We start from the raw sequence: 142,647 nt of genomic DNA on the forward strand, positions 1-142,647 counted from the left end.
CTGCCCTGGGCTCGCCACGGTTTCGGGCTTGCCATCCTGTCGATGACCACAAATAAAAGAGCCCTGTGCTGCGGAGAGGGATCGAGTTCAAGGTCCCCCTCCTTTTAACCTGAGGTCTCTCCAACAGCGGGGGGGACGACCTCTCCCTTAGTTGTACAAAAGACAGAATTAACCATAAGCTTAAGAAGAAAAAACACAGGCATGCTCGCAGGGGGAGTCTCCTTACTTAAGGGGACAGAACCTATTTCTAGTCGTCCTGGTTCTGCCACAGAGGGGCTGGTATATGCAAATTGCCGACCCTCTAAGCATGCTGGGAGAGTTATGCCTGTAGCGCTCTGGGCGGTGCTCAGACTGCTGCGTTGCAAGCAGACAGGTGGGAGAGTTTAAAGAGGCAGTTCTTTAACGTTCCATGAATTAGGGTGCCGGGGGAATGAGAGGGGGTCCGCCATGATAAGCAAAGGGGTCTTGCCAGAGGCTCCGGGGTTTGCGAGCTCCACACTGCATTTTGGACCCAGCCAACTGGCATGGGTTCTCCCAAGGGGCAGGACTGCAGTCCAAAACCTCGGCGAGCTCTGGGCGGTGCCCACATGTTGTCATAGGGCCCACACAAATGCCACAGACATGTAAGTCCGCACAGAGCATCACGCTGTTCCCGCATCTCTGGCGGCTGTACGACACCAGCAGAATCCTCCTTCCCACCTCCAATTTTTCCCGGGGAATGTCAAATAGGCAACCCCACTTTGAAAGTTAAAGAATAGAACCAAGAAAACAAAGAAATACATACATAGCTGTTTGTGCACAACTAGGCATGCTTTTGCTAGAGCAGAGCCGGCAAGATGCAAATTCGGCTTGGCCTGCCCTAGAGGGTTTGGCATATGTAAATTCTCAAACCCTGAGGCACGCTGGGTACCTGACTACTTTCAGCGTTCTGACAGGTGCTCAGAGCACGGTGCTTCGCTTAAAGGTGTAATGACAGTTTTAAAGAGACAGACAGTTGATTGACTTTGCAAGGGTATAGCAGTTCTGGGGGGGAAAGGGGGGCCCTTGATTTTGGAGGGAGGTCGGCTGGGAGCTCTGTGACATTTCTCAAAAAGCCAGGCTATTCTGAGACCCTGTACTTCGGGCAGGGACTCAATCAAAGCGGGATGTCAGACCCGAAACCAGAGAGACACTTGGTCAGAGGGACTGAGATTGGTTCTCCCAGAAGTTTATCCTGGTCTTTGGGTTTCTTCTCGGATCCTGTGTCGGTGCCTCTTAAACCCACTGTTATTGCTGGTTCTCGGCATTGGCTGGCTGCACGGGTTTAACCCACTTCCCGGCCTGCTCTGCATCGACCTTCTCGGTGGCTGTACAGTAGCGGCACCCTTGACGTTTCCCAGTCCCACATCCTGCTTTCCAATTTTTACCCTGGGGTAAGCCAAATAGGTAACCCCACCTTGTAAAGTCAAAGATAGAAACACACATACAAGAAGAGAAAAGGGGAGGGGGTGATCAGCCCCTCCTGCAGCTGCTTGTAGGAGAGCAGTGTAGTTCGATGGATAACTTCCAGTTTGCTGATCTGCTTTCTCACCCAGCCCTTAAAACCACATTCGCGGCTTTCCGCTGCTCCCAGGGGTTTTTTTTGGAGGTAGTTTGCTAACCATTGCAATTCAAAGCAACACGCGAGCGACCATGGAAAGGAACAGAGAGGCGCGCTAGCTATAAGTGCTCTTGTATGGGAGGATCCCCGCGGCCCTGCCCGCCCCCGAGCTCTCTGCCTGTCCTCCTGCTCCCAAGAGGCCATGGGCGCCTATGCACGCTCACTCCGGGAAAATGGCAGGGAGGAGGAGGACGTATAATAGGAGAGCTCCCTGGCTAGAGGAGGAGGTCGACATCCTCCTCTATTTTCTGGAGAGTTGTTCTTGGTACTTATTCGAGGCCTTCGACCGCCCCAAGGAGCAAACTTTGTCTGTTTTTTAGACAGATCTCCCAGGCTCTTCTGGCGTGGGACTTTACGCGCACCCTGGGAGAATGCCTTAGAAAATATAGGAAGGTGCTTCTGTGCAGCACAAGCGGCTGCGGCCTGGGGAGAAGAGGCCGGCCCATTATAAGCCCTTCCGAAAACATTGGGAGCTGGCAGGTTGCCCCTCCACAGAGATGGAGGCATGGGCAGGTACGTTTTTCGCGCGTGCTCATCAACATGGATGGATGGAGAGCCATGTTGCCTAGCGCCTCCCTCCTGATGGCCACTGGCAATAATCCCCATTAAATTTATCCTTTTCACTGCTGTGGCACATCTTCAGGCCTACACTGGGAGGGACCTTTTGAATGTTTCTTCCAGTGACTCTTGTCGTCTCATGATCATGTGACCACCAAAGCACGCAAGCCTCAGATGCTTGGTCTTTCATTTTAGCTGCTAGGGTCAGTTCAGCCTTGATTTGATCCATGATAACCCACTGATGTTGGTTTTTTTTTTCCTTTGGCAGTCCAAGTTATCTGTAACCCTCTCCTCAAACACCACATTTCACAAAAAAGGCTACTTTCTATGCTAGAGCCATAATAATTTATAATGAAAAGAGCATGCCTCAGAGCATGTGCAAAGTGTCTTCCCCTCATCAGTGAAGATTTATGCATCTTAGTAAGGAATTAATTTGTGGAGAGAAAGACACACACACTCAAGAAACACCAGGCTCCACACACCAGCTATTTCTGCATTCATGCATTCCTTCAAGAGCCCAGAGGATCTCGTTTTATTCCTGCTATTCTCAGCCCACCCGTTTCTGTTTCTACCTACAGAGCCAGAAGGCGACAGGCATGCGGCTGCTGCAGTGTGGGCAATGCAGGAGGCGGGGCGATCGGCAGCTGGGGCCAGCCCAAGTGGAGGTGAGTGTCAGTGAGGCATACAACTCCATTAATGCAGAACTTCCCAGACATACACTCAAGAAATACCAGGCTGTATAACACAACAGTCATGCATCCCTTCCAGAGTCCAAAGGGGGTGGGGGGTTGCCATCCTCCAGGAAGTAACTGGAGATCTCCTTGTATTCCCACTGATCCCAGGCCAACTTTATCTTTTTCTGCCAGAAAGCAGCGCCACCATTCCTGCGGTGTGGGCACCGCAGGAGGAGGCTGGGGAAGAGGAGGCTGGGGCTGGTCCCACTAGAGGTGAGTGCAAAAGCCACCTTGTGTTGTGCCACCCATGGGATATAGAGGGCACATAGGTGAAGGTAGTTGCTTTTGGTCTTTTCCAGATCCTGGCGAATCGCCCTCGTTGGCGAGGGGCGAGGGTGGGGTCCTCCTGACCCTGGTGGAACGATGGCAGCGCTCCTGTAAGTTTAATGAGTGCTGGGCAAGGGTGGGTCGGGGACTAAGATCTTTCTCCCCCTTTTATTTCCTTTTTGGAAAAGCCATGCTTCCCCCGGTGTTGCTGACCAACCCTTTCCTTCTATTGATCAACCTTTCCTCCCCCCCCCCCCCTGCAGTTGACCAGCTAGAGGAGCGCGTCAGCTGCCTGGAGCAGCAGGTGTTCGGCCCACGTTAATGTCTCCTGTTTAAAAAGTTTACATGTAAAACAGAACATTAAAAAAAAAGTCATGATTGTTTACCACTGTTTAAAAAGTTTACATTTAAAACAAAAAATTTAAAAAAAGCTATGGTTGTGAAGGTGATCTGTTATTAGCAGAAAAGGTTTAAATAGCTAAAACGTTAAAAAGTTAAAATGCTTGCACGGTTTTCTAAACATTTCAAATGGATGTATATTTTTCTATAAAGTTTCTACAGTTGCACAATTTATTAAAAGGTTTGTATTTTCAATTGCTTGCGTTGTGGTTGATGTGGGGGAAGAGGTCCAAAAACACACAGGTGAGGCAAGCACAGACTTCAATAGGAAGTAGGCAAGGAACAGACACCAGAGTTCAACTTTCCTAGCCCATTTTCTTGTACCCTACCTCACAACTAGTGCAGCCTGCCGTACACAAAGCTAAACACCAGACAGCATTACAAACAAAGTAGCTACCTAGAAACATAGGAATAACCAACGTGGACAGACCTCAATAGGAACCAAGCACAGATCACCAAACTTCACCTGTTACCTCGGTCTCAACTCCTCCCCTACATCCAGCCAGCAAAGTAGTTCGCAGGAAGCTGGCAAGTGGCAACCCCCCCCCCCCGAAACAGACAGAAAACTGATGGGAAGACACACACAAAACCCATGTCTTGATTGTGAGAGATCAACTCTATCGTCCCCAAGTGATCTCCCAGTTTTATTATACAGCAAAGTCAATTAATAACAAGATGAATAAGTTACAAGACAATGAGGCATTCCTTTCTTCAACATACTTTCTGGTAAACAGAAAGATTAGCTTGGCAAGCACTTAATCATTTACAATACTATGTGACCTATGTGATTAGTATTAAAGAATGGGAATTTGACCAGGATCCTTTCAGAGGCAAGACCCAGAGCTGTTGTGACCTAATGCCCATAAGATGACCTGGGTTTGCCCAACAATCATCGCATTGGCCACAAGCATTCCTACACCCAACAGTAGCCAGGAATGCCAGAGCGGCACACAAACCCACATTTTCCCCATGGAAGGAAGGCCTCAGACAGTGAGAGGGAGGGGTTTGGTCGCACCCAGATCCTCCGCTTTCTGCAGTCTCGCACACCATCACACGGCCCACCAGGTGGAAACTGTGACTCTGTGGCTTCCTTTCATCATCACTGGCTCTCCTATTCCATTTCCCACCTCCCACCCCTGAAAAGAAGAAAGGTAAGGGGGTGTACATTATACATTTTAAACAACTTTTTTATTGGCAAACAGCTGTTTTGTGCCTTGGCATGGCATGGACACTGGATGAGTCTCAGCCGCCACCTTGCGGACTGATGTAACCTCTCATTGGGAGGGGCGCAAGCAGGATGGTGGAGCGGGGAAGTCACCTGGACGTCAGCCACTTGGTGGTTCTTCCCCCGCCACTTGCACTTGGCGTTAAGGGTTTGGGAAGGGGAGACAGTTCCAAAGGGCCAAATCAATTGGGGGTGTGACCTGATGCTTCTTTGTGAGGCTGCTGAATTTTTAATCAGGGAAGAGCGCTTCACCCTAACCTCCCAAGACAGGCCCCAAGGAGATGCAGGCACAAGCATGTGCTCACCTTATGCATCCTCAAAGTCCAGGTCTGGGAAGCCAAACAGGGGCAAGTTGATCTTGAGGAAGACCAACTGCTCTGCATGCCAGGGTGCCAGGTTTGCGCGATGTGGGCTGATCAAGTCGCCCAAATGCGAAAAAAGGCGCTCGCTCTGGACGCTCGTCGGAGGGCAGGAGAGGAGCCTCTGGGCCACTACAGAGAGGTCCGGCCAGACCGACTCCTTCATGGCCCAGTAGCTCAGCGGACACGTGGTCTGCGACTTGTAGGGCTCCGCAAGGTACTCCCTCACCATCGCCTCCGCCGTGCCCTGTCTCATGCGCCTTGCCGACCCCTGGGAGGGGCCACCTGCCCACCCGATCATGTCCATCTCCGTCATCGAGGTGGTTGCCTGGGGGGGGGGCAGCCCAGGGTGGTGAAGGTGGGGGACACTTGCTGGGAGAGCTCATCTGGCCAGCGCAGCAGCTGGTTGGCCCGCTCGGCGATGATGCCCTTGATGCGAGGGTCGCACATGCTCGCCAACATGTAGACCGGCTCCTGGGCGACAGGCAGCAGACAGGTTGTCACACCATCTTGCAGCCTCTGCACCAGGTCACACAAGGCTGGAACCAACTCTGCATGTCCTTCAGCCGGCTCCAGAAAGGCGCCCAATCTCGCATGAAGCCTGTGGGTCATGGGGGTGAACAGAGCCAGCGTCACCATGTCAGAGGAGAGCATGTCTGTGCACTGCTTGAAGGGCTCAAGCACCAAAACAGTCTGAGAGATAGCCAGCCACTCGTTGTGGTTGAGCCTCTTCATTCTCATGGAACATTGTCCTGAGGGCCCTCTTCTGCTCCACCAAACTCCTGAGCATGGCATGGGTGGAGTTCCAGCGCGTGTCGACGTCACCCTTCAGGCAGTGCTCCCGCACGCCTTCTCACGCAGTGCATAGTTGTCCTTCGTACTGCGTGAGAAGTGACTCACAAGCTACCGGCATTTCATGATGAAAAGCCAGAACCCCTGAGCCGCGACATCCTGCCTGAATTCTGCAGGGCCCAGGGCATCCCTCACCACGAGGTGGAGAAGGTGGGCTGCACAGTAAATCCATTTCTCAAGGCCCAATGCCGCTGCTGCCGCACGGATGTTTGCGCCGCCGTCCGTCACCATGAAACCCTTGGTGACATCCCTGCCTACCCACGATTCTAACTGTGCCCTCAGGGTGGCGGCTATGTTGTCCACCATGTGCGTCTCCACAAACAACTGCGCGTGGAGCATAGCCTGGTGATAGCTGGCCCGGCGGCTCTCTCCCTGCCTAGCACTGCTCCCCACACCCCCACCCACGAGGTCGTCGGTTTGCCACCAGTGAGGGAGAGGAACCCGTGCTGCGCATACTGGCTTGTCCACAGGTTGGATGTGAAGTGCACAGTCCTCCCGGCAGCGCGGGACAGCTCTGCCGTCTCATATGCCCTGGTGGCCCTGTACAACGAGGGCACAATGGATTGTGCCATCGTGAAGCGAGCTGGGAACTTGTACCAGGGCGCCAGGTGGTGGATCAGCCTCTGGAAGGCAACCTTCTCCACTAGACAATAGGGCAAATCGTCTGCGGCGATCAACTTGCCAATGAGACGAGTCACCTTTCTCGTCGCTGTCCTAACCCCACCTCTTGGCGTCCCACTGACACCACCCTCCCCACCAAACAGCTCGGAAAGAGTAGCTTGGCATCCCGTTTCTACCATGGCCGCTGCATGGGGTGCAGCAGGGAGAGCACCATACGATGGCAGTGTGCTGGCTCCTCCTGGCTCTTTGGCCAACGAAGAACCAGCCTCTCTCTCCCCCTGAAGCAGCACCGCGTTGTGGTGCTTCCGGAGATGGTTCCGGAGTGCGGAGGTCGAGAGATGATGGAGGTCTTTCCCTCGACTGACCCGCGCCCTACAGAGCTGGCACTCCGCGAGTCGTGGATCATCCTCTGACACCTGGAAGTACTTCCAGGCCGAGGATGTGAAGTGGCTCCCATGCGGCTGGGCCGCTGCGGGTGCCACGGGAGCAGCCTGCCTAGAGGTGCTCGGGGCAGACACGCCATGACTAGAGAACAGGGGGGGAAAGTGGCGGCGGGAGAAGGGGTTGAGATGGCCGACACACCTCTGGGTGCACCTCCTCCACCCCCTCCTCCCACGCCCCTATGGAAGAACCGCTGCTGGGGAGTGAAGAAGCAGGCAAAGTCGACGGGGAGTCCAGCGACCGTGCAAGCTCCATCACCACCCTCTTTGAAGTGGGGGTGAAATCCGAGACACTCGCGTCCAAGAAGCTCACACCCACTCCCTCCCCAGGCTGCTCCTCCTCCTCCCGCTGCTGCAGGAAAGGCTCCACAACAGCAGGAGGAGGAGGGACAGCCTGAACAGCAGCAGCAGTCCCCCGCCCAGTGCCAGCAGCACCTGTCGTCACCTGTGCAGGGGTGGCAGCTCCAGAGGCCCCCTCAGTAAAGAGGCTCCGCCGCTAGATCCTGTAAGGCACCTCCGGAGCTGCTCCCAGCTCAGGTCGGGGGTGAGCCGAAGCCCTCCCCCTCCGCCCCTCTAGTCTTCTCGTTCGCTTTCCCCCCGGGGCCCCACTTACCTGCACCCCTGCCACTCATTGTTCCCCTGGGCCAAACTCTGGCTACCTGTACTGTGGGGAAGTTTAACTGCCTAGCTACCTGTCCTGGCCTAGGATCAGTCCCTGAGCTGACAACTTTTTATGTACCCTCCCCCAAAGACAACTACGGGATTTCCTCCCAAACAACACAAGAGGCCCTAATTTAACCTTTAGTAAATTCTGGTTTGTTTGGTTAAAAAACAACAACAACAACAACTAGCTGGGGAGCCTGGTCTAGAGAACCTAAGTTGAACCAGTCATACTGCCCTGGAGATGGATTTGTAAACCTTTTTAAAAGGGGGAAGTGATGCCTAGGAGATTTAGCCTATCTAAATCTGAGTTCCAACAATGGATCCCTCAGGAACCAGGAGGAGGAGTTTTCTTTTCCCTGCAAGGTCACTCTTCCCTCACCATTGAATTCTAAATCTACTGGCAGCCAGGAGGCTGCCCCAACAACTGCTTGACCTTTTAAGCTATTTAAAAATCAAGATCTCTTGCCCTTTTAAAGACCTAGCTGAGCCTAGTTGTTGAGAATGAAGCTGACCGGCCCTACCCCTACAGTTTAAATGTATGGCCAGACACTCCCTAACAGATCTTATTAAACAGAGGGAACACACACAGCCCTGGCAGAGAGACCGAGACAACCCTCACTCCAGGCACAGCTGGCAACCACCTACAAACAACCCAAGGAGGAGGCGGGGCGGTTGGCGAGCGGAGGGAGAAACTCGAGCACGCACACACCACAGCATGGGCTCAACTCCAGGCGAGGACTGGCCACAGGCCACGGGCAGAAGAAAAACACAATGTAACCTCCCACAGAGGCAAGCGGGCACAAACACAAACAAACGGCAGAACCGGCACACCCCTCCCCCTCAAACCAGTACGGCTCGGCTCAACCCCAAATAAAGGCGAGCGGGCACCAAATCCCCCCCCTCAAGCCAGTACGGCTCGGCTCAAAGCACCTACAAATAACCCAAGGAGGAGGCGGGGCGGTTGGCGAGCAGAGGGAGAGACTCGCACATGCGCGCACCGCCGCACGGGCTCAACTCCAGGCGAGGACTGACCACAGGCAGAAGAAAAGCACAACGCAACCTCCCGCAGAGGCGAGCAGGCACAAACACAAACACACAGCAGAACCGGCACACCCCCTCCTCCTCAAACTAGTACGGCTCGGCTCAACCCCAAATAAAAGCGAGCGGGCACCAAATCCCCCCCTCAAGCCAGTACGGCTCAGCTCAAAGCACCTACAAACGACCCAAGGAGGAGGCGGGGCGGTTGGCGAGTGGAGGGAGAGACTCACACACACGCACCGCCGCACGGGCTCAACTCCAGGCGAGGACTGGCCACGGGCAGAAAAAAAGCACAACGCTAACTCCCACAGAGGCGAGTGGGCACAAACACAAAGCCCCCGGCAGAACTGGCAACCCCCCCTTTGGCTTCCCCCTCACCCACAGAAACTGTTCCCCCCCACACACAGAGAGAATCTGCTTTCCCCCCCCCACACACACACACAGGAGAAACGGTATAGAGGAAAACCCCCAAAATCTAACTGTGTGGATGTCTTCCAGCAGGAGCAGGGACGAGAAGTAAATCCAATCCAGTCCTATTCCAGTAAGCAGGAATCGGGATCTCTCAGAGTCAAGAGCAGCACCACCAAAATGGAAGGAAATGAGTTCCAGACTCGGGACAGGACGGGAGTTTTTATACTCTTCTCCTGGCAAATTCAAAAGGGAGAATACCTGTTCTGACTTCCGGTGGTGCCGTTGGAGAGAGCACTCCATTTCCCCAGGTTGTCCTGGGAGAAATCCAAGTTTGCGTTATTTTTGGGGTACATAGATACCCCAATCCGACCCTTGCAAGTGGGTTGGAAAGCAGGAACTCCCTGCAGCCCGCAAACGCGGTTTGACCTCCTAGGTACTCTGAGGGGGCTTTTTTAAGCCCCTCGGAGTCCTAGACGCCGGTCCTGCGAGGGCACTAGGGAAGGACATCGCCAAAACGCAACTTTGGCAGCAAGCTCTACCCTCCACTGCCTTAATACCAACATAAGGACTACATAAAGAAAAGAACCTCACCTCTTGACACCCAAGTGAGTACAAAAGAACTCTTCGTCTACTTACTAGAAATTTGAACAGACGGGAGGCTGATAAGAATATTTCTGGGACCCCCACCCCTCCATAATCCGAACTGAAAAAGTTTGATCTGAGTTAGTCATCGGGATTAGCGACAGGAGCCTTATCGGATCGATCAGCCTAAACCATAACAAAGAGTCGGAAGGATACCTTTTAGACTGACAAGAATTATCACCAATGAGAGGTCCGAAGGAAGGGGAGGGTGATTTCTCTTCCTGATTTTCCGGCGAATTCCTGCCACGTTTGCAGTAAGGGAGTGCCTGGAACGGAAGACTCTCTATAACACCCTCTCTATCATTGGAACTAAAACAACAGGAAGTAGCCGCGGGACTGAATATCCGTCGCACTCGAGTTACTTTCAAATCATTCCTGAAGGAATAACCATCGAGAAGAGGCGATAGAAGGTCTGCAGCACTAGTAACTTCCTGTTTACTTCCTGATTAATCCGATCTAGAGCGACCGAAAAAACTCACTGGTATTTTAAAACTTTAAAATGCAATTTTAAAGCCAATTTCGACTCTTTTCAACCCGAAAAAATTACTAGGCTGATCTTTGAACTATCATCTTTTAACCAGCACCTTAAAGGCCCTGTCGGTGGACATGTATTTTACCAGCTTTTTTTGAATGTAAATGTCTCGACCCCGCTCTGGCTCACTACATAGCCCTGCCTATACTAAACTAAGGGACTCTTTACAAACCTCGACCATGGAAAAAAAGTTACAGGATATGCTAACTAAACAAACTGAGGCAACAAATAAACAGTTTGAACAGATGTCTGCACAGATGGCACAGTTGACTTCTATGATGACAAATCTTGGTCAAGCATCCCAAGCTATTAATCAGAAGTTGGATGTGGTCACTGGAGACTTGAAAGAAGTAAAAACTCAAATGATTGTTATGAAGACAGATATGCAAGCAATGGATGTATCAATTAAGAAAGTGATGGATGAGCACAAGGACACAAAGAAAAAATTAACAAGCCAAGAAAAACAGATTGAAACAATACAAGCGGATCAGATGGCGGCAAAAAATCAAATGGCAATGATGGAGATGAGAGTGAAAGAGACCAACCTTCGTATACGCAATTTTCCAGATATGATGGGAGATAATAAAGAATCTGCAATACCAAATTTGGCCTACTTATTTCAGATAGATGAACAAGAATTAAAACAAGCCATTAATAGAATATACAGGATACCAATACCTGCTAGAATGAGAAGATCTAAGCCAAGAGATTTGATGATAGTGTTCTATGACACCAGAGTTAAAGACAAGATTATGAAGATTCATTATGAAAATCCAGTGTCAGCAGGAGACTCCTCTCTTATACTACTGAAGGATATTCCAAGGCATCTACTTTCACAGAGGAATAACTACAAAGACTTTGTGTCTATACTGAAAGCTAATGGCATCAAATATCGTTGGATTATGCCACAAGGTTTGGCTTTCACCTATAAGGAAGTGAAAACGACAATTCTATCCCAAGCAGATGTGGGGAAATTTTTGAGAAAATATAAAATGGACCTTAAAGAATTACCTGGAGAGAAGGAGGAAGAAGAAGAGGAAGAAGAAGAGGTACAGGGTGCAGAAGGTGGTACTAAACTATAGACTTTTTATTTTGCTAAAAAATACTACATTATGGCAAAAGCAATTTCTTGGAATGTAAATGGACTGAATGAGAAAACTAAAAGGGCCAGAATCTTCAAATATCTACAGAAATATAAATACTCCCTAATTTGCTTACAAGAAACCCATATAGCTTTAAAGCATAAAAAATACTTGGAGAAACAGATGCTTGGACAAGCATTTATTGCTTCTGCTAAAACTAAAACAAAGGGAGTGGTAATCTATGCCCACCCCAGTCTCTGTCCAGAACTAGTATATAAAGACAATGAAGGAAGAATTGTAATTATCAGAACTAAAATATTGGGACAAAGGACAATAGTGGTTGGAATCTATGCACCCAATGAAGGGAAAAAATCCTTCTATGAAAAATTACATGACCTGATAACCCAGTACGCACAAGACCAAATTTTATTGATGGGCGACTTCAATGGAATTATTCTCCCATCTCTGGACAAAAAATCAAAAGCAAAAGATATCAATGATGGATGCTTGCCTAAAACTTTCTTTGCCATGGCTTCAGAATTAGAATTACAAGACATTTGGAGAACAATGAATACAACAGCTAAAGAATACACCTTTTATTCAGCAAGACACGATTCACACTCCAGAATTGATATGATATGGGCCAGTAAATCAATTTTCACGCAACTACGTAAAATTCATATTTTACCTAGAACTTTTTCTGATCACAATCCTGTTACCTTTGATTGGAACAATAAACAAGCATTTAGATGGCGAATGAACGATAAACTTTTAAAAGACAACAAGATACAAAAGGAATTACAGGTTTTAATGAAAGATTTTTTTGAAATTAACCTTAATGGGGAAACTTCTTTAAATACAGTTTGGGACACATTCAAAGCTGTTCTGAGAGGTTTTATGATACAGAAACACTCGGCCTGGAAGAAGACTCAATTGCAATTTACAAACAACATACTTTGGAATTTACAAAATTTGGAGCAGAAATTGGTAATGGTAACACAGGAAGAGGAGAGAAGAGAAATTCAAATACAGATTTCTGCATCTAAACACCAATTAAATTTGGTAATAATGGAGGAAATGAATAAAAATCTGAAACTTGCTAAACAAAAGTATTTTCAATATGCAAATAAACCAGGAAAATTTTTAGCAACACAACTGAAGGACTCATTTCAAAAGAAGATTATAACAAAAATCCAAACTGCTAAAGGACCAGTTTATTCAACTTCAGAAATTCAGAAAGAATTTGTTTCATTTTACTCTAAGTTATATCAGAAAGAAAATACTCCAAAACAGAAAATAGATAAATTTCTAAACTCAATACAGATGAAAGCTTTGTCAATGACCCAGAGAGAATGTATTGAAGCTCCAGTAACAAGGGAAGAAATACAAGAAGCAATACTGAGACAAAAAACGGATAAAACACCTGGACCAGATGGAATTACTGCACTATTTTATAGAACTTTTAGTGACAATTTAGTTGGATTTTTTGGTTCACTTTACAATGCAATTTTGGACGAGGGAACATCCCCAGAGACTTGGTCACACGCATTTATATCACTGATACCCAAAGAAGGAAGAGATCCAGAAAAAACATCTAATTACAGACCTATATCGCTCTTAAATGTGGATTACAAAATTTTTGCTTCGGTTTTGGCATGTAGGATAAAGCAATTTATTAAGGATCTTATACATGAGGACCAAGCAGGTTTTATACCAGGAAGGCAAATAAAAGACAATGTAAGAATTTTACTAGATTCACTGGAATATTATGACCATAATATTCAACAAACTGCGGCTTTTGTATTTTTGGATGCAGAAAAAGCCTTTGATATGGTCTCTTGGAACTTTTTGAAACGGATTTTGGATAAATTGAATTTTGGAGATCGTTTTCAGAAAGGTATATCGGCTATTTATACCTCCCAACAAGCTAAAATTTTGGTTAATGAATCAATGTCAGATAACTGCCAAATCACGAAAGGGACTAGACAGGGATGTCCCTTGTCTCCACTTTTATTTTTGTTGGTGTTGGAACCGCTATGTGTGAAACTAAGAAGTATGGAGGACATCCGCGGGCTAAGAATTAAAAAACATGAATTTAAGTTGAGAGCATTCGCGGATGACCTACTGCTAATTTTGGAAAACCCAACACAGTCAATGAATATACTTCAGGAGACTTTGGATGATTTTGGAAAAGTATCAGGCTTTAAAGTGAATCAAGAAAAAACAAAGATAATATTTAAAAATTTATCGGAAATACAACAACAGGAATTTATATCATATACTGGCTGGGAGAAAGCTAACAAAGTTAAATACCTGGGAATTTGGATCACTGCAAAGAATAAAGATCTGTTAACCAACAATTACCTCAAGTTATGGGGTAAGATTAAAACTGATATGATTATATGGTCAAACAAAAAATTGTCATTAATGGGACGTATCTCAACGATCCAAATGAATGTCTTACCGAGGATGCTCTTCTTATTCCAAAATTTACCAATAATATCACAAACAAAATATTTTGAAACTTGGAGGAAAGACATTTCAAACTTCATCTGGCAAGGAAAAAAACCAAGGACTGCTTATAAATACTTGGTGGATCTAAAAACTAGAGGAGGTTTAGCACTGCCTAACTTTCAACTCTATGCTGAAGCGGTAGCTTTAGTATGGCTAAAAGACTGGATGAATTTGTCAAATGTACGTTTGCTAGACTTGGAAGGTTATAATAACTTAAGTGGATGGCATGGTTATTTGTGGTATGATAAAATTAAATTACAAGCAACATTCCGTAATCATATAATCAGGTCCTCTCTACTTCGTATTTGGATGAGATATAAACATATTTTGGAACCAGAAACACCGATGTGGATATCGCCCCAAGAAATGCTAACTTTGCGCCCACTTAGACCAGACAAATTTATTACTTATCAAGATCTAACTAATTGGGAAGGAAAGAAATGCTCACTAAAAGACTTTCAACTGCTTAAGGATGATTTACAATGGCTTCAATATTACCAAATCAAATCAGTTTTTGTACAAGATGCAAAAAAAGGTTTCTCTAAAGAAAAATCTCCTTTTCAAAGGATTCTACTAGACAATAATACAAAGCTGATTTCTAAAATGTATAACCTCCTTTTAACAATATACTGTGAGCAGGACACGATTAAACCAACTATGATCGACTGGGCTCAAAATGTGGGACATGATATTGTTTTAAATAAATGGGAAAGATTATGGTCTAAAGATTTAAAAGGAATAAAAGCACAGTCAGTGCGAGAAAACATCTATAAAATGATGTATAGATGGTATCTAACACCCAAGAAAATTGCAAAGATTTATAAAACGATGTCCCCTACTTGTTGGAAATGTAACAAAGAAATTGGTTCCTTTTATCACATGTGGTGGACCTGTGACAAAGCCAAAGACTTCTGGGACATGATTTATAACGAACTGAGATTAATACTACAAAAGAATATATCCAAAACACCAGAAATGATGTTATTGAGTATGATTCCAGACGACTTAGCAACACAAAGAACCTTTTTGATATATGCCACAACAGCTGCGAGACTGCTTTATGCAGCGAAATGGAAAGGGCTAGAAACTCCAGAGAAAAAAGACTGGATTGTTAAAATGTTTGAAGTGGCAGAAATGGCAAAACTCACAGCTATTCTAAATGAAGAAAATGACGTTCGGTTTTTGGGGGAATGGGGGGCGTGGATGCATTATTGTGAATATGAGTTAAAATTGGGAAGAATGGAAGAATATTTTCTAATCTGATCCAGAGGATTATTTTTGATTTTTTTTTATATTGAATAAGCATAATTATATTTACTAACAGATTATGGTTTTTTATATATGGTATTGATATTTTATCAAGATTAGATTACCTATGACGGGAGGAACTTTTTATTAAGAGGCAGATAGAGGTGATGGGGAAGTCAAAAAATTTTCCATTTCTTTTTTTCTTTTTTCTTTTCTCTTTTTTATTATATGATATGGAATTATAACAACTTTAGGTTAGAATTGAAATTCGATATTGTTATAGATGTTGTTTAATGCAATGGAAAATTTCTATCATAAAACCCAATAAAATTTATATATATGAGAATACCTGTTCTGATTGGCCAGGAAAAGACCCGGCTTGGTCACCATTGGCCACGGGAGAATGCCGCTAGTTGCTTACTAACTGACGGTTATGCTGCTGATTCGGAGCCCCCGAATTTGCCGAATTTATTCAGCGATCACCCCAAACTCGCCGAATTTGGCTCGTCATTTTCCCTCCTTTTTTTGAATTCGGTTCCATCCGGACTGAAAACCGCCGAATCGGGAAAAATTCAGCTGTTTTTCGGTTTGGGACGAACCGAATCGACAGTTCTAATCACATTTTTCTGAATGCATGTTACCTCATTCCTTGTTGGCTCAACCCTGTTTCAACGCAAAATGAACCTGGCTTTTCTCATTCCTCTTCTGGCCTGATTCCAGAATCACTGAGCGAGCATACAACTTTCTCGGGTTGAGCTTCGCCCAACCCTTTTCCAAACCCCTCTTCAAGGCAGCATGAAGAAAGCCAAACAGGGGAAGCACAGAAAATTGGCTTCTCTCACAGCCAATCACGAAGCAGTGTGTAAAGAGACAGGGATTCAAGTGCTTCCTGCTATCTCGGAGCTCTATTTGAGCAAAAGAAAGGCTTTTAAAAAACGAGGCTTGGATTCCCCCCCTTCTTTCAGATTGCTCTGTTTTTTGTTCCTAAAATGCTTTTTTATGCGGCAGTTGGGTCTGGAGGGAAGGAAAGCTCTCGCTAGGTAAGCCAATTACAGAGCAGCATTTAAAGGGGTGGGACTTGATTTGAACTTGGGAGACTGCTTTTCTGTATTCATGACTCCATTAGCACACAGTTTCATCCCTGATCATTCCAGCCAATGCAAACAGTTCTCCCCAACCCGGATTACTTTGATCCTGGCTGAAACGGGGAATAAAGGAGGCTACAGCGACTGTGCGTAAATGACCTTAGAAAGGCTTAACTCTCCTTAAGATAACGCTGTAACACTGTTTGTGTTTGCCAAGAAGATACACACCTCTCTGAAGACCCTGTGGTGAAGGGGAAACTAAAGGAAATAACTTGTCAGCTAGATAGGCCCGAGCGTTGGCTTTGCTAAGCACACGTCTGAGCTAAGCAGGACTTTGTGGCATCTGTCAAGGCTTGCCAGCGTCAGCAGGAAGTGTGCTGGCCAGCAATTGCTGCCTGGGATCTGCCTCGCTATTTTTGTATCAAGCAAATGCTGTGTCAGAGGACAGTTTCCGGAGATGCTGAGCCTTCTGAAAGAGTAGCTAGCAGGGTGACAAGGTGGACAATTGTTCTCAGCCCAGCTGGATATAAAAGAGGGGGGTGGAGCTCATGTTGGACCTTTGGCGCTACCATCAAAATGCCACCAGTCGGGGGATTGCATTTGAGCATTTAGTCCCAGTGTCTTCTGAGCCAGCAGTAAGATTCTTGCAGGTTTTTTTAGCACATTCAGTGAACTGTTAAAACAACTCTTCTTCTGTGACCTTAGGCAGATGATGAGAGGGAGGGCATCTTGGCCATCTTCTGGGCATGGAGTAGGGGGTCACTGGGAGTGTGTGGGGGAGGTAGTTGTGAATTTCCTGCATTGTGCAGGGGGTTGGACAAGATGACCTTGGTGGTCTCTTCCAACTCTATGATTCTATTATTCACCTGGCCACACAACCAGAAGTTGATTTATTCAGAATCTAACTACTGGTCCCTTTTGCTGACTGCTGTCTGCTCTGACGGGCAGCAGTTCTGCAAGCCCCACTTGGAAGTCTGCCAAACTTTGCTGGGGGAGGGATAAATCTGTCTGCAAAACACCTGCTGTGCCCCTAAGTGATGGCCTTTCCTCTCTGAGCTGTCTCTCTCAACCTGGGTCTGGCAGCAGGTCTCCCCTGCCTTGCTGGACCCCAAAGGGTGCATCTCTGCAAAGGCATTATGTCCATGTCTGTCCCAACTAATCCCACCTCCCAAGAGCATATATATCCCTTGCCAGATAACATGGCACAGGCCATATCAGTGGCACAAGAGCAGGTGGCACTGCTTTTAACCTGTTCAGTTGGCACCCAGTTCACACCAAGGCCCAAGACATGGTCTTAGAGATATTCAAGATTACATTGCCAAGAAGCAATGTATTTTAAAAGCCTGTGTTGTGCTTAATTTAATACCTTATAATCATCAGAAAGAAAACATGCTCCTGAAAAACAATGGTTCAAAACAAATCCTCAGTATATTGTCGAAGGCTTTCACGGTCAGAGTTCATTGGTTCTTGTAGGTTATTCTGGCTGTGTAACCATGGAGAGACTCCTCTGAAGATGCCTGCCACAGCTGCTTGCGAAACGTCAGGAAAGAAAATACCTAGACCACGGTCACACAGCCTGGATAACCTACAAGAACCAACAAATCCTCAGTGTTCGACTAATATAATGGGAAAGTATTTCTGGGGCAGGGTATTGCTTTTTTTTTGCTTTTTTTTGTGGTAGGTCCCCCTGTGCCATATGTACCCCAGCCTCTGTAGGACAGATGGTGCCATCACCTATGAGAACAAAAAGCTGGCAGATGAATCTTGGACGATTCAGACCCCTTCTAGAAGTGAGTTGAGACCTAGCATCTGTCTTCCCCCAATACTAAGAGGCCGAGGAAGCTCCCTCACTGCTTTCCCTCCTCGCCCATTCCCTCCCCCCTCTTCGTCTTCTTTCAGAAAGTGAAGACGCTTCTTGCATCCCCAGGGTCCTCGCTGGCATCTGAGAGCATCCATTAGCAGCCACTCTGGCCCACACCCCTTCCAGGCTTTGTGCTTTCTTATTTATGAAGCTGTTTGGAGGCAGCCAAATGGAAGGATTCCCCACTTACACTCACTCTGTTCTATATTGCCTCCTCCAAGCTGACTGACTCACAATGGTGGTGATGAAGCAGAAGACGTTCAAGGAGCCCTCGACTCCAATTCCTTCTGTGTATGATTGAGCACAACCGATGCCACATATGCAGTGCATGTGTGTGTGTGCGTGTGGGGGGGATAGTTTTAAATGTGAAGAAATGAAGGGTTTGTAGCAGTCTGAGAGGCAGCACTTGCCTTGTGCCCCTCCTTGTGCTGGGTGGAGCTCAACATTCCTGTACCACAGCAGCAGCACCCCCCCCCACTGTGGCACTTTTGTCAAGGCAGCAACTTCCACCTTGCTGTGGCCGAGGAGAGGGCAGTGTGTATTGCCTACAGAGATCCCCCCCCCAATTACAGCATGGTCAGCAGTCAGGTTTTCAGAAGAATTTCACTGGCGCAAATGGTGATTTAGGAAGCCTGGACCCAAAAGCTTTTTTGTTAAGTATAACCGTCAGATTTACCAGCGAGACACAGACATGTTTAAATATGCTACAACAGCAAGCGAGAGTAGTGCTCACGAGGAGATGGAGACAAAAGACTTTACCAGAAGTTGATGAATGTAAACATGGCCAAAATGACCTATCTGATTAATCCAGTTGATAAACAATCTATAGAGCAATTCCATGAGAAATGACTACCATGGCATACTTATATGTCTCTAAATGTTTAGACTTAGCTTTATTTCTTTTTATTTGAGTAGATGTTCTTTATATCTAAGATTATACTTGACTTACTTATATAATGAGTAATTTTTAAAGAAATGGTAGCCACTGTATATTTACTGTGTTACTCTTTTTTACGTTAGCGGCTGTCTTTCATGTTTAAGAATACACTCGATCTGTTTATTTGATTTTTTTATAATCTTTTAATTGAATAAGACTGACGAAAGCTAGTATATCAAACTAATTTTAATAAGTATAAAATTGGTTTTATGAATGTATAATACCGATCAAAGATAACACCGCCTATTGCAGACGGAAGTGAATTTTTCCCTCCTCCCTTTTTTCCTTTTGTACCCTATACAAATATAATAAAAGTATTTTTAAAAAAGGAAGCCTAGAGCCATAAAAAACTATGGCAGAAGTTGTTGAGGGGGAGGGGGGAGCAGAATATTTGGGTTGTAATGGAGGGTGTTCTAAGAGAAGGGGAAATTGGTGCAGGATTAATAGTGGCGGGGGAGGGGCATTTTGCCTCTTCCATTTCCAGCTAATTGAGTATACAGCTGAGGCACAAATATAGGAGTTTTCTTGGCTTATCCAGTCTTCCGGTAGCAATTAGGGAATGGGGCAGGGTTCAGGCTTCCTGAAGTCTCTGGATTTTGAATGTTACCTCCTGCTTATGGGCAACCAATTTTATTTTTTATTCTCAAGATATCAATATGCCACCCCCCCTCTCAACATCTTGCCACCCTTAACAGTGACCAAAGAAGAGAACCCACATTGGGGATACACAAACAGGAGAAAGCGTGGTTTTTAAACGTCAAGGTCATCAGGGGGCAAGGAACAGATTTAGCTCTGGTTGTTCTCCTGGGTACATCCCTTTATTTTTTCCTGCCAGTGGGAGTAGTTGCTAGTCATTCCTAAGAGGGGAAGTAAAGTGCTGCACTTAGAGGGAAATAGCACTTGAGGGGCATTGTGGAAGGACAAGAGTGACGGAATACTGGAGAAGGGTGAGAGACAGCTGATGCCAAGAGCTGGGGAGAGGGAGAGCCAGAAGTTGTATGGGGGAGATCCAAACTGGGAGTTTCAAGGGAGAGAATGTTTCTAGTGAGGAGGGATGTGGGAGGTAAAGGAAGGTGCAGCGACAGGAGAGGTCAATTGACTGGCATTTCAGCCTGCCCTCCCACCCGTGATTCTTCATGTGGGGTTTGCTTGTTGGTTATATAAAAGGAAATTTGGAACTTCTGATAACTGGTCACATTTGAGTTTCCAGCAGTTGGGAAGAAAAGGATGTCTTCATTATTCAAGTGACATTTGGTGCTAGTTTGGAGAGTCCCAGAAAGAGTGATGGAGAAAGGAAGGAAGCCCACCCCTCTCCCCTCCTCCCCACACAGCCAATCTGCTTGATAGTCCTTCAATAGGCTCCTTGATTCATGACTGGCATTTGCCTAGCATGGAATATACCTCATGAGCTCGCCCTGTTGAAACAGGTGGTGCTGCCTTAATCTGAATTAGATCATTGGACTCTCAAGGTCAGTGTTGTCTACTGTGACTGGTAGTACCATCTGCTCTTTGGTAGAGGTCTTTTTTATTACTTGCTACCTCATCCATTGAACTGGAAATACTTGATTTTGAACCTGGGACCTTCATGTATGCAAAGCAGCTTCTCTACCACTAAGCCACAGTTCCTATTAAGGACAGTAAGTTTCCATCATAGCCTTGAAGGTGAAGCAAGGCCAAGCATGGCTGACAATAAGCCACATCCCTGCCTAGTGAGGGAAACCATGAGGGACCAATTGGACCTGGAGTGCTGAATGGAGTGATTGGACCACTATGCTCTGTCCCATAAAGCAGCAGTTCTGAGAGCTAGGGTGATCCCCACCACCGCTAATATGTCATCTTTTCTTGGGCCCAACTATTAATTTCAACCCTTGACCTCGAAGTGATCATGCCACTGTGCTGTAGGATGTCTACTTCAGGTACCTTGGAGAAAGATGCACCAAGCTCCTTGTGGGTACTGACCCATTTCCACAAGCAGGCTCCATGTGCCACTGCAGAGTGCTCCTCATAAGTACAACAAGAATGTGTGAGCCACAAGCTGCAGGCGCATAGGATGAGCCTATGGGATGCTAACATGCATTCTTGCACTGCTCCAAATATTCTGTAAACCAAGTTCCTGTTTGTGGCTGGGGCTATGAGATCATAGAATCATAGAGTTGGAAGGGACCACCAGGGCCATCAAGTCCAACCCCCTGCACAATGCAGGAAATTCACAACTACCCCCCCCCACACACACACACACCCCTAGTGACCAGAAGATGGTCAGGATGCCCTCCCTCTCATCATCTGCCTAAGGTCACAGAATCAGCATTGCTGGCAGATGGCCATCTAACCTCTTAATAACCTCCAGGGAAGGAGAGCTTACCACCTCCAGAGGAAGCCTGTTCCACTGAGGAACAGCTCTGTTAGAAAATTCCTCCTAATGTCTAGACGGAAACTCTTTTTGATTTAATGTCCTGGTGGCTCATAGCAAACCTTATGATACAGGCACACTGTCCCACCGGAGCCTGGGAGCCAATGCAGAGCTGGCGCAGAGTGCTACAAGACCACACTGTGGGGAGAACCTCTCGTGCTCCTGCACTGTTTCACAATTTGCTCGTGCCCCTGAGTCGGCAGGCTGCTCGCTCCCCATCCCATGAGAGTCCCTGTGGGCCGGGCTTCCCGTCTGCCCCGTGAGCTGAGCCAGGTTCACGAGGAAGGTAGGCAGCGAGCCAGTCAGTGCCACTCTCCTCCAGCAAAACAGACCCGCTGCATGTCTCTCTCCAACTCCAGTGTCTTCCTGCTCAATGAGGTAATGGGGCACCGTTAGTCTGCTTGGCTGCCTGGGTCTCTGGGGGGATGGGCTGGGAAAGAGCTGGAGAGCCTTGGGAGTAAGTTGGAAAGAGGACCCGGGTGACAGAGCAGAGAACTGGGGCGAGGAAAAGTTAGGGCAGCGGGCTGGGTCCGCAGGGGAGCCGCGCTGAGGAGGAGAGTTCAGTTTTCCATGCAGCTTTGAGGGCTCTGGCCACAGAGGCTCGCAGCAAGAGCAAAATCCCCAGCTGAGCTGAGAAGCAGAGGAGCATGTGTGCCCTGTTTTGCCATGCCCGCTGCTTGCCCCCTTCCACCCCCTGCTCCACAACCCTAAATGGTACCTTCTGGGTAAAATAAGGACTGTCGCACCCCACTGGTGGAAAGGCCCATGGGCTGAGTCCCTCTTCTTTCTCCATACTGGTTTGCACCCCAGCTCCGCTCTCTTCCCTGTCTGTCGAACCGAGCAAAGCCAGCTTTCCTCAAAGCTGGGGCTCCTGTTCCCCCCCACCCCCAACGAACCAGAGGCTCTTGGACAACCGGAGCTTTGGGCCTGGCTGCAAGGCAGTGCTGCCCCACATCCACAGGGTGGCAAACCCTTCGTGCCAACGAGGCTGCAACCCATCCTCCTGATCCGGCCGCCCTCGCCCTGTAAGCCTGCGAGCCCCTCTGCATCTGCTCTGGCCCCGGTGCGTCCAGCTTAGCTTGGCGCCCTGGCGCCGGCAACATCTGCGGGGGCTCAGCTCGAAGCGAGCCCCGGCGCAGAGGAAGCCTGGGCGAAGGGGGCGCGGCGAGCGGCTCCCATGGCCGCCTAGCCCCGTTTCCAGCAGCTGCCTCCCCCGCCCCCCCCCCTGCTGCTGCTGCTGCTGCTGCTGCTGGATGAGCCGCGGGGAGATTTCCACGGCGAGGGGCTGGCTCCTTCATCAGGCCTCGAGATCCCCGCTCGGGGGGGGGGGGCGGGGGGGGCGAGGCGGCCCGCCGCCGTAGGAGGCTCCCCCGCGGCTGGGACGGTCTCGCGCCCGGCACGTCCCCGAGTTCATTCTCCGGACGGCGCGTGGCGGGAGGCGGAGGACGCGCGGCGGCGGCGGCGGCGGCGCGCACAGCCATCGTCGGCAGGCGGAGGAAAAGCCGGAGCGAGGCAGGCGCTGGCCAGCGGCGCGGCAGGGCCCTCCCACCCCTCCACCCACCCCTCCACCCACCCCTCCACCCAGCCTTCCCTCCCACCCACCCACCCACCCAGCTGGCACCGCACCCTGGGCCCCGCCGGCCGGCCGGCTCCCTCCCCGCCCGTCTATGTCTTTTTCTGACTCCAGCGCAACCTTCCTGCTCAACGAGGTAACTTAACAGGCGAGCGCGCAGACGCCGCCGTCTCCCGCCACGCGATCGCGGCCCCCCTTCCCTTCCCTTCCCTTCCCTTCCCTTCCCTTCCCCGCCCCACTCCCCATAAGCACGAGGGCTCTTTCCAGCGTCTTCCCTGTTTTCCACCCACCCCCATGGCAACTCCTGGCAGATTTAGGGGCGGGAGAGGAGGAGCGGACTGCTGCGCATCCTTTCATCTTCTGCCTCCTCTCCGCCCTCCCTCCATTTGCTGGATGCTGGGCTGGGCTTGTATGCTTGCGAGGACGATGTAGATCCCTTTTGCAAAGTGTGGTGTGGGGGATATTTTATTATGTTTTGGGTAAAAAAAATGGGTGGAATTACTGGACAGCGCCCCAAGTTTCGGTGGGAAAGGGGGAGGGGTTTGCTAATGCCAGCTGCTCTGGTACTGAGCCAGGGCAGGCATATGGAGACGGGGGGGGGGGGAGAATCCCTATCCGGTTCTATTTCCTGCAGAGCCACTTCCCCTCCCTTCCCACTTCCCCCACGGCAACCTGGCTCATATTCAGGAGAGTAGCCTTAACCAGAAGGCAGCACCTGTCCCAGTGGAGGTAGGCCAGTGAAACTATCTTTTAGTTGAGCTTAGATGAGCAAAGAAAAGTATGGAGCTAGAGATATCAGAGAAGGTAGGTAGGGAACAGGTTCCACCCTGCAAATCCAGCTGATGATGGCTAGCAGCCTGGGAGGGTCTACACTGGTGTTGACATTGACTAGTTAAGTGATGTTTGGTCATTCAGGAAGTTTGGAGCTAGGATGGAAGCTGGTGGGAAGAGAACTGGGGAACAGAAGTGCCAGGGAAGGATCCAGCTGGCTTGGGCTTCTCTTCTTTGATTCACTTATCATACACATCCCCAATTCCTATTGGTACCCTGACCTTTGATTCTTTGATTCACTTATCATACACATCCCCAATTCCTATTGGTACCCTGACCTGTACTGGGCCAATAAACACAACGGATTTCCCCTCCTGCATCTTATGTTTAGGGTGTTTCTTAGGTATCTGCCTAACTAGATTTGTCTTGATGCTCTCCAGCCTGCTTGGAGTCAGAGTGAGTGACAAAGGTTAGGGGGTTCAGAGAATGCACTCAACGCCATCCTGCCAGGGATGGCCCTTCCAGACTTTTACTTCCCTTCTTTTGTTACCCTCCTGCTATCTATACCACGCCCCTTGGCCCTCTCCCACCCTGTCCCTTTTGTGTTGCCCCTAAAAGGTGCAGGCAGATCCAGACAGTCCAGTAGCAGTGCTTGGCTCCCTCCCCTACTTGCCCATCTCTGTGCCTGCCCCCAGGGGAGGGCTGGTGGGTGGGCACTATTGTTTTTACCGTCGCTGCTGAGCTAAGAGCTCGAGAGCATCCAGGGTGGGGATCCAGCACACAGCGGATTCAGCAAGCTTTGTGATTGTGTGCCATCTGCTGCCCCCAACCCAACTGGGGCAGGGGGCACAGCACAGGACACCCATCCCTTTGGAAGAGCTAACATTTTTCTCTGCTCTCACCTCCCCGGTTGCTGAACATCCCCCCCCCCCCATGTATGACGACTCCTATCTCCATGGATTCGAAGACTCCGAAGTGGTGAGTCGACATGCTGATAGAAGGGGTTATTTTAGGCATGGGAGCCACCCACCATAGAAGAACCTGGCATTACCTTTTTTCATCAAGGTGGTGAGCTTTGGGGCTATTGCAGTGATGTTAGAAGGTTGGGACAGTGAGTCCAGGAGGCTGCTGGAGGGCTTAAGGGGATGATGGAGTATGAATTTGTTTATGACACAATCATAGGTGTCTCCTTGTTGTATATTGTTCATCTTTGATAGAGAAGCAATAAGGTATGTTGAGTGGGGGACAAAAGTATGTTGAGTGGGGAGCAGTAGGGTATGTTGAGAGAATCCCTGAATTATGTGTGTTGATGGTAAAGGGGTTGTTTTCTGTGACTTCACTTTCGGTTGAGACTAATAGGAGCTTTACAAGGAGCTGAGGTATATTTTGGGGCAGATGGAAATGCACTAGTTATGGTTGGGTGGTGGGCTTCCCATGAGAGTAAACGTTCATTTAACAGCTCCCCCTGCTGGCTAGGGAGTCCAGTGCATGATATCCTTTGATATTTGTGGACCAATCCTGACGTCCTCCCACACAGTAGCTGTTTCTTGTCAAGCCTGGGCTTCGTGCTTTCTTGAGCCAAGAGCAGAGAGGACCGTGCAAGCTCAGTCCACATGTATGGCAGCTGAGCTAGCCCTTGTGCAACAGATTCCATCCTGACTGGAGCTCCTTCTACCCCTTTTGAGAATTGAGTGGGGAAAAGTGCAGATATTCCCCAAAATAATGCTATTCTGAAAGAAGAGGTAGTGTTCTGGCATGTTCCTTGTGGCTTTCATCCTGGTACTTGATCATCAGATTGTAGCGTAAACCCTGGGTGGAAAGTTTGCAGGGTGTTTAGTTGGATAGGAGTAAGAGAAGCATGGGTTAATCAGGGAGTAAATGGCTAGGGGAATCTCTTGTAAGCCAGGAGTCTGGAGTCTGAGCCATTTTGCTAATCTCTGTAGGGGTCCATTAATAATAAGACAGGTCTGCATGATGCCAGGACAGTTCTTATCATGCCCGGACCTGATACTTCCTGCCCACCTAGTTGGGGTCAGGCATTCACCACAGGCACAGCTGCTGTGCTTTGAAATGTGTGGGGTGGATGCCGGCAGGAGGAGGTAGATGATCAGATGACTTGGCGGAACTGGGACTGTGGGGAGCCTGGCATTTCTGAGCTGGGGGGGAGGTGCAGAGACAGCAACACACTGTGTGTGTCCACTGCTAGAAGTAGGAGTTATTCCATTCTCTCCCCTCCCATTTTAGCACCTCTCATCTCAGTCACAAACACTCTTAAAGACTGTTGCAATGCAACATATAGATTTTCAGTGGCTATGTATTATATGCTCAGCGTGAAGAGGGAGGGAAGAAGGATGCCAAATTGGGGTCGCTGATGCAGGGGCAGGAAGTAATTGAGGAATGTATTCCAGATCCCAAGTCCCTAGGGGCCAGCCAGGGATTCTTCCAAACTTTCTTTACCACTACCACCCCCCCTTCCAACTTTGTTTCCTGGCTTAGAGGAACTGGCTGTGCCACTTCTCAGGGACTTAATGGGGCAAAAAGCCAGCCAGTGTGCTGAAGGAGAAACAAGGCCTAATTCCAATCTTGATGTTTAGGTAACTTGTGCTTGGCTGTTGCAACAGTATCTGTGTCTGTTAAAGGAGGAAGGACCATCAGCATCTTATCTCTAGACTGAGAGCAGAAGTATATGTGACACTAGGAATCCATAATAAGATTTCCTGATGTGTGATTTATGTGCAAAAAGGAGCTACAGGGGGACTGGTACAGACTGAGGCTAGAGGACAGGAAGGTAATGCTTCATCCCCTGTGCTGGTTCCTGGATCAGAAATGTCTTCTTCAGGCTTCAGTAGGGAAAACAACAAGGACCTATAACATGCCGGTCTTTTTCCCATTGGGCTAAAAGGAGCTCATTGGGGGGCATTTGTGCTTGGGGAAGACATAGTGGGAGAAAAGCTACCTCCCTTTTACAGAGCTGTGGCCTTGATCTCTATCTTTCTTCCCTTCCCAAAGTGCTTTCTGCAGTAAAATGACATGTCTGGGGATCCGCTCAAGAATCTCCAGTGTTACAAGTAGTTTGGCCCTGAGATACTAGACTCTGGTGGGGATCTCCCTTCTTTCCTGCCCCCGGTGCTTGGCTCTGCAAATCAGACTAGATCAAACTGATACAAGCGAGAACTGCAATTCTGCCCATCTCCTCACGGCTCGCTGTAACCCACAACACCTTTTACCTGGGGTAGGCAGTTGATGGACAGTGCAAATCTCTTTCCATATGCACAGTTAAAAATAAAGTGTTTTCTTTGTTTGTCTTCCTTGTAAAAAAATATGAGGTAGGCCATGCTCAGGTTGGCTGGTGTGACTGGTGAGATGACCACAATGGGAAGGAAGCTTGGCAAAGTGGTGGAGCTAGAGGGCGGGGGGGATTTGCTGCTCACTGACAGCTTGCATCTTAAGCTCTGACTGAGATTCGTTTTCCTCTCAGCAGGACAGTAGTTGCAGCTGTGATCACACAGACTGGACCAGAAAGAGCCTGTGTGTTACACGGGTGGGGTGAGGGTGGGGGCTTTTAAGGATTTGCCATTTATGGCTCCAAGTCCAGTTTTGTTCAGGCCATCTAGGAGAAACCAGGTTGGTGCATACATGGTACCCATACATCAGGCATACATCCAGAGAGAAGGCCTCTCTAGGGCTTAATCTCAACAAGGCTGTAGCTCTGCTATCTGTAACAACATTGGCACATGTGAAGTGGTGGTAAAGGAGAGAGAGAGGTTGGCAATGTGCAGAGTCTTTCTCTCAACACTGAGTAACCACAGTTAGTCTCTGTGCACCTGATCTAGAGGTGTAAAATTTCCAGAAATTGTGAAGCCATGAGAAAAATTGTCTGTTTTAATAAAAATGGGAATTTGGGGGAAACTGAAATATATGCAATATTTTCTTATCAAACCTAAATTTACTTTGTAGCTTTAACAACGCACATGGCATAATTTATAACTTCATTAGTATTGAAAATTTGACATGTATATGGAATTTAGAAATAAAGTATATCGGCAATCCTAAATAGGTCTACTCAAAAGTAAGACCCATGTTATTCAGAAGAGCTTACTCCCAGAAAAGTCCCAGTACTTGAGAAAAAGCTACAAAATTCTGCACCCTCTGCCACCTTAGCCATGTATCTTAATTTTTGCCACCTGAGAGGTAGGAAAAAATAGAAGTTGGAAATAGACAAATTTTGTAGTAAACAAAAGAAAGCATATTATTGGGACAGAAATGGTTTTAAACCAGTCACAACAGGACTAGCATCATGTATTTTAATATCAAGTGATAACTTTGAAAATAATAAGGTATTAACGGTAAATTATAACGTATTGTTGCCAAAATTATTTACATTTAAACAAGAGATATATTATTGAAAATATGTTGTATATGTCTACAGTATACTTATAAAGTATTATGCATTGTAAATAGTCTTCATAAAATGTTCATGCTACTTATTTTGAATAAATGAAACATATTCAAAAACACTTCTCTCATTCCAAAAGAGAAAATATTTTGTCCAATTTTTTTAGTGTTTCCCCCACATTTCCCAGTTTTTTCACTGGAAAAAGGGAGGGAGGGAGTTCTTGGGGAAAAATTGTCCCTCCTCCCATTTTTTTCCTGAGCCTTCACAGTCTGACCTGACATTAGAGCAGTTGGCATGATTTTAAGATGGGCTTGGACTCTAATACTCAAGTTAGAAATGATCCAGTTATTTCCATGGTGTTATATTTCTCTCCCTCTCTGCTTCCATTATTTCAGGCCAAAGACCAGATTAAGGTATGAGAGGCAAGGAGACTTATTGTATGCATATTGTATTTTGCTTTATGTTCTCCAGTCCCTACACTTCCCAAACAATGGCAAGTCAAAAACTGCCTTTTTCTTTTAGAGGAAGAAAGCTCTAAAAAGACTTAAAGTGGGGCTTGTTCCTAAGAAAGTATGTGTAAGATTGAAGTCTTAACATCTTCCCCTCAGCCAATTCAACACCTGATTTGGTGCACTGAGTTCAGTGCAGCTTAATAAAGACACTTGGCATTGTGTCCTGATTCATAAACAAGTCTGGGAGGGGACCATAGTTCAGCAGCAGAGCATCTGCTTAGTATGCAGAAGGTCCCAGGTTGAATCCCTGGCATCTCCAGTTCAGGGAATCAGGTGATATGAAAGATCTGGACCTAAGACCCTGGAGAGCTGTTGCTAATCTGAGTAGACAATACCATAATGGACCAAATGTCTGATTCAGTGTAAGGCAGCTTCATGTGTTCATGTGAATTCTTCATAATAAATGCATGTACAGGTTGAGTAGACATTGTAGGGGTACAGAAGCAAGCATACAACAGACAGTGCTAAATTGCAAACATTGCAGCACCTTGGAATTAAATGCATATAAATTGTTGCCATCCAGCTGTTCTGGTACACCATGTTTACAATGAGGGGCAAACAATATGATATGCACGAACGTGGGTAATGAAACACTGACTTTAAAAGAAATGCTTTGAGAAACTGCACTTTAGAGCTGTAGAGCGGTGGTGGAAAGGAGCTGCTTAATCCTTTCCCCCCAAGCAATTTTGAGCAGCAAATCAGCAACCCCCGCATCTGCTGCTTCAAATCACAGCCTTCAACCTGCAGATCTGCATATCTGTAGCTAAACATAGTGTCTCTCTCAAGACAAAGCAAGTCTGAGCCCCCCCCCCCCTCCGCCACTGGCAAGCTGCACATTCTGGATGCCTGCAACTGTTGTTGCAGTGGCCATGAATTGGCCGCAGACTACATCGAGCCTAAAGCAAGGTTTCAAATAGGAGGACAGAAGAATATTAGCTTGCAGTTGGGATACTGGGAGAACCCCCCCCCCCCCAAAAAAAAACGTGATCTAAGTGTGCTGTGTCAGGGTAGCTATAATTTGAAAGGGAGTGGAAGGTAAGCAAGTAGTAATGATCTTTTTTCTTCCTGATCATTTTGGGCTTTCCCCTTTCTTTTGTTAAATGGGAAAGAGTGCATTTTTAGCATTTGTTTCAGCTGCTGCCATGGCCAACTTTTGTTATTCTAGATGAATGATGTATCCCTGGGCATTCTGTACCCACCTCCAGCACTAGATTCTTAAACTCCTGTGACTGTTGCATCTAACCTGTCTTCACGTCATATCAAACTCCAGTAAGGCTGCCTTCTGTTCCCACCTGTTGGCCTTTGTGAGAGTGCCCTATTCCCCTTTATGCCTCTCTTGCACTCAACTTTCCAGACATTGCAGCTGTTGGTGTTGCCTCTGCCTCACATCTGGCCCCTTCCAGTGTTGTGTGATCCTTCTTTTCACCTTCAGCTTCCCCCCCCACACACACACACACAGAAACATGGATGTCTGGGTACCACTAGGAAGGAAAAGGCCCTTCCATCTGCTGCTCTACAAGCCATGATGCTCTGTAGCTTCATTCCTTGCCATGCTTCCCTGGGGTTGCCTAGTGATAAAGCCAGCTCTGAAAATGCCCTGCTGATCCTCTAGATTTCATGGTTTGCAGATGGTGTGTGCCAAAGCTTCACTTCAGCCAGGCTTATCTCCTGAATTGTTTCAGAATACAAGGACTTGGTCATGGCATATATCATAACAAGGACAGGAGAGCCTAGTGAAAGTAAGAGAGGAGTGACAATGCATACCTCCCATAGATGGGATTAAAACCAAACAAAAACACAAAATTAAAACCCAAGCTAAAATACATGCAAAGACATAAAAACAACAATTACAGCATAAGGCTGGAAGGATCACCAAAGAGAAGCCAAACAGAACAAAACAAGTCTTCACCTACTGGTGGGAACTGACGAGTCTTACAAAATTATTAAATTAAAAACAATCTAATACTTGGGTGGAGAGCATTTAAACATATGCAAAGTGTCTTTTATTCACTACTGAGTAAAACTAGTCAAATCATATACTTTGGGGGTTAGAAGGGTTTCCAGGCAGACTTTGCACCTTCCTTTTTAAAAACTAAACCTGGCAAGAGAGAGCGAGAGCCCAAAGTTTATCTTCACCCTTAATAAGAAGACAGCCATTTCCTTCCTTTTGGCTTACATCCCTTCCCCAGTTTATCCATTTGTGTGGAGTAGGGCTGTCGATTCGGTTCATCCGAACAGAACAAACAGCTGAATTTCCCCTGATTCGGGGGTTTTCAGTTCGGATGGAACCGAACTCAAAAACGGCGGGAAAAGGACGTGCCGAATTTGGCGCATTCCGGCAATTGCCGGATAAATTCGGCAGGTTCGGCATTTGCTGAACCTGCCTTTTCCCGCCTTTAAAGAGCGCCCCGCCCGGTTTCCTGGGACTCCCAGGAAACCGGGCGGTGGGTCTTTAAAGTGCTCCGTGCTGCCTGGGCAGGCAGCGCGGAGCACTTTAACCCCCCCATCCGCTTTCCCTGGAGTCCCGGGAAGGGGGGCAGTGGGGTTTAAACTGCTCTGCTGCCTGGTCCTGACGCTCAGCTGTTGGGCAGGCCCCGCCCAACAGCTGAGCGTCGGGGAGCAGTTTAAAACCCCCCGCATCCCGGGAAACCGGGCAGGGGGGTTTAAAGTGCTCCGTGCTGCCTGGGCAGGCAGCGCGGAGCAGTTTAAAAACCCCCACCGCCCGGCTTCCTGGGACTCCCATTAAACTGCCGTCCCTGCGGTGCTCTGCTGGTCCCCCGCCCCAACAGCTGAGCGTCAGGACCGAGGCAGCAGAGCAGTTTAAACCCCCACACACACCGCCCTGCTTCCCAGGACTCCCGGGAAGCCGGGCTGTGTGTGTGGGGGTTAAACTGCTCTGTGCTGCCTGCCCAGGCAGCGCGGAGCAGTTTAAAGACCCCTCCAGTTTCCCGGGACTCCTGGAAACCGGGCAGGGGGGGTCTTTAAACCGAATTTGTTCAGGAATGCCGAATTTCCCGCCGAATTCGGCATTCCCGAACAGGGGGGGTTCGGAATTCAGCTGAACCGGACTTAAGTCGGGCCGGGTTCGGCCGAATCCGAACCGGACCGATTTTGTTTTCTCCAACAGCCCTAGTGTGGAGTGCAAAGGAGGGAACTGGATCTTCCCCTGCTGACTTTAGTAGACACCTTCTTGTACTGCAGTGACTCTTCCAAAGCAGAGAGAAGTTTCTTCAGACTTCCATCTTGTGGAATGTGTGTGGTGTGCACAGCCTCAGAGAACAGTAGGTAGAAAGAAAAGATTTTCTGGACTCCTGGCAGATGGGTAGCAGCAAATTCTCCAAGAGGCAAAGAACTGTATGCCATTTTGCACCCCTCTGTTCCACACTTGATTTCCAACTTAGCACAGGCCTCATTTCATGTGTGGCTTATGCATGGTCTGTTTCATCACAAGTACATGCAGCAGAGAGCCATTTGGTGGCATCTTCCTGCTGGATGGACACAAACTGTATATGTAGTCATTGCTGGTGAGAATTCATGCTGTTTCACAGAAAGGATTTACGTGCAGCAGTGCTGAGCTGTCCAGCATCTCTCCTTTCTCACAACTTTTCGGAGTGTCAAACCCTCCCGGTGGCTTAGCTGCTTTTGTGCCAAAGAGTGGGTATGTTTACCCTCCCTGTAGTTTGTGTTGCTGTGGTGCTACCTCCCACTTCCCACCCTCCCCGGAGAACGACACCATCCTCACAGCTGGGGGGAGGGGATGTCAAGGCTGGTGTTGAGCCCCTGCACTGGTTCAGCATCACATTTTGGTGCCAAGCTGTTGGGTGCAGGAAGGAGGGATCAGAGAAGGCTTCATGGGAGGAGACTTTTAAAAAACCATCCTCTCACTGACCCTGAATCTGCTTTAGCAAAGTCTTAGAATCTTGAGGTGGATGAATTTTGCATTGTCCAAGCGAACACTTCTGTTTCCAAGAGGAGACAAATATCTAAGGTGGCCTTCTGGAAGCTGGAGTCAGCGCCAAAAGGAGGTGGATGCATTATCCTTCAGCTGTAACATTTCTGAGGCTGAGCATCTTAATGCATGAAATCAGAAAAAGCAGAAGGATAATATGGGTATGTCTTCTGCTTCCAACAACCCTCTAGCGTGTTTCTTTTAAAAGGGCGATGGGAACCTGACAAGGGTTGTCAGGTTCCAAGTGTGGCAGGGGCTCCCTGTGCTTTTCAGTTGATTTTCAGAAGGCGGAGTTTGGGCAGACGCATTTTGCCCTTCACAGAAGAGAGAGAGGCTGTTCCTGCAATTAGCACAACTCTCCCTTCTGTGCAATTATTAGAAAGCACAGGAATTTGCCTTGTATAATATAGCAGCAGCAGTGATTCACAAGTGGTTTGGCTTGGCCTTCCTGAGTGGCACCTTCCCAGAATCCTCAACTCCCGTTGAGAGTTGCCAAAAAGAGTCTTCTTGTTAGTAGAACATCCTTTAGGACACAGTATCTTTCCAGAAGAGACAGTCCACTTACATTACACCTTACCATATTGTTGTAAGGATTGTGGAGATAATGTAGATGAAGCACTTTGAACCCTTGTCATATGCTGCATCAAAAGTATTGTTATTCCTGCTGCATCCAGACAGGGTCAATCTCGGCAATATCCTTTAAAGAAACATTAGGCTCAGGTTTCAAGACTAGCAATCTGATTGTCAGCAGCTTTGATTGGGTAGGCAGGATGCTGCTGCTTATCCATTAACTGTTCCCTTTCTGGATCACATCTCTGCCACTTCTTTAATTAAATCCCCTCATCTTTCTCTGCTTTCCTGCCTTGCTTCAATAGCAGACTCTGGTCAGGAGAACTCAACATCTTTGTCATTTACTTGTTTATAGCAGGATTGCCAACAGTCTTGGAGAAAACTGGCCTGTCCCTTTACTAGAGACTTGATGGGATGTTGTTTATCAGGTGATGTTATTTACCTCCCTGCCATGAAAAGCTTCAGCTCCCCATTTTCACACATTAAGCCTCTATTAAAGGGAATAGACATTTTCGACCAGGCCTGCAGGCAACAGTTGTTCAGTCTTTCCTGTAGTCCTGTAGTCTTTCAAAAATCAGTTTAGGCAGCTGCGTCTTTCTGCCAGAGAATTTACAAACTAAATGGACAAAGAAGAAGACAGCACAAGAAGAGGTTAGGGCTGAATGTGAGCAAATGTACATGTGTGTACTGAACTTTCATTGACAATAGGGAGTGAGGGCTAAAGTGTTCCTGTGGAGGCTTGCTGAAAGGTGAGGTTAGGAGAAAGAGGAGATGATTCTACAAGCCTATTGATGGAATATCAAATATATCGTATAATGGACAGTGGCAGGGTAGAGGTGGGGTGGTGGCAGAGGGTTTAGCTGCTGAGCCCCAGGAATATGATTGTGGGCAAGTAAGACTTAGCATTTCTATGGTACTGTTCTAGTATTCAATGTGCTTCACGCATATGTTGTCACAGTAATCCTTGCAATAGTCCGGTAGGGTGAGTTTTTATCTCCATATTGTAGACTGGGGTGTGTGTGCTTGTGAGTTCATGGCTGAAGTGAGATTTGAACCAGGGAACTTTGTAGTTTTCTGGGGTTTATCTTGGTCCTGGCTGCTGCTGTACCTTTAAGAGCCGCCTGACACCCAGAAATGTCACCATGGAAGCTTTTCTTGTCCTAGAGGTATGTGCGGACGAAAGATTCGTTGGCTCCGTTTCTGGGTGCCCAGTTGCTGTTAAATACAATAGGAGCAGGGTCCAGGTTGGGGGGTGTATTCTTGGCCACTAGGCTATATTATGCAGCATGAGCATTCTAATTTCATATGGACCAGCTTTCTCGGGGCAAAAACGCATGGTCACTTTATCCTCCTTTAATCCCTGTTTCAGCCAAGATTCAGCCAGGATCTAACGCATGCGTTTTGCCTAATGTGCGTTCGATCGTGGCTAAAACAGGGATTAAAGGAGGATAAAGCGACCATGCATTTTCGCCCTCAGTTGACCTATCCCTGGTGTATTCCTGTTTCTATTTGGTTCCTGTTTTGCTTTTGGGGAGGAGGGGGAGGATTTTGGGGGGCCTTTTTTCAGTATCAAGGTGGACATGTGGTGCACTAGCTTTGATTTCAAGCTGCCTTCTGAGGTTCAGATTGAAGCTCAGATTTCATATCCTCACAGCTGGCTTTCCAGAGCTGCTTTAAGCAAGGAGTAAATAGTACAGTTTGGCGCTACAGGTGCTGGCCTGTCTGGGCCTCCAGACAGATCCTGCTGGTTTGTGTTGTGGCTTCGTATAGGAAATGCTAGAAGTCCAAATGTACAAGGTTTAATTTTTTGGTGGAAACTGCCTTTGTAGCGGTGAATCCTTTCCTTTCTTTTTTTATCAGCTGGAGAGAAAAGCCAACTGAATCTCCAAATGCTTGGAGAGACGTTTCTGATCCTCCCACTACCTATAATCAGGAGTCTGTTACTTGACTGAAATTTTCATCATCTCCTCAGGGCTCAGCTGATTCCTATACCAGCCGCCCATCATTGGACTCTGACGTGTCGTTGGAGGAGGAACGTGAGGGCGTGAAGCGTGAGGTGGAGAGCCAAGCTCAGCAGCAACTTGAGAAAGCCAAGGTATGGATGAGAAGGACGCTATCTTGGTGTTGGCTGGGCAGATAGAGGGCTCTACTGTGTGAGGCGGAGTTGGGCTTATGAAAGAGCAATAACTTTTCCTGAGTAACACTGATGATTTTTAATCAAGGTGAGGTGTTTTTTTTTTAATTGTGTGGAGAAGCAGAGAATATTCATTTAGGTGGCACATAAATTGATTTTCCTGACCCGGGTGACCTAAGCTAGCCCAGTCTCATCAGATCATGAAAGCTAAGCAGGGTTGGCCCTGGTTAGCGCTTGGGTGGGAGACCACCAAGGAAGTCCAGTGTTGCTATGCAGAGGCAGACAATGGCAAAACGACTCTGTTCATAGGGTTGCCGACCTCCAGGTGGAGCCTGGAGATCTCCCGGAATTGCAACTGATATCCAGACTACAGAGATCAGTTCCCCTGGATAAATTACTGCTTTGGATGGTGGACTCCATGGCATTATACCATGCCCTTCTCAGGCTCCACCCCCCCCCCCAAATCTCCAGGTATTTCACAACCCAGAGCTGGCAACTCTATGGCCATTTTTGCATGGTCAGTTTTGATGCTCACTCAAAGCTCTTTTTTAAAATGTGACTTTAAAAATGCCTATGCACTGTCCCGGCGCAAAAGGAGAAATTCCACCCCCCCACTTGCCTGCTCCTTCGTTCCTGTTTGCATAGCCATTAGCATGTGCATAGCTAACGTGCCGCTACTGTTTTGCATGGTTCCTTGAGGGGGATTCTTCGGGGCAAACACCAAAGGTCGCGTTAAATGGGCTCTTTAGTAATGCGAAGCAGGTATGCGCCGGCTTCACAGTCACTTCTAAAATGACTGTTCAGCTTGAAAAATTCAAAAAAATATGTGGGGCAATTCAGCCTGGAATGCGCTGCTAATTACCATGCAAAAGTGGCCTATCTGTCCCTTGCCTTGAAAACTCTACGGGGTCACCATAAGTTGGCTGCGACTTGATGGCATTTTCAACCACCATAAATTGATCATCCTGCATTCCAAAAAGCAAAAAGATTGTAGATTATCTTTCAGAATGTACCTTTGTACTACAGCTCCCACCTCCATGAATGATAATGTGCTTTTACTACCAGGAGGGGATAACAGCTTCCCTTGTTTCAATTGGTTGTTTGTGGAAGGGTCTGTTTGCTTTTCAGCATTTTTTGAATGGTACCACATTGGTCTCCCATTCATGAAACCATAGGAACTGGGGGTGGGGGCAGTTTTATCCCATCACTGATTGGCTCCTTTTCTCTATATAAGTCACTGGAATGGTATTCATCAGTGGAGGAAGAGAGAGAGACTATCATTGGGAGAACCACTGATACAGAAGAGGGTCCTCAGCAACTGCTGTGCATGCTTTAAAGCCACAGAAAAAAGATCACTGCTCTTTCTATGAACCCAGGAACCAGTTACATTTCTTGTAACAACATCTGCTTGTTGTCACGTTCCACTGAATACAGGTAGAAGAGTCTCAGCCCATTCTTTTCAGCAGAAGTCCCAACTTTGTTGGGTGGTCTCCAGTTGGACATAAGGCACCTATCTGCCTTGCCAGCTTCCAGGAGGGCATGTAAGGTCGGAATATGTAAGAGGGCGTTGATGAACAGATGGGCATATATGATAGATGGTTCTTCATTTTTGTATTTATTTTGATATTTATACTCTCCTTTTCGCTAATGGGGACCCAGAGTGACTTACCACACAATTCTGCTCTCCTCCATGTTATCTTTACAACAACAGCCCTATGATGTAGGTTGAGAATGATTTGAACCTGGGTGTCCTAGGTCCTAATCTGACATTCTAAAGACCACACCATGCCAAATCTCTCTTTGTAAGATAATGATGTCTACTTCGTATGGTTTTAATTGCTTACTGTAAAATTGCTTATTATAAAATTTATTATCTCTGTTTTTGCCACATTGTATGAGCTGTGTCGCCCTCTTTTTTGGGAGGTGGGGAAAGGCAGGATATAGAACTTTTAATAAATAAAAAAACAGAATGAGGGCTGATATTGTCATGGCCAGCATCAGGATTTTGCAGACCCCAGAATAAGAAATCATCAGTAGTTCCCTTTAACTAGTGAGGGGCAGACAGGATGTGCAAACTGAGGGAGCATCTCAGAATCCATTGCTCAAATGACTCATTCAAGCAAGCTATGCCTCATTGCTAAATGACACATTAACCCAGTGGTTAATATACAAAATTGGCATCTCTTTCATTCAGCTGAGTGCAATAGCAGGCCTAGTTCAGTCTAAGGGGACAGCAAAGGCTGTGTTGTGCCTTTCTTCAAAAGTTGTGGGGGGCCTATGCTGTGCCCTGGCCACCAGCAACTGGCCCATCATTCTACTCTTTGGAGCCACCCATGGTGTTGTTGATTGAGCCTTGTCATTTGTGCAAAAGCCAATAGCTTACCTGGCACTGACACCCATCTCTGTTTTCTCTCCCTCCACCCCATCCAAAGCACAAGCCAGTCGCATTTGCTGTTCGTACCAATGTCAGCTACTGTGGTGCCCTGGATGAGGAGTGTCCCATGCAGGGATTTGCCATCAACTTTGAAGCCAAAGATTTCTTGCACATCAAAGAGGTGGGACATGGATGAACCTGGGGACTGGGGGGAAATTATGGGAAGACAACTAAGTTTCAAGCAGCAACATGCATGTCTGGCACTACTATTTCCAGGATAGAATATCACTGATGGGGTGTGTGTCTATGTTTCTCCACTGCAATGGGGCAAAATAATAAGGCATATTTGGTTTGGAATTCATCTCCCGCAGATCTTTGACAAAGCCCAAGGCTAGGTGTCTTCCAAAAGTGCTGTCAGATTCTTATATTCAGTTTGAGTTTTGAGGCCTCAGTGCACAGCTAAGGTGAAATGGGCTGGCAATTGATCTTTAGTCTCACAGGTGCTTGAACAGTATTTTCTTATGCTTAGGATTTAACTGTGTAATGCTACAAGCTTAAGAAGGAATAAACAAAAACAAATGAACCCAACCCACAGTTAGATAGGCAGCAAAACTTATCAGTCTCTTTTTGAGTAGAGGTCAGCCAAAGTTCCTTTCAAGACATCAGATCTTTTGATCTCTATCCAGATGCTGAGGGCTGTGGCTCAGAGACAGAGCATCTGCTTCGTATGCAGAAGGTTCCAGGTTCAGTCCCCGGCATCTCCAGTTAAAACAGTTGAGTAGTAGGATATATTAAAGCAGGGCGAATTGAACTGGAAGGACAAAAAGACCCCGCCCCCTCTCTCTTTATGCCCCCCAATGGAAGACTTACTTGGCCAGGTAGTGACAACAGCATAACTTGCCTGGTGGCAGCCACCCCACAACTTACCCAGGCTGGGCCCAGCAGCCGCCACCGTGCAAGTTGTGTGGCCGGTCGTGGCCACCGCATGGCTTGCCCTTTCTGGAATTTCCCCCTCTTTGGCCTTGATCCTGTGCGTGATTATACAGAATTAAGATCCAGTTAGTGCAATGTAGTAACAAAAGCACTTTCATTTTAACTGAATCTCAGCACGCACCCTTCTCTTCAGCCTGTTGTATAGGGTTGCCAACCTCCAGGTGGAGCCTGGAGATCTCCCAGAATTACAGCTGATCTCCAGATAACAGAGATTGGTTCATCTGGAGAAAACGGCTGCTTTGGAAGGTGGAGTCTATGGCATTATACTCCTCTAAGGTCACTCCCTCCCCAAATTCTGCCCTCTCCAGGCTCCAACCCCTAAATCTCCAGGAATTTCCCAACCCAGAATTGGCAACCCTACTGCTGTAATCAGGTGGGGGTGTCTTGTTGTGCCCCCCTAATTTACTCTAGAAACATTTGGCTACTGTGGAGAGAAGGATGAAGGTTTTTGTTTCTAGGAAGCCTTTGCCTAGGCTTCTAGCCTGCTCAGTGACATTCTGAACCAAGGGGGTGGGGGAGACCTCCTGTCTCTGGGCACTCTTCTCAAGGAGTCCCATTCAAGGAAGGGGTCGAGCCGCCTTTCCACTCCTGGAAAAGAGGATGATGGAGCAAGAAGGTGTAATGTTTTACAGTGCACATATATGGTACCGACCATGAATGTTTGGGACAAAGCAGGCGCTACATCCATCAGAGGAAATAAAATGTCAATCCCAATCTATGTTGCTAGGCAGAAAGAAAGGTCCTTTTGTTTTTTGTTTTTGTTTTTTATTATTAATTTTTATAATACAAAACCAAACAAACATATACAGTAAAAATAATATTTAAAAAATTACAAAAAGAAAATACAAAAGTATCTTTATATACTAATTGTTACATTCGTGGTTACAAAATTATAAGATTCAAAAAGATACCTCTTCACCCTCCACCCACCTTAAAAAAGTGACCCATCACCCGACTTCCGAAGAAGTGTCTAAACAGTTTTTTTTAAATAAAATATAAGAATATTAAAACTAATTTCTATAACTCACTAATTAAAGTAGTAAAATCCATTTTTGCCAGTTTATCCCAATATTTGGCGGCCTTTGCCCATGTTTTTTTAAATTGTTCCATATCCTTTCCATGTAGGAATTCCATTAGTTTGGCCATCTAGAAAGGTCATTTTGCAAGTGTGGGGTAGAAAAGAGAATTCTTTACTTGTTCTGCCCCACAGTTATGTATGTAAAGGCTAGTGGGGGGTCCAGTCTGTTGACCCTCTCCTGTTTTGTCTCTTCAGAAATACAACAATGAATGGTGGATCGGGCGGCTAGTAAAGGAGGGGGGAGACATCGCCTTCATCCCCAGCCCCCAGCGGCTGGAGGCTATACGGTTGAAGCAGGAACAGAAAGCCAGGTGAGAGAGGACAGTGGTAGGAAGAAGTATCACTTTGGGGACGGGGGGGGGGGGGGCGGGCTGGTTGTAAAATGTGGGATGAAACTGGGTCCCCACCCCGTCTTCTAAAAAGTTGTCTGTCCAGCTCAATCCCCTGTAGAAAAATGTGCATATGTTTAATTTGCATGTTCCGATGGTGTTGATACTAATTTTAAGGTTGGCATCTACAAAAATAAATGGTGAAAAGGCACCATTTGTCTTGGGCGACACCTACACAACCAAGCACATGGGCCAGAGCCACATGTGCCACTCACAGCTCTTTCAAGCCCTTCTTCTTCTGCTGTTACAGTAAGAGGCTTGCTGGATCGAAACACAAGTCCATCTAGTCCAGCATCCTGTTTCCCACAATGATCACCCAGTTGGCCTCAAAAGTACAGAAGCCAAAGCCACCCCCCTGCTGTTGGGTCTCAGCAACTGGTATGCAGAGGTTGTTAGCCTCTGAATAGGGAGGCTCCATTTTAGCAATCATGGCTAACAGCTGTTTATGGACCTTTCCTACATGAATCTGCCTGTTCCCTTTTGAAGCCATCTAAGTGAGTGGCCACAGTCGCATGGCTGAGCCAGTTCCAACAATGGCATTGCACATGTGAAAAAAAGAGAAATAAGTTTCTAAGGGTACTTCACCAGGCTTCTGATGTGTGGAAGATAGAAAAGCAGTTTTGGAAGTGTTTGCACTGGGTGTCTGCCTTGGCTGATGGGCTTCGTTACATACACATTTATGTGCTTTACAATGCATGTGTGATTTTGATGATGTTCTTTAACAAGGCTGAAGTCAATTCCCAGTTCCTTATTCAAAAAGCCTTGATAAGGAACTGATTTTACACACCTGTATGTTCTGAATTATCTTGGTTTTGTAACCTCACTGGAAGCTGAGAGAGGAGGCTTTTTGCAGATTGCTGCCTAGCTTTCCAAGCTTTGCTTTTCCACCAGGAACACACATCCAAGCTCTGAGTACATTTATATCCCCACCCCGCCCTGACATCATTCTAAATTTCTCTCTTCTGCCCTATCTAGGCAATCTGGCAATCCTGCGATCAGCAATCGGCGATCACCTCCCCCATCTCTAGGTAAAGGCATAAACAGGATTCTGTGCATGTTGCAATTCCTTAGGAGTAAGAATGTGTGTGTGTGTTAAGTGCCGTCAAGTCGCTTCCGACTCATGGCGACCCTATGAATGAAAGTCCTCCAAAATGTCCTATCTTTGACAGCCTTGCTCAGATCTTGCAAATTGAAGGCTGTGGCTTCCTTTATTGAGTCAATCCATCTCTTGTTGGGTCTTCCTCTTTTCCTGCTGCCCTCAACTTTTCCTAGCATGACGGTCTTTTCCAGTGACTCTTGTCGTCTCATGACGTGACCAAAATACGACAGCCTCAGTTTAGTCATTTTAGCTTCTAGGGTCAGTTCAGGCTTGATTTGATCTATAACACACTGATTTGTTTTTTTGGCAGTCCACGGAATCCGTAACACTCTCCTCCAACACCACATTTCAAAGGAATCTATTTTCTTCCTATCAGCTTTCTTCACTGTCCAGCTTTCACACCCATACATAGTAATAGGGAATATGATGGCATGAATTAATCTAGTCTTGGTGGCCAGAGTCACATCCTTACACTTCAAAATCTTTTCTAGCTCCTTCATGGCTGCCCTTCCCAGTCTCAATCTCCTTCTAATTTCTTCGCTGCAGTCTCCCTTTTGGTTGATGGTGGAGCCAAGGAATAGAAAGTCTTGAACAATTTCAATTTCCTCATTGTCAACCTTAAAGTTGTGTAATTCTCCTGTAGTCATTACTTTTGTTTTTACTTTTGTTTTCTTGATGTTAGGAGTAAGAATATGGGTGCAGAATTCAGTTTCTAGAGAATCCAAGCTTTTATTATTTGGGGTGTTTTTTTTAAACAGCAAGTATCTAGTCCTTAAGATAAACATGATGTGCCTTAAAGTGCCTGATGGAATCTTAGGGTGCTTCCAGGTGAAAGGGAAAAATTAATTTTGTAATTGTGAATGCTAATCTTTAGGACTGAATGAGTAACTTCCTACTCACCTAGCCAAGCCTGAACTGGAAAAATCTAATGCTGTAATGTAATTGCCCCTCTAGCACTGATGGTTGGCAAGGAAGCTGGTTAACTAGCCCCAATGGAGAAAACATAAGAAGAGCCCTGCTGGATCAGACCAGTGATCCATCTAGCCCAACATCCCGTCTCACCCAGTGGCCAACCAGTTCCTCTGGCAGTCCAATAAAGGCCATGGAAGATGAGGACTTCCCCAATGCTGCCTACTGGCTCTGGTATTCAGAGGTTCCCTTCCTCTGAGTGGGAGCTTCCCTTCGGTTACCATGGCCACTGACTGAGCTTCCATGAATCTAATCCTCTTTTAAAGCTGTATATGCCTGTGGCAATCACTTTATCCTCTAGCAGCAAATTCCACATTTTAATCACTTGTTGTGTAAAGAAATGTTTCCTTTTGTCCATCCTGAATCTACTGCCCATCAACTTCTTTGGATACCCTGAAGTTCTAGTGTTTCAGGAGAGGGAGAAAAATTTCTCTTTGTCAACTCTCTCCACCCCATATATAGCCTCTTACAGAGAGGTAAGGGGCTATTTGCTATATGCATTCTAGTAGATGGCAGATTATGCAAAATACCCACGATAGGTGTTAGGTGATGCTGGATACACACTTGGTGAATGAGGTTAGAGAAGAGGCTGAAATAAGAATCCAGTCCACTGCAGTTCTGAGGGAACAAAGAATTTTATATTGCAGGGCCTTACTCTTTCCTGCTGCTTGTTGATTCTTTACTGTTGACAACTCCATGTTTTCTTTCTCTTGCCAAAAGCCAAACAGAAGCAAAAACAGGTAAGGATTTCCTGTTGGGTGCTGCCTTGTTTTAGCCTATTTCCCAAAGGAAAAAAGCAGGGTGTCCAATGCAGTCAAACAAAATTTTAACTAAGCTTCGGATGCTAGACTCTCAGCTAAGAGGCAGCTGCCTTGGGTGGGAACAGCTGATCAGCGGGACATAACGTTTGGGGGCCACAGAAACATGCAGTGTGAATGGGGTGATCCTTTGCTTTGTAAGGAGTTGCATCCTGCTGTCATGGTGTGTGATTGTGGCAAAAACAATCAATGAAAGGGGTACTGAGAGATTGAGGGGTATGTTTATTGGGTTTGAGTTATGTGCATTTGTGGTGGTGGCAGAGAATTAGTGTAGACCTTGTGTCTGCCAGATCCTTTTCTTCTACTGTCTGGGCTACAAAGTGAGGGAGCAGCCATTTTTGACACCTTCCCTTTTCTAGGCAGAGCACATTCCCCCCTATGATGTCGTGCCCTCCATGAGACCAGTGGTGCTGGTGGGACCCTCGTTGAAAGGATATGAGGTATGGGAAGAAAATGAAGCTGCTGCTGTCCCCAGCTAAATTTGTGTCAACAGCTGCTCTGACCACCCTCCCCCATTCTTTTGGGTTTTTTTTCCCAGGTGACCGATATGATGCAGAAGGCTCTCTTTGATTTCCTGAAGCACAGATTTGATGGGAGGTAAGGCCCTCTACCTCTGAAGAATGCCCCCCACCTGTTCCCACATTCTGACTTGCTTACTGCCCGTCGTCCTCTTTCAGGATCTCAATCACACGTGTCACAGCTGATCTCTCCCTGGCCAAGCGCTCCGTGCTCAACAACCCAGGCAAGCGTGCCATCATAGAGCGCTCCACCACTCGCTCCACCATTGGTGAGTCCCAACAGGTCTTGAATTGGTGACTGGAACTGGCAGGCAAGCAGGGTGACCATGGCAGTCATGGCATTTCTCCCCCCCCCCAACAGGTTGTGTGAATTGAGCAGCTGTTGCTGAATTCCTGAAGAAGAGTGTCTTGGACTTTAGGTTGCCACCTTTTAGCCTGGCAAGTTATTGACAAGCCAGGATATTGGTGGGTAAACTGATCAAATGTCCTAGAACTTACCACAATCACCCCTGGGGATTGTGTTTTCTGTGTCTGAACTTGATGCACCTTGATGTATCTGACAGCAGGACAGTGAAATGAGGTCACCCACAGAGAAGGGAGGGGTTTCTGCATACTCGGGATGTGAGGGCAAATCCATAGGTTTGTGAAAAATGTTACTTCGTACATTTAAAAAGAGCACTCCCTTCCCCGGCTCAAAAAAAAATACTGAGCATACTCATTAGCCTCTAGAAGACACAAAATATTGAGAGCAGTTGAGGAGTGAAAGAAAGAAAAAGATGGGAATGGAAAGCAGAAGGGGGAAGGCAAATTTTCCTGTTGAGCTGCTAATAGTATCTTGGACAGAAAGATCCCAATCCCCCACACACACACATTTCTGGATGTTAGGTTTTTAAGATCTATGGCCACTTTGAAGCAAAAAGAGTCCTGATGGAGGGATAAGTTACAGTTGAAGGACAAATGCCTCCTCAAATCTTAATTGATTATGCCCTCCAAGGATTCCTTAATGTATGAAGGGGGTAGAGTCTCTAACAGCCTCATGATGGCATGGATCCAACCATCATCCAAAGAGCTTTCCACTAGCTTAAGGAGCCTTCCTCCAATGTAAGTGGCTGTTCTTCCAACGGAAGAACCACTTAAGCTGAAGGAAGGCTTCAAACTTTACTCAATAGGATAGGGGTAGGATCCACCCCAGTATCCTGGAATAGGAAGTAAAGTTAGGGTCTGGGATGCATGTGTGTATATGTAAAGTGCCATCAAGCCACAGCTGACTTATGGCAACCCCTTGGGGTTTTAAAAGCAAGAGACTAACAGAGGTGGTTTGCCATTGCCTTCTTCTGCCCAGTGACCCTGGTATTCCTTAGTGGTCTCCCATCCAAATACTAACCAGGGCTGACCCATTTTAGCTTCTGAGATCTGACAAGATGAAGCTAGCCTGGGCCATTCAGGTCAGGGCTCTGGAATGCATGACCAACCCCAATTCCTACCCAGAATGATTTGATACAGTATGGGAAGGGAGAGGTAAAAATACCCCCTAACCTCATCTGCTATTCTGCTCAGGTTAGGGGCTAATTGATCAGCTTCCTTCCCAGCCATCAGCACTGTAGGGCAAACGTGTTATATTGGTAGACTTCTACAGTTCAGGGCTAGCCAGGTGATCAAGAAGCTATTTGTTTACTCTCAAAGTTTAGCACTAATTGCACCATTGTACTAAAGGGAATAGGGGAAATTTCCAATTATTTATGGGGCACTCACACCACAGGTTCTTGCAGGCCCCAGTTTATTTAACCCAGTAACATTTTATTTCTCTTGTTAAATACAGACTTGAAAATCTGATCACTAATACTTAATAGTAATTCTAGCTCCCTATTAACTGACCTAGCAATGTTACTTTTTAGAATGGTTATGACATACACAATAATGCTGCTAGGCATGATATTTTTACAAATCACTTTACCCCTACTAGAATTTTGAACACAATATTTGCTATTGGATTTTCCTTCCTACTTAGACTCTCTTTTTAACTCAACAAACATTTTTGTAACTGGAGGTAGCTCTGGAAATTGTTCAGACTCACAATTCTACCTCCCCAGAAAATATGGATAAACATAATTTTGCTTATTGTAAACTACCAAACTACACCATCAGTGAACTCGCAAGGCCTGGCTCTTGTTGGGCTCTTGTTGTGACAATTGCAACATAGAACTGGTAACAAATAAACATTCAATCAAACCAGAAGAAAAGGGTGTTACAAGAACTGTACAAGTCAATCAAGTCATGCTATGTGGTGCCCTCATAAGGGTAAATCAAAGGCAATGGGAGTCTTGGAAAACTGTTATGTTTCCTTGAGTAAATTACTGTGCATTTGCCCCCAGTCTGTTGACTTGTCTACTGTCGACTGGCTACCAAGTTCTCAAGCTTTCAAGAGAGTGTTATCGACATTTTAAGCATACTACAATTCTAGCTATGCTGTTTAAAATGAAACATTTCCCCTCTACTTACCAAATGTTACCTATAAGATTTTTCAGAGATTCAGCTGCCTGACCTTTGATTCAAGTCAGTACATTAGCTACCAAGAGGATGTCTCAGCCAAGGGCTCCTACTAAAACATCTTCTGCCAAATATTAATATACATCTGGTCAAATGATGGATATATTAGATATAACTATCCCCTCTGCGGACAAGATTCTGAATGGACAACCATCTTTGAGCAGTTGTAGGAAACCCTTGCAGGTTACAACAGATGGCCAACTGGATTATTGTTCCTGTCCACTCTTCTATAAAAATTGTGAGAGTATTACCCAAAGGCTGACTGACCATAAGAAATCTCTAAACACCACTTTTATTTCAATGGAACCATTGGTTGATCTGTCTTCTCTAGGGTTGTGCAAAAAGAATTTTTTTTGGTAAATTTCGGGTTTGGGTTTATTGGGCTCGATTTTTTCTCGGTAAACCTGGAATAAGCCAAATACCCATACCGGTAAATTTGTATTTCAGGTTTATTTCTGGGTTTACTGAAAAAATTGGGTCCATTATAGTCTATGGGGATTTTTTCAAAGCTCCTGTGGGGCATTTTTGGAGGTACAGTTCCCAAATTTTCAAGGTAGCTTCAAGGGACTCTCCTTGCACGAACCCCAAAGTTTGGCAAAGACTGGGTCAGGGGGTCTGATTTTATGGGGCCTGGAAGGGGTTACCCCCCCTCCATGCATGGTAAAGTTTAGAATGTTTTCCTATGGGGAATGGGGTCTACCCCTTCTGGACCCCATAAAATTTGACCCCCATCCCAAACTTTACCAAACTTTGGAGTTCATGCAAGGAGAGTCCCTTGCAGCTTTGCTGCGAATTTCGTGACTCTACCTTGAAATATGCCCCCCAGGAGAATTTTAAAACGACTTACCTTTTCACAGTCAGTAATGGCCGCCTGCTTGAAAACTCAATCTTCCATGAATCATTGCAATGGGCTTGGAGGAGGGGGCGACCCCTTCTGGACCACATAAAATCGGACCCCCTGACCCAATCTTCAGGGTTCATTCAAGGAGAGTCCCTTGAAGCTATCTTGAAAATTTGGGGCCTCCAAAAATGCCTCCCCCAGAGCTCATTAAAAAAATTCCCATAGTGAAAAGATTGGGAAAACTGAAGCCGAAAAAAGCCGAATACCTATTTGGCTGATTCAGCAATTGGCTATTTGGCTTTGGCTTTATTCCCAGGTTTTGGTACCTGGTAAAACTGAAACCTGAATATTGCCGAAACAGCTGATTTCGGGTTTATTTTCAGTTTGGGATTATCGATATGCACAACCCTAGTCCTCTCCAAGGAGGATAACCGGACCAAGCCAGATTGTGATGACAACTTCCCTGGAATTTCAAAGAGACACTCTACATCTGAAGGAAGTGTAGGAACTAATGCTCTGCTTCCTGAAATTCCAAAAATCAAAGAGTGTGAAAATAGGTCTCAACCTAACCAAGTACATCCTAAAGAATGGCTTGAGATTTCACATGAGGAGTTGAATCATATGGAAGAGAATGATGATGAGGAATGCCAGAGTAAAAAGAAAGAAAGAATGGATTGGCTCTGTTAGTAGAAAAGTTTGAGAATGACATCTCGAAGGAAATACAGAAAATGTCGATCATTATCTTGGCAGGTTTCCAACTCTGAAACTCTTCATCAAAGGCCAGCCCTAAAGACAATAATATTTATGAAGGGTTATCTTATACCATTGTTTTCCTGGGTTCTGTATATGAAAGTGTTGGAATTTTTTTGTCTCGATAACCGTGTCTCCATCTGACCATTCATTCAAACCACAGAGGCAGCTTTGAACTTGAAAGTGCAATGAGGAGTTGAAACAATACATTTTACAGATGTTTTAGTCCTGTGACTTTTTATTGTACAAAATGCCTGATTCCACATTAGTCATCAGTTCAGCATATATTTAATATGTTTGTACAATATTAATTATGAACAATTTTATTTGCATAGTTATTTTGGTCTATTTTTATAAATTACAGTCCCATTGACTATTAGGCCAGCAAAGGCATTTAATAACACCATATAGCTAATTAACTCTCACTGAGATATAAATAGCTTCCATATTGCATTGTTTCTGCTCGCTGGTAGGCATTTTGATTTAAGAAAATATTTCTTTTTTACTATATATTGGTTTTCTAATGTGATTCATATGGTATTTAAAACCCTGCATTTAGCACTGTTGTTCAAGGAACCTATTAGAATAATTTCTCCAACATCCTGAATATCTGGACCAAAAGGTTACTGTATGCATGTAGATCTAGGCCACCCACTGTTATTATTTTCCATTTTTTCTTTAAAAGTAATATCAAAAGGCTCTTCTGTGTGTCTTAGCGCATTAGAGAAACCTGGTTTCAGGGAAACCTGATTTCAGGGTGTGAAAGACGAGGTCATGGGTGGAAAATGGTATCATTATTTCTTATAGACCTGAGTGGAGATTTCCTTTGGCAGAGCTGCCTGTTGGAACCAGAGTTGTACAGGTGCAGCTGTTTAAATCCAGCCCTTCAGATTTCCAGAGATAACAAGCTATGGTCTTCTCTTACCAAGTAACTTTAATTATTTAAGAAATTTTAATAATCAGGAAGAAAGATGCATACTTTTTCAATGTTTGTTGTTTTTTGTTGTATATTATTTCTATTGTATTGTTTAATAAATAACCAATTTAATTTAAAGTTTCTTCACCTCCTGCAGTGACCAACAAATGAGATTTATTTATATACCTTTTGTTATGTATTTAGTTGGTGCAAGGACTATGCTGAACTATTAAACTGCTAAACTGTTAAACTCAGCTGTGCAGAACAGTGTTGAGCTTGAGGCTCTGCTCCAGGCTCTGTCATCTGTTTCTCCTGTTGGGCGGTGGACTTTGGCCGTCCAACCACGGACTGGTGGTGGTGGCTCCGGGTGGTTGGAAACTGTATATAAGTTGGGGTGTTTTGCAGTTAAGTTAGTTCTCTCTTCCCTGTTAGCTGAATAAAGCGGTTGCTGTTGGAACTCTGTCTCCGGCCTTGTGTGTAACCTATGAATACATAATACTGGTGACAAAAGTGGAATTATTTAGCTGGTAGGCAGCCCGGCTAGTTCCAGCTGAGATCACTTCCAAAGCCAAGCCTTGGACGAGCTGAGGTCGCAGGTGATACCACGAGGGGAGACACAACACAACCCACAATGGCTACTGAGGGCCGCATCGAGGAGTTCGATACATCCACCCCTGAGAGGTGGGACAGCTACGCAACATGACTCACATTCTACCTGAAGGTGAATAAGATCACCGACACTGAATTTAAAAGGGCAACGTTCCTCAGTGTGTGTGGAGCTGACACATTTGAACTTGCACAGTTTATACTGAACTCGATAAGCACTGTATTACCCTAACCTGCTTCTTTTATGCCATTAAAGGTTTTGATATTGATACTGAACTTGAACAGGCGTTACTGTCTCCCACCAAACTCGAAGAGACACCACTTACAGACATCTTAGAGGCTCTACAAAAGCACTTCGCGCCTCAACCGTCCAAGATTGCCAGGCAGCATGCATTCTACCAGTGAAATCAAGCCCCGGACGAGTCTCGCTGCATACTTCATGGCCCTGTGTAAGGCTGCCTGCTGTTGCAACTTTGCCGACCTCAACACCACACTCAGGGACCGGCTAGTTTGTGGCCTGTACAATGAGAAGGTTCAGAGGCACCTTTTTGCCGGGGGTTCCAAGCGTTCCAGCCAGCAGAAAATGGCAGGAAAATCATGTGCAAGCTGTGGAGACCAGCATGACCATCAATTAAGTAGGTTGTGGGGTACCACGGCAGTTGGGGAGCAACAAGCAAACACCAGGGCACTCATCAATGACACATCCAGAGTGTGGAACTCAACAAGATACCCTCGTTGGAAAAGATCCACTAACCGTCAAAATACAAGCTGTCCTGTGTGAAATGGAGGTTGACTCGGGGTCCACCCTCTCCATTGTCTCCGCTGAAACATTCAAGCATCTTTGTGCGAACAGGGGATCGCCTCGCCTGCAACCAAGCAACCTCGTCCTCACCGATTTCCAAAAAAAGAAGGGTCAAGGGCATCGCCCAAGTCGACGAATGCTACAAATCGATCCGACTGTCACGCCAATCCGGCTCAAGCCCGTCGAGTGCCATTCATACTCAAGGAAAAGATCAATGCTGAACTGGACCGTCTCATCAAACAAGGTGTCCTGGAGCCAATTCCCAACGCCAAGTGGGAAACACCTATCATCATGCCACTGAAGTCCAACAGCAAAGTAAGAATATGTGCTGACTACAAATGCACTATCAACAAAGCCCTTCAGCAGCATTCATATAATCATCAGTCACCTCATCATCAGTCACCTCCTCACATCCCTGGCTGGGGGCAAAGTCTTCTCCAAGCTCAACTTCGCCCAAGCATACCAACAGCTTCCAGTCGATATGGCCTCTGCCGAAGCTCAGACAATTGTCACCCATAGGGGAACATTCTGTGTCAAATGCCTCCAGTTTGGGGTCAGCATGGCACCAAAGATCTTTCAAGGCCTTAATGGAAGATGTCCTAAAAGGTCTTCCAGGGGTCATTCCCTACTTCTATGATGTCCTTGTCACTGGTGAGTCCAAGGAGGAACTCATTAATTGTGTTTGTCAAGTCCTCAGTCATTTCAAGGCCGTCAGCCTCACCGTCAAGAAAGAGAAATGCCAGTTGGGTCTACCGCAAGCAGAATTTTTAGGATTCCTCTTTAGTGCTTTCGGAATCCACCCAACTCCTGCAAAGGTCAAGGCCATCCACAACGCACTGCCACCTAAGACCAAGCAGGAGCTCCAGGCATTCCTCAGACTCCTGAACTTGTATCATTCCTTTTTGCCCAACAAGGCATCCATTGCAGAGCCCTTGCACCATCTCCTTGATAAGACAACACCATGGTCCTGGGGGCATCTGCAATAGTCCACCTTCAACGCTGTGAAACAATTACTGTTGTTGTCCAGTCATCTGGTCCACTTCGACGAACGGAGGCCGGTCGTTCTGTCCTGCGACGCCTCACCATGTGGTGTTGGCGCCGTCTTGAGTCATAGGTTGCCATACGGCCGAGAGGCCCCAGTCACCTACTACTCATGGACATTGTCTCTGATGGAAAGGAACTATACCCAGACTGACAAGGAGGCACTGGCAGTCGCCGCAAGCATAAAAAAAATTCCACTACTACATCTACGGTCGCCCTTTCGCCATTGTCACGGACCACAAGCCGCTCCTGGGCCTCTTTGTTCCTGACCAGCAAACACCTCAGATCCAGTCTCCTCTGATGCTCAGATGCTCCTCTGATGCTCATTTTCCTTAACGCGTACAACTTTGAGCTGCACCACCGTCCTGGATGGGGCAACAGTCACGCCAATACCCTCAGCCATCTGCCTCAAGACGAGTCTGACTGGGACCCCTCGCCAGCCCATGATATCATCCGCATGGAGACGCTGCCAGAGCCACCACTCCATGCTTCTGACGTTGCCGCCTATTCGTCGAATCCCTGGGTGTTTTGCAGTTAAGTGTTTTGCAGTTAAGTTTTGCAGTTAAGTCTCTTCCCTGATAGCTGAATAAAACAGTTGCTGTTGGAACTCTGTCTCCGGCCTTCTGTGTAACGTATGCATACATAATACCTTTTATACTTCATTGGGAGAGGACTTGCAGTGTTTTCAGAAGTACCTCTTATACATATACCAAAGGAACTGTCTGTCCATCTCAGTTTTATTGCCCTCCCCCCTTCCTCAAAGGAGATTGGGGGGCATATATGGTTCTCTCCTCCTACACTTTATCCCCACACCAAACCTGTGAGACAGGTTAGGTTGAGTAGCTGGCACAGGGTCCACCCAGTGGTTTGTGGCTTAGTGGGGATTTGAGTCCCTTTGATCATGCATTGTTCAGGAACTTTGTACAGTTGACAGCTTATTATATTATTATGCCAGTATTATAAATAAGGGAGATGAGGTTAACAGATTGTGGGTTGCCAGACACCACCTAGTGCAGGGGTCTCAAAACTGCGGCTCCAGAGCCGCATGCGGCTCTTTGGCCCGTTGAGTGCGGCTCTCCGAACTTGGTTCGGAGCCCCTACTCTTGCGCCCTCTCGCTCCGGCAGCTGGACTAAGAGAGAGAGAGCGGGCGAGCGGGCGCACTGTCTCCCCCCCCCTGCCATGGAGAATGGCCGGGTCCCCCTTTCCCTTGCCCTCAATGGTTGGGAGCCTGAAGCCTCCCCTCCCCTCCCCTCTAGCTGCGTGATTGCTGGGCGGGCAGCTCAGCGGTTCCTCCCCCCCCGCCTATCAGCTGTTGGGCAAGGCGGGCTTCCTTTGGTAGACCTGGCCTCCGGCTGAGTCCCATTGGGAGGCCATGTCTACCCACTGGCTTTCTTGGCGGTAGACCTGGACTCCGAGGAGGGGAAAAAGTCCCCCTTCAGAGGCCAAGTCTACCAATTGGCTTCTAAGGGCCTCTGGAGGCCAGGTCTACTGCCAAGAAAGCCAGTGGGTAGACCTGGCCTCCCAATGGGACTCAGCCGGAGGCCAGGTCTACCAATAAGCTTTTATGGTGGTAGACCAGGCCTCCAGACGAGGACTCCGGACGGGGAGGGGGAAATGGCAGGGACTTTCAATTAAATTTTTGTCAATAAATAAGATCACTATTAAGTATGATATCAAGTTTTATTCAGTGTACCTATAGTTTAATTAAGACTTAAAACTTTAATTAAAGTTTATTAAGTTAATAAACAGTGTACCTACCTATATAGTTTAAGTTTAAGAAATTTGGCTCTCAAAAGAAATCTCAATCGCTGTACTGTTGATATTTGGCTCTTGTGACTAATGAGTTTGCCGACCCCTGACCTAGTGAGTTGATGGCAGAGGCGAGATTTCAACCAGGGACTACCTGGTTTGTAGCTCAGTCTACAGTAGCTCAGAAGAAATGGTTGTATGCAAACACTTGACAATAGCAAAAGTGACTGTCTTCAGTTTAGGGTGCAGCAGACAGGTTTTTGCAGAGTGGAGAGCAGTTTGATCAAGGACTCACTGCTCATTGTTTGTTTGTACCCTCATCTCGATTTTTGATAAATACAGACACCTGCAAACCCTGTTTGACCAAAGATTATAGGAGCTGGTATATACACCACAGGAAGCAAAACCTGCCCCAAACCATGTTCACTTTTCTCAGAAGCTATTATCTGCATACAGCCTTAGAAACATTTTTAAAATCCCAATCATCAGCAACAAAGACAGAAGAAGAAGAAATCGGAAAAATAATGTGATGTAACAAGAAAAGCAATAAAATATGTAGGAATTTATCTAACAGGACATTATTCAAGGACAACTATCAAAAAAGGCTTGCAGAGATGGGAAAGCTAAGAATTTAATGGCTAGGAAGAATATCTGCAATTAAAATGAATATATTGCCAAAGTTAACTTTACTATTTTAAATGTTACCAATTTATATAGAAGAAAAGATTTCCAAAGAATGGTAGGAAACGATTAATCATTTCATCTGTAGTGGGGAAAAAGAGTAAGAATTAAAATATTACTGGATGAAAAAAATTGGTTTAGCAGTACTAAATATAAAGCTGTATCATCAAGCAGCCACATTAGGTTGGCTGACAGATTGGATCATTGATCCCAACCGAAGGACAGAAAAATGGGAAATGATAGATGCTAAAAAAGGTATACATAACTATCTATGGATCAAGAAATCTTTAAGGATAGTTCAAACCCAAGTCAGGAAACATGTTTTGAGAGATGGTCTGTTAAGAATATGGTACCAGTGTAAACTAAGTAAGTAAACTAAATCCTCCAGTCTTGCCACTGAATATCCCCAGTTCATGCATACAGTGCTTAAGAAGCATAACTGATCTTATAACATGAGAATATGATTGATAATCAAGGGAAAATAAAAACTTAGCAAAAAATTAAAGAAGGAACGAATATTCAATTGCTCTATACCACCAAATGGTGACAAGACTAAGGGAACAAATAGCTGCGGAGGGAAGCCAACTACGAAGGAAAACGGACTTTGAACAATTAATAACTACAAATACAGGACATTGGTTAGGAAAAAAATATATAAAATCATATTGCAATCTGATACTGAAACAGAGCAGGTAAAAGGCAGTATGATAATATGGATGCAAAATTTTGGAGGAAATATATAAACAATGGGAGGATGTATAGAGTAAAAAAATTAAGTTCACAGAATGTCAAACATTAAGACAGAATGGGTATAAAATGTTCTACAGATGGTTTATTTCACCCAAAGTATAGTGAAAACTAATAGTAACTGTAGAGAGAACTGTTGGAAATGTCAAAATATGGATGCATCCTTCTATCATATGCAAGAAAGCAACAAAATACTGGGCAGAGATTCATGATGAAATGCAAAAGATTTTAAAAATTAAGTTTATGATGGACCCCAAAATTATTAAATATATTACCAAGTAATAGGCTGAAAATATGTAATGAACTATTCAAATATATGGTGACAGCAGCAATAATATTATTTGCAGCAAAATGGAAAGTAGATAAATGCTCAAGTCTAATTGAGTGGAAGAATAAATTAGCTGAATACGATGTCTTGGCAAAACTGGTATCTTATATACATAATATACCACTATCAGAATTTCAAGGAAAATGGAATGCCTTTCATACATATATGAGTGGAAGCTTAGGTAGGAATTAAAGCTAAAAGGAAAAGATTTAAAAGAGAAATGTTTTATAAGAAACTTTTCTGTTAAGCAAATGTAGAGGAAAATGAGATTAAGATGTAATATAATACAACAGTATAGAAGTGAATTGTTAGAAATGTAAGAAGTTCTACACATAGATGTTAAACTCATTATACTCATCTGTATGTTGTAATAATTAAAACAATTAACTTAAAAAACCTCCCAACCAATTGTTCTCTCCATACTCCTGCTTGCTTCTTAGAATATGACCCCCCATCCAATTGTTCTCAACCTTTTTTGCATCACTCCAAACTCTCCCCTCTCTTATGTTATCCTTTGCCCCATCATCTCTTTTGCCATGCTAAGAAATTCCATTTTCTTCATGTGACTGATATATTCACCACCACCAGTCTGCACAGTCAAGCTCACATTTGAATAGTGGTGAGGAGCACTGAGTTGGTGAGAAACTTCTGTTTCCTTCCCAGCTGAAGTCCAGAGTGAGATCGAGCGGATTTTTGAACTGGCCAAGTCATTGCAGTTGGTTGTGTTAGATGCCGACACCATCAACCACCCAGCACAGCTGGCCAAAACCTCGCTGGCCCCCATCATTGTCTATGTCAAGGTCTCCTCCCCAAAGGTGAGCTAGGGAGAAGAGACAGCCTACCTAGGGGCGGTTTTCCTCTCTTGACGTTTGAATCATGATTAGGTATGAATGCCTGTGCCCTAATTGTATGTTGTACTGCCCCCTAATGGTGGGTTGGGGTATTAGTTCCTTCCAGTTGGGTCCGCCACTCAATACAGAGTTAGGGTGAAGGCAGGGCCTCGATCAGAAGAGATGCTCTAACCCATCACATGCAGTTTGCAGGCTCTTGCGGCCTTAGTTTGGCTCAGGGCTATGAAGGGAAAGGATATTTAACTCTTCAGCCTCCACTTAAAAACCTCTACTTTATTGCATTGTCTTCAAATACTGTACTCCTCTATGAAGTAATTAATTAATTAAATACATTTGTTTTGCTATTCAAAATTAGGCCCCCTGCTTTGTTGTTAGCATTTTAAAGGGGGGGGGGAATGGTGGTGTTAACAAACATGTACTTCCTTCTTTAAAATGCTAATAAGCAGAGCCGTGGAACTGATTCCTTGCCCTGCACAGCCTGCTCCAGAAGCAAATAGAGGCCTCATGAGCCTGCAATGTGTACATTATGGAAGTGTGATCTTTGCCTCATCTGGCTGAGTCCTCAGGTTGGTTTCTGCTTAGGTTTTCATCTTTTTGCTGAAAGGGCAGGGGAAACAAGTATGTACTACAGGCAAGTACATAATTTAAAAAGGTTAGAGCACATGGTTAGTAACACAAGGGTTGCCAGGCTGCCACCCAGTGACCAGTCAACACTGAATCGGAACACTATCTTTTTCCTTTGCTTTCTGCTGCCATGTGCAGGGTTCCAGATATGTCACTCCACGGGGCATAGGCAGGACATGTGAAGCAAGGGGGGAATAGGGAGGGCAGATGTAAAGTTTGTGAACTGGTGCCTGTCATTCCACTGAGAGGTCACTCTTAGCCTGCCCAGCCTACTGGTCTTCAGGGAGGGAGTTGTGGCTCCCCTCCCTTTACAGAAAGAGTCACAAACATAAGCCTCTAGTTGTGGCTCCTAGGAAGCCTGTTCTGTCCTGCAGCTGTGGCTTCAGAGACTGTAGGAGTGAGGCAGCTGGGGGGGGGTCTCTGAGGCTGATGGAGAAGGCTTCCTGGTTCACTGTTCAGTCTCAGCTAGCTCTGGATGGTCTTGTCGCGTCCCTTCTGACGCTGTGTGTTGTGTGCATTCTTTTTCCCTGTGGAAGGTGCTGCAGCGCCTGATCAAGTCCAGAGGGAAATCTCAGGTGAAGCACCTCAATGTCCAGATGATGGCCGCTGACAAGCTTGTGCAGTGTCCTCCGGTGAGTTTTTAAAGGGGACGCATCTCTCCCGTTCCACCCCTACACCACTGTGCCCTCCCTCCCCTAAGGTACTCAAGCCACGCTCTTTGCTAGCCCACTGTGCGAGCCTCTTAACTTCACAATACCACCCCATGGTTGGTATCAAGCCTTTCTGTCTGTTCAGCAGCATTCCTGTTCATACCGCTTTCAGTGGTTTAAAGAGCAAAAACCTCTGGCAGGTACCACAACCTGCGTCGGTGACCACGTCCTCCTTCAGTGATGATCGAAAATAAAAATAAACTGATGTGAGGCATCATTCAGGGAGTCACAAATGTGCTTGGCAGCTTGCTTCTGTCTAGCACATTAAAAAAAAATTCTGGTGAGATCCTTTACCACTTTCTCAGGCCTGGAGAAGAACAGAGCTTACTGAATGTGGAAAAGGTCAGACTTCAAAAAGCATTGGAAACCAGCCTTCCAGGACTCAGCATGAGCCCCTTCTCTCCCCCTGCTCACTTTGGAGCAATCCCTGCAGTCATGCTGAGCTTTGGAAGTGCCAGGAGTGCCCCAAAGCTCCGTGTGGACCACAGCCAGTCTCCCCTCCCCTCTGGGGGACAAGGAGCACAGTCTGGGGCTGGCTGCCAAGGGCACCTGAAATGTGCAGACCCTCCTGGTACTTTTATTTAATAAAAAGTACCGTTTGATCATGTGCAGAGTGCTTTCCCCCTCTCCCCTGAGCAATAGCAGCCTCTCCTTAGATGTTTAGAACAAAGGAGCAGAGCTTCTTTCCAGGACAGACTGGCAGGGTTTGAGCCTTTAACCCCCATGTGTGTGTAAAGTGCCGTCAAGTCACAGCGGACTTATGGTGACCCCTTTTGGGGTTTTCATGGCAAGAGACTAACAGAGGTGGTTGGCCAGTGCCTTCCTCTGCACAGCAACCATGGTATTCCTTGGTGGTCTCCCATCCAAATACTAACCAGGGCTGACCCTGCTTAGCTTCTGAGATCTGACGAGATCAGGCTAGCCTGGGCCATCCAGCATTGCCCTTGCTTCACATTACAAACATTCTGAGAAATACAATCTAAAAAATAACTGGGAACATAAGGCTTATAACTTATGGTGTTTTTTCTATAGCACTGGTAAATCTCCTCCCTATCATGATGACCCACTATGCCTCATGTTCTGGAGTGTCCACTGCTTGACCTCTGTTGGTGTTGCTGTTCTGAGGATTGGTTCTCTATTTTTCACGCTGTGGTTTGTTCCCCCTCCCCTTTCCCAGGAAGTCTTTGATGTGATATTGGATGAAAACCAGTTGGAGGATGCCTGTGAACACCTGGCTGAGTACCTGGAGGTGTACTGGCGAGCAACCCACCACCCTTTGCACACCCTTGGCAGCCAGAACCTCATGACACCTTCTACTGCCATTCCAAGCCTACAGGTACAAAACAACAACAACAACAACAACAAAACCCTTAAATAATGTCCTGTTAAGTCTCTTTGATTCTCCAATGTGCTTTACTTTCCATCCTAAACAACTGCTCTTATGCATCTGCAAAGATCTGGATATAGCCTGGTGAGCTGAGCGTGGTGAAAAACGTATAGCCAAAAGGTTCTCAGTTCAAATCTCACCTCTGCCACATATTAATTAAATAGGCTTAGGCAAACCATGCTCTCTCAGCCCCTCTCCCCCACTAATGTGCAATATGTGGAAGATAATGCTGCCCTATCTTACAAGGCAGTTACGATGATAGGTGATGTGCTGAACTCTGAAAACGATAAGCACTGTTGTTCTAGACAGCTTTGCTTCAAGGTACAGCTGTGTAGGAGGGAGCATCAGAGAGTACTTTATTGCCTTCATTGAAAGTGTTGCCATACGTGTACTCTTTTTCTTCCTTTTGCTTCATCATCCTACTCTCCACTTCAAAAAAAAATCCCAACTGCATTAAAAAAACCAAGTTTTTAACTATAAATTAACTATAAGTTATACTATAAATTATACTTAAATTAAGTAATTTGAGAATATTTACTTCATTTATACCCTGCCTTTCTCCCCAGTGGGGCCCCAAAGCAGTTTACACTGTTCTCCTCTCCTCCATTTTATCTGCACAACAACCCTCTGAGGTAAGCCAGGCTGAGCGTGCGTGACTGGCCCAAGGTCACCCAGTGAGCTTCCCTGGCCGAGTGGTGTCGTCATTACAGTGTCAAACTAGGATCTGGGAGACCCAGGTTCACGTCCCCACTCGGCTGTGGAAGGTCGCGGGGTGACCCTGGGCCAGTCACTGGTTCTCAGCCTAAGCTATCTCACAGAGTTGTTGTCATGAGGGTAAAGTCGATAAGGGGGATTTAGTAGTATACAAATAGCTAAACAAGTAAATGACTTAAGTCCTGCTCGAATCAACTGACTGTAGTTGTCTGTCGCTGCATGCATCTGATGAAGTGGACTCCAGCCCCATGAAAACTTCTACTTGAATAAAAACTTCTTAATGTTGTATGGTGCCACAAGACTCCTAATTGTTTGAGTTGTATTGGAGCCCCCAAACCGCCCCCCCCCCCGGCATGCATTTTTACAGCTATGCCATTGAACAAAAGCTGAATTACTGACTGGCTCTAGTAGGCCTTATGACAACACTATAGGGTGCCTGTGTGGCTTGGAGCTTTTTGTGACCAGATCTCTGTCTTGCTTCTCTCTTCTCCTCCCCACCCCCTGCCCCCCATCCCCCGGTCAGAGTGAGGCGCCACAGGGTGAGCGTGGGAATGAGCACTCCCCGGTGGAGCATGACAACTTGATGCAGTCCGATGAAGCAAGTGACGCCTCCCGCAAGACTTGGGCGGTGTCATCGCAGCGCAGCTCCCGGCACTTGGAGGATGAGTATTCGGATGCCTACACTGACCTGTACCAGCCGCATCGCAATCACAACAGCGGCCTCCACAGCACCAACGGCCATGACTCACAAGACCGCCTTCTGGAGCGTGACTCTGAGCACAACCACAACGAGAGGAACTGGCAGCGCAACCGGCCTTGGGCCAAGGACAGCTACTGAGACCCCACAAGGCCCGCCGGGTCCCCACTACTGGGCCCAGGCAGCCATCCGTCCGGGGCCCAGCCCGCCTCCTCTTGGCCTGAGTGGATTGGTCCATCTTGCCTGGTATCAAGCCTTTCTGTCTTTCCCCTCCTAGCTGAACCCTCCTTCCCCCAGTATACAGGTGCTATCTATGGAACCCCAGACACAACCACAGCTGCCTGATTCCTATATGCAGGTTGGGTGAATTTGCTTCCCCACCTATGCTTTGGGTTACGAGGGCCACGATAATGTCCTTGCAGGGTAAATTCCATCAGCAGCTTTGCATCCCAATTCCATTTACTGGGAGGCGGAGGAGGAAGAGGAGTTGTGTATAATCCCCAGGAGAGAGGCAGTGTGTGTGTCTGTGCATGAGACAAGGGCCCCAGGAATTGTGGGTTCTCTTTTCTAACTCTAGGAGAGCAGAATTGTGTATTAGGATCAAGGAGTATTGGCAGCCAGGAACACTAAGCTCTGTTTCTCCTTGTGAGTTAAATACAATTTTACACAAGGAGGAACCAGAACTTCTGGTTCTGCTTGCTCGAGGACTGGGCATCAGGCTGATTTGATGCAGGTTTTTTGGCCACACAAGTATCGCCCCCACATCTGCATTCATGGGTGGAGCATAGCATGGTGCAGTGAGGGCTCTATAAAGTGTCAGCCTTGGACTCTGCTGCAAACATTCAGAGGAATAACTGAGTCATTGTGTGGAAGCATTATAATGATGGGGAATATCTGCACAAATGCATTACATGCAAAAGAGGTGAAATTGTGGCCTATCACCTCCTGGAATGCCTATAGTAAGTATAAACAGCAGATAAAATGGTAAAGAAGTCCCTGCAATGTACTACTGCAGTGAAGAGCAAGCATATACTTAAATGCTTTCCCATTTTGGGGGGGGGGGATCCCTGCACTTAGAAAGCTAATACATCAGGGAGAAGATTAGGCTACAATTGAACTCTTCTTCCTGGTGTCTAGTTTTGTGGATGCAAAGAACAGAAAGGGTTTTTTTTTATTTTTAAAGGGAAGAGCATTCTTCCATAGCCTCAACTTGTATCACATGTAGCCTGAAATATTATTTAGATGATTTCTGTCCTGAACTTTGCAGAATCTGGGTAAGTTGGCTAGTACAGTCCAGGAATATTCTGCAGTCCACTGTAGATTTTGGTGTGGTCACCACTGTGCTCCTTGTCTGGGGCATGTCAGAGCATCCTCCACTATAGTCACTATGGTAAGAGACTTCCTCACAGGGGCTCCTGCCACTTAAGATAGCCTTCTGATGTGAATATTTGTGTGTGTAGAATATCTCAATGCTGCTACGCCTGTCGTCTCACATGCTTCCTGTGAATGCAGAGATGATACAACGATGTGCAAAGGCCTGCTCCAGAACTGCCCCAAATATCTTTTTCCCTGCTCTCCCCACTTTGGCTTCCATGAAGAGGAAGTATCTTACTGATTCTCAGGGAGTGGAGGGGCCCAACCACACATGTAAGAAATGACCTCTTCTTTTAAATGAGAAGATGACTTGGGTAGAACAGCCACAGGGAAGGGGGATGTTCAACCATTTCCAAGCCATTCTTCCACACTCAAAATACTCCATAAGCTGCTTTTCCCCAGGGGGATTCCAGACCTATGGAAGGAAGGGGGCTATTTTGAGCAGAAGATGCCCACTGGCACAGGACAAAGCATTCTCTTTTCATTTTGCTGCTTGCCATGCAAAACCATGGCCTCCCCCGAGCCTGTTTTTATACAAGTTGAAATGTTGAATGAGGTCAAGTGTAGTTTGCCCTAAGAGGGTGAAAAGCCTTTGATGGGTGCAGGAGCTCTCATTCCCCTTGCAGCTCTCAGGACTGGATCCTGGTCCTTTCTTTCTCTCTACTCAGTGCACAGCTGCTTCTCTGCTAGTGAGGTGGAACAACCAAGCTTGTAAAGCCACAATGCAAGAAGTTTGATTTTTTTATTCTCAAACCCACCCCTCCCCACAAACTTCTTTGCTAATTGCATGAGGCCTTGATCTTCCATTCGCAGCCTATTTTAGAGGGGGGGGGGGAAGTGCCACTCCACCCTCATGTTTAGACTCTGTCTTGAGGGGACCAACCATTTCCTGCTTTCTGTCTCATGCACAAACCCCTCATCCCTAAATGCTCAGTTTCTTTACCTTGGCCCACCCCCACCCCCCCGGCACCTGGAGCACTTCACTGGGCAGTGGATGACACCCCCCTTTGACCCCAAAAGCACGTACACCTATCAGAAATCAGCCTGTAAATATTGCACACCACCACCATTGTCCGTGATATGCTCTGAGCCGCCCAGAGCCAAGGGAAAGAGCTCTTCCCCTTCCTGGCTTAGGCAGGCAGAAGAGACCTGGGTTCTGTTCCTGCTGTCGCTGGTAAGTTGGCAGCGACACCGGCTTTGTTACTATTCTTTTGTAGAGAGCACTTATTTCCCTGACAACTTGTAAGCTGTTTGAAACAACAAGCATTTGCTGTTTATAGAATGTGGTTTTTGTCTGCCTTTCTTTGGGATTCAGGGTGCTGGAGGGTTTGGTTTTGGAGGGAACTGGGATCCAGCAAGTCAGAGGGTGGAAATTAGGGCAGTTTGTTTCCCATGGGCCATACATGGTACCACTCTAAAGAAGACATAGGCAGGGCCAGCAGTGTCCTGGAGGAGTGTCGTTAACAATTGAGGGGGGAAGCAGCTATGCAAATCGGAACTCAGTGCACACTGCAGGCTTAATCTGGTCTCCAAGCCATTTCCTCTGTTCTGGGAATTCCAGCTCCCTGAAGCAAGAGCTGGGGTAGACAAATTTTAAGGTTCAGGTGCTGGAAAAGTGTACTGTTTCATTTTGAAGATGGCAAAGAAATCAGGTGGGGTGGGGATGAGGGTTGTATTTGGCCAGGCATTCTTCGAGCAAACCAAGCCCAGGTGATGTTGCCAGCGTCTTAGGGATGCGCCTTCAACTTGGCTGGATTATTCTGGGAATGTGTTGATGGTCATAAGCCCAGCCTGATGCTTTCTCCTGCACCATTGGCCCCAGGAGTGTGCTGATTCTTCAGTTGCTTGGGCAGAGATCTGGCCTTAGGTGCTAAACAAAGTGGCCTGGTGTGCCACTGTGGGCATGCATGCCAGGGGTTACCTACCCCCTGACCTAGAGTGTCTCTTCACCACCTCCCTAAATTACAGCTCCTACAGTTCCTTAATGGATGCCATGACTGTTAAAAGTGGCATAATATCTATGTTCATAACACAGGGAAGATAGCTTGAAAATGTACCTACCAAAACACGGGGACTGCTGCAGGATTTCCTGGCACACCACTAATATGAACAAAACCACGTGGATAATAAGAATGGGAAAGAAGAGCAACAAGGGAGGTGGTCAACAGGTGAATGAGCCCAGAACAGGCACACAGGCTTTGGGCTTCCAGGTTATAATGCATTCTTGGCTGTACACTGGGTTGTGCCTTGATGGAATGCAAGGTAGGGAGCCTATTACAGCTGTCTTGCAATGACACTTGCTAATGACACTTCGGAAGACTCCTAATCTTTTAATGGGTATTAATACTGGTATGGGGAAAGTACACATGAACAAAAAAAGGTGGGGGGGGGAGGAACCCAACCTAAAAAACCAAAAGCTGGGTACCCAAGGTGGGGTGGAAAAGATAAAATTGTATAATAGAAAAATATTTTTTAAGGCCCTTATCTCTCGTTTAAAAACATTAAAGCCCTTCCTCAGTGGTCAAAGAAGGCCTGAGGAAGGCTTGTAGGCCGAAACGTGTATGGTCTGTGTGGTTCAGGTCTTTCAACCTTATGAGTTGCCGTTGTGCCTTGTTTTATGATTTTTAATGTTTTTAACCAAGATATAAGCACCTTAAAATAAAAATATTTTTCTATTATACAATTTTATCTTTCCCACTCAACCTTGGGTACCCAGAAAATGCACATGAAACATATTGTGCAAACAAACTAAAAGCTACCACAAAGTTTTCTGAGAAGTTAATTAGGAGTTAAGAGAAGAAACCTGCTCAAACACACTTGCTGTTATACACATTCCCTAAAGCCCATAAGCAGGAAGTCGTTAGTATCAGTGCTCTCCACATAACTGCACTTCAAACCCTCGAAAAGAGATTTCTCACTTTCTACCTGTATAATTTCTTGACTTTTGGAAAGTGTGTGAAATAATCGTTTGCTGCCAAAAAGCAGGAGAGAAACTTTGAGTTAGTCAGTTCATATCACAAAACCAACCTATTGTTACTGCAAAATAGTTCCCACTGAGTTCAATGAGACACTACCTAATAGATGAGCTTAAGATGGCACCTGCCCTTAGGGGTGGTCCAGATCACGCGAACTGATGGTATCACTTTGCTCTGGTTAGACCTCACCTAGAGGTCTGTGTTCAGTTTTGGACACGGCAAATTTAAGAAAGATGTAGACAAGCTGGAATGGGTCCAGAGGAGGCCAACAAAGATGGTGAGGAGTCTGGAGACCAAGTCCTATGAGGAAAGGTTGAAGGAGCTGGGTATGTTTAGCCTGAAGAGGAGAGGACTGAGAGGGGATATGATAACCATCTTCAAGTACTTGAAGGGCTGTCACATAGAGGATGGTACCTTTCCTTCCTTTTATCCCTTAGAAGCTCCTTGATCAATTGATCTTGAGCAGCATATATCTAGTGTTGGAGGGATATAAGGACTGAAACAAATCTTGCCACTGACAATGTAGCCTTGGAGTCCCTGTCGCTTAGTAAAAAAGGCATTATGTCAGTCACAGAGGCATTGGATTTGTATATTAAAAGGGGGGAAATATAGTGCGATCGAAGTTCCTTGTAAAAGCGGCATTCCAAAAGGGCATGGGCTAATGTGTCAATAGAGCCAGAAGAGCAAGGGCAGATCCTGTCTGAGTATGGTATATTCAGAATTCTGCCCTGCATTACCATAGAAGGGTTAGCATTCAATCTAGCCAAGCAAAAAGCTCTACAGAGACGAGGAGTTGTCAGATAATATGTATAGGCAGGCAGACCACGTGGAGGGGGTATTCCGAAGAACTGGGATGAACAGACGCGACAAGCACGAAAAGTAGTGCTGTTATAATCGAGCTCTTTAATGCGCTTTTTAATTTTGGCAAAAGCTTCAGTTTTCCCAAGATCTGATAACATATCCTGCGAGAAGCCCAGCAACACCAGTTTCTCATCTAAGATTTTTTGCCATGAGGATTTGAAAGGGTCATGCTTCAGAGAAGCTAGGAACCCCTCAGTGCTAAAGCACAGTTTAAGGTGGAGTTTAAAGGCGGCCAACCACGCCCTAGCTTCAAGTGACATTTGGCCAAACTCGGAACGAAGAGTAACGCCAGCAACACATTGAAGAGGATGGTACCGAGTTGTTTTCTGTTGCCCCAGGTCGGAGCAGAACCAACGGGTTGAAATTAAATCAAAAGAGTTTCCGTCTAGAGTCTAGACATTTGGAAGAATTTTCTAACAGAGCAGTTCCTCAGTGGAACAGGCTTCCTCGGGAGGTGGTAAACTCTCCTTCCCTGGAGTTTTTAAGAAGAGGCTAGATGGCCATCCATCAGCAATGCTGATTCTATGACCTTAGGCAGATCATGAGAGGGAGGGCACCTTGGCCATCTTCTAGGCATGGAGTATGGGTTACTGGGTGTGTGGGGGGGAGGTAGTTGTGAATTTCCTGCATTGTGCAGGGGGTTGGACTAGATGACCCTGGTGGTCCCTTCCAACTCTATGATTCTATGGACATATCCTGTAGCCCACTAGTCTGAAACAGTGGCCACCAACAAAGTTACAGCAAGATCTGCAGGCTGCTTCTCTCTCAACCATTTGCACCACAGTATGACTACCACTGTACAAAGTATGGTCTTGTGTTGGGTATAAATGGAGTTTGTGCATTTCCAACTTTCTCTTTTCTGGTAAAATACCCAGAAGTGAAATCCTGATCCTTTTCTAGCTGGGATATAGTTTTACTGAGAAAAAGGTCAGTTAAACAGCCCCTAGTCTATCAGAACTGACATGAGGTGTGTGTGGATTTTGTACCTTGGTCTTTGTAGCAGAGTTACAAACCATCCCGTGGGAAGCAGCCTTACAGAGAAGCAATTATTTTTCCAAGTGCAACTTGCATTCTTCACCATTGCAGAACAGGATGTGAGCAGCAGGAAGAAACAGTTTTCTGGACTGAATTCCGCCATTCCCAGGGTTTGTCTTGGGAAAGATGAGAAACTCAAGGCATGAAGAAGGATCTGAACACAGATTTAAAAAAAAAAAAAAACATAAGCTCTTTTATTCTTTCTCACCTTGTCACACTTCAAAGACTCGCTGCTGTTTTTCTCTTGAGTTGCACACTAAAGCCAGTAATATCAATAACCCAACTTTTCTTGCTTCTTTTGGGAACTGCCTTTTTATTTTTGAAAGGGCCACTGCTACATTCAAAAGACACAGCAATTACATCATTCCACAGGACCAGTTCCTCACTGCCTGAACTCAAGTTCTTATTCTTGACTTTGACAAAAGGCCTCAGCAACGTTTCACCTGGTTTTATAGAAGCAAAAATCATCATTAAAAATATCAGAGAGCCTTTCTATATTTTAACCCCTGTCCCCTCTTTCTACTGGATAAACAAGCTTTCTGATTACCTCCTTCCCCCATAAAATTACCAGACTGAAACCCAACAGTCTGGAACTAGGGAAAGGTAAAGTCTTTCCTGGGACAAAATAAACAGCATCTGCAGCAATCTGCCTATAATCTGCAGTGGCTTTTCTCAGGCAGAGCTAAACCCTGATCTTAAGAGTAGAGAAGGGACAGACAACATGTAGCAGCCTAGACCACAGTCAGACAATGAAGTCAATGTCAACAAAGCAAAGTAAGGCTGCTGGCCATAGCCTGAGTACAGTTTCTTAACTCAGGATTAAGAAAGTTTGCCTGGAGGAAAATATAAACATTGGATCCAACAAGAACAAAGTGAAGAGATCAGGATTTTTAGGCAATGTATCTTTTCCCCCACTGGCTGCAGTCCCCACTGTTTGGTCCCAGATTCTGTGCAGGGTGTTTGATCAACAGCACAAGGGGAACAGTGAGCTCCTTTTGGAGTGAGGGATGAAAACTATTGCCTTTGCCTCTCACATCTGGAGAGAGGCACTCTCTCAGTCAGTCTTGCTTAAGCTCCAGGACATGAAGCAGGGTGTCCCCCAGCCACAACTGCAGAACCTCTTGCAGCATTTCTACAGAGCTCAGGCAAAGATAGTCTCCTCTCGACGCTTCTTGGTAAGGATGGTCCCTGGCTTATGCTGGGCATCTGGGTGGTTGGCCAGCTCTGGTGGGCAAGAGGATACTGGGCTCTCGAGGATGGCCTGCTTGAGGTCGTAGAAGACTGCAGAGTCCTCCTTGGTGACGAATGAGATAGCCACACCACTCTTGCCAGCTCTTCCTGTTCGACCAATGCGATGGATATAATCTGCAAGAATGGAAGGAGAGGCAGGATGAGGAACGAAGAGGCAAGCCACAGCTACCTCTGCTGTAGGATATAGCAGCTGGCTAAGAGCCATACAGTGATGACTCACTGGTCCCAGATACACACCTGTCTCAGAGACAGAATCTAGACACCATTTAACAGTTGCATAGAATAGGTTATCGCAGAAAGATAGGAGCTGAGTGTTCAAACTACTTCACAAATATTGTCAGTCATTGTTACCATGGTCCAATAAGGTAGGCCAGTATTATTATTTTTGTGTTACAAATGGTACTGAGAGAGTGGATTGCCCATGGCCATCTAAAAAGTTCTTGGCTGAGACTTGTTGCTAGTATTCTATAGAAGCTTTCAGTGCTGGGGAAGGGGGGGGCTGGACAGCAGATCTCTTTGTTGCTTGGTAACTCAAATCACTCTGGGATTTAACAGAGGTGACCAATTTAGTCAAGCAGCTAGCAGAATGCATACAGCACCCCATCTCACAAGCATCAGTTCAGCAGTAAGAACTACCGAAGTTATGCCTCACAGAAGGGGGGGTGCCTAAAAGATCTCCAAGGCAATGGAGGTGACTAGGATATCATCTCACCTTCTATGTTCTTAGCCATGTCGTAGTTCACCACCATAGACACATCCTGGATGTCAATACCACGTCCAGCCACATCTGTGGCAACCAGAATGTCCTTGGCACCAGCCTTCAAGTTGGAGAGGGCAAACTCTCGCTGTTCCTGACCTTTTCCACCATGAAGTGTGCAGGCATTATACTGCAGAAACAGGGAGAATGATGAGTTAAATTGGGACATAGCCAGCTAGGATGGAATTAAGCAAGCACAGGCTAGCAAGAGTTCCTTCCAGGGGCAAAGTCAATCAGGAATTTCAACCAGACACAGCAGAGCAGAGCAGTCTACCAATCCCAAGTGCTCTTGTAGTACTCACAGGACAAACAATGTTGGTTACAGGATACCAAAGGGAAAACTGCCAAACCAAGAACTGGCAAGTAGCAGTATGGTTCCCAAATGCAGGCTTCTGCAGACAGGCTTGTGCATAGCCAGTGGCAAACTGTCTTGCAAGCTGCTGTGAGCTCAACAGCTGCACTTGTTATTTGTTTACTGTGTGGGGGTGAGAGAAAGCTCCTTCCCTCAGCATAAAACAGGGATTGTACTCATGTAATTCAGATGCCTCAAAAGATGGAGAGGTAAACCCTACATAGGTCTTTGGTACCTCCATAAAGAACTTTGCATTTCACCATACTACGAGGGACCACCACTTACCCCCATCTTCTCCAGAGATTTGGCCAGTACATCGCAGCCCTTCTTCTGGTTGACAAAGATAATGATGGGTGGATCAAAGCCCTGTTCCAAAATAGCCAGCAATTTCTTCCTGTGAAGGGACAGGAGGGAAGACAATGAATAAGCAAAAATGTAGGTAGTAGTATTGGTGGGGCCCAAAGTTGTTAATTAAGTAGAGACATTCCCCACTTGTTCCTAGAAGTAATGATCTCTCGCCCTGTATGAAAGACTTTCTTCATCTTTACAATACCCTTTGGGATAATTTAATGCTCTGCTGTTCAGAAAACGCAGAGACAATACCCACCACCTGAAACCACAATCCTGCCTGAAACTTCCATCATTTGGGGAAGCCTATGCTGAACCATATTCCGTGGCCCATCTGTATTGATGATCTACATGCCATGATGTGCATTCACACAAAGGAAGTCATTCCTACACTGTTCTTCTGACCCTCCAGCCCCTCACATGCACAACCCTGTTGCTCTTCATGCTGCCTGAGCCATCAGTATTATACTTTCCTGATAACATGGGCTCCTCTTAGTGTGATTCAGGAACAGTTTCATATTCTGAGCCATAAGGAACTTCCAAGGGAAGTACAGGAAGCCCATTCCACAGATCCCATTACAGTACAAGCCTCAGTTGGACTGGGAGCCCTATTTTATAACCAGGGCTATGCATATGCTACAAATGATGGGATAATTCAGACAAGCTTATAATGTGATACTGGATTTTAAATGCCTACGTACAGAACACATTTTTTTAAATGCAGCCCTGATATTAAAACAGCCCAGCTAATCCAAATTGTACTTCTACCACTCCCAGACGACCCACAGTGCATCTCCCAAAGCACGCCCTCACTGCAAACCAAGCTCCCGCTGTCCCCTCCCATAAGAAGCTACCAAATCAATCAATACCTCTTCTCCGATTCCGACATGAGGAAGACTTTCTGCTCCACACGCTCGTGCGGTTTCCCAGCTGAGCCAATGTAGACCACGGCAGGCCGGCGCAGATAACTGCGGGCCAGGCGCTCCACGGCAGGTGGCATGGTGGCTGTGAACATCACCGTCTGCCAGGCATGCAAAAAGGAAATGAATGAAATGGATCCCTGCCTCTCTCCCACTGGAGAGCTCCCACAGTAACCACAGTATGTGGAGATGTGGCATGTAGGATTATAGCAGATCTTGTGGGGAATGTACATTCCAATGTCCAAGATACGAGATTGAGCATAATCGATTTTATAATATCCCATTCCCAGGAAGGTCAGATCAGGAAAAATTAGTCATATTACTGGCAGATAATTCATTACTTTCCAAAGGGCAAGATTTGTTGCTGCCAGCATGAAGGATAAAAAGACGATGGGGCACGCTGACTACCTGTGACTGCCCACTCTGGGTCACCCATCACTTCTAATTTGTCTCCGGACTGTATGCTCTTTTTTGTTGTTGTTATTAGATATATATTTTAATGATGAATTTGTATTATAATATTTTTCTTGTATTACTTTTTATCTTGGTGTACTTTGTACTTTGTTTTGTATTGTTGCTAGGGCTTTTTTGCTAATGCAATAAAGACTGGTTGATAGTGTATAGATATTAAAATTTCCCACTTAATCTCTCTTTCTTCAGGAAGTTCCCTTCAACTATCACCAGACACAGTCTCCACACTTATATCTGTTTAAGAAAGACATATCCATGTAAAAGGGAATTCACTTTTTCTCTCTTGAAATCCTCAATCTCCATGTGCTGATTATCCCACCATTTCATCTCTCCCAGCTGTTCTCTTTTCTGCCCCAAATTCGCCCAGCTTTAATATGATCTCTGTTCTGCTTTCCTCTTTCTCAATTAAACTATGCTCTGAACAATTCATTTTCCCTCTTTGTAAAGGACAGGGTACTTTCCAGCAAGCTTAACTTCCTTTCTATTTAATGAATATGATTCTGAACTCTGGAATGGAATTTGGCTTCCTGGAAATTATACAATTATAAAGACACCCTCCCCACAAGACACCAGTTCAGATATGACGTTTTGGCCAACTTGGATTTAGAGACTAATTTCTGTGCCAGACACAGAAAAGTGCTGATCTACTTGACCCCTGGTACTTTGCTAAAGCACTGGACAGCAAGAGCACTGGGCCCCACTGACCTGTCGGTATTTGTGCTTGCCCGACTCAAAATTGGCCAGCATCTTCTCAGGGTCCTCAGCCTCGTCAGTGTCAGGTTTCTGGTTGGTGACGGGCATGTGTTCCAAGATCTTCTGCACATCAGGCTCAAAGCCCATGTCAATCATGCGGTCAGCCTCATCCAATACCACATAGGTGCAGCGGCTCAGCACCAGGTAACGGTTCTCCAGCACGTCAATGAGACGACCAGGAGTGGCAATAACAATCTGGAGCATTGGGAAGGAAATAGCAGGTTTAAAGAGGCAGAAATGAACTTATGTTCACCCTTGTAACCACAGTCTATTATTCTTCCCTTTCCCCAGCACTAAAGAAAACACATTTGCTAAGCCCTACCCAAGCAGAGAACTGAGTTTGATTATGCAGTGAAAGACAACTAAGGTTATAATTTACCATTTCTACAGTGCATAGACAATGTACAAGATCATCCTTTATGCTTGGAAAGGGAACAATCCACCCTAATATTTGAGGTCAATTACCCCCTTTTACCTCACAGCCCATGCGCAGCCGGAAGCCTTGGTCCTCACGAGAGATGCCACCAATAACAGCGACTGTGCGGATTCCCAGAGGCTTTCCAAATTTGATAGTCTCTTCCTCAATCTGCTGAGCCAACTCACGGGTGGGGGCCAGGATGATGGCATAGGGGCCCTGATCTGACTCTTCAATCCTGTAATGAAGACGCTCATATGTTGACTCTCAGAGAAACAATGTGGAACTGCTCCTTCTGTATCCTAAGAGACTCCACAGGTTCCCATCCAAAGACCTCCTAGTACTTATGAAATTAAGGGGTGACTTCAGATGCAGAGACATATGTGTGTCTGTGACCTGGATCTAGCTAACCAGCACAGCAGTGACAGTGAGAGTTTGTATAAGTGGAGGCTTCTGACCAGGGTACTACCTGGTATGCAGGCCTAATGAAGTCAATAGGTTCCAACTGAACCAGGTTCTTTTCAAGGCAAAAGCTGACTTGGGTCAAAATAAAGCAAGATACTCCCCATATGGTCACTGCAGGGCTTACAAGAGAAAGACAAGTCACCACATAGTGGATGGCTCTCTCCAACATGCTTTGCTTGCTAGCTTCCAAGTAGTATATGGCTGGATAGCAGACCAGACCAACCTTGGTATGATCCAGAACAGTTATTTTTAGGTTCGTATCATTCCATGGCTGTGGTCCCTCTTCAGTCAATGCTACCAATGTGGAAGCCTCACTCACAAGTTTTAAATAAATACATTGACTCTCACCCAATTCAACAAGGAATAAGACACAAGTGCAAGTCTGAGTTTTGCCAGTACACATGACCAGACCTTGCCGGGGGGGGGGGGAGGGGCTATCTTCAAGTCAAAGACACCCCTTGGGCTAACTGAATGCCCTGCCAACATAAAACTGTCCCAGCCGGTATCTTACCTGTCAATCTTGGGCAAGGTGGTGATCCATACCAGCAGTGGGATAAGGAAGGCAGCAGTTTTGCCACTGCCAGTCTCAGCCACACCAATGATATCACGGTTCTGCAGACCAATAGGGATGGCTTGGCGCTGGATAGGAGTAGGTTCCTATGCAAAAGGGACAAAACCTGTGAGGATGGTGCTGTACTTCTGGTGGAATCATCCAAGGGAGTTCAAGGTGACAGTCATACACTGCAGTAATCTCTGGCTCTGAGCCGTCCCCATATCCGCTAGACAACATGTTCTTGCCAGAACAGGTTTGATAACCCAAAAGGCCTGATTCTCAAACTTTCCCAAGACAAATGCTTATGCAACTTCTAGCAATGTCAGAATGGATGACAGGGGATTAATGACTTAGATCTCACCTTGTAGCCACATTTGTCAATAACCTCCAAGATGTGAGGGGGCAGCGAGGAGTCCTTCCAGGAACGGATGGGGTTGGGGATCTTGCCTCCCTTGGTTGTGATGCTGTAATCCTCCCGGAAAATTCGCCAGTCCCTGTCCGTCATCTCATCCAGTTTCTTTTGAGACCAATGCCGATCATCCCAGCGCTGCTTGGCCTCCTTTTTACGCAGCTTGCGCAGACGTGTCCTATGAAGCAGGAGGGCAAACCACACAAGGGGGGAGTCAGAAGAGTTAGTGGCAGTGATTGCCAGTGGCCAAAACAATTGGATAAATAGGTTGTGAGCCAACAGAGGGTGTTTTATATTTACCTACAAAAGGGCATATGCAGGAAATCTGCTTTACTACAAAACTATGATCATGTCAAGAATAAGGAACATGACTTCCAGGATATTTGGTACATCCAGATTTTTTTTCAAAAAAATCTACAAGTTTTCAGCTCTTATTGGAAGATACGTCTAGTCTGAACAGCAATCTAAAAAAAGTGTCTGGTTTTCCATAGGAAGAGAAAAAATGCTTGACCTTCACAACTTGTTGTCCACCAAGTATTATTGTTCTCCAACTTTTCCATCCTCTTCTATTACTGCAATATTTTGCAAGGCTTCATGTTAACACCCTTACCCAGGCAGGCAATTTATGGCTACCTCCCCAGATACTGAAAGGCATATGAGGCTAATACATCCAACAATTCATATCAAGCCTGTGCATGTTAGTAATTTGCATAACTTATTTTTCTCATAATGAGCATCCAGAATGTTGGCTGCTGATTTGCAGTGAAATAAGATACATTTGATAGCATGGAACACTTCCACAGAACAGCAAATCCAGAAAAGCTACACTGAAGTCAGATAAATCTTCCAACTCTCACAAGCTGTAAACCCCATCCAAACCTTACTTTCCCTCCCACTCTGTTACTTACTCTTCTTGCTCTTTCTCCTCTAGTGTGCGCCGTTTCTCCATCAAGTCTCCATAAAAGCGGGACTGTTCCCGTTTCTGCTGCTTTAAATCAATGCCGGCAATAAAGCCTCGCCCCAGCAGCTGAACCTGGTGTCGCTCCTTGTACCTGAGGAATAGAGAGTCCAATAGCCATGACACAGCTTGGGGTGAAATGTGGCCTCTTCTACAGGGAATCTGACAGACTTCTGAGAATCACAAGTACCCTTTTTTATTAAAAAAGAAACAAGCTTCGAGCCCTCAAGCTGTAGATTAAGAAATCCTGAAAGACTATACATGTGAGTTTAAAACAAGACAGACTAAGTAAAGTGGCCAAAAGGACTCTGTCTCAGTTAACACTGGCACTCATAGACTATTAGCACAGTAGCAGTTCTCTTTTTGACCCCTCCCCAATCAAAAGAAACTAGAACAAAACAAGTCAATAACTAAAAACAAATTATCCAACCCAAAAAAACATTAATGGAAAGCAATTTTTATAAACCTGCACATCCTTTTTAAAAGTGCCAAATCCTGGACTTTCAAGTTATCTTTTCCTCAGGGAGCTTGGCATATCCTAATTCTTTTGCACCACACCCCTGATAAAGAAATTGGAGGCTGTGAAACAACAGGCTCCTTTCTGGACCACCTTCCCAAAGAGATACTCACAAGGGATTGTAGTCAATGGAAGTGTCCTCTGAAGCATCCCACTCAAAGACAAACTTGCGATCATTCAGGTGCCGGGTGCGCCTCCGCTTTTTGACCCCACCCAAGTACCGTTCCTGGCAATGAAAGAGTGGGACAATGGTGGAATAATGCTTGTTCCTTATTCATTCAATCTATACTCTGGTATTATCTCAGGTCGAAACTCAAGACAGCTAACACCATAAAAAACCTCAGATTCATGCTTCACTTCTCTTGGGTTCATCTCCAACTCAACATTTGTCCCTAGGCTCAAATCCCTTTTCATTTCAGTTATACAAGCATGCTCTGAAAAAGCCTACCAACACAAGATCTTGTAAACTGAGGATGCCCCCTGTGATGTATGGCCTCTAGTTCTGCCCTCCAGGCAACCCAGCAAATCCCTGTCTACAGGGGGAGTAGGCAGATACTAAGTGGCATCAGCCATTGAGAAGCTGAGGAACCTCTGGTGGGTGGGGGGTGGGGGAGAGTTAGATGAAGGGAAAGTCTGTCATTGCCTCAGATAAGGCTTGGGGAAGCAGCAGAGAAAAAAGGGAAAACTACCAGAATAGTTAGGTAGTTTGGCTTTACCAGTTGAAGATAAAGGTCTCACACAACTTTAGTTTAGTACACAGGGCTCAGGACCCTATGGAAAGGTAGGAATAGAGCAGTACCCTGTGCTACCTTAGGGAAATAGTGTGTTAGTGCCTTGTGAGAGGATTGAGGAAAACAACCCAGGAAACAAGTTTATACTATGTCAAGATTCTGAGACTCTTGGGTATAGTGAGACGTTCCAAGAAAAATCCTTTTTTCCTACCTCTATCACTGGAACAGCCTGTCATTTTTGTAAAAGCCATGTGTGTGGGTGAAATTGGAACTTTTCTAGAGCAGAGCTTCTGTCCTCACCATAAATAGCAGATACCTTGTTTCCCTAAACCACTAAGCATAAGCCCTTCTAAAGAAGGGACAAACTTATTTTTTGTATTGTGAAAAGGTGTTTGTGTGAATCATTCCAGGAGAAGGGGAGGGGGAAAGCTACAGAAATTACCTCAGATTCCTGTTCTATCTCCCCAAGCCTCCTATATAATATAATAGCAGCATGTAATACAGGTTAGTTTTTTATTAACATTGCCTTACCAAATTACTCATAACTGACGCTATAACTAAAACAATTAGGTCACTGCTACAGGAAGGTGTGACGTATGATGGTGGTGAGCTTAGGCTGCTACTTTCTTCTTCAGTCATGTATTCCAAAAATATTCAGTGACTTCACAGAAAACTCATTGTAACAGACCAGTCTTAAGATCGTAAACAGGCTAGCCTTTACATTGCAAAAAAAGGGGGGGGGGGTAAAAGAGGTGGCAATAAGACTGCACAGATTATGACTAGATTCCCAGTCTGAAACCAATGGTTTAGCACCACCAGTACACACCAGACTGAGTTTGTAAATGGCCCAATATGGGGCTCTATTATGATGTACGCTCATAAACCAATCTTCTTCATTACATGTCAAATTGTGATCTGGATGTCTGTTGAGGCATTTTAAAATGTGCTTCAACACATAAGACTAGTGATGGCCAAGTTGTGCTGATTTCACCCTGCACTAGGGCATCTTGGCCTCGATTTTAAGTGGAGACCCAGCCAATCAGATGTGCATCCAAAACGCCCTCCAATCCCAGCCTTCTTGCTTTAACCTGTGGGATCTCACCTTCAAGAAAGAGAGATAAAATGGAGGCCTGGAACTTTGCCCTGTCCAGTATGTGTTACCTTGATGGCATGCAGTTCCTTGCTCTTGTCTTTCTCCTCGCGGATCTTCTGCCGCCCCTCCTCATCCTCATTGCCATTGGTCTCCCGTTCCATACGTTCCCTCCGCTCACGCCGCTCCCTCTCCTGGGGATCCTCTGCAAGCGGGTAAAAGAGCAAATTGTCCCAAGCTCAGAACAGGAATTCAACAAAAATCACTCTAGCTGGGTATCTAGTCACCCAGAAGGAAGGAAGCCTTACCCAGCATCTTCCTGCCCATCTCTTGGAACTGTTTTCTTTTTTTCCTCTCATCCTCCAGCAGCCGCTGTCGCTCCTCTACCTCCTGCTGCCGGCGCTTCAAGGCCTCAGCTTCCCGTTCTGCCTTGGAAAGGAATTTGGGCTGCAAGAAACCAGCGCAAGCTAGTAAGGCTACAAGTGAACTGTGTGTGCCTCTTTTAGGAAAAGTGCTGAATGAAGGGGTGGACATATCTGGCAGTCTTTTTGCTGAGACTACTGAGTCACACATGCTAGCTGGCCTCATGCTAGCAGCCGAGGGATTGGCAGGTAGAAGCCGAGAAAAAGGAGGCATGCTTCATGCTCTCACCTTGGCTTCAGCCTCTTCCTCGGCTTTTTTCTTAGCCAGCAGCTCCTCCAGGGACAGTGGCTGTGCCTGCAAATACAAGAGATGCCCGTCAGGATCCTGGAAAAGTCCTCTAAGCTCTGGAATTGCTACCACAAAAGCAATGCCACAGAATTCCAGAACAGCAAGACTGACAGGGCATCTGTGCAACTGTTTCCATGCAGATGGTATAATCGAGGTCTCTCTTTTCATCTCACCATGCACATTTCCTAGATGCGCAATACCAAGAAGAATATAAAGATGACTGAAAGAATCACTACACAGTGGTGCTGAAGCTTCCCAACCAAGAGGTAAGATTCCCACCTGAGAGACCCAGGGAAAACGCCTCTAAAATACATCAATTACTTTTGTTAATGAGGTTCTTAATTAAGGGAATCAGTGTGGTGTGGGAGAGTCAAATTTGGACTAGCATCTAGGCCAGGGGTGGGGAACGTCAGGCCCGGGGGCCGTTTAAGGCCCGCAAAATCATTTGGTCTGGCCCTTTGTGGGTCCTGGCAGATCTCTAGCTCAGAAGGATCTAAGACTGGTGAGCTGCCCCCTCCCGTGGACAGGAATAGCCTCTATTCAAGGCGGATGTGAGTTTGTTTTGCTGAGAAAAGGAACCTTTTTTCCCCTTGCAGAAGAGTCGTTAGCTATGGAGCTGCTAGGACCGCCCAAGAAACTGTGTTAACCTTTTCCCACCTGGGCCATGGAGAAATGTACTACAAGAGGGCTGGGGGCGGAAGTGGCGACAATGGAGGTGTTAAAGGGGGTAGGGCCAGAATGCACGGGGGGGGGGGGCGAGTTCTTAGCCAGTGAGTCCTCATTTCATCCCTGCAAGTGGAGGTAGCAGCAGCCGGCTGTAGAATCCGGCCCCAACCATGCAGAGCAGGAGCAACTCCAGCGTGCGGCTGGATGGCTACGCCCGGCTGATGCAACAGACCATCCTGTGCCACCAGGTGGTTAGTGCGCCACCGGTTGGATGCCTGCCTGCTTGCCCGTGCCGGGGGGGGGGGTCATCTGGGGCAACTGCCTGCTTGGGGCTTCGCCAGCTAATTTTTAAGTTGATTATTTTGTATGGCCCCAAAGGATGTCATAAATATCCAAATGGCCCTTAGGGGAAAAAGGTTCCCCACCCCTGATCTAGGCAGACTGGATAAAGAGAAAAGCTGCTCTTTCAGTTCAGTTATCATTTGGTTCTTGTGACAAGAGAGGAAGTACTGTAGCCCTTGAAAGTACATGCAGCACCTTTTCCTTCCTGCCCCCTGTATCATCCTCTTCATCCCTGCGAGAATCTCTGTCCTTCCTGGATTTGGAGTCTTTGTTACGACTCGGAGAGATGCTTCTGTTCAAAAGAGAAGTGAGAGTCAGAAGTGATGCAAACAGCCTATCAACACGGCTCTCCCCAATATATTGTTCTCAGGAAAGGCTGCCAGCTTTAATTCCGGGCCTTTGTTAACACACAAGGGTGATGGAGAAGGAGGAGGGAGGAAGAAGAAGAAGAGTTGGTTTTTATATGCAGACTTTCTCTACCACTTAAGGGAGAATCAAACCGGCTTACAAACACCTTTCCTTCCCCACAACAGACACCTAGTGAGGTAGATGAGCTGAGAGAGCTCTAAGACAGCTGTGACTAGCCCAAGGTCACCCAGCTGGCTTCAAGTGGAGGAGTGGGGACTAAAACTCGGTTCTCCAGATTAAAGTCCACTGCTCCAAACCACCGCTCTTAACCACTACACTATGCTGGCTCTCATATACTAAGATTAGCAGATACTAAGATTACCATATACTAAGATTAGCAGAAGGTGCCAGAAGGATGCTGGTCAGCTCTCTGTACAGGACCAATATGTTGTGAGGGTATTTTATAGGCAATGGAAAAGATAGACTAATTTTGCATGGGAAATATTATGTTTCCAGTAGCAGCCCACATTAGGAAATTATGCTGCTAGCAAGATCAACAAATCTGCAGCCCTATTCGCTCTTGGTCAGTGATGATCCTACTGTGGGACTTGGTCATCCTGCCATGAATCCAGTTTCTGTAAGTCTGACCTGATATCCTGATTGACAAGATCAATAACATGTGATACATGGCCTCTCAAATATACATACAGAAAAATATTTTAAAGGGATTCTGAAAGCAATCCTAACCAGGTTTACTAAAAAATAAGTCCCATGTTAATTAGTGGTAGTCAGTCCAGTGAGAGTAACTCCATTCTTCTTTTTTATTACACAATAGAATAGAAGCAATATGCAACAATACGTATATGACATTCAAAACATATGTAAAATATAATAAGAACTGGATTTCAAAATTAGAAAATGCTCTGAAAAAAATCTGGGCCAGAATTACAGAACTGAATGATACAATTATCAATACCAGTATAGTTGACTCTCCTGTCTAACTCCTTAAAATCACTGTGCAGACTCTGGGGAAATATTGATTTTAAAATTAAGCTTGCATTTCTAAGGCCACATATATAATGAAACTTTAACAAATGGTTTTAATGTTATGATTAATGCAGGATAATAAAAGTTTTATATTTCTTACCCATAGCTTGTGCGTTGCTTTTGGCTTTATGGTCTCTTTAGGATTTTAAACACCTCGTGGCAAACATAAGTATTTTAATACAGATATCTATTAAGCAAGTTGCTAGTCACTCCTTTGACCTAGCCATTGAGGCAAACTGGGCCGCTGCCTGGGGTACCACAGTTTGAAAAGTGCCTGGCTCAACAGTTCATATATCTTACATATCTAACCAGTACCAGTATTTCTGAGAGGTAACATAAGATCTGGGGTAACTGATTCTAGTTGTGGCTGATTAAGGGAAGGCATTCACCTGGGGGATAAATACCTATTGTATCTCAAGGTCTGGTCTCGATTGCTCCAAGGACATAAACAGAAAAATGTAAAAATATGAGCATCATTTTAAAAAAGAATAGGAAAATGATACCCTTGGTCAACTCCTGGTCATTTTTCCTAGTGAACTCATTCTTCAGGAACCCCAAACTCTGTACTGCTGTCCAATCGTTCATGCAACAAAGTGATTTCCTGCAGTACCTGTGACAACTCTGACACCCCCAGGGCCCTCACCCCAAAGGGATCCTCATTTCTATAACAATTAATCCTCACTTGTACATATGTACATCTCAGCATGGGCCTAGAAATGACAGATGGAGTCTGTATCAAACTAATATTAAATGGCAATGAGTCATGCTAAATGTGTAAGGAATGTAGGGCAACTCCTCCATCATTCATGCAAAGCCCATCCTAAGAGGAAGTCAATTGGACGCTGTTTCCCCAAGGACCTCAGAGCCTCTTCCTGATAATTTGATCTTAACGAACAACCCAGATCTCCAAAACAATAAGCAACAGGTCAATTCCAGCAGTTTTGCCCATATCTTAATGATTGGACAGGAAGGCTATTGCACTTCCCCAATCATGTCAAGTGCCCAACCACAGATACCTACATATCTAATTTCCAAATCTCCCAAGGGAACATTTATGATACATTTAATACAAACAAGGAAGACTCTCCTCCACAATGCAAACAAAGACTTTCTATTCAAACTAGCTCATCTCTGAAGAGACTGATGAAAATTCAGTGTCACATTCCAATGCAAACACCCTTCCCCTCCTCACTCTTGGAAAAATGGTGTAAAGAGTTACCCCTCAGCCCCAGTTTTTGTAGCCGGTTTGGATTTATCCAGTTACCAGAACCTCCTGTGGTTGACATTCTCCTCTTTATATCACTCCACAGACCACCTTGTTGCATTTTCTTCCTGCCCGGTCAATTTCAGCTCCTGAAGCTGCCTCATAGCCACAGAGGAACCCCTCTCTTCTCCCCAAGATCAGGCTTATAAGTCTTGTTTCCCCCTTTCAGTTTTTTCAGTCAGGCAATTTATTAGGGAAAGGTTTTGGGATTGTATCTGTATTTTATCCTTGCATTTTTCCCTTCTGTACATATCCATTTTATTGCCGAACTTAATCTAGTTTGATTCTTGTAGGTTCTTGTAGGTTATCCATGGCTATTGTGGACTGTAGTCTTTGTTAGTCTGGAGGTTTTCAGGACAGGAAGCCAAGCCTTATTCATTCTTAAACTCTTGGCTTCCTGTCCTGAAAACCTCCAGACTAACAAAGACTACAGTTCACAAGAGCCATGCAGATTAGCTTTGGATTTCACACATTAACAGATCACTTCAGGATACAATGGTTCCATATTAACATACCACACCCTCATTAGCACATTATCTTGATACTTACAGGACAATGATTAGCACATTACCTTTGATACTTTTTGCAGGACAATGATTCAGCTCAAACCCAACCCCTTTCTGACTCTATATTACTCTTCCTACACACTTGACACTGAGAGACACTGTCCTTCAGTGTTACTCCTCTGAAGATGTCTGCCACAGCTTCTGGCGAAACGTCAGGAAAGAAAATACCAAGACCATGGTCACACAGCCCAGATAACCTACAAGAACCAATGAACTCTGACCGTGAAACCCTTCGACAATATTTTAATCTAGTTTCTTTTCTGTAAACGAAATAAAATACTTTTGCTGTTTAAGTAAGCTTATTCCTTCTCGTTCTTTAAGGTGTTGGTCTGAATCTGGACCTTGGTATACACAGGGTTAAAGATCCCAAATATATTTTCACCCCCAAATGCATGTCTTTCCTTCATGCTAGCATGGGGATGCTTTTGCTAGTTACAGGACATTCACATGCATAGCGATTTGGGTAACAACTCCTTCCAGCTGCTTTATCCATAATACTCCCTACAGGAGAACAGTATTTTACCTGGAGCGTTTCCTGTCCTTTCGGTGCCCATCCTTCTCCCGCTCCCGGTCTTTCTTGCTGCGCTCCCGTTCTTTGTCTCGCTCCCTCTCTTTATATCTTCGTTCCCTATAAAAGAACAAAGAAATGTCTTTTATGAAGATCACATTTCAGCGCATACTGATCAAACAAGCCCACCCCCTCATTAGACCAGCATAAAATATAGAATGCGTTTGCTCTGCTTAATTCATCTGGCTATCCAATCCCACCATCAAATTGAAAAAGCCCATCCTCTCAACATTACCATATATACAGTCTGCACAAAACCACTGAAGTTTAAAAATATAGCAGAAAGGCCTAAAAAATATAATCAAAGCAACATGTTTGCACACTTTTCTGATAGCACAATAGAAGTGCTAAATTTGCTGTTGAAACTTTTTTCGCTCCTAAGAATTTCAACAGTTTTTTTTTTAAGTAAATGTTTAATCATCAAAACTGCAAAGACTGACTTGCAAATGAGGATCCAACCACAGCCTGCTTTGTCTCTGAAACACCTTGCAAAAAGTGGTGGATTGGGAACAGGATTCCTTGTAGATGAAACAGAGATAGATCTGTTTCCTATCAGTGCCCTGGATAGAGATGTAAAATTTCCTGAAATTCTGAAGCCATAGAAACAAACAATTTGGGGACAGGTGGGAAAACCTGAAATATATGCAACATTTACTTCCCCATTAAAACTAACATCATAATATTTGGCATATTTATTGAATTTAAAAGTATAAATGTCTTCATTTTCTGTAAAAAAAATTGCAAGGACACTCAATGCTTGAGAAACAGCTGCAAACTGTTGCACTCGATGTTATATTAGCACATGCATCTTAACTTAAAATTGAAGGTAGAAAACAAATTCTGTAGTAAGCACCAGTAAGAGTATTATTTCGATAAAAATATTTTCACATAGTCACAATATGTAAGACTACCATTATATCTCTATATCAAGTTAAACTTTATAACATTGAAAACACAGAACTCTTTAATAATGTATTATCAAGAATTATCATTATCTAACTGACCTATAGAAATTTCCATGCTATGCATTTAGAGTAAAACATTGTCTTAAAAACATTTCAGCCATTCTAAAAAGGAAAAAAGATATTTTTCCACTAGAAAAACGGAAAAAGTCCTCAGACTTCTTCATGCTGTACATTTTGAGCGAGAAGAACATTGTCTTAAGAAGCATTTCACTCATACTAAAGAAGAAAACAGTAAAGAGAACTATTTTCAGCGCTCCCCCATATCTCTCACTTTTTTCTGTTGGAAAAAGGAGGGGAGCCATTTTGCACAATAGACATATTGCTACAGTTCTTTACAGCTACATAGACAGATGCAATTCTTGCTTATGGTAATATCATGAACTTCAGAAAGGGGTGGTGGCTCAGCGGCAGAGAATTTGCTTTGCCAGGTTCAATCCCAGGTTCAATGTCCAGCATCTCCAGATAAAAATATCAAGTAGTAAGTAGGTGATATAAAAGACCTCCACCTGGGACCTTGGAGCAGCCACTGCCAGTCTGACTAGACAATACTGACCTTGAAGGACCAGGGGTCTGATTCAGTACAAGAAAGCTTCATGTGTTCAAATAATGGTCATTTGGAGCTGACTGATTCAGATGAGCATTAGTGCTGCACAGCAGATATAATTTCTTTACTGCTTATATAGCACCATCAGTGTGTCAGGATCAGGCATCTGTCCCTAGCATCCCATAAGTAAACTCATCCAGGCAGGTAGTCCTGAAGCAGTAATACTTTATTAGGAGCAAAAAGACAGATAAAACGACTGACTGCTTGCATGCAGGTGAGGCTGATAATGGCGAAACATTGGAAGGTTACATGTTTAAAAGCATTACAGGCTACGATGGTAAACACGGCTAAGCATCCCTGAAATAAGCTATTTCCAGGACAGGAAGACTAAACATCAGTGCAGTGGAAGAAAGGAAGAGCCAAACTGTACACAGAGTTTACAGGCATGGGAACCAAGGACTTGGTGTGTAGCCAGAAGCTGGCCTGCTCATGTCAAGAGCCTTTACCCCTGCTAGCAGCAAAGGCCTGACACAGTGTGAACAGCACTTTACAGAGTGCAAGATGACAGGCCCCACACTTACAAATCTAAAATTTGGTACAGGGGAGATGACAAAGTGAGGGGAGGAAGGTGAAGTTGGAGTAAACAGAGAAGAACATGAGAGGTTCGGGCCAGTGTGCCTAGTCAGCCATAGACTGCCAAGTCTACCACAAAGGCCAACTTAAGCAGACCGGCAATGCTAAGTCTAAGTTCAGATGCAGAATGGAGCAGTCAGGATAGAGCAACATTTTTAGAGCTGAGTTTCAATAGCTTGCATAGCTCCTTTACAAGCTCCCTGCCTCATAACTTGCAACCACATAAATTATGTAAAATAAGCATGCTTGATTCCACATGGAAGATTTCCCCCAATTCTACCACCTGAGCTGTGCACTTTTTTTCATCTCATGACATCAACCAACATTCCTGCATAAGTCGTACACAGTCAGTTCTTTCTGCAAAACAATCCCTTCCTAAAAAACGTTCTCAGCATGACATTGTTCGAACGATCTTTTTCTTGTTTTCAAAAAAGAAAGGTAAACCTTATGCTTGAGCGGAAGGAAACTTTCCCTTCCTCTGGACAGTAAACTCCTGCCTGAGGTTTTTTTTGGGTGGGGGGAGGTCAAGGCAACATTGCAGTGCAGTTACTAGAGTGCATCAATACAAAACCAGGGAAATGGGGTGTTTTTTTTTGCCACCAGTATGTGCGTGGGGGAGTGAATCAGAACCAGCGTCTTCACCAGTCTACCGCTGAAATGGAGCCCAAATACAGGGGAAAGAGAAGGGAACTGATGGAGGGGGTCAAGGCAACGTTGCAGTGCAGTTACTAGAGTACAGCAATACAAAACCAGGGAGATTGGGGTGTATGTGTGTGTGTGGGGGTAAATCAGCACCAGTGTTTTGTTCAGCCCAGCACTGAAACTGAGCCCAAAGGGAGATGGAGAAGGGAAGGAATCCACACCATTATGCAGTGAGATTGGGAGGAGATCTGTCCCAGCATCTTGCTCAGCACCACAACTGAAAGAATGCACGGATTTTTTAAAAAGGGATTTAGAATTGTACTATTCTCGATCAGTTCTATGCATGCATCATTTTTTTAAAGGGAAGGCAAAGAATTATGAAACAGAAAGACAGTGGGGTGGGGATGGGGGTGCAGTGAAGATCTGGCGTGAAAGATAAACCACAACTGATAATAATGAAAAATCAGGTTACCCTGTGCTATCTGGAATCTCCATTGCAAGTGTAATTTGACCAACAATCACAGCAGCAGCATGACCACCAAAGAAAAATTGCTTTGTGTGGAATCAGCCCAGACAAAGTTTAAATCTACATAATTTAAGCAGATCTAAGAAATCAACTTTTCTTGAAGTATGGTTTGGGATAACTCTGTACTGATTTTTTCTTTTTTTAAAAGCACAGAGTGTATGCAGCCCTAGTGTTTCTAAGGCACATAACTGTATGCACAAAAGCATGCACAATATATCCCTAAAACTCTGCAAGTATCTTATGGGAATGAAACAAACCACAGCTGCTCAGTGCAGTTGTAAAATATATGACCTTGCATGCCATGAGAAGCTGGATACCACCTCAAAACACAAAAACAAACAAACAAAAACAAGCCCAGTTTGAATCAGTCTGGCTTCCAGCCATACTTCTGAGTCAAACTGCCTGGTCCCATTAGTTGGCAAATCACCACAGTTAGCTCACCACTCAAAGGTACAGATTTAATCCAGACTGACAAACTACCTCCTAAAACTGGGATAGCACCACTCTAGCATTACCTCTCCGTTGACTTGGACCTGGACCGGGATCTTGACCTACTTCCTCTCCTTCTCTCACGGGAACGGTGACGCTTCCTGTCCTTGGCAATAGGGGAGCCTTTCCTATCACGATCTCGGTCACGTTCCCGGTCTGGCGAGCGTGAGCGTCTTCGCTCTTCTTTGATGGGTGAAGAATCCCGCTCTCTCTTTTCAATGGTTTCCCCAGCCATCTTGATAGGGAGAGATGTGTTAATTTGTGGAAAAGGAAAGACTTCCATCAGAAAACAACAACATAAAGAAAACATATTTCTGTATGGAAACCTCTCAATAAGTCATAGACATAACCCAATAGATCACAGGTTCCCAACCTTTTTGGGCCTGTGGGTGCCTTTGGTATTCTGACACAGAATGGTGGGTGCAATCCCAAAATGGCTGCTGTGGGAGGTGAAGTCACATACATAGAGGAATCCCAAGTGCAGGAGAGAAGAGGAGTAATAATAAAATACACCAGGAAAGGGTGGTGAGTGACTAAAATTCACTGTTGTGGCAGCTGCTATACAAACAATGTTATTTTAGTCTGTATCAGCTGTTTAGTGGTCAACCAGACACCCTACTGGGCAAGAGCCCCACCTTGCCCCACCCACTTTCTAAAATTACTTGGTGGGAGCCAAGGGCACCACAGAACCCACAGGCACCATGTTGAAGACACCTACAATAGATAAACTGAAAACCCTTCCTCTCTAAATGGCATACAATCTATTTTGCAATACTGGAATTTATTTTCTGGATGTATAAGCTAAAAACCAGCATGGTAGGTTCCAAAGACAAAATGGGTTCCCTGAGGCATGCCATCTGCCCACCCCCACCCCCAATTACCATCCAAGTCATGAAAGAGAAGCATACAGGGAAAGTATGTCGAGCAAAGGACTTTTTGGCTCTCTGATGGGGAGGGCACAACCCTAGGGCACCACCTCCCACTCCCTTCTCAATATGGTCCTCCACAAAAACTAATGAATTAATATGGGATATTAGTAGACTTGTCAAGAACCCAGTTTTAACAAAGTTGGTTTAGTGTTTAGAAACCAATTTAATTGCCAACTAATAAGCAATTTTACATAATATCCCCTTAATTTAATTAGCATGTGCAGATGAATGACTTCAAGTTTATACAAGTTGATGAATGCTCCTTGTTTTGCTGTCCTGTTTTGAAAAAGGAGCCAAAACCACACATGTGACAACAGATCTTATGAATGCTTTGTTGCACACAGGTGTACTGAAAAAAAAACTATCACATTCTTATCCTGCATTTACTATAAGGAGCTCAGGATAATATACACAGAATTTCCTTTTCCCCCATTTTAGCCTCACAACAAGGTAAGCTTGTTGTCTGAAAGACAGCAACCAACCCAAGGGTGGGTAGTGAGGTTTGTGGAGGTTTGAGCTTGGGTCATTACAGTCCTAGTCTGAACTTATGCCCTATACTGGCTCTCTAAAAGCCATGGCTTTCTACACATTCCAATTTCTTGCACATGCTCTGCACACATGCAATACAATACATATAAGGTTAACACTTCCTGCATAGGAAATGAAGTAACAGTCTCAGTTGTTTAAAACCTGATCTAGGAATTTATTTATGTACAAGATTTGTAAACCACCTTTCTGCCTAATCCGAGCTACCAGAGCCGTTTTGAACAAACTCCATACTCTTCCTGCAAAGCAGAGTGTGAAACCATTGATGCCTCACTCTTCTCCCAGAGGTAGAATGGAACTCAAGAGATCTGCATCCAAACCTGAAATCATACTCAGAGTTGGAAGGGACCACCAGGGTCATCTAGTCCAACCCCCTGCACAATGCAGGAAATTCACAACTACCTCCCCCCCATCCCCAGTGACCCATACTCCATGCCCAGAAGACAGCCAAGTTGCCCTCCCTCTCATGATCTGCCTAAGATCATAGAATCAGCAGTGCTGACAGATGGCCATCGAGCCTCTTCTTAAAAACCTCCAGGGAAGGAGAGTTCACCACCTCCCAAGGAAGCCTGTTCCACCGAGGAACCGCTCTGTTAGAAAATTCTTCCTAATGTCTAGACGGAAACTCTTTTGATTTAATTTCAACCCGTTGGTTCGGCTCCGACCTTCTGGGGCAACAGAAAACAACTCAGCACCATCCTCTGTATGACAGCCCTTCAAGTACTTGAAGATGGTTATCATATCCCCTCTCAGCCTTCTCTTCAGGCTAAATATACCCAGCTCCTTCAACCTTTCTCATAGGACTTGCTCTCCAGACCACTCGCCATCTGTGTTGCCCTCCTCTGGACCTGTTCCACCTTATCTACATCTTCCTTAAATTGTGGTGCAATACCATCACTTTGAGTGATCTGGACACTATACGTCTGTTGATACAGCCCAAGATCGCATTTGCCTTTTTAGCTACCGCAATCTTTAGTTTATAAATTTAGGGAGTACAACACAAATGCTAAATTTGAAGAGGTGTGTGGAGGGGGGGAGAGGAGGGAGAGGCAGCCAACCGGCCGCTCTGGTTTAAGCTTGCCAGAAACATCAACCCCATAAATCCCGATGTGTGGGGGATTCTGAGTCACCTAGCCAACAGGGAAATGTCCTTTGCACTTGCTCAGAGACATTTTATATTATTCTTATGCTAATGTAAATATATGGGGAACAGGTTCCAGAGTAAGCCCAACAAAAAATTCCCGTGGAGGAGGCGATGAGGAAGAATTGAATCGCAGCCCCCCACCGGTTTGTCCCTGACCCGAAACAGTTGCCCCCTGCTGCTACAAGCCCCTATCTCTCAGCGCTCGCCGACAGTACCAAGGAAAGCAGGGGAGACGCCGCTCCTGCGACGCTTCTGGACGTCAACGCCGCTCACTTTCGCCCCACAGCCGCCGCCATCTTAAAGCTCCTAGTTCCGGCCACAACACAACAGCGCCTTACCGAGCAGCCTGATGGGAAAGCGAGTCCGTTCGCCCAAGCCTGCCCACCTCCGCGCCACGATTAAGGACTACAAATCCCAATAGAACTCGCGACAGTAGGGTCAAAATGCAGAGGTCCCTCGGGTCCGCACTGTCCTGCGTCATAGGTTAGCTCTTGAGAGACCACGGGAAGGGGCGGGATGCGGAAAGGAACCGCGGCGGGGCGTTCTGGTTGCTGCCAGGCCTTTTATGTAAAAGATATGGGGGGAAAGCAGGGCCAACGAATCTAATCCAGGAAAGTACAGAGGCCGTAGGAATCTCCGGGGTTTTTGCTCCAGTATAAACCCCCACAACTCCCAAAGGTCGATTGGCTTCAGAATTGAGGATTCGTGCCGGTTTTAGGCTAGCGTGGCGTGCTGGGAAATGTTCTTCTGGGACCGCAGAGTCGCGTTTAATTTTTGACTTGGTCTGTACGGGCTGCCCGACGAGAGTCCAGCGTTTATATTTCACTTGATTTTAAACCCCCCCCCTCTCCCTCACGCACAAAACAAAATTCCTACAACCCTACTTATAACGGTTGGGGTTTGCTCTATATGATGGCTACGTGATTTGAAGGTTGAGAGAAGCAAAGGGGAAAACGTTCTGAGTTTTACCCCTCGTCTAGGGACTCTGCGGAGTTAAAAGAATTTCAGTTGCAAATTGGTAGTTTTGAGCATTAGAGGGCGCAGCGACTCTGTAGGAACACCCCTAGAAGATGTCTGTTTAGATTGAAGTGTTGTAGAAACTATAATTTAAAAAAAAAATAGATCTCCAACCCACACTTGTGACTAACCAAGATTTAAAATATCATTCACACTGTACTTGCTTTAGTCAAAAAGGGCAAGAGTCCAGTAGCACCTTAAAGACTAACAAAAATATTTTCTGGTAGGGTAGGAGCTTTCGTGAGCCACAGCTCACTTCTTCAGATCCCACTGTGACTACCCACTGTGACTGTACTTGCTTGTCACATAGAAAATAAACTGCAAGGACTGATGCAATACTTTCCAATCCCACGTGTAGTCAAAGAAAAGCACACTGCATGTGCATGCTACAAATATTCTGAACTGCTGGTGGATGGTCTGGGGAGCCATCTGTTATTGATGCTGAGTACTGAGAGGGTTGCTGATAGGGGTCTACAGGGGTGCAAAATCCATTAAGACTGTACATCTCCAAATTCTTATGCAGCTGAATGGTTTCCAGATAAGGGGAAGTGAGGTGGCCTATAATGACTTGAGAAAGGGAGTTAAGTGGTTGGCACAATAACTCCTAAACATCATTTCCCTGTAGTTTAATTAGGGTGATGTGGTAGCAGGTAGAGTTTAGAGGTCATTGCTGTGTGACAGCAAAGAAACCTTACTTCTCTCTGCTACCATCTTATTTAGCTGAACGTTAAGCTCTTATACTTTGTAGTCACCCACTCCAGATTAATCCTGCCTGAGTTGTTTTACGTTGTAGGAGAGAGATGAGCGAGTGTATCCCTGTTACTTCCCGAGAGCCTCTCAGCATCTTTCAATAAGATTACTACCCCAGGCCCTTAGTAAAAGATTCCCTCTATTCCATCCTCACACCACCTAGGCCCAAACTTAATAACAAAATACACTGTATAACTTCATTCGCATAAATGGGCTTAATATTACTTGTGGAAAGGGAGGGATGAATGCTCAGCCCAGGTCATATTCAACTCCAAGTCCCTTCCTCTTCTTTCCTTAGGACACCACAGGCTGGGGGCCTGGGCAGGTGTTGTGCTTTGTGCTAATTAATCACATGTAGCTACTTCTCAGGGCTAGTGGCCCTTTTGGATTGAGTACAAAGTCCCATGGGGACGAGCCTTGGCCTCAGTAACAATCCCATTAAAATCAAGCCTTAGGGTTGCAGCTTGGAAGTGCTCCTGTGCTCCTAAAGGAAGGGCACAGTAAGGAAATTATGTTCTTTGTGTCAGAACATTACCAGTTTTTCTTAATTTCACAGTAAAGCGTTCTGATATTCAAAGGCCCACGTAACCCAGATTTGAGACTTGTAATGGAGAGTGCCTATTTTCATGTACATCTTCCCAGTCACTGGCAGGCTTTGTAACAAATCTCTGTTGCAGCTTTGGGAGTCTAGAGTGTTCAATTAATTAAATAGCCTACATTTGTAGACGTAATTACCACCTGAGGGTCAACAGACTTGACAGATAGGCTCAAATTGAAGGTTTATTATAAATGTTCTAAATAAGCTTTTACATGTGCCAGTGTGAAAGTGAGTTCATGGTTGGGCTTGTATGATTTTCCCTGTTGTTGGAACTAAATTTGCAGCATTCTCTTATTTTTGTCTTGATCTTTTAATGTATAACTTTGCTTGCAATATGGATCTGTGTATTTGCTTTGCAGGCACCATCCTCTCTATTTGCTGAATGTTTTACTTTCTTGGTTCTGTGCCTTTAATTCCAAAAAGTCATTGTGGGCCCAAGCTGATATTGCCTCTCTTCTCTGTTAGCATGCTCATCCCCAAAAGTCACAACACTGAGTTACCTTTGAGTTCAAAACTACTATTTGTTCAGCCACTTTCCCTATATTCACCTAATCCCAAATGACACATAAACTTTCTCTCTCTTATAATAGAGACTAGAGGGGAGCTAGTGTAATCAAAAAAAGAGAAAACAGTGTCTAAGATCTCCCTCTCAAAAGCACAGGAGGAGGCCTTGAGCATCTTGGCCTATGTGAAATGGGGAAAACAGAAACTTGTGCAGAGAGCTGTTCTAAAGTGAAACACGAAGACCACATCACACTTCAAGCTGTTGAAGTGCTGCTTATTCAGGGACTAGGGAAATGTTAGTAAAATCAAGGAAGTGTATAGGTGGAAGGAGAATTTGTATATGCAAAAACAGGGATAAGAAACACACTGCATCTCTATTTCATTCCATTAGAATCATAGAGTTGGAAGGGACCACCAAGGTCATCTAGTCCAAACCCCTGCACAATGCAGGAAATTCACAACTACCTCCCCCCCCCGCACACCCTCAATGACCCCTACTCCATGCCCAGAAGACGACCAAGGTGCCCTCCCTCTCATGATCTGCATAAGGTCACAGAATCCGCATTGCTGACAGATGGCCATCTAACCTCTGGAAATAATGAAATCAAGATAAACTATGTCTACAGCATCCCCCTAATCCAGCAAGGTAGTAACTTTGTCAAAAAAGGAGATAGGATTAGTCTGACATGACTTGTTCTTGAGAACAAGTGCTGGCTCTTAGTGATCAGATCCATCCTTTCTAAATACTCAAGAACTGACGGTTTGATGATTTGTTCAAAAACTTTTCCTGGTATAGAAGTCAAGCTGATGGGACAGTAGTTACTCGGACCCTCCTTTTTCCCCTTCTTGAAGATGGGGACAACATTTGCCCGCCTCGAATCTTCTGGCACCTCACCCCCAAGATGTCTCAAACATAATGGACAGAGGCTCAGAAATTACATCTGCAAGTTCTTTGAGTACCCTTGGATGCAATTCATCTGGCCCTGAGGACTTTGTTTCACTTAAAGAAACTAGGTGTTCGTGCACTAAACTAATGGCAATCCTAGGCTGCAAATCCTTTCGCTCATCATGTGTTTTGTTTATGCCATGTTGAGCACCACTTCCCTCACAAGAAAAGATTGAGGAAAAGTAGGAATTGAGGAGGTCTGCCCTCTCTTCATCTCCTGTTACAATTTCACTTTCCAGTCCCTGCTATGGGCTTAACTTGTCCTTGTTCTTATTCTTACTCTGTACATAGAAAAAGAACCTTTTTTGTTGTGTTTAGCATCTCTTGCTAGCCTAAGCTCATACTGAGCTTTAGCTTTCCTAACACTCTCCCTACAAGTACTAGTTATTTGTTTATATTCCTCTTTGGTTATAAGGCCCTCCTTCCACTTCCTACATGAGTCTTTTTTATTTCGCAAATCTTTAAAAAGCTGTTTATGGAGCCACCCTGGCCTCTTTAGGCTCCTCCCATTTTTCCTTCTCATAGGAATGGTTTGTGATTGCGCCTTCAGTATTTCACTTTTAAGAAACTCCCACCCTTCTTGAACTACCTTCTCCTTAAGTATTTCTGACCATGGGATTCTACCCAGCATAAGTTTAAGCTTGTTAAAATTTGCTCTTCTAAAGTCCAACCTATATGTCTGACTACATACAGTTTTTCCTTTCCCCAAGATTTTAAATTCCAAGATTACATGGTCACTACTACCCAGAGTGCCTACTACTTTAACCTCATCAACCAGTTCTTCCCTGCTGGTGAGAATAAAATCTAAGATAGCAGATCCCCTTGTTTCCCTGTCCACTTTCTGGAATAGGAAGTTGTCAGCAAGACAAGTCAGGAATTTATTGGATCTTGCATTTTTAGCAGAGTTGGACTTCCAACAGATATCCGGGTAATTAAAATCTCCCATGACCACCATGTCCTGACTCTGAGAACTTTGTAATCTGGTCTAGGAGTGTCTCATCCAAGTCCATTGTGCATTCCATGCACAGACACATTACACCTCTTCCTCTCTTATTTAGGATACTTTTAGTACATATTTCTCCCAAACCAGACTCAAGGTGGGTTTCTTTAGACAGCTGGGTCACCTAGTGCTAATTATTGCCTTAACCATAACAGCATCCTAGGGATGTCAGCCTCCAGGTGGGACCTGGGGATCCCCTGGAATTACAGCTCATCTCTAGGCTACAGAGATTAGTTCCCCTGGAAATAATGGGTGCTTTGGAGGGTGGACTCTATGACATTGTACCCCACTGAGGTCCCTGTTCTCCCCAAGCTCCACCCTCAGTCTCCAGGAGTTTCCCAACCTGGATCTAGCAACCTTACCCCCCCCCATCCCTTGCTGGTGGCCAGGGCAACTCTACAGCTTCCCGTAGTACAGCACTTCTCCCATTAAGGATGAATAGCATCCACTATAGTTATAGGTAGATCCATAGCACACACACCAGGTTTTATTTTCTCCTTTCTGCACATTAAAAAGATAAAGATCCCCTGTGAAAGCACAGGGTCATTCCTGACCCATGGGGTGATGTCACTTCCCGACGTTTTCTAGGCAGACTTTGTTTACGGGGTGGTTTGCCAGTGCCTTTCCCAGTCATCTTCCCTTTATCCCCAGCAAGCTGGGTACTCATTTTACTGTACCCAATACTGGATATCCAGACACTATCCGGCCCCCACTGAAACAGCAGCAGTCCAGATATAGCTGGGGATTCTCCTCTCACTGCCAGACCAAGCCTCAAACACTCTGGCATAGAAGCCTCTCGGTTTCAACAGAATGTACAATCCATGAAGGCAACTAGAATAGATTAAAATGGGAGGGATTAGAGTTAAGATTATTGCCTACTCAAGGGCCTGTCCTTCACAAAGAGGATGTAGTTGGCCTGCACATCATCCCAGGGTAGTGAATTCCATGGGTTAATTGTGGGTGAAATATACCTTAATAGGTAAAGGTGCAAACACCCTGTGCAAACACCAGGTCATTACTGACCCATAAAGTGACATCACATCATGACGTTTACTAAGCAAACTATGTTTATGGTGTAGTTTATCATTGCCTTCCCCAGTCATCTACACTTTACCCCCAGCATGCTAGATACTCATTTTACTGACCTTGGAAGGATGGAAGGCTGAGTCAATCTTGAGCCGGCTACCTGAAACCAACTTCCGTCAGGATCGAACTCAGGTCGTGAGTAGAGCTTGGTTTGCAGTACTACAGCTTACCACTCTGTACCACGGGGCTCCTTTCTGCCCATTACCATTTGCTTAAATATGTTGCATCAGATGTAGGAGCTAACTTCAAAAAAAAGTCCATACTCTTTAAACCAAAGGTAACTGTCTTAGCTGGCAGCAGAGAACATCCCCACCCACCTTGAGTTGTGGCAGGAATCTACCTGAGGAAGCCATTAGCCTGTTCCTACGCTGTCATTTGTGCAAAGAGATTCCTTACCTCTTGAAAGAATGAGTAGGCCAGATATGATAACAGGCATCCATTTGATCAAGGAGGTAAAGTCCAGCAGAGCAGCTACGGCCTGTCTCTAGCATTTATCAAGCAGCAACAAAATGCAGACAGACTCTTAAATCAACAGAGGAGGGGTGAGAGGTATATCTCTTTCTATGTCACCCTCTCTTACTCAGAGGGGCTGATCTACATCAGCCCTAGCAGACTTACTGTTCTAAAACTAAGAATTTCAAAAAGCCCATTAAAAAAACTGATTAGTTGCAAAATCTTCACTTGTAAGCGACATGAATCAACAGCAAAACTATATTCATCAGTAAAATTTAAGCCATAAACAGGATTAAACGTTAGTTACATGTTATGTAAAGTATTAGCTGATTTTATCAAATGAAATCCATTTTTATTTACTACACACAACTCTGTTGAGCATCTATAAACGTGGAAACTTATTGAACTTTATCTCCATTGGTTAGGTACTATCCTAATTGATACTCCCAGGATTGAAACTATCCTAATTGCAGAATTAGTCCAAAAGGGAAGAAATTGATTTTGGTAGTAAGAGGAGGATACAGGCTCAGTCTTTGAGGTGGCACAAACAGCTGCAAGAGTGATATCCCACCCACTAAAACCTCCAGTAGCCGATGTTATCTTGATTTTATCTCCATAATCATGAAGACTAGGAATCTTCTACTTTTTATTAGAAAAGCTAGAAAGCTGAAAGCTAGCACTGCCCGTAGACACTTCAGTTGAAGGCAATACTGATTCTATGACCTTAAGCAGATCACGAGAGGGAGTGCACCTTGGCCATCTTCTGGGCATGGAGTAGGGGTCACTGGGAGTGTGTGGGGGTAGTGAATTTCCTGCATTGTGCAGGGGGTTGGACTAGATGACCCTGGTGGTCCCTTCCAACTCTATGATTCTACCTTTGCCACACAATCACTTCTATGCAGTTAATACTGGGACAACCAAACTGATGAATCAGTGTCCACAAAAAAAGGAAAAATATACACCTTCAAGCATAGTGGGTAGTTATGTCCCTGTAGTTGTTAACATTTCAGCAAATACTTCCAGGCAAAACCAGGCGTTCCTTTGGCCAAATATAGCAGTAACATTGTTTGATAAGCCTCCTTCGTTCAAGGCATTCCACCCCACTTAAAACTGCCAACTATGTCAGAATCCTTAATCTATTTTGCTAGCGGAATTGTGGACAAAAGCCAGAAGTCTAGGACAACGTATGACATCCCTACACACTACTAAACAAAAATGGAGGGAATGTCCCTGTATACAGAGTGATGGTTCATTTATACAGCAGTCACTAGAAGTGAGTGATATCTTTTTATGTCAATGTTACATGAAAGTAATCGGTACAAACTGACAGTCATTGTTTCAGAAACTGATGCTCACAAGCAGCCTAGACTGCTATCACCTCCTCAGCCGAGTGACAGCCCTGATAATTGTCTAATGTGAGTCAACTGATTGTAAAACCCAATAGGCAAAACCTAGCAAAGGGATTATTTTTCAAGCCTGCCTACAGGGCAACGAATCTTCATTTCTGGCTGGGTAAATTGTTTTGCTGATAGACATGCCCTGCAATCTGTAGGGCAACAGTGCCATTCTCTTCACCCCTACCAGGTGAACTTTGCTTTGCTAGGTCCAGTCCTTTTGGAACCTTAGGTGGGCAGTAAACTGTTTCTGGATCCCTAATTAGAAGACTGGTAGTGGTAGAAAAGATACACTAGAAGATAGCATATCCATCATTAATTACTTCCCAGTGGCAGGAGATTATGAGATTAAATTAATTCTTCTCATCTGTCTTCACTGTTGAAGATACAGGGCAGATTCCTTCTCCTGAACAGAGATTTTGGAGGGGGGAAAGGAGGAACTGAAGCAAATAGTGGTAACAAGGCAGGAAGTCCTAGAACGTCTAGACAAACTGCAAACTAACAAGTCACAGGGACCAGACGGTATTCATCCTAGAGTTCTTCAAGAACTCAAATGGGAAATTGCTGAACTTCTAACAAAGATATGTCTCTTCAATCAGCCTCTGTACCAGAGGACTGGAGAATGGCCAATGTAACACCCATTTATAAAAAAAAGGTTCTAGGGGGGGACTCAGGAAATTACAGGCCAGTTAGCTTAACATCTGTACCGGGTAAATTAGTGGAAAGCATTATTAAAGATAGAATTGTCAAGCATATAGAAGGGCAAGGTCTGCTGGGCAAAACCCAACATGATTCTGTAAGGGTAGGTCCTGTCTCACTAACCTATTAGAGTTTTTTGAAAGCATCAATAAGCATGTGGACAGGAATAAGCCTGTGGATATTGTGTATTTGGATTTCCAAAAAGCTTTTGACAAAGTCCCCCACCAAAGACTGCTAAGCAAACTTCATAGTCATGGGATAAGAGGACAAGTCCTCTTATGGATTGAGAGCTGGCTGAAAAATAGGAAGCAGAGAGTAGGAATCAATGGTCAGTTATCACAATGGCGGGGTGTGAGCAGTGGAGTGCCTCAGGGATCTGTGTTGGGGCTGGTGCTTTTCAACCTGTTCATCAATGACCTGGAGTTGGGGTTAAACAGTGAAGTAGCCAAGTTTGCAGATGACACCAAATTATTTAGGGTGGTTAAAACAAATCAGACTGTGAAGAGCTCCAAAAGGATCTCGACATACGAAGCATGGGCATTAAAATGGCAAATGAGATTCAATGTGAGTAAGTGTAAAGTGATGCATCTTGGGGCAAAAAATCCCAACTTCACATATACACTGATGGGATCTGTGCTGGCAGCGACAGACCAAGAAAGGGATCTTGGGGTGGTAGTGGATAGCTCAATGAAGATGTCAACCCAGTGTGCGGCTGCTGTAAAAAAAAGGCAAATTCCATGCTGGCCATAATTAGACGAGAAATAGAGAATAAAACTGCTGATATCATACTGCCCTTGTACAAATCTATGGTGAGACCACACTTGGAATACTGTGTATAGTATTTAGGTGGTCACCACACCTAAAAAAGGATATTACAGAGCTTGAGAAGGTGCAGAAAAGAGCAACCAAAATGATTAGGGGACTAGAGCAACTGTCCTATGGGGAGCGGTTAAGACGCTTAGGGCTGTTTAGCTTGGAAAGAAGGCGGCTAAGGGGAGACATGATAGAGGTCTATAAAATTATGCATGGTTTGGAGAGAGTGGACAGGGAGAAGTTTTTCTCCCTCTCCCATAATACTAGAACACGGGGTCATCTGCTGAAGCTGGAGGGTGAGAGATTCAAAACAGATAAAAGGAAGTATTTTTTCACACAACGCATAGTTAAATTGTGGAACTCCCTGCCCCAGGATGTGGTGATGGCTGCCAGCTTGGAGGGCTTTAAGAGGGGAGTGGACATATTCATGGAGGAGAGGAGTATTCATGGCTATTAGTTAGAATGGATACTAGTCATGCTGCATACCTATTCTCTCTAGTATCAGAGGAGCATGCCTATTATATTGGGTGCGGTGGAACACAGGCAGGATGGTGCTGCTGCAGTCGTCTTGTTTGTGGCTTCCTAGAGGCGCCTGGTTGGCCACTGTGTGAACAGACTGCTGGACTTGATGGGCCTTGGTCTGATCCAGCAGGGCCTTTCTTATGTTCTTATTATTGGATACATTCTAGAGTGCCTTACCACTAGGCAGCAATGATGTCCAATCAACCTGGTTACGTAAATTAACTGTTCACCCTAAAACATGCTCCAGAATTCAGTATAACAGGGGTTCTACAGCCAACAAATCAGTGGATACAGAATGCTTGAAAGCCACTGATCAATCCATATTTCTATGCATTGCATCCTAACATTTTTAGCCTTGCTGAAATTGTTAGAACAGACAATGGAAGCTGTCAAAGAAGCCATCCAGTGAAACTGTCCCAACAGCCACCAATAAACAGATACAACAAAGAAAAGAGATATTAGACCTGTCAATACACACACACACACAATATCAGTAGACATAGGAAGCTAATCAGCACACTAAGCCAGGCTACCTGGGAAGTCAGAGGTGGCCATCACCTTTCATATTCTAAAGCTGTGTCTTCACCACACCTTCCCCCATTCTCATGTGGCAGGAAGGCACAAAGATCCTTGGAAGGTAGGAATGCTGTGGCACGGGCAAAACATTTTTTCTGGAACATGAGCAACCAGGTTGAACCACCAGTACCAGCATCCATCTCAGGTTCCAAGATACCCTACCTACCTTGGTCTTAGAGCCCAATGCATAGCATAAATAGATGCTCAGGTTGAAAACTACCTGAGCAGACCCAGCCCAAGATGACCAGATGAACAATTTGTGACAGAGTAGGAAGCAGATTTACACTCAAAGAATCTAGTTTTCAGCTCTAATCAGGGAAGTTTGTTATGGCAAAGTTTGAGAAACTGCCTGGCAGGCTTAGATCAAGAAGGTAACAAAAGGCTTGGATATGAACACACAAAGCTGCCCTGTACAGAATCATAACACTGTCAGTGCTTCTGCAAAGCCTCAGACTGATATCATTACTAGTTCTGCTCCACAAGAATGATTTAACTGGAAAAGCCAAGAATTGAACTTGGGGATTTCTACATGCAAAGCATGCACACAGCCACTGAACGATGGCCTCTGTAAACATTTTTGTACATAAGCCAGGTCTCTTAAAGGTGGTGGGAAATCCAAGGTTCATCTTGGTCTGGTATCTGTAAGCCCCCTTCTATGTTTCCCCATGCCTGGGAAAATCCAAGAATGATAATGACAAATAAGAAACCCCCTTGAACAAGCTGTTAATCTGCATTATATTTTTCATTAATAAATAATGTTTTCTTTTAATAACACTGAACATTTAGGATTTCCCCTCCCCTCCCCCATATTCCTTCCACACACAGAGACAATGTCTATAAAACAGTCATCCCTCCTCCCACCACCACCCCATCATCTCCTGAGGGAGAAGAGGACACCCAGGCACCTCTACTCTAGAGGAAATGAAAGGGAGGGCAAAGGAGAGGGGGAAGGAGAGGTATCAGTAATCAGCCTGCTTCAGACAGGCAAATGGGACAAGCAGCAGATGGAGAAGGGGACTAGGGCCAATGAGAGATTATTAACTGTGTGTCAGATGGGGAGAGGATACTTTTGAAACCCTCAAACATGGAACAGCCACTGGAGCCACTACTGTCCAAGATGGTGCAGCGCCAGCCCTCAAGGGCCTTCCATGGCAGGCTGTGACTTGGGCCAGCCTTCACCCTCACTGTCCAGCCAAACTCTGATTTCCCCCTCATGTCTATCTGGAAGCACACACTGCAGCTGCATAGTGGGGAAGCATTTGCAATGTGGAAAGGATGGACAGGCCTGCTGAAGTTGGAATGGTGGTGGTAGGGAATTTGATCTTTCTGGATTATCCAGCCTGCCCCATGGGAACCAGGCAGCCCTCCTCCCCACCCCAGAAGGGTCAATCAGAAGACCCAGAATCCATAGCTGTTCTACCACCACCACCACCCTCTGCTCCCAGAAGTGAGTTGGCCCTTCACATGATGGAGCAGCTTTTTGCTTTCTCCTTCTTGAAAGTGGAAGAGATGAGCTCAGATCTGCTAGGTAAGCGGAGGAGTCTCTTGGGAAAGCTTCGGGCCGGACTCTTAGGATGCTGGGGGCCGGCCTTGCTGAGGCAGATAGATGCTGCTGTCCGGAAGATGCTGTGCACACTCTTCTCTGATGTGAATGCAGAACACTCCAGATAGGTCTGTGCTCCAAGCTGCTTGGCCACAGCACAACCCTGCAAAGAGAGAGCAGAGGACGTAAGAATCAGCCAGCAGCCCTAAACCAAAGGCATCAAAACCCAGGAAAAAAACACAACATGACACAGAAGACGGCTCTCAGCCACCACAAGGATGGATCTGATTTCTAAGAGCCAGCACGGGTTTCTCAAGAACAAGTCATTTCAGACTAATCTGAACATAGTATTCTTGTTGACAAATTGGGAAAATGTGGTTTAGATCCTATTACTGTTCAGTGGATCTGTAACTGGTTGACAGATCACACCCAAAGAGTACTTGTTAATAGTTCCTCATTCACTTGAAGAGAAGTGACTAGTGGAGTGCCTCAGGCCCTGTTTTGTCTTGGGCCCTGTTTTGTTCAACATCTTTATAAATGATTTGGATGAAAGGATAAAGGGGAATGCTTATTAAATTTGCAGATGATACTAAATTGGAGGGGCAGCAAATATGTAGAAGGCAGAGCCAGGATACAGGATGATCTTGACAGGCTGGAGAACTGGGCTAAAACAAATAAAATGTACTTCAACAAAGATAAATGTAAAGTTCTGCATTTAGGTAGGAAAAATCAAATGCATAATTATAGGATGGGGGAAGAGTTGTCTTAGCAGTAGTGTGTGTGAAAAGGATCTAGGGGTCTTAGACCAAACTCTGAACATGAGTCAGCAGTGTGATGCAGTAGCTAAAAAGGGAAATGTGATCTTGGGCTGTATCAACAAAAGTAGAGTGTGCAGATCACAGGAAGTGATGGTATCGCTTTACTCTGCTCTGGTTAAACCTCACCTAGAGTGTTGTGTTCAGTTTTGGGCACCACAATTTAAGAAGGATATAGACAAGCTGGAACGTGTCCAGAAGAGGGCAACAAAGATGGCGAGGGGTCTGGAGACCAAGTCTTATGAGGAAAGGTTGAAAGAGCTGGGTATGTTTAGCCTGAAGAGGAGAAGACTGAGAGGTGATATGATAACCATCTTCAAGTTCTTTCATATAGAGCAGTGATGGCGAACCTTTTAGAGACCGAGTGCCCAAACTGCAACCCAAAACCCACTTATTTATCGCCAAGTGCCAACACGGCAATTTAACCTGAATACTGAGGTTTTAGTTTAGAAAAAATAACTCCTACATTAACATCTTTTGTCTTAAAAGAAAAACACATAACAGAGCTTTCAATGATACAAACAACTTTTGAAAGGTAAAAGTTTGCATTTGGCATGCTTTTGAACAATTAATGTTCCACAGGTTAATTACATGCTAGGTAAGTGGGTGTTCCTCTTAGTAGGGGATTTCACTGAAAGGTGGGAAGCGCCGCAAAGCCCGCGCTGTGGCCCGAGCACTCTGCTCCCCTCCAGCTATGCCATGCTGTGAGCTATGCTCCCCTCCAACCTAGCTCCTCTCCAACCCCACCATGGGATTCACCTTCGCCACAGACTCAACAGGCTGCTGTCCGCGCCGCACCCTCATGCCGCATGTGAGCCGCCCGGCATGTTAGCCGCCCTGCCTCATGTGACAGGGGAGGGAGGAAGCGCTCCCATTGGGCTGCTGGGCAGAGGGGTCGGTGATGTGAGAAATGCCCTCAGGTGCGCGTGGAGAGGGGGAGGGGAGCAGCCCGGCCCCGCATCCCTCTGGCTTTCTAGTAGCGAACACAGGCAAACTCTGTGCTAGGGCGAAGGCGGGCATGCCCACAGAGAGGGCTCTGAGTGCGCCCTCTGGAACGCGTGCCAAAGGTTCGCCACCACTGATATAGAGGATGACGCTGAGTTGTTTTCTGTTACCCCAGAAGGTCGGACCAGAACCAACAAGTTGAAATTAAATCAAAAGAGTTTCCGTCTAGACATTAGGAAGGATTTTCTAACAGTGAGAGCGGTTCCTCAGTGGAACAGGCTTCCTTGGGAGGTGGTAAGCTCTCCTTCCCTGGAGGTTTTTAAGCACAGGCTAGATGGCCATCTGTCAGCAATGCGGATTCTATGACCTTAGGCAGATCATGAGAGGGAATGCATCTTGGCCATCTTCTGGGCATGGAGTAGGGGTCACTGGGTGTGTGTGGGGGAGGTAGTTGTGAATTTCCTGCATTGTGCAGGGGGTTGGACTAGATGTCCCTGCTGGTCCCTGCCAACTCTATGATTCTAAGTCACATAGCACTAGCATTTTGGTAGCAATTATGGTGCCTATACATAGCAATGTCTGCATGGTATCTTCACATGGCAAGTCATCTCTGCTGTGGCTGGACTTCATTAGGCTAAGTCCTCCAAGGAACCAGTCAAAGGCCCCACACTAAGGCAGTCTGGAAAATAACAAATATCTTGCTTTTTATCTGGGCCCTGTGAGAATTCATTGGAATTCAGAATGGGGAAAGTTTATTGAGAAGCAACAGCAGTACCATCCACTATTGCTAAGGCAGTGCAATTTAGAACACTGGGGCTAATATGTACCTCCTCTATACATATTTCAAGGGTGACTGAATAGGACTGGAGGAAGCCAGGCATTTGCATTTACCTGTGATCTTTAAATACTGGCAAAAAGTGTCCTTTAATGGTTGGGGGATGTGGGATTTGTATGGTTCAGTTCAAAGCCCTCCTTCCATTCCTTTCCCTTTTGGGACTTCCCATGGTACTTGAACAATAATGCACTATATGGGAAGTGCAAGAATTTCCATTGTAGAAGTCTCCAGGTAAACTGCATTTTGGATGTACCTATTTATTTATTTTTAAAGTTATACCCTGCACTATCCCAGCTAAGGTTGGGTCCAGAGAAGCTCACATCAAGACAAGTTACAAATACCTTGTAAAGTCCTTTGGCTATCTACAAATAAATATTTACTTACTTAAGTAAGTTACAATATGATCCATTTAAACCAAAATGCAAAAATATATCTTAAGTTAAAACCATAATCCATAAAAACTAAACTCCCACTAGAACTTAATCCCTCGTCAGCAGCCAGCCCAGGCTAGGTCACTGGGCTAGGTCAGGGTGGGAGAGGTACAGAACTAGCTGTCTAGCCTGGCAGAGATGGTAAAAAGCTGCCTTGGCTACAGCTGTGACCTGTGCCTCCATTGACAAGGAGGCATCTAAGATCACACCCAGGCTCTTGATGGTGGATATAGGTGTCAATTGTACATCAAGAGCTAGAAGCTGGCACACCACCTCCAATCCTCCCCGACCCAGCCACAGAACCCCCGTATTCAATGGATTTAGCTTTAGTCGACTCTGTCTCAACCATTTTGTCAGCTTTCAAACATCTGGCCAGTGTGTCCAGGGCGGTATCTGGCTGGCCGTCCATCAACAGGTAAAGCTGGGTGTCATCAGTATACTGTTGACAGCCCAGCCCGACACTCCAGACAAGCTGGGCAAGGGACCACATATAGATGTTAAACAACATGGGGGAGAGGACTGCTCCCTGCAGAACCTCAAACACCAAGGAATGCCGTGGCAATACCGTCTCCTCAAGAGCTACCCTCTGACCCTGACCATGGAGAAAGGAGCGCAGCCATTGGAGGACTGTCCCCCATATTCCAATGCCGGTGAGGTGGTGGTCTAATAGATCATAACTGACCATGTTGAAAGCTACTGAAAGATCTAATAAAATCAGCAGTGCTGACCCATCTTAATCCAGCTTCCAGCACAGATCATCTGTGAGGGTGACCAGAGCCATCTCCGTCCCAAGGCCAGGGTGGAAGCTGGACTGAAAATACCTACTAGAAGACCCCTATTGGACTGAACGTTCTGAATGGACAATCAAGATAAAAAAGAAAATTGCCCAGATCAGCATCGACCTGGACTCCCTGCTTCAGTCCAGCGAGAGCTATATCCTAAGTATAGTAAAACAAAGACTAGCCGATCACGAGTTCCAGCGCAAATTTCCTTTAACGCTGCCAATTTGCTCACCTCAATACTTTGGACTTCCACCTAATTTCTGTTTTAACTTCCTGGACCATCTTGACAATCCTAAACTCAGGAAAGTCTTTATGCAAGCTAGGACTAACACACTGCCTTCGGCGATCCTCCATGGCGGATTCCTGAAAACACCTTACGCTGAAAGAGTCTGCAGATGTGGCATAGGATGTCCTGACTCCCTGTCGCATATTCTTTTGGACTGCCATCTTTATGGTTTCCCAAGAGGAAACCTCATAAAACCTATAGTTTTGAACTTTCCTCAAATAACACGAAAATACTTTACAAACTATTAGCTGATAAGGATCCCGAGATAACCGAAAACGTGGCAAAATTTCTGACGATAGCAGTCAACCAATGGGAATCTAGTCAAAAGTAGAATCACAACATTAAGGAATGATTTATATTAATTTTATTTTAACTTTTCTATACTGTAAATTGTACTATGCTAATAAAGATATTTGAAATTTGAATTTGGACTGAAACGGGCCCAAAGCTGATGTGTCCTCCAGGAATGCCTGAAGCTGTCCAGCTGCTGCCCTCTCAACTAGCTTACCCAGAAAAGGTACATTAGACACTGGGTGGTAGTTGGCCAGATCACTAGGATCTAAAGATGGTCTTTTCAAGAGTGGATGCACCACTGCCTCTTTCAAACTCCCTGGGAAGACCCCTGTACTCGGGGACAGATTGACAATGTCCCCCAGGAGAGGCCACACCACATCCTAGCAGGCCTTAACCAGCCAAGATGGGCACAGGTCTAGGAGGTGTGCTGGGCCTCACATTCGGCAGGATCCTGTCAACATCGGCTTTGGAGAGCCAAGCAGTGGTCCAATATTAGACCTGAAGATGGGCAAGGGGCTTACTGTATCAACATTAGCATGGAAGTTGTGGCAGAGTGTCAAGATATGAAATATGCCCAGGTTACATGCCTGTTGCAAGCACCAGGATACTGTCATGCATGGTATACCTCAGCTAGGCATACATCAGAGGTGCATGCCAAGATCCATGGCCAACCCAGTTCTATTACAGTAAGTCTTTGAAGTAAGGCTACATATAGGTATAAGCCCACTGGATTTTAAGAGTCTTTTAAAATCTGCAACTCAGCCTTATGCAAGTAGAGTGTATGATTTCCCACAACAATATCTATGGTTTTAAAGAGATATCCCGGGACAGATTTATTTTTCTTAAGAGGATTGCTCAAATGCTTTTCGTGTTTCACATACCATGTTGATTTTCAGTTTGTAAAGAGTTTCTTACAGACTAATACCATATCAAGATATATGAGAAGTTTTCCCTAAAAACTCTTATGTTGGGAAGGTAAGGGGAATTTTGAATTTAATAAAAATTGCTACCATAACCAAGGTACAAGTATGCCAACACAGAGCATCACTAGACCACATAAAAAATGAAAACAACTGTGCTTCCAGAGAAAAGGTTTCATTCTGAGTGGCAGATCCACATCAGCACCATGGGATGCTTACCTGTTCATAAGAGAGTGGGGCTTGCTTCTGATGGGACAATTCCATCAGGGTGCTGAGGTCTGTACGAAGGTCTGTCTTGCAGCCAATCAGTAACACACGGGTGCTTGGGCAGTAGTCCAAAATTTCTGTCTTCCACTGGAAAGAGAAACATCTTGGAGGTGATTTGAGCCCCATAGTCAAAGGAGTACAGAAGTTGTCATACCATCACAATACAAGTCGCCCCGCTGTTCTGGGCTCAGCTAACCGCTGCATCCAGAACTGGGAAGATTCAAAAGCAAAATCACTATAACCTCCTCTCTGATAATGGCCAGCGATGGGTGTGAGAGTTTAAAGCAGAGTTCTAAAGGAAACCTCAAGCACTCTCAATTCCACAAGGAGATTTGATTCATCAAGAAAAATGCTTTCCCCATACCCCCAACATTTCTAAATGTGGGCCAAGTTAAATGTGACCAGAATAATTCGGGGTTTTGCAAAAATAACAGGGAGATACCCCTAAATCTCTAAACATCAGGGCTAATCACGGACCAGGATGTCTGAAGACAATGAGCTAAAATACATGGTCGCTTTAGCCTCCTTTATTGCCTGTTTCAGCCAGGATTCAGCCAGGATCGAACGCATGCGTTTCGCTGAGCGTGCATTCGATCCTGGCTAAATCCTGGCTGAAACAGGGAATAAAGGAGGCTAAAGCGACCATGCGTTTTCGCCCAATGTTACTTGCTACTAGAAGAGACATTCTAAGCACAGTATCGGTTGGTGTCATTAGCTAATTTCTTTAAGTGCTGAACTGTTCCCACTCCTTTCCCCTGCCATGAATACTACAGGCAGTGGTTCAGGGTTATGATAAGTTAACATGCAATTTTTAATCTAGGACAAACCAATGGTAACTTCAGCAGGAGCTACAAAGTTACAAGTAGACTGCTGGGCCTTGCAGGTTTGATTAACCCAAGTTTTCTCCTTAACAGCATCCATTACTAGCAAACCATTTGGCATATACTCCCCTTGGCTACCATTTTCTCCATGATGACTTCAATGTTCATCTATTCCATTTTTATTCTACACTTCCTCAAAGGAGTACAAGTCAGTGCATGTGGCTCTCCTCATTTTATCCTCAACAACCCTGTGAAGTAGGTTAGGCCTGGAGAATGGCTGGGCCAAGGTCACTCAGCGAGCATCATGACAGCATGGGGATTTGAACCAGCATTCCCCTCTACAGCAAACTGCTGCTTATTACACCAGTACCAAAAAATCAAGGATAACTTGACCATACATTTTTTTTACCCAGAGTACACAGTTAATGGATGTCTGCTCCAGGACTAACATTATCATTTTAGTGCACATTTTGAACAGATTCTGAATGAAAAGCATGCCCCAAACCAGCAGAATTATAAAACACCAGTCTCTCAAAAATACAAGGCTCAAAGTGGCAAACTGAACAAACAAACTTTTACAATGTAGGCACATGGAAAGCTATATCTTAGCGACTGTGTGGAATCTTCATCACCGCAGGCTCTGAGAAAGGTCAGCAGGGCATATTTTGGGTTGCATTTGTTTTTCGTGGATCATCAGTACTGGGGAGGGAGAAGTGGGAGCTGGATGATCATCTTCACATAAGAGAGAAAGTGTTTGCTTTTTGTTTTGAGAAGATACTTTAAGCATGATGCTTGGGGGGTAGTGGCTTTAAGTTCCTCCATGATTCCTAAGGAGTGGGATAGTCGATCTGTCTTTTTGGGGCAACTCTTTTTTCTAAACATTGCATATACTGCTGTACAGGCAGAGTTGCCAGTGAATGGTTAGGTTATGTGATGAAGTTGGCACCATCCAACAGGAAGGGATTCACAGGTATGATCTTCATGCGCTTAAACATATCATTACTTAGAAATATTGCCCGCAGATAGACAATCAAAATTTGAAAAATGAAGGTGTGGGGCAATCTGTCTCTTTGAACTTGAAAACACATTTTTTTTTGCTACCACATTTTGATAAAAATTTGGAAGGACCAAGTACTGTAGTCTTTTCCAGACAGTGGTATGCCACTGAGCCCACCTGCCCTAACAGGTTCTGCATCCTCGGTGTTGGTGATCTTCTCTGGGAGCTCACATACTTTTATGACCCAATGGGAAGTGGCAATGCCTTGAACATGTGCAGTGGACTGCTGCTTCCTTAGTAAAGAGTATCTTTGTTTTCCATTATGCATGAAGCCTGGTCATTTGAACATGTGGTCTGCCACTATGCAAAGTTCAGCCTTATAGGCAGACATCACCTGGTCTGGTGCACAGATCTCACCTTCTTCAGGGCACTGTCCATGGTCTCAGGACGGCTGACATCAAAACACAGCAGGACAGCATCCGAGTCACTGTAACATAGAGGGCGCACATTGTCATAGTAGGGAGATCCTGTAGGAAAAGGGGATAGGAAAGTTACACAGCTGCTCAAAGCCTTCACCCCTTGACCAAAAGAATAAAGGAAAATAAAAAGCATCCAGTGGAGTAAGATAAAACATTGCTTTTAAAAAGATGAATCAGACTCTTCTCTGCTTATCTACTACCAAAAGAATAATGCAAGTAAAGCAGTCAAGAGTTTCCCAAAGCCACCCTCGCTTTCTTGCAGGGCTCTCCTCATTCACCCCCAGCCACCCACTTCAGTATTCTGTCTACTCTGAAGAGCAGAAACAGCTTTGCCAGGGTTTATATAAATAAAGCCCATCTTCTTATCCCCCCTTCACCCTCCACAAAGCAATTTTGAGGGTAGGATGAGTACAGTGGCCCCCACTTCCTAGAGATAGGAAGAGAAATGTAACAGACAGGGAGGAATGGGAGTTGCTTAGCAACATCTCTCTCACCAGTGAGTAGACAAAAAGGGGGTTGCAGATGTGAAAGGGATATATGCTTGCAAAATGGCAAGGGGGAACTGCCTAGTGCTGGGGGGGGGGTTTGCTGCATAGGTACAGGAGGAGGAAGAGGCAATTGGATCTCAGGGAAGGGGGCTGTGAGAAACAGCAGCATCCAAAAATGCTTCTGCAGTCCAGACACTGCGTGCGTAGAATAGCAAACAGCCCCTGCCTCCCTGCACCAGCACAATCACCATGGCAACAAAGGGATCCAAGTAGCCAGGGACCCCCACCTCTGGCCCCCTTCAAAAGAGGGGATGCAGCAGCTACAGGAACTTCCATTGCCTGCCCCAGTTAATCCCAGTTGCTAAGGTAACTCCTTTGTGCCCCTCCACATACACAATACCTTCGAGCCCCTTATTGAGTGGCTCATTCCCCCATTCCTTCCTCCCCCACTGCCCCCAATTTCTTCAGTAAAGTCCATTGAGCCCCCCTCCCCATTCCTTCCCAATACATCCACAATGGACAAACCCCTCCCCTTTGCATTCCAGAGGAGAAATGAAGGAAAGGAGCAAACTAAGCCGAGGAAAAGCATGCACCTTTTGCAGCCTTCAAGATCCCAAAAATGATTTATTGGATGTATGGGATGGTTTACTTTTTATAAGAGTGATTTAAATGTTTTACTTTAGCCCTCAGGTATTCATTCTACCCTAGGTTGGAGGAAAGCGTCTAGGGATCCAGTAAAGGAACACTAACAGTAGAGCATCTCTTTACAGATGTTCTGACTGTAAAGCCAAAGTGGGAGATTTTAGGGGAAGCCCCCCAGGCCTGTTTCCATTTGGCTAGAATGCCAACTTTTATGCTCTAATGTTCTTCCTTCCATCTGCATATCCCCCCCCACCAGCCACTCTCTTAGGACATTTCCTCTGCATACCAATGTTTGATGTCCCAATTTCCAGTCTTAGCACTCAGGACTGCACTGCATCGTGCAACGTATCTTCTAAGAGACCAAGGAAATACACGCCCACTCATCTCCAATCTATCTATTCTGGCTAGCCAAACCTTTTCCTGCTCCTTATGATAGCCAAGGTGGGTGGAGAGGAATTTAATTTACACCCACTTGCACTATCTTTTCCCATACCCAAAGCTAAGATGGGTCAAGATGGAAGAACAAAACAAGCCCTGATCCTAGCTGTTTTTATCAAGATGCCCTCTCCCATCCCAACACAAACCTGGAACAACTGAGAAATGTGCATTTCATCATCTACAACCATAAACATTCAGTACCGATGCACCCTTCTTTCCCAGACAGTAGGTCCTACAAGTTATTCTACCCAGGCAGCTTCACTGCAGCACAGCTGGTTGGGTAAGGCCTGGTCTGCCACATCCAAAAGGAGAAAGATGTCTCACCAGATGTATCCCATAGACTGAGCTCCACCCGCTGCTCCTCTGTCTCTAGGCACGCTGTGTAGTTCTCAAAAACCGTGGGGACGTAGGTCTGCAATGGAGAGAAAGACAGGCAGAACTTTTAACATTGTGTGACCTACTTTAGGGAGGGAGTGAAGGCATCAAAAGGAAGAGAAGGACCTACTTTCCCACCCAGCGCCATCACCAGGATTCTGTTGAGGGGCCACCACCAGGCATTGAGAACACTTAGAGCCACCCATCAACACAACCTGAAGATGCCACCAGAAGCTGATTGACAGAGGCAGTTTGGTGCACAGCTCTGCGCATCAACTCCATGCCACAGTAAGGGAGAAGCCATATTGACTCTCGGGTAAAAGATGTTTTAAAAATGATAGGAACCCTTAACCCACTGCCCGTCTTCTCATGCACAACTCTGGAGAAAAAGGCAGAGATAATACAGAAACGGAGGGTTGTGGCAAGACAGAAATCGAGCTGGGGAACCATCACAGAGAAACTGAAGAGGCAGAATGCTGTTAAAAGCTAAGTCGGGGGATCCTCCCAAGCCCCCAGCTGGAGCTTCCGGACAGAAGATTAATAAGCAGTTCCACCTTCAGAAGCCGGTCAGAGGCATTTTCCATTCACGTCTGGAAGGAGTGCAGACTCCAGGTAAAGCTCCCCCCCCCCATTACTTTTCGCACGGAGGGCACAGATCCAGAGGCACCTCCTTTCAGATCCTACTCCACTCATTGCTATTTGTGTTTCCTGCCTTAATGCTTGTGAAATGGCCAAATATCTCTATTATTTAAGAATGACAGAGGGCAATTTTACACCATCATGTCCCAGCAGAAAAGAGCAAGAGTCCACTCACCTCCGGGTAGCAGTCTTTAGCCAACACTTGCAACATGGCAGTCTTCCCACAGTGTACATCTCCTACGAGGACCAGCTTGCATCTGGCCACCGCCGGCTGAGGAGCTCTCCTCTCCCTCATAGCGGCTTCGGCGTCTCTTGATGCAGCGCTGAGATGCTACAGAGAGACCAAAAATAATCCTCACGCGACGCCTTCTCTCCCGCAGGCTAAAACCAGCCGAGGGGGTGGGTGGGCGGGGCGGTTAGCAAAAGCTGCTCTTATAGATATTATGGGAAGCCAATGGAAAGGAGAGGCGGGACCTCGTGCCGCCAATCGGAGAAGGAGGGCTCCTGCTCCAAGACCGGCGACTGAGCCGGCTGGCGGAGGTCTTCCCCCCCCCCCCGCTTAAAGAGACATTCCGATGCCTGGGAGAGATTGATCGCTGTTTTTGCGGAGGTTCAACCGGAGGGGAGGGTCGTCGTGATTGACACCTGCGTTGGTTCTATTCCACGTACCCCAGAGCTTTAGAACGAAGGTTTAAGCCTTCAAGGAACGGCGTCGTTTCAGTTCTCCTTTAGTCCCTCAACTCACGGACTAAATTTGTTGAGCCCTTGAACAAGAACGATTGTTTTTATTCCAGGATTCTACGTCCAGGAAAGCGCAGGGCGCTCTACCAAAGAGCGGGGTCTCCTCAAAAGGTTGACTTTGCAGGAGGAAAATGTCAAACGCGCATAAACTCAGAAGTCTGAACATCGCAATGTATTTATTTTTCTTTTGACTTGGATTTTTAGAAATGGAAGTTCTGCAGGGGTTGTTTTTTTTTTTTTTTTTTTTTGAGATGGGAGTATTTTCTTTTGCGGGGGAGCCCGTACTTGTGTGTCAGTGGTGTGATTTTGGTGATAGGATTTCGTATTAGTTGTGGGGGAGGAGACGTTTCAAACGCTATCATTCCCAACGGCTCTCCCAAAACACCAGATGTTTCCAGAAAGTACATTTCTTTCCACATAAAAAAGGAGGGTTTTTGGTGTGGTTTCTAGGTACTTGTAACGAGATTAAATGAAATGTGAGAAAAAGATTCCCCCCTCTGTTCTGGTATCATTTTTTCTTGTAGTCCCCTCCCTCCAGTTTTGACTAATGTGTGCAAAAGTTCATGTTCGCTCTATAACAAAAAGGCCAGGAAAGCAGTGCCCTCTGCAGGAAACCCGGAAGAAACAGAATGACGTAGATTCCAAGGTAACACTGTACTCCCTCGGTAGAATCAAGTCTAGGTTTGCCCGTTATTGGGGGCGGAGGGGGGGAGAAATAAAACTGCGGATTTCCCCTACTCAACTGGTTCTTTATTAAGTCAGAGTAGTGACCCATCCAGGGACAGTGCTGTTCATCCTGACTGGCAGTAGCTCTCCATATGCGTTTGCTCAGAACTTTCCTAAGTCTGCAGTCTAGAAATTGCACCAGGAGGGGTAATGCATACAAAATGTTACATTACCAAAGCAGATATTAATTTGGAAAGCAGAATAGGCTCAACTTTCACTTTGTCACAGTTTATTTTTTTAATCAGTGGGTCTAATGTCATTGTTATTTGTGTTTCCTGCCTTAATGCTTGTGAAATGGCCAAATATCTCTATTATTTAAGAATGACAGAGGGCAATTTTACACCATCATGTCCCAGCAGAAAAGAGCAAGAGTCCAGTAGCGCCTTAAAGACTAACAAAAATATTTTCTGGCAGGGTATGAGCTTTCGTGAGCCACAGCTCACTTCTTCAGAGAAGAAGCTGTGGCTCACTAAAGCTCATACCCTGCCAGAAAATATTTTTGTTAGTCTTTAAGGTGCTACTGGACTCTTGCTCTTTTCTACTACTGCAGACAGACTAACACGGCTACCCACTGTGAATTACCAGCAGAAAAGAATGCAAGAGTCTTAGTTTAAGTGGATTTATATTTGCTTAAATGGTCATTAAAGAAAAATCTATCCAACAAAATTTATCCACTGATTGCTGAAGATTGCTGAAGGGAAGATTTGATACACGTTTGATGGTCCTGTGCGCAGATTTTTTTTGCATGAGATTTTGCATGAGATTAAACATCTTAATGGAATTTAAGTGCCTTCTACAGTCATTGTACGTTATTTAAATGGAATATTTCCACAGAAGGAAGTTAAATGAAATGGTGGCATCAAGGATTTTAGTGGAATAGAATAGTAACAATTGAATAGTGTGAAGGAAAAAAGGGGGTTTCCTAACATGTACAAGGCATATTTTGAAACTGAAAGATGGGAGCAGAAAGGGAATGTATGAATATGTTTGAAATTTCCCCCCAATATAAAGCTGAGGGAATAATTTTGTGTTTACTTGATCAAACAGGAATACTCAATTTAGCAATATATCATTGTTTAAATATACTATTAATTATTTATTCTTGCCTATTAAGTCTTAAGATTTTTAAAAATAATTTCGATACTGTTCATTATAATTATAAATACAAGTTTAAAATTAAAAACAAAATTAACTGTACTTCGGCTTTTGCTTAGCATCATATAGAAGCCTTATAACTGTATCAGGAGCTCCGTGGCCCAGAGCGGTAAACTGCAGTACTGCAGTCAAAAGCTCTGCTCACGACCTGAGTTCGATTATGACGGAAATCCATTTCAGGTAGGTGGCTCAAGGATGACTCAGCCTTCCATCCTTCCAAGGTCAGTAAAATGAGTATCCAGCATGCTGGGGGTAAAGTGTAGATGACTGGGGAAGGCAATGATAAACTACACCATAAACATAGTTTGCTTAGTAAACGTCATGATGTGATGTCACTTTATGGATCAGTAATGACCTGGTGTTTGCACAGGGTGTTTGCACCTTTACCTATTAAGGTATATTTCACCCACAATTAACCCATGGAATTCACTACCCTGGGATGATGTGCAGGCCAACTACATCCTCTTTGTGAAGGACAGGCCCTTGAGTAGGCAATAATCTTAACTCTAATCCCTCCCATTTTAATCTATTCTAGTTGCCTTCATGGATTGTACATTCTGTTGAAACCGAGAGGCTTCTACGCCAGAGTGTTTGAGGCTTGGTCTGGCAGTGAGAGGAGAATCCCCAGCTATATCTGGACTGCTGCTGTTTCAGTGGGGGCTGGACAGTGTCTGGATATCCAGTATTGGGTACCAGACAGTTTCTGTTGTCATGGCAACTGCAGCCTCCTCATCTCCAAAGAGCCTCTAAAATAGAAGGTGGCTATTAGTATCTGAGGGAGACAAGCAGGTGTGGGAATGAATACCCTTTACAAGTGTTTGTGGTGGGCTATAAATACTGCAGCAGAGGTTCATTTTCAACCAGGTCTTCGCCTCAGAACTTGTATTTTGCTCTCATCACAGAATAACTAAAACCAAATCCTAGCATTGGGACTATGGGCTTCCAGAGCTGAAGTTGGGATGACCTCCAGAGAATTCTGTTTGAGAAATGCTGCAAAGCTGGTTGCAAAAGTGGTGCTCTGGGAGCTGCAGCACTAATTTTATTTGTTTAAAGCATTTCTATCCTGCCTTTCTGAAGCTCAAGAAGGCTGACAGTGAAATATTAAAATTACAATAAAGCAACAATCGTCTCAGCATCAGCTCTTTTGGTTGGGGCTGTATTGCCCCTCATGGCTTGCAGTGAAAAGGGGAGGGGAGGGGTGAAGACTTGGCCCTGCTCTGCTGGGACATTCCTGCACCCCTCCTCTATAAACTCTTGGCCAGGCCTCTATTCCTGTGCTCCAGCACTCTGCGCACACTGTAGTTCTACCAAGAGGGCGCTCTGGCTCAGTCCTACTGGCTCTCTTGTCGGGAGAGGCTGTTGCTAGGAGACCGAAAGGACTCGGCCTGGAAAAACAGAGAGGTACGATTGAGGGTGGTATGGGGCGAAGGGGGGGGGTGCAGGAGGGAAGGAGGTAGTTCAAATCACAATATGTGAAATCTGATTGCAGGATAAGAGACTTGCTGGAAAGATTTTAGTACCGTTTCCTAGGAGAAAGCCGAGTACGATCGTGTGAGTGAGAGAGGAGGCTCTGCCCATCTTTAAGGCGCTGCTATGCTAGCATTTCAAAATGTACAGAAAGATTATGTGGTTGGTATTTCCATAATAAGGGATCTGTATTTTTTTCAGAAGACACGGAGAAGTTTTGTAATAAAGACGAGACAATGTTTCCCGAACTTCTGATAGACAGGCTTTCATTCCAAATTTAAAATTTAAGCCTGTTTGACTCCTATACCTGAAAAGGATGGGAAAGTGGGCTAAGATTAAAATGGCCCACCCAGAGGATCCTATGACAGTTTAATGACAGGTAGAAATTAGCCTTTTGAAGACATGAAAATGCCGTGATGAGGAAAGCTTCCCCTGTGGACTTCTGCCCAATGCATAGCTGTTAAAACACCGAACCTCTGAATCCCCTCAAAAAGACTGCCAGGTTAGGCTGTCAAAGTCTCATCACATATGTCCCTTTGCAAAGCCACAGAGCTCTTGTAGCATAGTGGGAAAGCTATCAAGGCTTGCACATGAGACACAGAATGAGAGAGAGGGCTGATCCAAATTTGTGGCCTGAGGAAGAAGGTTAGAAGCCTAGCAACAGTGAGATTGCAATAAAATCTAAAGGCGAGGGAAGAAAAAGGTAGGAAAAGGAGAACCAGTGGATTTAATTGGGGAGACTGAAGCTTAAATTTTGCCTCAGTTTTAAAGCTCAATCTGCCAGCTATTTTCTCACAGCCTAACCTACATTGCAGTGTTCCTGCGAGGATGGAAGGTACTTCTGGTCTTCATACTGGTGGGAACACTTCCTCCAATATGTCCCCCTGAGCTCTTTATGTTCCAGCACACAAAATTTGCTAGTGGTCCCTGGCCTGAAGTTGGTCTGACTGTCCTGGGCCAGGGCCTTCTCAGCCATGGACCCTGCCTGGCGCAATGCTCTGCCTGAACAGACCACAGCTCTGGGGAACCATAGTCAGTTCTGCAGAGTATGTAAGATGGAGCTGTTCCACCAGGCCTATTGATGAGGACAGCATTATCCGTACCATCACTATGGATTGGTTTCCTTTACTGTTTCCCATGCCACCAGCTTACTGGATCCCATCTCTCCCGCCACCCTGGTTTTTATCATTGCTGGCTCCTACCACCAAAAGCTTTCCTGCTTTTACCATCCAACACTGGGAGAGCTGATCTTTTAAATATGGTAACATCTGCGCCATTAGAGGACCTAAAGTTTATTAGATGATCTGTTGGGTTTTTAGATTTATATTATTATATCATTTAAGGATGGAATGTTTTTAAACCACTGTATTTTACATTTGTTGTTAGCCACCCTGAACCCTCTGTGGCAGGGGGTGGGTGGGATATAAATCAAAAGAATTAAAAATAAATAAAATTTATATCTCCCTGAGTTTCTAGGAAGAGGAGGAAGAGGGGGCTAAATAAAAAAATTATAGTGCTTAATTAATGGGATAAGGGATTTGTATTTGTGGCACATATTGGTATGTGATATTTGATGCTGATATTTGGCAGTCAACTCTTCTGTGTAGCTTAGGCTGAACATGTCTTTGGAATAGGACTCAGGTTTTGTCGTATCACTCCTCCTGCCCTCTGCTAGGTGCAACCATGCCAAAGAAGGCACGCAAACGAGTTCTGCTGACCGAAGAAGAGCGAGTGCTCATGATGCAGCAGAAGGCCCTGGCTGAAGAGGAGCTCAATAAAAAAAAGGAGGACATGCTGGCACAATTCCTAAAGGTACCATTGGTTTGCTTGGACTTAAGAAGCACTATGTCTCAAGGCAGGGATGCTTGAAGATAAATGGGCTAGGAGTGGAGAGGAGTGGAGGCATTGTGCTACAAGAAGCATGGTTTGGTGATTTTAAAATATGGGAAAGAAATAATATAAATACATATATGGATTTGTTCAGAATTAAGAACCAGCCAGCTTTTTCACTTCATCTTGCTGGCTCTCTTCCTTACTACATCCCCTGTTCCACATCACTTTTGTATGTGCAAGTCCAGTGATCCTATCATAACTTTTATTTGTTGGTCAAAAGGAACCCCCCTTCCTTTTTCACCCACAGAAAAGCTAGTTGAATTCAACCTGTTGACACAGGGGCTTATTTAAATAAAATTGCTTTAAAATGCGGGGGAATAGGGTAAATTGTAGAGAAGAGGTAGGGAACTTTTTTACTGCCAAGGGCCATTTGGATATTTATAACATCATTTGTGGGCTAGACAAAATTATCAACTTAAAAATTAGCCTGCTATATTTGGTCAAACATTTAGCCAAGAGACATGACCGGAGACAGCTCCGAGTGTCTGCCACTCTGCCATGTACAGCAACTCGCTTTTGAGCTCTGCTTACAGTAAAAATGACCACAGAATTGAAAGGCTCCAGTGGCAGAATACCTTAAGCTTAAATCATCACCGAAAAGTGGTCATATACAGTTTCCACAAATACTTCTGAAGATGTCCCACAAGTTCCCCAGATAGTTTGTTGTTGTGACCTGGCCCATCCCAGTGTCCCATCTAAAAACATTCTCACCTGGCTCTAACAAGGGATAACATTTGTTGTTTCCGGGCAGCAAATAGCTACAGGCCAGACACGCTGGGCACCTCAGAACCAATAGACTGTACATTGCTGGCGGAGCAAGCCATCATCTGCAGTGCCCTAATTCTGCTTTGCTGTAATTGTTTTGTGCATACATGTTCTTTAATTAATGGATCAACTCTTTGGTCCTCAGAATTGATAGCTCAGTCACTCTTCCTGTTCTTTGGGCTGCTGTCTGATCCCCTTTCTTGCAATGCCTAGCCTGAGTGTATGGGTTTCCAGTGTAATTATTTGGGCTGCAATGCAGGACAAGCTGGCTAAGGAGGAGCGTAACAGCATTCTGAACATGAACAAGATCACCCTACAGTGGCGCACAGTGCTCCGTGAAGTCAAGGCCAGAGAACTTCGCAAGGACATTGAGATACTGAGCCAGACCTTTGAGCGAGTAGTAGACTGCAAGGACAGTGTCATTAAGGTGAGCCCAGGCCTCCAAAGGGGACCATGAAACAATGGATGGTTCTCTCAGAGCTCTGACAGAGGTGAACATTGTTTCTCCATAAAGCACAAATTGTTGACTCAAAAAACCTCAATCCGCCTCAAGGCCAAAGGAAGAAATCAGTGTATTTTTCCTTTAAAATGCTAATAATAAATCAGAAGCCTAGTTTCAAGCAGAAAAAACAGGTTGAAGGGCAAGAACTATCTCCCTCCCCTTCATGGCCGAGAGGCAAATATTTTATGGAAATGAGACCTTTCATGTTCCCCTCATCTGTCTGAGACAGCAGAAGACTGGAAAGGGAGTTTTATGCCGTTTCTAAGGCTTATTGCTGCCCTGTGATATTGTGACAAAAAAGGTTAATGAACAAATAACATGACACAATTGCATAACTGTTAGCAGTCTCAGTGCTGGCAGCTGAAGTTGCAAATACCAGCAACTTTAAGACCCTGAGTCTGGGTGGTGTCAGAGCTGATCCACACAAGAAAAATTTTGGAAGCAGAAGAAATGGGAGGGCTGGAAGTCTGACCAAAGTGGACTAGAACAAGGATGTAAGGCAGGCAGACAGATAGCAAAACTGGCATCCAGTAGTGCAGGGAGTTCAGGGAGCCAAGAGATGCCTAGAAAAATGTGGCACTTTCAGTGGAAAGACTAACATCTGCCTGTCACCCTGGTAAAGACTGAGCTGACTTTGAATCAGTTATCACCAAGAGAACAGAACAGAAACGAATGGGTTGCTGGGGATGGGATGGAACCACACTAGAACTTGGAAGAAAACTGTTTTCCCACTCTGACAGTCTTCTGACACTCTCCATCTTTTGTGTAGCTTACTACAATGGGCAGTAATAAGATCCAGGCTTTCTGTTTGAATCCTGGCTTACTCTGAAGAGCATACACTTTGGTTTGACCCCTTTTCATGATATTGGCTTTATATCGCTTAAATTTTACTTGTTAGTTTAATTGTAGAAATACAATATATAGCTGGGTTATATATGCTCATATAATAACTTTATCACTGGGGGAACACCTCCTCTATACAGCATAACCCAGCACAGATTGTGCACACACATCTTCGTACTGGTGCTATTGAAATTGTGCAAGAGAGATGCACATTTCAGTCCTCAATTTCAATCCTCCACCATGTGCATTAAGATCAATCAGGTTGACTATCCCTAATTGAGATGCAGGTTAATGGGTGCATTTCCTTCTGTGTGTTGGTGCACAATTGCTAGCATCTTTAGTTTTTATACAAAAAAATGAGATTGTCTTAGAAAGTCCAGCAGTTTTGGAAACTATACTTGTGATGATGCAGCAGAAAAGAGATTTTAGATTTTGAGCAGAATAACTCCTGAGATCCTCAGTGTCATAAAGGCTCAGTGTCAGCCTTCATGGCTGAAGAAAAAAAAGGCCCAAATGGGAGAGCAGTTGCTAACAAAGCAATTATTCTTTGTTATAGACTGCCATTACTTTTCCTGCCATGGCTTTTCTCTTTCCATCCCTCCAGTCCCTTGCCAAGGACCTTGCCGAAGCAGAGGCGCAATATGCACATGCTTTGCGGAGCCACTTGCACAGCGTAGATCAACTGTTGCAGCTACAGCGTTGCCGCCTAGGCTATCTAGAGGAGGATTACCACACTGAGCTACAGGCACTGCAGAAGGAGTTTGACACAGAGAGGTAGGAGGGAAGAAGGGCAGTATGCTGGGGTGGAAAGGACTATGGGCAGCAGGGCTCTAGCCCCCCGGGATTTCCCGCAGAGGCAATGCCCCCCAGGCTGCCTGATAGCACCATAAAGGTACTCAGGCTGTCAGGTTCCCATGTTCAGTCACTCGTGTTTGTCTTTGTAGCAACTTGTTCCTAGAAGGTACAGGACTAGTTTTGTTTTTGTGAAGATAAGAGGGGGAAGGGACCTTCAGTGATAATACTGCCTGTGAAGAAACAATCAGGAAAGAGAAAGAGCATAGAAGGAGGAAGGGAAAGTTCAATTCATCTAGCAATCAGGAGACCTCAGTGGTTGGACTGAAGAATGTATTTCCTATAGCCTGCAACACAAACTCTGACGTAAGTACAGCTAGATTCAAGTCCGGTCGTACCTTAGAGATCAACAAGATTTCTGGGGGAAAAGCATTTGAGAGTCAAAGCTAGTTTTGTTAGTACCGGTATCTGACAAAGGAAGCATCTACTCTCAAAATCTTACACTCCAAAAATCTTGTTGGTCTCTAAGGTGCTACTGGACTCGAATCTAGCTGATCTACTGCAGGCCAGCACTGCTACCCTCTGAAACAATCTGATGTTAAGTAATGGATCAAGAGAATTATGATTTGCCTTCACAGATGGGATACTAATACTTGCATCATTACTGTGTCCTGGTGGCTCTACCTTAGAGAAATAAAGGGTCCTATCTCCATTTTATTTTTAGCTATTAGTGTAGGGGAGTGTTACCAGGAACCCCCTCCTGCCTAGATGTGTGCTATCTGTCCTGACTCCATCCTGGCTATACTTGCCTTGGCAGCAGAGCCAGATCTTGGGGGTGGGGGGCAGGGGAGGCAAGCGCTCCAGGCGCAAGGAGGTAGGGGCATGGAGGAGCGCTGCTGCCGCACTGCAACATGGGTGCAGCTGCCTGCCCACAGTGCAGCTGGTACACATGCCGCCACCCAGCATGTAGCTGTCTGCCCTTCATCATGCTTGCCATGCCTACAGCAGCTGCGCGTGACGCTAGGGGGCAGGCGAGCAGGTGGCGGTGTCCCAGCAACCACCTCTCTAGCCAACAGCATCTACACACGTATGCATGCATGGCCCACCCTCTCCCTCCCTCCTGCCCTGAGTATTCTTTCCTTCAGCTCTGTGCCTACTTGGCACGCTTGTTAGGAGCTCGCAGTGCTTTGCTTTGGAGAAGGTGAAGTCAAGGCTCTCCTCAGGCTATGCTAGTGAGTGTCCAAAACCTTGGGCAGAAGACTGATTCATTGATGGCACATCTTCATGCCTACCCATTGCAACAGGGGCTTGCAAAGCCAGGCACCCACCTTGCTCTATCAAGGTAATTGCAACTGCAAGTCTTCCTGAGTGCAAAATCTAATTACTATCAAGCAGCCCCCCTTCTGGATGCACACCTTAACATGGTGAGGGGGTTTGTGTGTGTCAGGGAAGCTGAGAGCAATACCGTAAGGGGTCTAGACTCTATCAAGAGACTAAACTCCTAGCAGAGTCACTCACGACGGAATGGTCACAGCTGAGACACCAGACGAAGATGCATCCACTCCCTTAAAGGATCAATGGCCACATCCTCAGAAGAGAACAGGCAGTTCCAATGGGGATGGGGGCAGAGGAATCCCTGAAGGTTAGCTACTGGGCAGCAGCAGTAGTGGAAGGTGATACTGGCGGAGGATCTTTTGTAGACAACGGCAGGGCCACTACGGCTAACTCTGGTTAGTACTGCGCAGAAGAAGGCACTGGTAAACCACTTCTGACCAACCTTTACCTTGAAAACCCTATGATGAGACAATCCAAAGAAGAGACAGTCATGATAGGAAAGGTTGAGGGCAGCAGGAAAAGAGGAAGACCCAACAAGAGATGGATCGACTCAATAAAGGAAGCCACAGCCTTCAATTTGCAAGGTCTGAGCAAGGCTGTCAAACATAGGACATTTTGGAGGACTTTCATTCATAGGGTTGCCATGAGTCAGAAGCGACTTGACGGCACTTAACACACACACACATCAAGCAGCCAGGTGACCTGATTACCTTTTGCTGACTTTCCCTGAATGTCTCCTAGCCTACCAGCCTGCTCCAGGCATGGGGGAAGCCTCCACCCTACTAGCCCTTTTGTCCACCCTGTGTGGATGCAATCTCCTTTTGTCACTTTTCTGGGAAGCCCCTCCCCGCTTAACTCAGTCACAGCCAGAAAATCCACAGATTCTCATTCTGGACCCACCCTGAATTCCTGGACCTTATTTCTTTGAATGTCTTTTGTGCTGGCTCCTATAATTATTGCTGCTCTGCCAGCTAAAACTATGCAGTCTCATCCTCTCCACTTGCACAGAGGCTGCCAACTCCACTTTTCCTTCTCTGGAACTTTGGGACATTTTAAAGCCCCTACTCTCAACCTGTGGATCACTGAAACAGACAACATACTGGAAGTTAAGGTGATTTTGGTATCCTGGGACTTGCAGCTTTAGAGAAAAGAAATGGAGGAGATGGGAACATTTCTGTTTTTAGCCACATGTGTTTGGGGATATGTGTGGCAGAGGCCTGTGGCTCAAATGCTGAAAGTTAATTTAATTTTGATTTCCTGGGATTTGCAGCTTTAGAGAAAAAGAAATGGAAGAGAAAGGAATATTTATCTCTTTAGCCATTTTCTTTTTTGTCTCTGTACATCTGTACATGGGGGAAATTAAAGCTGGTTCCCCAAATAAGGAATGTGAGGTGATATTTGCTGTCCTAGGCCCTACTTCAACCAAACCAATGCTCCCATATTTTCAGGTCAGAGTATCTGAGAAAACCATGAGTCTTTTGTGAGCTGCTCACTCTTGTTAAGATATGGTTATATTTATTGAGATTAATAACAATTTGTTCTTACACAGTTAAGCACAATTTTTTCCTTTTTTGTGGCCTCTCATACTTAGTACCCTTTGTGTTTTCTTATAAAGGTGTCTCTCCTCTTTTTCGCTCTTTTTCCTTTTGGTTCAGAATATCTGAGAAGCCACTATTTACTGTAGATTCTCAGATGTATTTGGAGATTCATATTGACTATCCAGTATGTGAGTGGTGTAGTTGTTAGAGTGTTGGTCTAAGATTGGGAAGTCCAGAGTTCAAATCCCCAGTGCACAGAATGCTGGCAGCGTAATCAGGAAACCAGTCTGAGGTCAGGCACCATGCTGTTCAAGTCCAATTCCTAGGCATCAGTACCAGAGGGGCAATCCAAATCTAAGGTCAGGTTCAGTTCCGAGCTCAGGGTAACAGAAGTCCAGAGAATCACAGAAGCACACGGCCAGTACAAGGGGTTGTGATTGAATTGCCCCCAAACTGGGCCCATCTCGCTGCCTGCTTAAATAGGCCCTTATCTTGTAAAGGTAGCAGACCAGCTGTTGCTTACTAAGATGTTTCGACATTCCAAGCCTGGTGGAGCATATCAGCCTAATTATTGCTGACGGCTAGTGGTCCACGCTGGCTAAGTAATCTTATCAGGTCTTGTATTGCCACTCTGAGCCTTCAATGCCTCTGTTCCAGAGGCTTTGGTGACCCTTCCAGTGATGCTGGCTGTGCTTGGAGCTCAGACAGTTGAATCCTGAGCCAGAAAGCTGTGAATATGGTGAGGTCTCTTCTGCTTGTGGCTGCTCTTCTGCCTGCTGCTCCTGTGTTCTCACACTGCTTTCTGCCTGTCTCTTCATCATCTGAGGACCTCTCAGCAGGCCGACCCATGACACCCACTTAGCCACAAAGCACGCCGTGTGACCTTGGGACAGTCACACACTCTCAGCCTAACCTACCTCAACGGATAGTTGTGAGGAATAGAGATAGGGGGAGGAAGTACATACATGAATGAAATTTTACCCAAATAGTCTCAGTGAAGAAATTCATGACATCTTTCTTCTCTTCTTTGACTGAGATTCAGACTATTACGAGTAAATAAATAAATAAATATTTAAAAACACATGATTAATTGTTGATGGCATGAGTTTTTTAGATAGAAATAATTTCAATTTAAATAATTCAATATAGAGTACTAAGTATGGACCAGGTTCAGCCCCATGTCCATCCTAGGAAATTGAGACATCTACAATCCCTGATGGGCAAGTGGATGCATTTGAAGGTTTCTATTTCTGTCAGGAAGAAGATTATAGAATATCATGAACAGGAGATCCGTTACCTCCAGGACGTGCTGCTGGCCATGGAACAAAACTTTGGGGAGAGTGAATATGAAGCCAAGCTTGACTTCCAGAGCACAAGGGATGATGTCAAGAACAAGGTAAGGGGATGAGATGTTCAAATAAACAGTATTTCTCTAGAAAGGCAAGGATTCTAAATACACTGTTTCATATACTTGATTATCAGGCATCTCCACCCACTATAACTCCAGATGTATGCAGCCTCTTGTCTGCTAGCGCTAACCCTATAACCTCTGCTTGGGTAGTTTTCCTTCAGAGATTTGTAACCATAGATAGGGGTGGGCCACATCCTAATCAGTATGCTCAATATATACAGAGGTTTTTCTGTCAATTCTTACACATGTGGCTATAATTGGTGGATGGGCTGTTGCCCAGCTCCTCTTAAGGCAGAACTAGACTGTACAAGAAATATGGAGCTGCTTCCATTCTGTGTGCTGGAACAACATGGGCCACGATTCCCCAGTGCTGTGTGTCAGCCCATCTCTAGCCTGCATAATTGTTGGTCAGGGAGGCCAGTGACATGCTTTACATTATACTACATGTGACCAGAAATGGACAGAAAGGCAGCTCCTCTGTGTTTTGTATAATGTCTTGTTCTGTCGCGGTTCGGGCCGTTAAGTGCCTACACTCTTAGAAAGGACCCCTTCCTGAGAAGGGATATGTTATCTTATTCAGCGAGACACCACTACAAGCTTTGCAAATATATAGACCCAAAATCTCCTAAGCTGTGCTTTAGGATCCTGCAGGAATAAATACCAATGGTTTAAATTGTGTGCTTGAGAAACACACTGAATTCGAACCCACGTCTGGATTCGAACCCTTCGCTCTGTCCCTTCGTGGTCGACAATTGTCGCGGTTCGGGCCGTTAAGTGCCTACACTCTTAGAAAGGACCCCTTCCTGAGAAGGGATATGTTATCTTATTCAGCAAGACACCACTCGACCGGAATCAACGGTTCCTAGAAACTTGTTATTGCTCCTAGGACATCTCTTGAACACGCCAATAAATTTATTATAATGGACAAGAGTAGAAGTATATTAAAAACACATTTATTTACATTATACAATATATGCTTTTTGGTTGCAAAGCCTTAAAATATCATATAAGGATAGACATCATTAGTCTTAAACATGTTTATGTAGCAAGTAATCATTCACATTCTCTATGCCTCCATAAAGGAGTATTTTAGTCAGAATATACTCATAAAGTATCCTTAGTGCAATGCACCTTCATTCAGAATATAAGGTTACAGAAATCCTGTCAAAATATGGTTAATTCTTTGGAGAAAGATTTGGTTAGAAGCATCCTAACTTAAATCATTCAAAACATCATAACATTTCTGTACAGAAGACACACTATACCTTGCTGTGTCATCTGTGTCATCTGGAGTCCTTTAAGAGTCTAAGCTCTATGAGAACATATGAAGTTATCCCAGAGCATCTGTATTTGCTAAGTCTTGAATCCTTTAAAGACTTCTATTAATATTCTTAACTGATCATCATTAAGATCAGGCATTGTGTATGTACATGTTATGCATGCTCTTTCTAGTTTTAGACAGCAATGCTGAATGTATAAATACTATGTGTTAGCTTAAAGCTGTTTACAGTCTCTTTGACTGTGCCAATCTGTGTATGTGCTGTACAATGTATCAGCATTGTGCATATCTCACAGAGTACAGAGAGTCTCCTTTCCCTTCAGGAATATCTCTGGTCTCTTGCTCTGAGTAGGTTCAGAAGTCCCTCTGTTAAGTAGAGGACGTTCTGACACAATCTCAGAGGTCTAGCTATTAGCCCTGTGTTCAGGATGCTTCTTAGCATTGGTAAGCCAAATAGGTTTAGTTTGTAAGAATCCATAAATCTGATGGACTCTCAGTGTTCCAATACATGGAAAGATCACTGCACTTAGATTCCTATTCAAAGAATAGGAATTCTAAGGGTCTCTATCCTCTTCTAGGAATAGAGCAGTCTCACAAGAAGACTGTAAGTAAGATATGTTGAAATATCCAGATCTTGATACTTCAAGATACCTTTGAGAACTACTGTCCACGCAAGGACCAGAGTTTCAATGTTTTACATCTCAAGCCTTTTGAGATGGAGAAGTGCTACATCAGACAGCTGCAGTCTGCCAGTCATAGCACTCTAAAGTGCTAGCTGTTCTGCAGCTGTATTTATGCTGTTTCTAGACTCATTAAGAGTGAAGAAAGCTGCTTTATCCCCTCCTTCTTATCCTTCCAGAGGGGTGCCTTTATTCTCTCTTATCAGATGGCAGGAACAGTATTGAACTGGCTTAGTGGGCAACTGCTCATGTCCTCTGATATCTTATTGTCCAAATGTGGACTTCCTTCCCTTTCACTCCTCTGTGCTTAAAAGTATAAACACTCATTTCTGAGTTACATGATCACGTTACATATTTAATTTCTATACCATCCTCTTCGTTAGGACTATACGCATTAAATGAGTCTACTTAGAAATCTGTAGCACAACATTTAACTATATAACTCATGAAACACAATTATTGTTTACATTTGTCAATTTGTAACATCTTTTAGTAACTGACAGCCTTGGGCAGATTACAGAAGAGCAAGTAAGCCTGTTACTCTTATCTTTGAGAGAACGTTAATGCCTTTAAGCTATAATAAGCACAATTTCAGCTATTAATGCACTCTTAGTACATTAAGATATCTTAAGACCTTGAAAAGGACAAGTATTCTGCCTTTGGTATTCTTTGAGATTCTGACATCTGGCAGCTGAGTCAGAAAGGTGACTTTTGCACACTTTATGGACAGATAAGTGAAGGTACCCTGCGCTGCCCCTTCAAGGACAAAGCCAGAGTAACTTTAGTAGTTAGCTTTGATAGAGCTAACCTTGAGAGTAGTCTGTCAGCCTGACACAGAGCTAGCCTGTCAGCATGACACAGACTTTCATTATACATTACACAAACCTCTGTAATGGCTCAGTTTGCATGATGTGTTTAAGCTCTATATGGAATTAATTCTGCACATGTTCACATGATTATATTAGGGCCTGGCACAGTTCAACTGTAAGTCCCCAAGTACTCCACTATGAGAGGTGCCAGTTTCTGGAATCTGTGCCTGGGCAAGTCACCCCTGTGTTTCTCTAGCTACAAGGCTTTTTCTAACTGAAGACCTCCAAACATGCTAAAACCTCCAATTCAATGAAGCAATGCTCCCTGTAAGATTTGAGTCCCGTAGAACCTTAGAGACCAATAAGATTTTCAGGTATGAGCTTTTGAGAGTCAAAGCTCCGACTCTCAAAAGCTTGTACCCGGAAAATCTTGTTGGTCTCTAAGGTGCTACTGGACTCAACTCTAACTGTTCTACTGCAGACCAACGCAGCTACCCTCTGAAACTATTCTCCCTTTAAGAAAACTGAAGTTTGCTTTGGAAGGACACTCCTAGCCAAGCTCGTTGAGACCAAAAGGAACCAGTTGGTTGGATAACCCCAGAGCAGGTAGGGAAGAAGAGTGGTGAAGTATTGACACTTGTTTGTTTTCCCCCAGAACTTGGAAGAGAAGCATTACCTGCGCATGCAGTTAGAGGGGAAAGTGGAGGAGCTGTGGAAACGCTTCCAACAGGCCTTGCGCAACTACACTGAGGCAACAGAGGACCGTAAAATCGCTTTTGAAGTCCTTAAATTGAAAGATGAGAAGAGCACAAAGGAGATAGAGACGCAGATGAAGAAATTACAGAAGATGCAGGTGAGTGGTTCTTCTGAGGCTTATTGAGTCAGGGAAGGTATTAGATTGATGGGCAATCCCGGCACAGCTGTGTGCCTTCCTATAGATTATGGTCCTCCTGAGCAGTCCCTTTAGCAAAGCTGTGTTCTTCCAAAACCATAATCAGTCTTCTCAGGACTTCCAGTTCAGCTATATTTTTCCGCAATCCATCATCTAGCTACCTAGTCAGTGATCAGGTTCATACAGGTCTCCCATAGGCAACGACCTCCAGAACGTGAGTTAGTTGCCAGATTTACTGCTTGGCAGAGATCACATGAACCAGTGCCTCTGTGTGTGCAGGATAGCCACAGCCTCCCCAAGTCCTGTGATAGTAGCATCTTTTAAAAACCTGTATTATTTCATACATTTATTTTAAAACATCCTGTTCCTCTTTATTACTTTAAAAACGCCTGACACAGTTAATAAATGGTGGTGGTGGAAAGTGCCATCAGATCACAGCTGACTTATGGCAAACCCCCCCTTTAGGTTTTCAAGGCAAGAGACATTCAGAGGTGGTTTGCCATTGCCTGCCTCCACATGGGCTGAGAGTGTTCTGAGAGGTCTGTGGCTAGCCCAAGGTCACCCAGCAGGCTTCATGTGGAGGCGTGGGGAATCAAACCCGGTTCTCCAGATTAGAGTCTGCCCACTCTTAATCACTACACCACACTGGCTCCCAGTTACTAAATAATAATATCCAATATAAAAACCATAATAAAACCATGAATTTCAATGTGGTAGCACACCCCACCTAGAACAAAGGGATCACTATCTTGGGTTAATTGATCATTTACCAACAGCATTTCCATGTTGTTTGGATTGAGCTTCTTTTTATTAGCTCTCATCTAGCCCCCTTTACTGGCTCCAAAACCTGTTGAGAATGTTGTCTCTCTCACCTGATTCAGATGCGAATAGAACTAGATGTCATCCACATATTGGTTGCTGCCATTATGAGAACTGGAGTGGTTTTAAATAAACTCTTCATACTGATACAAGCTAGTCCTTCCTTATGGGTAGTGTGTAAATCCCAGCCAGGCCATAATCCCAGCAGTAGCCATGGAACTATCAGAGCTATCAGATATATGATTTAGTTTGGTGAAGTCAAATATACAGAATCAGAGAGTTAGAAGGGTTCAAAAAAACCCATCAGAAACTATCCTACCAGCAGTTGAGTCTGGGTAGATGGGATGGGTATGCAGTAGTAAATCGTTATGGGCCTATTCTGCACAAATCATTTCTTTAACCATTAAATCTGTACTTGCTTCTTGCGCAGGATCCAGATATCTTCTCTCAAAATACTAGTTTACTGTTGCAAGGACATTGTGTTTTCCTATAGCCTGAATGTGTCTTCTCTATTATTGCCAGGACCTCATCTTCTCTCTGAAGAACAAGATTGCAGCTCATGCGCGGGAGAGTGAGGAGCAAAACTGGCAGATCCATGATGAGAAAGAGGTGGTGTTGAAGCAGCTGCAGAAGCTCAAGAGTGAGATGAACCGAGCAAGAGCCAAGGCCCGCAGCAATCTAGCAAAGCTCACCATGGAGAGTTGTGCTACTCTCAAAGTGCTGCAGCATGTGGTGGAGAAGGTGAAGTTTGGTGGATCCTTCCAGGTGGCCATGGTTCAAAATCTCTTCCCCTCACGGATTCAGAAAAGGAACTAATGTAGGAAAACTGATGATGGATAAAGAGATCATGTGTAAATCTAGCCTCTAGACGTCACTAGATCTCTGGGAGTCCGAGGTATTCCTCAAAATGGAATTTGGATACTAGTGGTGAAGTATGTGTTTGGAAATCGAACTGGAGTCAGGCTCCTGATTTCCAAGGCAGGGAAGCACCAGGAACCGAAGGTTTTGACTGCCAGTTCTTGCTTCCTGAAGAGTGTACCTGTATGATACCATGTATACCACCATATGTGAAAACTGTGCAAGTGTTTATTATTATACTTCCACACACCTGATATGTGTGTGGAAGTCATTGGGCAGGACAGCTGCACAATTGTAACAAAAGAGACAGTTTGCACCATTTTCATACGTGACAAGTTATACCAAGTTATACATGGTATTATCTTAGGACAGGAAAATTATGCCTGATACAGCTTTAAAAGGTGGGCACTCTCTTCCTGGAGATATAGAGCCTCTTCTACCATTATGTCGGAAACTCAAAATCCCAGACAACTATATAGACCCCATGGGATGTTGTTTTTTTAAATCCAAACTGGCTTTGTGTGGTTTAGAGCCTGGCTTTTAAATGGCTGTTGGAGACTAAAAGCTTATCGACATTACAAACCTTTTGGGAGTGTGTACTAATTTGATTGTCATCGCTGAAGAATCCTGGGAACTGTAAGGGGTCCAAGAATGCTCTAAGAGCTCCCTAGTCTCCCTGAAGTATTCCCAGAATTATTAAGTTATTAAGACTTTGTACCAGTGCAGTCCTGGAAAGCATGATCCTATGCCAGGACTATAAGGGGAAGAAGTGTCTGATTGCTAGGGTTGCCAGATCCCTCTTCACCACCAACAGGAGGTTTTTGGGGCGGAGCCTGAGGAGGGTGGGGTTTGGGGAGAGACTTCAATGCCATAGAGTCCAATTGCCAAAGCGGCCATTTTCTCCAGATGAACTGATCTGTATCTGCTGGACATCAGTTGTAATAGCAGGAGATCTCCAGCTACTACCTGGAGGTTGGCAACCCTACTGATTGCTGTTTCATGTCTTGATAGGCTGAGCTGATCCTACGCCTGGCTGAGATGTGCCGCAAATTGGAGTCTGAAGAGGAAAAGGTGCTGCCATTTTATGCCTGTTCCCTAGGCTGGGAGGAACAGAAGACTGTAGACAAGGTGGCCCTGGAGAAACCAACTGAACCACTAGCTCAGGTGAGGCTTGAGGGTGTACATTTGTGGGCATCACAGACAATGGTCATTTATGCATGGGCGTTTTACCTGAGGTTTGTTGCTGGCTGGACCCACAGATTCCAGTTGGGAATCTCTGCACCAGTAGTCTCCAAACTCAAATCAAGTCCCGCCCCTTTAAATGCTGCTTAGTAATTGGCTCACTTCGCAGTGCTCACTGTGAGAGAAGATTCCCCCCCCAAAAAAATGCATAAAAAAGCATATTAAGAACAAAAAACAAAAAATTGAGCAATTTGAAAGGGGGGAAGGAGAAATCCAAGCTTCGGTTTTAAAAAGCCTTTCTTTTGCTCAGAAAGAGCTCTGAGAAAGCAGGATGTATTTGAATCTCCCCCTGTTTACACGCTGCTTTGTGATTGGCTGAGAGACAGCCAGATTCTGTTTCTCCTGCTTCTACAAGTTGATTTCAGCCAGGCTGAGCTCAGGGGAAGGGGAAGAGTCGGGTTAACAGGAATGGGGAGACGTGGACATTGCGAGGGCTGGCAGCGAGGTCATTTCTAATGGATGGAAAACTCATGCATAATTCCAAGGAACCACCCAGTCAAGACGGGGCAAACATGAGTCCAAGTACCCATGCATAAATGACCAAAGAGGATATTGCTGGTGTGGTTTATTGTCTGGATCAATCCTTCTGGAATGTGTTTTATATTGTGACTCCAGGGCTTTGTTAGAAGACAAATAGAGCTTCTTGCTGTTTTCTTGCAAAAGAAACAGTAGGGATAATGGGATTAGCGTGGCTGAAACTTGCCCCACCTTTGCCGCTAGCTCTTTCACAGAGTGTATTTACTTGTTCCTCTGTCTAGACAGACACCCCCCCACACACACACCACACTACTTTATACTGACTTAGACCACCGATCTACTGAGGCCAGTATTGTCTGCTCTGGCTGGCAGTGACTCTACAGGGTCTCAGGTAGAGGTCTTTCACATCACCTACTGCTTGATACTTTTAATTGGAAATGCTGGGAGTTGAACGATAGACCTTCTTCATGCGAAGCAGATGCTGTATCGAGCCATGGTTCCTCCCCTGACCCCTCCATTATAAAGTGTTGCTCTTCTTTGTGATCTTTCTCACTGAGCCATCGGAAATAATCTTTGTAACTTGCTTGGTGGCTATCTAGCCATTCAGAACAATCATCTTCTGATTTAGAATCTGCGCAGGAGCAGTATGTGTCACACACAGCAGTCACCAATTCTAAGCAGGCGCTATTTCTACCCTGGAAAATTACTGCCCAACATTCCTGCCATTTGTCCCCAAAATAAATTGGTGATATAATCCCTTCAACCACCCCAGACTACTATATTCTCCATGTCCTGTACAGATGATGGATGATTACGTGGGACTGGAACGCTTCTGGCAAAGGTACAATAAGGTGAGGCTGGAGCATCTCTCGCTGGAACGGACAAAAGCAGCACTGGCTCAATACAACCAAAAGCTGCGACATTTGCTCAAGCAATACCTGGATGGCATCTCTGTGAATGATGAGGTTCTGAGCCAGATCAACCCACTAATGATCATCAACCAGCATAATATTGTCCCTGTTCTGCCTCACACGGTGCCCATCAGTGAAGCCCGGGTCAAGCAACCCATCTACAACATAGTGGAAGCAGCACATGAAGTCAAGCGTATCCTCTGAGCCACTCCCTTGGGATTTTCATTCCCCTACCCCAATAACAGACTCCTACGGAAGTGGAAAAGCCAAGCAGCCCATGTTTTTGGATCTCTTGCAGAGAGCTATTCCCACAGCAAGTGGCTATTAAAGAGTCAAACATAGCTGAGTGATGTATCCCAGAGTTTTCCCTTCCTGGGCTGGCAGGCCCACAGAGTAAAAGGGCATATGAGGAAATCCATGGGAGAATTGCACAGCTTATGGTGGGCCTAAACTCATCCTTCAACAACTGTGTGTAAATTTTGTTTTTACTTTCTTGTGAAATGGCTGCTGCAGAATAACGGGGGCTAGAAACTTACTCAGGCACTGACCTATTTCTATGTATGCATGCTGTTCCTTCCTCTCCATCCTCCATTTTTATTTAATAGAATCATAGAGTTGGAAGGGATCACCAGGGTCATCTAGTCCAACCCCCTGCACAATGCAGGGAACCCACAACCACCTCCCTCTAAGAGCTCAGAAGGGTATAGTGGTCAGGCCCAAGAGGGTGGGATGGCCCTGCTGTACTGGGCCCAAAACAATGTTGTTGGCAGTCCAACCTGTCACTATGACACTATGAGCTACTATGCATAGCAGCGGCACTTGACTGTTAATTAGCTTTTATCAATTTAAATGCCAGTTTTAATGCCAATCAATTTTAATGCCACTTTAATGTCACAGCTCTCTCACACACACATACATGCACAGAGGGAGCTGTAGTTTATAAGGGTGCTGAGAGGTTTTTTAGTGATCCCTGGGCAGAATTACAGTTTCAAGGTTTTCTGGGAAGGTCAAATGATTGTTAAAACAGTAATCACAAAATTGTAGTATAACCCACAGACTATATGAACACAGGGGACATGGGGATGTTTTCATAATCCTCAGGGCCTACTTGCACTCCAGACCTGAAATATTTTAACAATCATTTGATCTTTCTGGAGAACCCTTGGTCATCCCATCTGCTAGTATGAATAGCGAGCACATGAGGTTCAGTGGAGGCTCAGTGTAAGTAAATGTAAAGTGATATGGACATATGCATTGCTAGGATCTGAACTGGTGGTGATTTGACCAGAAAAAAGGATGTTCAGTGTGTGGTAGACAGTTCCACGGAAATGCCAACTGTGTGGCAGCAGTTTTTTTAAATGATCAGTATCTTAATGACCTTGTATACCTCTATGGCACAGCCACATTTGAAATACACATCTGGTTACCCCATCTCAAAAAGCGAATTGCAGAGCTGGGAAAAGTACAGAAAATAATAACCAAAACTATCATAGGGTCAAAATGATCACGGGCTTCTGAGTTCAGAATAAAGCTGACAAAGAAATGACAAGGTTTGTAAAATTATGCATGGCATGGAGAAAACTGATAGAACTTTTGGACTTCTAGTGAAGTTGACTGGCAACAGATTCAGAAAAGAAAAAGCATTCATGGAGATGAGCTCTATTACTATCTATTAGCCATGACATCTAATAAGCCCAGGTGCAGAGGCTGTTTTCCTCTGAAAATCAACTTCATGCCCAGGCCGTCATAATAATGTCTCTTAGACACCCTCTCCTGTTTAAAGACTATTCTAATTACTGGATCCTAGCCGATGAAGTCATATCCCTTTGAATCTTCCTGGTGCCTTGCTGGGAGATGTCCAACCCACACCTCCCACTCTAACCACTGTCTTATGAAAATGTGAGCAGATCTCTTTTCACCCAGCAACAGAAGCAGCCATAAAGCAATGCTGAAAAATGGAAGGGCAGCTTTATTTCTTCTTGGCTTTGTTCCTCTTCTCATCCTTCAGTCTCTTCTTGGAGATGCAGGGGGTCCTGGCCTTCTGATAGAGGTGGTAGCCAATAAGTCCCAGAAGTGCTGGGACAAGCCCAATGCATAGTAGGGGCAGCACATCATTCAACAGCTTCTGCCAGTAACTCGCTCTGGAGAGCCCTACCAGTTCCACCTCAAACTGCAGGACTGCATCAGCTGGAGAGAGGAAGAGGCACCATGAAGCAAGGCTGGCCATGTAGCACCACTATAGGCAAGTCAAGATTTTGTAGGTGCAGGTCAACTGCCTGCAGGAAGTCTGGAACTCCGATCTAATTCATCTGGAGAAGCCCTGCAGCAGCTACAGCAGAGCCTATACCTGGCAAAAAAGACTGCTTTCCTGTGTGAGGAAAATGCTCCCTTACCTAACACTGGTGCAGGACTGGATTGGCTGTATAAGCTATCAACGGTCATTGCGGTTGAGGGCTACCACAGTTGGCACACAGAGAGACACAGGTGCTTGTCGAATTGCAGTGATGCTCAACCCTCCCAGCTGGTTTCCAGAAGGCAAGCACATGTGCTCACCTCACTGACTAAGTTGATAACTAAATTGCAACCACATATGCATTTGTACACACAACCCAAGGGAACAGCTGGTGGGTCCAGGAGCCAGTGGTAATTGTGGGGTGATGAATGCAGGGCAGCTCTCGCTTAGGATACTGAATTTCATCTCACTCTGCCCCACTCCAGCCATCAATTATCAGGGCATCTACATTCCGAACCCAGCTGGCAAGAAGTGACATTTGGAGCTGTTTATGTCAGCAACCGCCCTGACCTGGATGGCCCAGGCTAGCTTGATCTCGTCAGATCTCAGAAGCTAAGCAGGGTCAGCAGTGTTTAGTATTTGGATGGGAGACCACCAAGGAATACCAGGGTTGCTGTGCAGAGGAAGGCACTGGCAAACCACCTCTGTTAGTCTCTTGCTATGAAAACCCCAAAAGAGGTTGCCATAAGTCGGCTGCGACTTGAAGGCACTTTACACACACACACACACACACACACACGTCAGCAACCAGGTTGTTCTCCCCTGAACTATCACGTGCACTTAGCAACACTAACACCTTGACTACTGCTTCTCCCACAAGCCTAGTCCCCATCACAGCTGCCCTGGTTTCCTAAATTTGTCCCATCCAGCCCCATAGTTCATGAATTCTTGCATCTTTGCCTTTGTTAAATCTCACTGGAAAGCAAAGCCCCAGTTGAGCCTTGGAACATTTCTGAGCATACACACAATTAACAGCTTTCTTTGAACCATGTATATGCCCAGGCCTAGAAGACTGGAGCTTCCAGACAGACTTTAGAACCAACTCCTCTCTTTTTAGCAGTTAAGCTGTTGCCCCAATTTCTGCTGCTTGATTCATTCAGGAGTGGAAAAAGAGCAATGAAAGGGACAAGAGTGGTGCTAGAATACACTGGGCCAGTGCTACATTGCTTTCCCCAGCTCTTTTTCCATATAGACAACAGTAATGCAGCCAGGATGGATTGACTCAATAAAGGAAGCCACAGCACTCAGTTTGCAAGATCTGAGCAAGGCTGTTAAAGATAGGACATTTTGGAGGACATTGATTCATAGGGTTGCCATGAGTCAGAAGCAACTTGACAGCACTTAACACACACATAATGCAGCCAGCCAGCCAGCGATGGTTCACATTTGGCTATCCTACAGCATCACAGTGGACTTGCCGTTTCAAAATCCCCATCCTATTTCATCTGCCTGTCCTTCCCCACCCCTCCAGTGCCCCACCAAGAAACAGTGAATCATCTGAGCATTTTAGATAATAAAAGCAGATAAAGCAAAGGACATGTTTGTCCTCTTGAGAACCCATACCAAGATATCTTGCCAATCAAATACCAGTGAATTGAACGGCCCCTGAGTAGATACAATTGACAGGATACTACCTGGAACAGCAGGCGGGGAGCCTCGTTTGCCATATGCCAAGTGAGGGGGGATAATAACTTTCCGTTTTTCCCTGCCACAAAGAGGAAAGACATCATCAGCAAGTGAGGATGAGACATTTGCACACAATGCTGTCAACTTCAGTAGGAATCCCATCAGACAGGAATAGCTGAGCACAAGTCTTTCAACTGTTTGTTTGTTTTTTTGGTAGGATGGGGATGGTAATGAAAAAGCTAGACAGACATGTCAGGTTTGCTTTTGGTATTGGATTTCCCTATTTTTATGCAGGGGCTTTTGTTTGTGTGAGTAGATGGAAGGCTACTAAAACTTGATAGTGAACATTCCAAAGTTAAGAAGCTGGAGTCTCAATCGAAAGGGGAGAAATCATAGCTTGTATTAAGACCGGCATGGAAGTTTGGAGAAAGAATCCTGGATATACTAAAGAATCCTCCAAAAAGGAATAAAATAAATGCAGATAATTCCTTGACCATAGGCAATTAGTGTATTTAAGCATTTATATCCTGCCTTTTCCTCTCATTGAGGGGCTCATGACAGGTTGCATAAACATACATCCAAGACAGCATATGAACAATATAATCTTACATCTTCAAACAAATCAAAACACATGAAAATATATGAAAATATCAGAAAATCAGAAAAAAAGACTCAACTTTCCACTTGTAGCCCACCACATCAACCCACTTCTCCGGCAACAACACTGGATCAAGAAGCAATTCCAGAACTCAGTCACTAAGAGAAAGACTCACACCGTCCAAAGTAAGCAGCAAAAATCCCTTTAGCATCAAACTCATTGGTCACCCCTAAGCATCCTAGGAACTGTAGTTTGATGAAGGTGCTGAAGACTCTTGTTAGAGAACTCAACCTCACAAGACTACAGTTTCCTGAAAAATGACTATTAAACCAGTTTTAAGTTTTTAATGTTTACCGGTATATACCCAGAGAGGTATACAGCCATCTTTATTATGGGCTCAGGCCAATGTGTTGCCATGGTAGAATGCTGGGTTCAGGCATGATGGACCAGGTTCCAAGCCAAGCATACCAGAGGCTACTTACCCAACACACATGTCCAGCAGACCCTGTTCCAAGCCTAAACGAGAGAGAGAGAAAATACACAAGAGGCAAGTTATGGAGATGTTTTTCTGCGGCTTTCTGCCTTCTCAGCTCTTTTACATGGGCCCACTGTGGCCTAGTTTGCATTGAGGTGATAAACGTATATTTGGGTAGTACACACTGCAGGCAGAGACTCAGAGGACAATATTTCTCCACACAAGAAATGTACATAGAAAAGCACCATGTCAAATTCAAACCCTTCTCCACTGATAGGTTTTCTATATTCAAGGAATATATATATATAACATTCAGTCCTGTGAGACCCCATCTGCAATCTGAAGGGGTGCAGCCCAAACACCAAACCGCCAACCCAGAAAGACTTTGCTTGATATATCTAGTAGCCTTTTTTTTACCTTTTATCCCTTCGAAGCTCCTTGATCAATTGATCTTGAGCAGCATATATCTAGTGTTGGAGGGATATAAGGATTGAAACAAATCTTGCCACAGACAATGTAGCCTTGGGGTCCCTATCGCTTAGTAAAAAAGGCATTATGTCAGTCACAGAGGCATTGGATTTGTATATTAAAAGGGGGGAAATATAGTGCGATCAAAGTATATCTAGTAGCAAAATACAAATGCCTGAGGCATAACATACCAGGGATGACTTGTCTTTTGCCCAGCTCTACTTGCAGTGGATCACGGGAAAGTGAACTATCAATTATACGGCCATCTTTGAGGGTGCCCTGCAAAGGAAAAACAACACTATGCACACCTGTGAGTTTCAGCTTGAGCAAGTGCTACCACAGCTCTCAGCTGTCACTTCTTTTATACCTCAATTGTTTAAAAAGAACACCTATTCCAGAGGGAACATGATAGCTCGTGGTTCTAAATGGCACATCAAAGCTTTCAAACTGTATAGGTATAATTGTTCATCCTTTAAAAAATGGAATACCTCTAAAAGCAGTAGGTGGCAGACTTCGCCTTAGAAGAGGCATTCCCTCTTCTGTCTCAAATAGGAGGACACCTCTTTCAAGACAGTAACTCAGGGTTGCTAATTGCCTGGCGAGAAAAAAATATCCTGTCCCTCTAATAAAGACTTACCGGGATTTATTATACCAGATGATGTTATTTCCCTGCATGCCATGAAAAGCTTCAGCTGCCCATTTCCACACATTAAGCCTCTATTAAAGGGACAGGACATTTTCTCCATTCTTGTTGGTAACCGTATAGTAGCCACATGTATTATCTAAAAGCAAAGATAATATGTATCCTTCCAAACAGTTGCTACTATTCCTGTGCAGACCTACCCATTCTAATGAACAGATTAATCTACTAAAATCCATGCAATTCTTCAAATAGGTGACAGCACTAACAGATTCATATGTAAACATAAAACGAAGCCCTCTTCTTTTTCCAGGCCAATAAAGCTTGCTTGAAATTAAAAAGCTTAATTCAGACAGGCTTTAACACACCTGTGGAAGAAGCTCCAGAATTGTTGAGCTGCTTCAGAAACACCTAACACAGGGGTGGGGAACCTTTTTTCTGCCAAGGGCCGTTTGGATATTTATAACATCATTCGCGGGCCACACAAAATTATCAACTTTAAAATTAGCCTGCTATATTCGGTCAAAAATTTACCCAAGAGGCACGACTGGAGACGGCTCCAAGTGTCTGCCATGTTTCTCCACTGTCCGGGTGGGAAAGGGTTAACACAGTTTCTCGGGTGGTCTTAGCAGCTCAATAAGCGAATGACTCTTCTGCAAGGGGGAAAGAAGGTTCCTTTTCTCAGCAAAACAAACATCCGCCTTGAACAGAGGCTATTGCTGTCCGTGGGAGGGGGCGGATCGCCAGTCTTAGATCCTTCTGAGCTAGAGATCTGCCAGGACCCACAAAGGGCCAGACCAAATGGTTTCGCGGGCCTTATACAGCCCCCGGGCCTGACGTTCCCCACCCCTGACCTAAGAGAAACATTTGAAGCAGGTTTACTCACTATCCTACTAAACTTTATTCAGTGGGATTCACTCCCAGGAAAGTGTTCTGAGGATTGTAGTGTGACACAAACCAACTAGTGCTAAAAGCAATGGAACATACTTTGCTGCCCTAAGCAAAAAATAATCCACTCGCTTGTTTCATGTGTATGTCTCTCTCCATTCATCCTTGAGATTGCCAATGAGTATAGCCTCTTTCCCTGACTCACAGAAAGTATGAAAGAATCAAAGGAAGTGAGAGGGAAGAGGGAAACGACTCCCAACATAAGGGCAGAGTAAGGTGTTCCCAGAAAGCTTTTGACCTTCATGGGATGCTTTCCCTGTCAATCTGTGGTAGACCTATTCATCCAAGTGTGTCACAAACCCCTGTGGATCACAGGATTCTAGCGCACTAGGATTCAAGGGAACATAACTTGGGCCACTAGAGAAGCCCACTAGGCATCAGTATCGGAGCAAGCATTGGTTACAGTGTGAGAACTGGGTTTGAGTCTTCTGCCATAGAAGCTTGCCAGTCATACACTCGCACACGGTTGTTGTTCTGAACCTACTTCACATGGTTGTTGTTCTGAAAATAAAAGGGAAGACAGAATGATGTTGTAAACTGCTTTGGGCCCTTACTGGGGAGAAAAGAGTGGTATAAATAAATCCATTTAAAAAAACCCAGTCTACTTGATAAAAGCAGATACTCCAAAACACACCCAGCTCTTCACTGGGTCTGCACATAACAAGCAGGGTTCCCAAGCAGCCTGAGAAATAAACAGGCTAATTCAATTGCTAACTTTTTTTCTCTTTTTTTTATGCCAATAAAGGTACTTGATAATTGCTAACTTTTCGATTGATCGATAAATCACACATATCAAATTAAAAAATTGAAAAAGAGTGGCCTCGCTCTCCCCACACATTTTGTCTGGGTTTTCTAGATGCTGCCTAATCACAAATCCAGAAAAAGCAGGCAATATGTGGAAATGCGAGGGGAGAGCAAGGCGACCTCTGATGGTTGGTCGGAAAACACAAGCATAATCAAAGCAAGCCCCGAAGTAGTCAGCGGGGTTACTGTGATTAAACAGTCATGCATAAATGACCTTTGTGACAAAACAGCATCAGGAAAACCCAGAGAAGTTGCCAGGTGGGAGTCAGTCCAACTCTGAGGGACAGAAAAATAATGCATAACCCCAACCAGGGCTGGATTAAGACCTTTAGAGGCCCTGAGCCAGTGATGGCGAACCTTTTAGAGACCGAGTGCCCAAACTGCAACCCAAAACCCACTTATTTATCACAAAGTGCCAACAGCTGGGCGGCAGGCAGTCCAGGGAAGGGGGGGCCTTTGAACTGCTCCGGGCAGTCCATGTGGGGGGAGTCCCCATTGGGAAGCTTCCCCCGTCACGGAGGCCAGGTCTACCCATTGGTTTCTATAGAAACCAATGGGTAGACTTGGCCTCCATGGGAGTCACAGTCGGGAGGCCAGGTCTACTGTCATGCAAACCAATGGGTAGACCTGGCCTCCGGATGGAGATGGGTCTTTTCCCCCCACGGAGGTCAGGTCTACCCATTGGTTTGCATGGCAGTAGACCTGGCCTCCTGACTGAGGACGCCCCCCCAAGGAGACCAGGTCTACCCATTGGTTTCTATGCGCATAGAAATCAATGAGTAGACCTGGCCTGCATGGGGGGGGGGAGAAGAAAGCGGCAGCCTGACCGTGTCCGGGAGAGGGGGGGTGGCGGGGAATGCGAGCCTGGCCCTCTCTGGGCCGACTCTCAGCTGGGCGGTGGGGCTACAGCTGGGGTGCGGTGGCGCACCTCCACGTCTCTGCGCCCCATCTTCTCCCGCTCTCCTCCCCATGCCCCCAGCCAAGTCCTCTGACCGCGCCCGGTGCAGGCCCACCCGACTCTCAGCTGGGTGGCGGGGCTACAGCTGCGGTGGCGCGTCTCTGCGCCACGTCTTCTCCTGGCTGTCGGCTTGCCGGTTCCTCGCCCCGTCCCTCGTGCTTGCCAGCAGAGAGGGCTACGCGTGCCGAGTCGGGCACGCGTGCCATGGGTTCACCAACACGGCCCTAAGCACTTAAAAGATTTTGGTGCCCCCATATATACGTAAAAAACATTAGTATTAGTATTAATAATAATAATAATATTGAGCCTAGTGTGATTATTCTCAGTTCCCACTTTTTCTTTATCTTTATGCTTTTTTAAAGGATAAGAGTAAAAATTGTGATGTTCAGGTTTTGTTTTCTGATGTGCCCCGCATATTTTTTTTTAGTTTTTCACACTGAACCGTCATTCAGGAAGCGACTGCGAAGCGGTGCATACCTGCTTCGCATTTCTTAAGAGCCCCTTTAACGTGACCTTTTGTGTTTGCTCCGCCCCACCTCGAAGAATCCACTCAAGGAGGCATGCAAAATCACAGCCGCAGTTAGCTATGGAAAGGGCGGTTGCTAATGGAAGGAACAAAGGAGCAGGCAAGTGGGGGGGTGGAATTTCTCCTTTTGCAACAGTGAACAGGCATTTTAAAGGTAGCATTTTAAAAAAGAGCTTTGAGCGAGCATCAAAATTGCCCCTGCATAAATGGCCTGTATGTATGGGGGGGTTTTGTTCCATTATTGTGGGGGGCTCTTTTTGTGGAACCCTGGTTCAGCTGCACCATCTGCAGTTTTGCACCATATGGTCCAGGGTAAATCTGGCAATGGAAAAATGTCTGCGGCGCCCCCCCCCCTTCCCGTGATGCCCTAATTTTGCTTAATGGCTAATCCAGCCCTGACCCCAACCAAGAACCGAGTCGGTCCAGCGGAGGCTGCGAGTCAAAGTACTCGCGCGTCCACGGCTTTCCCTCTCGGATCCGCCCCAGCCAAACACGGGAGGGCCGAGTGCCACGAAGCCCCGCCCCGCACGGGGGGAACCCCGCGCCAGTGCTGACGTGTTCGCACGGCTTACCTGGCCTCGCCGGCAAGCCCGCGCCACCTACCGTGTAATGGATCTGAACCGTGTCGCCCGTCGCTGAGTGCTCCGCGCAACCCGGGGGGGCCGCCACCTGCACGAGCAAGAGCGAAGGAAGCCCGACAGAGAGGGCAGCCGTTTGTTTCCGCAGCCTGTTGCCCGGGGGGCCGCAGTCGGGCTCAGGACGGGCATCCTTCGCCCCGCACCCGGAAGCGCATCTCCCCCCCCCCCAGGGTCGGTTTGCATCTCCCCCGCCCCAGCCATGAGCATGCACGGGGCGCGGGGGGGGGGCGTCACGATTCTCCTAGCCGCGGAAGGGGCGCGGCTCCCGCGTGGCGTCCAGCTCACCAAGGTCTGCAGCTGCAGCGTCCTGAGCTCCGCTTCGCTTTCGCTCTCTGCTGCTCCCTCCTCCTGCTCCCGGCTGGTCGACCCCCAGCCCAGCAGCAGCAGGAGGCAGAAGAGGAGGCTGCGGCGAGGGCGCATGTTGCGAGCGGGCGGCGAGGGCGCAGCGGGCCTGTGGCCGGGGACGGCGGCAGCTGGCGGCGGGCTGGTCCCGAAGGCCGGGGGGCCTCCTGGCGCCGCCTCCTGCCGCCCGCTTCCCCGCCCCAGAGGGCCGAGCCGGCAGGGGGCCCTCGGGGAACTGGGCCTTTCCCGCGGCAGGCGACCTGCGGGATGGGGATCCGCGTGCTGATCGACTGGGGTCTGGGCCGCTGCAGCACTCTCGCGTGGGTTTTCGGTGTGGCTTTCACGTGAAAGGCTAGGTTCCAGGCAAGGTGCTGCGGGAAGGGAGGGCCACCCCCTGGGCGCCATTTATTTCCTTACTTCGATTTTTATATCCCACTTTCCCACCAGTGGGGACCAAATGGAGAAGGGGTTATCCTCACAACATTTCATCCTCGCAACAACCCTTTGAGGTAGGTTAGGCTGAGAGAGAGTGAGTGGCCCAAGGTGACCCTGTACATTTTCTCAGCAGAGCGGTGATTTGAACCTGGGTCTTTCAGATCCGTGATAAAAACACCCTGTCTCTGGTAATCTCAATGCCATGAATGGGAGTTCCGTGTAACATGAAGCTTAAGGGAAGGGAAGAAAGCATAAAGAGAGGACCAAACCAACCATGGAAGGACAACAAACGGAAAATTGGGCTGTGAGGAAGAAGGGTTGGTTTTTATACCCCCCTTTTCTCTACCAGGGTCACCCAGAAGGCTTCACGTGTAGGAGTGGGGAAACAAACCTGGTCCACCAGACTAGAGTCTGCTGTTCATGTGGAGGAGTGGGGAATCAAAACTTTTTTCTCCAGATTGGAGTCCACCGCTCTTAACCACTGCACCACGCTAACTAAACTAAACTAAACTAAACTACAACTCTGTGAGTTGGCATACAGCCTGTGGGGAAATCTGTGTTAAAAAGACCCCCCCCCCCAGGGTCTACT

At 45.5% G+C, this 142,647-nt stretch overlaps 5 protein-coding genes across 8 annotated transcripts; 2 read left to right on the plus strand and 3 right to left on the minus strand.

The window, feature by feature from the left end:
- Positions 1-21,834: 21,834 nt before the first annotated feature.
- On the plus strand, positions 21,835-59,847 carry CACNB3 (calcium voltage-gated channel auxiliary subunit beta 3). Of its 4 annotated transcripts, none has more exons than XM_056857841.1 (13): positions 21,835-21,895; positions 35,261-35,383; positions 37,855-37,977; positions 40,063-40,178; positions 41,229-41,284; positions 43,045-43,064; positions 43,502-43,582; positions 43,681-43,739; positions 43,820-43,929; positions 55,333-55,484; positions 56,681-56,776; positions 58,032-58,190; positions 59,479-59,847. In XM_056857841.1, exons 1-13 carry the CDS (start codon positions 21,857-21,859, stop codon positions 59,791-59,793), a joined length of 1,449 nt encoding a protein of 482 aa, XP_056713819.1. In that variant the 5' UTR covers positions 21,835-21,856; the 3' UTR covers positions 59,794-59,847. The 4 variants fall into 4 exon arrangements, with proteins under 4 accessions (XP_056713819.1, XP_056713814.1, XP_056713801.1 ...); XM_056857836.1 differs by lacking the exon at positions 21,835-21,895 and adding an exon at positions 23,110-23,226; XM_056857823.1 differs by lacking the exon at positions 21,835-21,895 and adding an exon at positions 24,795-24,839.
- A 7,169-nt stretch (positions 59,848-67,016) lies between these two features.
- Positions 67,017-88,120, minus strand: DDX23 (DEAD-box helicase 23). Its single transcript, XM_056856696.1, has 17 exons — positions 88,033-88,120; positions 85,225-85,433; positions 81,355-81,459; positions 77,802-77,898; positions 76,539-76,604; positions 76,196-76,334; positions 75,959-76,092; positions 74,180-74,292; positions 73,500-73,643; positions 72,544-72,769; positions 72,141-72,286; positions 71,225-71,402; positions 70,702-70,944; positions 69,475-69,626; positions 68,543-68,651; positions 67,861-68,035; positions 67,017-67,262 (listed from the first exon to the last, which is right to left on the minus strand). Exons 2-17 carry the CDS (start codon positions 85,431-85,433, stop codon positions 67,039-67,041), a joined length of 2,460 nt encoding a protein of 819 aa, XP_056712674.1. The 5' UTR covers positions 88,033-88,120; the 3' UTR covers positions 67,017-67,038.
- Positions 88,121-99,608: 11,488 nt separating this feature from the next.
- Positions 99,609-110,493, minus strand: RND1 (Rho family GTPase 1). Its single transcript, XM_056860443.1, has 5 exons — positions 110,348-110,493; positions 109,483-109,570; positions 107,529-107,638; positions 105,246-105,380; positions 99,609-99,881 (listed from the first exon to the last, which is right to left on the minus strand). The coding sequence occupies exons 1-5, from the start codon at positions 110,465-110,467 to the stop codon at positions 99,636-99,638; spliced, it is 699 nt and encodes a 232-aa protein (XP_056716421.1). The 5' UTR covers positions 110,468-110,493; the 3' UTR covers positions 99,609-99,635.
- A 5,451-nt stretch (positions 110,494-115,944) lies between these two features.
- CCDC65 (coiled-coil domain containing 65) lies at positions 115,945-131,511 on the plus strand. The gene is made up of 8 exons (XM_056860056.1): positions 115,945-116,073; positions 117,179-117,346; positions 118,869-119,038; positions 123,187-123,325; positions 126,764-126,961; positions 128,342-128,560; positions 129,689-129,841; positions 131,197-131,511. Exons 1-8 carry the CDS (start codon positions 115,945-115,947, stop codon positions 131,509-131,511), a joined length of 1,491 nt encoding a protein of 496 aa, XP_056716034.1.
- A 1,765-nt stretch (positions 131,512-133,276) lies between these two features.
- On the minus strand, positions 133,277-142,028 carry FKBP11 (FKBP prolyl isomerase 11). The gene is made up of 6 exons (XM_056848836.1): positions 141,567-142,028; positions 141,247-141,312; positions 136,959-137,046; positions 136,307-136,340; positions 135,235-135,305; positions 133,277-133,494 (listed from the first exon to the last, which is right to left on the minus strand). The coding sequence occupies exons 1-6, from the start codon at positions 142,026-142,028 to the stop codon at positions 133,277-133,279; spliced, it is 939 nt and encodes a 312-aa protein (XP_056704814.1).
- Between the last annotated feature and the right edge of the window lie 619 nt (positions 142,029-142,647).

This window comes from Euleptes europaea, chromosome 1 (assembly GCF_029931775.1).
Source record: "Euleptes europaea isolate rEulEur1 chromosome 1, rEulEur1.hap1, whole genome shotgun sequence".
Classification (NCBI taxonomy): Eukaryota; Metazoa; Chordata; class Lepidosauria; order Squamata; family Sphaerodactylidae; genus Euleptes; species Euleptes europaea.

What these genes read in the sequence shown, in the direction of transcription:
- RND1 (XM_056860443.1), bottom strand. Translation starts at nt 110,467, where the DNA reads ATGAGGGAGAGGAGAGCTCCTCAGCCGGCGGTGGCCAGATGCAAGCTG. An exon ending in CTAAAGACTGCTACCCGGAG is followed by an intron (nt 109,571 to 110,347) that starts GTGAGTGGACTC and finishes TCTCCATTGCAG; the next exon opens with ACCTACGTCCCCACGGTTTT. An exon ending in TGGACAGTGCCCTGAAGAAG is followed by an intron (nt 105,381 to 107,528) that starts GTGAGATCTGTG and finishes TTCTCTTTCCAG; the next exon opens with TGGAAGACAGAAATTTTGGA.
- CACNB3 (XM_056857823.1), top strand. Translation starts at nt 24,795, where the DNA reads ATGTATGACGACTCCTATCTCCATGGATTCGAAGACTCCGAAGTG. An exon ending in ATCACCTCCCCCATCTCTAG is followed by an intron (nt 41,285 to 43,044) that starts GTAAAGGCATAA and finishes TCTTGCCAAAAG; the next exon opens with CCAAACAGAAGCAAAAACAG. An exon ending in TCAAGGTCTCCTCCCCAAAG is followed by an intron (nt 55,485 to 56,680) that starts GTGAGCTAGGGA and finishes TCCCTGTGGAAG; the next exon opens with GTGCTGCAGCGCCTGATCAA.
- CCDC65 (XM_056860056.1), top strand. Translation starts at nt 115,945, where the DNA reads ATGCCAAAGAAGGCACGCAAACGAGTTCTGCTGACCGAAGAAGAGCGA. An exon ending in TGCAGCATGTGGTGGAGAAG is followed by an intron (nt 128,561 to 129,688) that starts GTGAAGTTTGGT and finishes ATGTCTTGATAG; the next exon opens with GCTGAGCTGATCCTACGCCT. An exon ending in CAACTGAACCACTAGCTCAG is followed by an intron (nt 129,842 to 131,196) that starts GTGAGGCTTGAG and finishes TGTCCTGTACAG; the next exon opens with ATGATGGATGATTACGTGGG.
- FKBP11 (XM_056848836.1), bottom strand. Translation starts at nt 142,028, where the DNA reads ATGGCGCCCAGGGGGTGGCCCTCCCTTCCCGCAGCACCTTGCCTGGAA. An exon ending in CGCTGCAGCTGCAGACCTTG is followed by an intron (nt 141,313 to 141,566) that starts GTGAGCTGGACG and finishes TTGCTCGTGCAG; the next exon opens with GTGGCGGCCCCCCCGGGTTG. An exon ending in CGGTTCAGATCCATTACACG is followed by an intron (nt 137,047 to 141,246) that starts GTAGGTGGCGCG and finishes TTTCCTTTGCAG; the next exon opens with GGCACCCTCAAAGATGGCCG.
- DDX23 (XM_056856696.1), bottom strand. Translation starts at nt 85,433, where the DNA reads ATGGCTGGGGAAACCATTGAAAAGAGAGAGCGGGATTCTTCACCCATC. An exon ending in AGGAACTGCATGCCATCAAG is followed by an intron (nt 74,293 to 75,958) that starts GTAACACATACT and finishes TTTCATTGCCAG; the next exon opens with GAACGGTACTTGGGTGGGGT. An exon ending in AATCTCTGGAGAAGATGGGG is followed by an intron (nt 68,036 to 68,542) that starts GTAAGTGGTGGT and finishes CTGTTTCTGCAG; the next exon opens with TATAATGCCTGCACACTTCA.